At 43.8% G+C, this 143,493-nt stretch overlaps 7 protein-coding genes and 2 long non-coding RNA genes across 12 annotated transcripts; 5 read left to right on the top strand and 4 right to left on the bottom strand.

Annotated features, from left to right (window-relative positions):
- The first annotated feature begins 1,649 nt into the window (after positions 1-1,649).
- opn4b (opsin 4b) lies at positions 1,650-28,818 on the top strand. The gene is made up of 11 exons (XM_071523991.1): positions 1,650-1,811; positions 9,580-9,716; positions 9,985-10,118; positions 16,993-17,196; positions 19,714-19,885; positions 20,381-20,542; positions 22,489-22,596; positions 22,952-23,126; positions 23,240-23,431; positions 26,647-26,718; positions 28,576-28,818. Exons 1-11 carry the CDS (start codon positions 1,650-1,652, stop codon positions 28,816-28,818), a joined length of 1,761 nt encoding a protein of 586 aa, XP_071380092.1.
- A 3,911-nt stretch (positions 28,819-32,729) lies between these two features.
- Positions 32,730-46,658, top strand: ldb3b (LIM domain binding 3b). 3 transcript variants are annotated; one of them, XM_071523998.1, is made up of 9 exons: positions 32,730-33,004; positions 38,328-38,479; positions 38,724-38,799; positions 41,660-41,682; positions 42,797-42,976; positions 43,356-43,379; positions 45,059-45,228; positions 45,704-45,740; positions 45,982-46,658. In XM_071523998.1, the coding sequence occupies exons 1-9, from the start codon at positions 32,909-32,911 to the stop codon at positions 46,076-46,078; spliced, it is 855 nt and encodes a 284-aa protein (XP_071380099.1). In that variant the 5' UTR covers positions 32,730-32,908; the 3' UTR covers positions 46,079-46,658. The 3 variants fall into 3 exon arrangements, with proteins under 3 accessions (XP_071380099.1, XP_071380098.1, XP_071380100.1); XM_071523997.1 differs by having other exon boundaries at positions 42,779-42,976; XM_071523999.1 differs by lacking the exon at positions 43,356-43,379 and having other exon boundaries at positions 42,779-42,976.
- A 2,070-nt stretch (positions 46,659-48,728) lies between these two features.
- On the top strand, positions 48,729-56,077 carry sncgb (synuclein, gamma b (breast cancer-specific protein 1)). The gene is made up of 5 exons (XM_071524013.1): positions 48,729-48,849; positions 53,212-53,253; positions 53,343-53,470; positions 55,478-55,519; positions 55,985-56,077. The coding sequence occupies exons 1-5, from the start codon at positions 48,729-48,731 to the stop codon at positions 55,991-55,993; spliced, it is 342 nt and encodes a 113-aa protein (XP_071380114.1). The 3' UTR covers positions 55,994-56,077.
- Positions 56,078-59,132: 3,055 nt separating this feature from the next.
- On the top strand, positions 59,133-60,700 carry LOC139647992 (uncharacterized). The gene is made up of 3 exons (XR_011695555.1): positions 59,133-59,291; positions 60,079-60,138; positions 60,449-60,700. It is a non-coding gene; the product is annotated as an uncharacterized lncRNA (long non-coding RNA).
- A 6,865-nt stretch (positions 60,701-67,565) lies between these two features.
- On the bottom strand, positions 67,566-87,362 carry glud1b (glutamate dehydrogenase 1b). The gene is made up of 13 exons (XM_071523956.1): positions 86,758-87,362; positions 81,671-81,751; positions 81,415-81,470; positions 80,415-80,478; positions 78,495-78,589; positions 76,880-77,059; positions 74,817-74,954; positions 74,359-74,496; positions 74,107-74,187; positions 73,300-73,423; positions 69,572-69,663; positions 69,041-69,103; positions 67,566-68,692 (listed from the first exon to the last, which is right to left on the bottom strand). The coding sequence occupies exons 1-13, from the start codon at positions 87,152-87,154 to the stop codon at positions 68,573-68,575; spliced, it is 1,629 nt and encodes a 542-aa protein (XP_071380057.1). The 5' UTR covers positions 87,155-87,362; the 3' UTR covers positions 67,566-68,572.
- Positions 71,699-73,144, top strand: LOC139647996 (uncharacterized). The gene is made up of 3 exons (XR_011695556.1): positions 71,699-71,796; positions 72,137-72,264; positions 72,351-73,144. It is a non-coding gene; the product is annotated as an uncharacterized lncRNA (long non-coding RNA).
- Positions 87,363-97,032: 9,670 nt separating the features above from the next.
- On the bottom strand, positions 97,033-102,064 carry epas1a (endothelial PAS domain protein 1a). Its single transcript, XM_071524010.1, has 9 exons — positions 101,988-102,064; positions 101,039-101,205; positions 99,973-100,244; positions 99,739-99,835; positions 99,493-99,593; positions 99,229-99,392; positions 97,811-97,917; positions 97,471-97,639; positions 97,033-97,126 (listed from the first exon to the last, which is right to left on the bottom strand). The coding sequence occupies exons 1-9, from the start codon at positions 102,011-102,013 to the stop codon at positions 97,063-97,065; spliced, it is 1,167 nt and encodes a 388-aa protein (XP_071380111.1). The 5' UTR covers positions 102,014-102,064; the 3' UTR covers positions 97,033-97,062.
- Positions 102,065-102,528: 464 nt separating this feature from the next.
- prkcea (protein kinase C, epsilon a) lies at positions 102,529-129,866 on the bottom strand. 2 transcript variants are annotated; one of them, XM_071524023.1, is made up of 16 exons: positions 128,702-129,866; positions 116,831-116,894; positions 113,312-113,477; positions 113,069-113,103; positions 112,511-112,599; positions 112,204-112,333; positions 111,224-111,366; positions 110,888-110,990; positions 109,965-109,967; positions 109,732-109,928; positions 108,801-108,974; positions 108,524-108,678; positions 107,703-107,841; positions 106,444-106,632; positions 105,188-105,334; positions 102,529-104,736 (listed from the first exon to the last, which is right to left on the bottom strand). In XM_071524023.1, exons 1-16 carry the CDS (start codon positions 129,044-129,046, stop codon positions 104,587-104,589), a joined length of 2,229 nt encoding a protein of 742 aa, XP_071380124.1. In that variant the 5' UTR covers positions 129,047-129,866; the 3' UTR covers positions 102,529-104,586. The 2 variants fall into 2 exon arrangements, with proteins under 2 accessions (XP_071380124.1, XP_071380123.1); XM_071524022.1 differs by lacking the exon at positions 109,965-109,967.
- Positions 129,867-134,082: 4,216 nt separating this feature from the next.
- Positions 134,083-136,134, bottom strand: six3b (SIX homeobox 3b). Its single transcript, XM_071523996.1, has 2 exons — positions 135,335-136,134; positions 134,083-134,221 (listed from the first exon to the last, which is right to left on the bottom strand). Exons 1-2 carry the CDS (start codon positions 136,027-136,029, stop codon positions 134,083-134,085), a joined length of 834 nt encoding a protein of 277 aa, XP_071380097.1. The 5' UTR covers positions 136,030-136,134.
- Between the last annotated feature and the right edge of the window lie 7,359 nt (positions 136,135-143,493).

Raw genomic sequence — 143,493 nt, 5'->3', positions numbered from 1 at the left:
TTTGCTATCCAAGCTCCCTCCTACCTTCATCTCTCTATCCTTCCTCTCTTGCTCCCTCTGTTCTTCCTCCCTCACTCCATTCACTCACTATCCTTCTGCCCTCTCCAGGTTGACCAGAAATTTGGATCCCTGTACAGACCAGGAAAATGAACAGCAACTCTCTGTTCCCTTAACAACCACTGTGTCCTTGAGCAAGGCAAGGCTCAAGGCACTTGACCCCCCCCCCCCCAACCCCTCCAGTGGAACTGCTCCAGTCGAGTTGCTCGGTGGCCAACAGCAGACTGTGGTTGTCCTGGCCAGCTCCCAGGTGTGAACGTGTTCAGCTGTTTGAATGTGAAGCTGAAAAAGAGTGTGAATTGCATGCACAGAAAACCATTCCTGGAGAAATAAAGGTTTTTAAAAAAGCTGTTGTTTTTGTCTTTACATTATCTATCCATTCTTCCTACATCCTTATTTAGTCTCTGCAGCAACATGTTCTACGTGACTTCCACCTTTCCCCACAAACACACACACACACACACACACACACACACTGTACATACACACACCTCAATATCCAGAGCATCTCCCTGTTCACTTCAAACACACTACACTTGACTGAGTGCGTAAGGTTGGTGTCGTCTCTGCACTACAATAAATACACATCATTCCTTTATTAAATGCATAAGATGTGAGCGGGACGTCTGCGTGCTGCATGTGAATGGGCTTCTCTATTGATGGCAAACTCCAGCCAGACAAAAAGAGAATCAGTCACTTAGTCTCTGGCAGTGCAATGGATAAACACAAACCATCTGGGTGCTTGTGGGATGCAGACAACTCACAGGCGATTCCCTTCTGTCTTAGCATTACAAAGTTATTAATTCTCAGTATATTGACAAGGGGAGACAGACAAGTCAAGATCGATGGCTGACAAAATAGGTGAATATATATATATACAGTATATATATGAATGGGCATGAGTATGTATCCCGCTATTGTTTTTCCGCTTATCCCTGTATCTGTGTGTATCACAGGAATTATCAGAAAACATGCTCTTACACATAAACAGCACCGCTTCCCACCACACACACACACACACACACACACACACACACACAATCACAGCATTGGATTGATTTCGTATAGGAGCATGTTGGTGTGTTTGTTTTGTCAGAAAGCGGGCAGACTATAACAGCTGCAAGAGAGGAGAAAACAGGAAAATTGAAGGGAAAGGAGGAGAAAATTGGAGAGGGTATAGAGACAAATTAGAGCAAAGGGTATCAACAGGGGGAGGAAAAAAAATCTACCACCTATTCCTTGAAGTCATGTAAACAAACAGAACAATGCCCATTCTCTCTCTCTCATGCTTACACACACACATGCACACACGCACACACACAAACCTATGACACGCACTCAGAAGCAACCCAGGGAGGGATCCGACTAGAGAGAGAGAGAGAGAGCAGCACTTTCCCATCCCTCCACTGCTGCTGTAGTACCAGTAGCCCTGTGAGAGTGGGATGGGAGAGGGAGAGGGAGAGCAGGCTGGTGGTGATGATTGGCCACTTGGACTCGGTTCCGCTCTAGACCACCTCACCTACACGCTCTCCAGCTCTGCACCACTTCTCACATTCCCAACCGCTTCTCTCGCTTGAATTTACTTTTCTCTGATGGACTCGCGGCTGCTGATCGCCCCGGGTATCCCCACACCAGACCCGACCAGCACCACCGCTGCCGGGACCGGCGCAGCGGCCGTGGAGACCCGGGCCCCCTGGAACATCAGCTCCGTCAGTGCGCACCGGCTGATGGAGCTGCCTCCCGTCGCCACATCTGTAAGTATCCTGTCTCTTTTATTTTCTCCTTCTTCTTCCTCTTTTTTTTTGCTGCTGTAACGGAGTGCCTCTCGGTGTGGTTAGAGAGCGACAATTGTGCACCACATCGGTGCGTAAAAGCGCCGTCACTGAGATAAGAGTGAGCTCCGGGAAAAGCCAACACTAACTCCCCGCAGCTGGAAAAACATGTTCAGTATGTTTTTCTTTTGTGTTTTTCATTAGACCCGATCTTCGTGAGAACTACGGGGTAAGGCAGTTGTGAACGAGATGTCCTTCCCCTGAATGAATGAAGCACACAAGCCTCTCCCGCGCATCTGCTCCGTTCATTCAACACTGTACCTGAATGAAAACCGGGGACGCGGCGGAAATAGTCTTTCTTTTTTTTGTCACTTCTGTGATAAAAGTGCGCATCCATTCATTATAAGGACAACTTTTCCCGTCTGCCAACGTCTGTGCGCGCGTCTGCTCCAAATAGCCTAATAATAAAAAATCCCGATAATATTCCTATAATCTTCCTAGAGTGATTTATAGTGTTTATATGGTTATGTGGTACTCGATGGCGAGTTTAGGGACTTCATCTCCTGCAGTTTCACTATAATATTTATAGGGATTTAAAGTGTGTCTGTGACACCAACCTTGTGACACTCAGTTTACAGGGACCTTATCGTACTATGGTATTTTATCTCCTATGATATTCCTATAATATTCATATTCCTATAAGCACTTAGAGTTTGCCTGTGGTGATTTATAGTGACCTTATCGTACTCTATGGTATGTTTTTTTTAATTCTCCTATAACCTATAAGTTATTATAGTTATTTTTGTTGTACGGGCGTGCGATCATGCCAACATCAGTCCGAACACATTCCTGTTCTTTTACTCCTGTAAAACCAAAAAGTCCGGTTACCGGTGCGGGAGAATGTTAATTACCGCGCCTCACGCATGAAAGAGACACACTCGCCCTTTCTCTATCTCCCTGGCTATCTGTGTGTGAGGTTGATTTAAACAGAGCCTGCAGCCAAATCCTTTTTTATAGATGTGTAATACAGCAAAGTAGGCTACCGCGGTACTGTACATGGGGGGGGGGGGGGGGGGGGGGAAACAGCAATAAATAAAGTACACAGTGCTCTGACTTTGCCCCGGGAGTAGATACAGACAGGATTCAATGTCACATGAGTATTAGAGGGAGGAACAGCTGTTGCAAAAGCACATTTAAGAAACTTATGGGCGCCCTGCTATGGTAAATGTGGGTCAACAAGTGTGAATGGTTCTGTTTGGTCTGGAGCTGCAGGCTTTAATCGCTGTGTGTTCTGTGGTTTCGCCCTCACGGTGGGAGCGTTATGAGGTGGGAAAGCTGATACTGAAGCGGAGCCTGAGGGCAACCTCTACCGGGCGAGATGGGATCTTTATACTGTGGAAGAAGTGTGGTTTTCATTTAGAAGCTCGGGGTTTTCTGGTTCTCTCTCTCTCTCTCTCTCTCTCTCTCTCTCTCTCTCTCTCTCTCTCTCTCTCTCTCTCGCTTTTCCCCACTTTGTGTGCAATCTATCCGTCTATCTCTGTGCGTTCGGGGAGGATGGACGATGGATGAAACTGAAAATGCAAAAAAAAAAGAAAAAAAAAAAAAGAAAAATCCACTTTTGATGTCTGTGTGATCTACAAACTGCTTAGAAACTCACTCATCAGATTGTAGCAGATGTGATGTGCAGTGAAACAGAATGAATATACACAGTGGAAACATGAATATGGAATACAGTTCATGCTCTCTTTCCCCCTGTGTGTGTCTGAGCACTATATTTGTGTGTGCACAGTTATGTGTCTAATGAATGCTTATATGTGTTTTTGTGTGTGTGTGTGTGTGTGTGTGTGTGTGTGTGTGTGTGCATGTGTGTGTCTGCTGGTGGTCATGTGTGCGCGTGTCCTGATTGTTCTGCAGTGGATTAGAGTGTGTCCACTGGTAAACAGACAGGTTTCCCTCTGAAGCTGCAGAAAGCCATTTATCTGCCAAGTCATTGATAGGCTGGTTAATGACTTGTCTGGTATGTGTGGCAGATTCAGTGGGCGGATAATCAGTTATGTGATTACTGCAGCGTTCATTAGTTACAGTCAATACTGCTAAGCCTGAGGGCAACTGGAGAACATGGACCCATATCATTCAAAATTGGAAGTGATTGTAGCTTTTGGTTGGTCCTTTGCAGCACCTGACTGAAAAGCGTAAAATATTCATCAACAGAACATGAGAGTTACTGAGTCAGTCAGTATGGTTTTCAAATATTACAGAGTTTTATTCCAAAGCACTCCATTTTGTGGAGTAAAAGCATTACCTGAGGCTCCTCATTCAATATCTCCAAAATATAAATGAACCAGTCTGCAAAAGTGCTATCGATTTGTCAACCATGAACTGAAGATGCCTGCTATCCTAACAAGTACCTTAACTTGTTTTAGTGCCATCCATCATTATGTAAGAGCAGGCATTAGGCTAATTTTCATTAAATGGTAGACATCTCATTTGAGAATGAAGCTCTTCTTTTACTGTTATTGCCCCTCATTATTCTTATTAATATGTGATAATAAAGCTAGTCACAGTATTCCCAAGATCTGTGGTAATACATCTAAGAAGCTACAGATCAGGACTTCTTCAAAGTGAAAGTAAATTTCCAATTCCTCCTGTGGTAAAAGAACCATTATGCAGATAATGAGCGTGATAATGGTATTGTCATGAGGGGAATGACTAGTTGCACTGCTTCTAGATTAGAGGAAAACCCTCAGCCATGCTCACTTTATTAGTCTTGGCTGTCGTAAGAGAGTGATGCAGGATTATTTTGCTGTTTGTGTGTGTGTCTGTGTGCCCATACATGTGTGTGTGCAAGCACATAGCCTACAAGTAGTCCCCTGTGGAAGTATGTGTGTTTTTAGGTGTTCAAACACTCATAAGTGTTCAAACACATGTACATTCCTGCGTACGTATGTGTGTGTGTATGTGTGTGTATGTGTGTGTGGAGTACTTGTGTGTAGATGCATGCGGAGTAAGGTATGTGTGTGTGTGTGTGTGTGTGTGTGTGGGGGGGGGGGGCAGGTAGTGTCTCTTCAGACACCAGAGGTCTCTGTTCTATTATTCAGAAATTCATCAACATTCCCAATTCTGATCGTAAAGGTCCTCTAATTCTCCCCGTCTCTCCTTCACTCTTCCTTTCTCTCTCTCTATCTCTCCCTCTCTTCCTTCCGCCTGTCCCTACTTTCCATCTTCCTCCCCTTTTTCTTTCCATTACTGTTTTTGCCTTTTTTAATAGGCCTGGAACAAAGCAGCTGTGCATTAGACAGTCACAAGACCATTTACATTTATATTACTTGCTGACAAATGCAAACACAGAAACGCGGACACATGTAAACAGACACACACACACAGAGCCGTGAACCTCCCAGAGACACACCAGCACCTGCTATTTCCATCTATAAATCCCACACAAATACACTGAGACTTCCATGTCACGCTGTGCTTGCTTGCTGCATGCGCTGCGTCTCTCCTTCCTGCTCACTGTGTGACTGGCATTAATCTGGCCCATAGCTGCTCTGGCTGGGAAATAGACTACATGAGAGAAAGTGAGAGGGAGGGAAGGAGGGAGTGAGAGATTTAGGGAGCAGAGAGCAAGCGCGAGCGAGGGAATGAATAGGGAACGGGATGCAGCAGTGATTAAAAAAAAAAAAAGGAGTGAACGTCGATGAGGAGAGAGAGAAAGCGAGAGAGATAGGGCGGCAAGAGTGGCAGGCATGTGAAATGGAGAAACAGGATTGAGGGATGGAGGGAGAAATAAGAAATAAAGCACAGAGGAGGGAAGGAGAGAGGAAGACCTTGAGTGTAATTCACCACATCAGTGGTGACGGAGTCAAAGGGGGGACTGAAGTGTGTTTACATTCCACTGATGTCTGACCGCCCTTGGACCCCCCCACCCACACACACATGCACATCTGCACACAGACACAAAGCACAAACGCACACACACAGACACAAAGCACAAACGCACATACACACACACCGCACATCTTTGCATTCCATAGTCACAACTGCACTTCAAGTATGCATATGAATTTTGAGACACCTGGACTTGTGCCCTCTTTCAGCAACATGCCCCCACATTCCCTATCGCTCTATCAAGGAGACCTGCTTGTGACCCCTTTACTCATTGGCTTACATAACCACTCCATCACTCTTCACTCTACTACTCAACTGTCCTCCTTCGCTCAGTAATGGGAGCTTGTGACTCTGCAGAAAAGTAGGCCTGCGTGAGGAAACAGATGTTGGATGTTCAGGCGCGCATGCATACGCACACATATAGACACATGAACACATGCGCTTATATGTGCTGGATTAATAAAAGGAAATTTGTACGTTCCGGCTGAACATTGAGACAGCTCAGGAAGATTTAGCTCAGGGGAAGTAGGCTGGTGGTTTAGGGGAAGTTTCCGGTGTGTGCGTGTGTGTGTGTGTGTGTGTGTGTGTGTATGTATGAGACAGAAGAAGGGAGAGTGTTAATGTATGGGTGTGTGTCAAGATTTGTACAGCTCCACTTGAGAAGAGAATTCTTAAGTGGAGCTGTACACTCTATGAAGACAAGGTGCAGCAGCATCTCAGAATAAAATTGTTGCTGTATCTCCAAAATGTCAACTTTTCATGAACTAAGAAAAATGTCTTTGTTTTAGGCTTGGCCACCATGCATTTTTACGTTTATGCAACGGGTTTGGGAAAGAGTTTCATAAGACTGAGAGTGGCAGAATTTTCTCTATTGGTGGAGACTCAGCAGTTTGGGTTTGAGCAGCATTGGAGCTTAGGTCATCATTTTAAAAAAATCAAATCTTGCTAATATAAAATTTCTGTTGTAATTGGCAAAGCCTCCTCTGCCTCAGCGCATCTCAATTGTGGCATTCCCCAAGATCCTAGGCCCCTTGTTGTACTCCTGACATCATCTATTTTTATTGCTATGCTGACGACACACAACTTTATGTAATGTTGAGCTCCATCCACCGTCTGCAACTGGTGCAAAATGCTGCAGCCAGACTTTTAACCAAGACAAGGAGACAGGACCAAATTACATTTCAGCTTCCCTGCGCTGGATTCCTGTTAATTTGGGAATTGATTTTACGATCTGTTAGTGTTAAAGGCTCAATGAAGTCTCGCCCCAAGTTACATTTTAGATATTTGAGCCTGAACGTAGCCTGAGATCCTCAGGCAGTGCTTTTCTCCCTAGATCCAGACTTTAAACCAAAGGTGACTGGGCTTTTACAGTCAGGGCTTTGGAACATCCTGCCTGAGGAACTCAGTCTAGCAGCCTCTGTGTCATATTTTAAATCCCTGCTCAAAACCATCTTTTATAGAAAAGCCTGTTTAGAATTTTTTATTTCATCAAAAAAAAAGAATGCTCTCATTTATTTTAGGTTATTATTATTTATTATTATTATTATTATTATTATTATTATTATTATTATTATTATTATTATTATTCCTAGTTCCTATCTGTGCCAGCAACTCATGGGAAATGTATTTATTAAATGTAGACAGCGTTCAGTCTGATGTTGATGTCTGATGCCTCAATTGCTTCATTTCATGGATTTAACTTGGAACCATTACTGTACTTTAAACTGCCACGTCTGGCTCTATGCAGAACCATTTGCTCAAATCTGATGGATATTAAGCCCCTCTGAGCTTCACAGTGGGTTCTGCATAGAACCAACCATGTGAACCATTAACCTTTTTTTTTCATATTTGTACAGTAGATCCATTTGTTTCCATAGCCACGCAGGGACCACAGAATCACCACAAATAAAGCGAAGCCTGCAAAGGCTCGAGTTGTGCTGCAGTCACGTGATACACACACTACTCCTGCAAGCACCCCCCTCTGCTTGATTTGATTGTGTTAACGTGAAGCTGATTGTGTTCAATTGTATGTCGCTGAGCTTGCATCTGTGTTAAATGCCGCAATAGTGCAAAGACACTCATCATCCCCCAAAGTTTGTCAAAATTCAATCAGTGGCATTGGAGATATTCTGCGTGATGGACGAACAGACGAATGGACCGATCCATAGTCTCTCAACTGAATTTAATCTGGCTGGGAACAATATAATAATAGTTATTTTATTTATATAGCAGAGTTTACAAGAAGGCATAAAAACAAGAATAGTAAATTGCAAAATAATGAGGAGATAAAAAATAGGAAAGACATTCAAAATAGGTTAAAACACGTATAAGTAATTATGTAAAGTGGAATGAGATAAAAAAAAAAAGAAAACACGAGAAACAACACAAGATTAAAAAGAGGGCAAGATCTAAAACAAGTGCATAGAAGCAAGTCTTTGAAACTGTGTTTGAAAAGTTATTGAAAAGATGATAGTGTATTAGCCAGCCTAACTTCCTCAGGCAGGACGTTCCAGTTTAGGGGCCCTGATGGCAGTCAGCTTTAGTGTTCAGTCTAGACTGCAGGACAGTCAGGAAGGATCTGCCTGAGGATCTCAGGCTGTGCTCCAGCTCATAGGGAACCAAGAGGTCTGCAATATAGCTGGGGGTCAAACCCAGCCGTGCTTTAACCATGATCAGTAAAATCTTCAGATCAGCTCTACATCTAACTTGTAACCAGTGGAGAGCTGCTAAAATTGGGGATTGATTGGCACAAGTAAAAATCCTAGCTGCTGCATTCTGAATGAGCTGCAGGCTTAAGAATGACTTTTGACTGAAGCAGGAATAGAGGGAAGATGCAGTAGTGTGTAAAAAAAGTGTGTAAAAAAACCCCAAAAAACTCTTTAGAAGCCAAAAAAAGAAAGAATTCATCGATTTTCTACAGATGTTCAGCCAAAACTGCCACAGAAAATGAAATAAATGTCGATAGTAGTTGTTTGGGGCCTAGCCATGAGTTGGACAACACCTGTGGACCCAAAGACACACAGTCCCACAACATTAAACACTCTTAACAGTTTGATACTGATTCTGTTTTTTGGAAAAGAAGCCAGTGCATGCTTTTATGTGCAAAAGTTAAAAGTTATTATTTTACAATGCATTATTTGGCAGCGTTTCCCCCAAGACACTCCTGATAAAGTTAGGTCAGTTGAAACATAAAAGAATGCATGGGCCTCTTTTCCATGAAAAAGGCTGCTCCCTTTTTTTTTTAAGTAATTCAAAGATGTGTTAAGTAAGAGTTTTTGTGTCCCATAGCACACGATGGCCCATAGTTTGAATTGGTACAAGTGAGCGACAGGCATCGCAACATGTTTTGTTCAAAAGCCAACGACAAATTAGTATTGTTTTGCATCATTATATATTACCTACTCTATAGATGTTTCTGTCAATTGCTGGCTACTGTAAGCTGTGCTGGAGACCTGTTGATTCTAGGAATCCTATACCCACCAAAAACAACACCCATACTTTGAATTGATATAGTCCCACAGTTTCATGGCTTTAAGTGAGCATCTGTTAATTATAACCCTGTTTGTGATAAAAGACACGACTGAGGGCAGGAAAACCAAATCGATGTTCCTTCCTTGGAGTGTTAAAAGTTCCCATTCTCTCCAAGGCCTGTGAATTATTCAGGTCTATTCAATGACAGCAAAACCATCAAGTTTCCCTGGCAGCAATGAGGGAAGACCAGCTCTGGGACCAGAATTGGGTCCAAAGTGGTGGTTGTGGTGGTGTTTCCATGCCACCACATGCATTGCTATCGTATCTTGACTTAACAATGTAATACTGAACATAAACTTTCCACACATTCCCTCCTCTTTCCCACTGCTAGGTGTCCATGGTTCCCAGTCACCCGTTCCCGACGGTGGACGTTCCAGACCACGCCCATTACACCATTGGCGCTGTCATCCTGACTGTGGGCATCACAGGCATGCTGGGAAACTTCCTGGTCATGTACGCCTTCTGCAGGTACTGAATACAGCTGTTGCCAGGCTAAACACACACATCATCAGTTAGGAAGATTTCTCAACTTTCTCCTTTCCCCACTCATCGTTTGACCTTATGAGTTTGTCTTTTGTGTTATGCTAAAAAATGTGTGATAATTTGTATGATAATCGGAAAGCTGATTTATTAATAGTCCAGTATCAAATACTTTACCACATCTCAGCTCTTGTCCGTTCTTGCTCTCTGTTTTTCTTCTGTGTGTGTGTGTGTGTGTGTGTGTGTGTGTGTGTAGGAGCCGGAGCTTGCGTACCCCAGCCAACATGTTCATCATTAACCTGGCCATCACAGACTTCCTCATGTGTGTTACCCAGACACCCATCTTCTTCACCACCAGCATGCACAAGAGGTGGATCTTTGGAAAGAAAGGTACACAAACATAAAGTAAAGACATCACATTTCATCATCAGTAAAACATTGCCAAATTAATTGTAAGACATTAGTATAATTACTGTAAACAAACAAGACCATCGCTGAGAAGACTGGCAGCCTACCAGCGTCTGCACTGCATGTCACATTGTGTGCTGCCAGGTCCTATTTGGAGAGAAATCTGCTGGTTTGCTTTAAGGCACAAAACAGGAAGATGCTTCCATTGCAAACAGAGCGAAAGCGTTCACAGTTTCTGGCACTGGCAGATGGTGGAAGGAGTGAAAGGCTGATGGAAAAATTACTTCCAACATGTTTATGCTCTTCAGTAAAGTGAATGACAAAAAAAAACAATGGCAGGAATCGACAGGGTTTTTTAACAAACATCTTGAGCATGTTCTCATTTGATCACATTATACCAAGGTATCACAATTGATGTGACAATGACATATTGATGTTACAGATTGAACTCAATAATACCACAGGGGCCAGCATTGTTTCCGCCTCCTTGTGACTGTGACCTACAGTTCAATTAAGATTCCATTCATACACACACACACACACACACACACACACAAACACACACACATACACACTCACACACCAGAAGAGCCATTACCAGATCTCGCAATGAGCCAACATAGACAACGCAGGATTATGTGATAATAATGAACACAGATATACACACCATTAATGTGTGTGTGTATGTCTATGCACGTGTGTGTGTGTGTGTGTGTGTGTGTGTGTGTGAATGGAATCTTAATTGAACTGGCCCCTGTGGTATTATTGATGTATATAATTGTTCATAGTGTGTGTGTGCGTGTGCGTTATGAGAACACCTTGAGGGATCAAATGATTCTCAGTCTGCAATCTGGGGCCCTAAAGAAAGAGCTACAAAGGTGCGTAGGAACCCTGACTTGACATTTTCAGCTGAGTTACATGAGGCCAAGGAATTGGAGAAGGAAGGATGGAGCAACGATTGGGAGGGCATGTCCCAACAGGTGGCCACAGCGCCCCCCGTTGACGTGCTGACCCGGTTCAAAGAAGAGATGCATGCAGAGCTGGTGAAGATAGTCGCTGAACTAGGGAGAACATTGCGGGTGGAGTTTAAGGATAGACCTTCCAAAGCTCTCTCCAACTCTGTACCTGAGCAGGCCCTCAACAACCATCGTCCACACTGGGATGACCAGGGACGCCCTATATGCCCTATATTCATTGTGGGCAGGCTGGACACTTTAGGTGAGACTGCCCTCAGAAGCAGCGACACCAGCCGACTTTAAACTATAGAACCTGGCCACTGTAGGGCAAGTGGACAGAGAACACCAAGATGCAGTGCCCTCAAAGCCCTCCTTTGTTAGAGAATGCTCAACTGTGGAGCTGGAAGCTGGAGGAGTGAGTATCCCCTGTCTGCTTGACACAGGATCTCAGGTGACCCTTTTTAGTGAAACTTTTTTTAATACCCATTTTAAGAGTAAGCAGACTGAAACAAAGACGGGTATAAACAAGCTAAAGTTGAAAGCAGCCAATGGTCTGTGTATTCCTTATGTGGTGGTGGACTTCCGAGTTGGGGGAATTGAAATTCCACAACGTGGGGTCCTCATTGTCTCTGATGATTGTATGGGGCCCCATTGAGGGTTGTTAGGAATAAATGTGATCGGACATGTCTGGAAAACTGTTTTTGGAGGTGTGCACCCAGACCTACAAGTGTTTAAGTCAGCCATTGGCCCTGCCTTGGAGCAGGAATGGGAGCGTGCCTTTGCCTGTCGCCAGAGGACCATGGCAGTCAGACCTACAGAAGCTCGGCCTACCACAGTCAGACTGACAAAGCAGTCACCGGTTGTGGTTCCCCCTGAGAGTGAAATGGTGCTGTGGACCCGGGTTCCAGAAAATCCCGGTAAGATGCAGTACGTCGCTCTGGTAGAGGGCCTGGATACTGAAACTGAATGGCAAGTCGCTCATGCAGTGGTAGAAGTAACACAGAACAGACTCCCAATCCGTGTACGAAATGTACACCCCTACCCAATTGAAATCCCTCAGTGCCAGCCACTGGCCAAGGTTTGTCAGGTTTCCTCCTAGCAAATCTATGCTAGTGACTTTGTGTTGCAGGAGCTGCCTGATGGGGAGCTGGAAGTTTCAGTGCGTGCCCTCCAGGAAATTCCAGGGGGGGCCTCTTCGGGAGGGCTACCACAGTGCGACCACCTTACACCAACCCAGCAAGAGAAGGTAGATCAGCTGCTTGTAAAATGGAGTTGTGTGTTCTCCCAACATGATGAAGATTTTGGATGGACTAGTGCCGTGCTGCACCAAATACCGACTGGCACAGCACCGCCCTCCCGAGAAAGTTACCGGCCTGTTCCACCTAACCTTTATCAAGAGCTGCGTTCCATGTTGGAAAAGGGAATCATCAAGGAGAGCAGTAGTCCGTGGGCTGCCCCCGTTGTCCTTGTAAAAAAAAAAAGACGGGTCCTGGCGGTTCTGTGTCAACTATAGAGGACTTAATGCCCTTACGCACAAAGACGCCTACCTCTTGCCCCGCATCGAGGAGTCTCTCACCAAACTGTCAAAGTCAGAATGGTATTTGACGCCAGACCTGGCTAGTGGCTACTGGCAGGTGGAAATGGACCCCGCTGACAGAGAAAAGACAGCCTTCACCAACGACGTTACAACCAGAGGAAGCTGGCTACCCCACTGCTTCCAGGTGAGAGAGTCCTCCTCAGAAATTTCCGTTGGAGAGCCCAGGGTAAATTGGCCCCTAGGTGGATACGAGAGCCATTTGTTGTTGTTGCGGCCCTCTCTCCTGACAGTCCAGTATACAGGGTTCGGCCAGAGAGGTGTGAGGGCCCTGAGCAGGCCATCCATCGTAATAATCTCCGGCCCTGTGCTTATCTCCTACATCCGTGGCCCCAAGGAGATCCCCCTCAGGAAGAACCAAAACAGGTAAATGGGCCCCTTCTACTATTTTCTATCAGGCCACAGTGGGTCCCAGGCCAAGCCCAGAGAGACCCCCGGCCGGGACCAACGGGCACGACAGCTCCACGGGAGGAATCCAATCCGCCAACTCACCCCGAAGGTCGACTAGGGTGAATTTTGGAACAAGACCATCACGTTTTCGTGACTGACCGCCAAGGTTGTTGTCCCGACAACCTGTAAAGTGGGGGGGAGTGTCACAAGGTGCAACTAAGAACAGTTTTGCTGTGTTCACTCGTGTGCTTTTGAGTTTGACTTTAATGACTCTTTTAATTCCACTTGTGTTAAGTATTTCCCTGTTCTATAGTGAGACAACCGTTGACAGACACCTCCCCCCCGTGCGTCACAGCATTACGCACCAGTTCTTGATTGAGCAATCAGGCAACTTTGCTGGAGTGAAAAGGATCGAGGAGACCAAGTACGACAGAGAAACGGCAGAAGGAAACGTGGCAAAGGGAGCTGCAGCAGACGGACCATCACAGGCTGGGGAAACTCCTCAAACGGCCCTTTCTTTGGGAAAAGGAACGGCAGGAAAAAGACATGCCTGCGGGTGCTGGAGATTCTGGTGACAAGCACAGACCGTAAGGAGAAAGACTCACATTGCCGGGGGCATCCCATTCCTTGTTAAAGAGACTGCTTTGCACCTCCTTTTTTTAAGTGATTTTTCAGCTGCTAAAAGATAAATAAACTGACTATAAGATCCTGAACTGCCTCTGTCTGTGTACTTGTGAACCAGAGATATAAAGAACCCAGTGTTTATCTATTCCTTTGGTGACGTGTGTTGGGGGGGATCTATGAGGCAGTAGCCATGAGAGAGCTGGTTTTATTCATGCTAATTATCACACACACACAATCACACACCACCATCATCCTGTATGTCACAGCGGAAGCAGTGAAACCAAAGCCTCACTCGGCAATATCCAAAACCCATCAATCACAAAGTGTAAGCCAGCATGCACGTGTTTTAGATGAGAGTGTGTTTGCGTGTGTGTACTACAGTACATGTCAGTGTGTAATGGGAGCAGAGATAGAGAGGCGGTAAAGAGGCTCCACACTCCACTGATCAAACACTGATAGCTGCACTCCTGTATGTTCCTCCGGGAGTTGTTCTCCTGACCTTGGTGAAGACAGCCAGTCATCGTCAGATCTGGAGCTCAGCCTTCTACGCTCGTGACTCTCTTTTCTTTTCCACCGTCGTCACCATCACCCGACTCGCTAGACAACTCGCTTTTTCTTTTTCCCTCTCAACGACGGAGAAAGATGGAGAGAATAAGAGGGAAAAGAGAGAAAAGCTTGAGGAGCCGGGGAGCAGATGGAAATAACGAAGCGAAAGCCAACCAAGCCTGACCTGAATCCTTTTGTTTTGTTTTGTGTTTTTTTACTATATTGTAGGGGTGGAATTCATAGAAGTTACACATCTCCCCATCCACACACACTCTCTAATGACAGGGCTTATTAGTGTGCTTGCCTATTGTCCTCCTGTCACTTCTGATTGGGCACTGAGACCAGCTATAATCAGAGCTATTGATCAGCGTTACCTAAAAGTACTTTCTCCTAAAAGCTCACTGCAACCTTATTAAACAACCCTGCCAATTCTGACCAAGTCATTGAGTGTATGTGCACATACACACTACACACACACCGGATGAAAGCTAAGCATTGAGTATTTGCTTAAAGACCAGATAAAAGGTGTTTTATGTAAGCTTGTTATCTTGACTCAATCACCGTCCTGCGACCTCTGCCCCTGTTAAAGCGAATGGCTTGGGGTTTTAACGTACAGTGTTGGTCTCCACAGGACATCCTCTGCTGGGAGCCATTCTCTGGATTTTATTAGCTTCAGTAACTTAACAAGGGCTGTCAAACTCTCTCACACACACAGGCTTTGTGATATATTTTTCATTGTCTCTGAGTGACATTTGTTTGAGTTTCTCCACACATGCTGTGCACACTTCAGACTTTGTCTGGTGCTGGGATGTGATGACTTGGCACAGTGATTATATGGTGTGTGACAGGTTAATGGTAATCATACTCTCAGGGCCTAAGGGGAGAAATAGGAGCCAAGAAAGTGAGTGATTGAGTGTCTGTGTATGTGTTTTGTGATTGTGTGTGTGTATTTGTGCATGATGTATATGCATGCTTGCATATACAGTACACCCGCACACGCACATGCATGTGTGTATATCAGACTTCCTCATGCATTATGGATACACTGAGGGTAATAGTAGTCTCTATAGAGAACAGCAGGTTACCCTGTGGACCAAAGTGAGGCATGTACCAGCAGTCAGTAGTTGATGAGATGCTAACATACTGCTGCAGCACTTCAGACTCAATTATTCCCCACTGCCACTTCCTCTGCTAGCATCATGTTGGCCAATCTGTAAAAAAGTGTCTTAATGACCATAATAGTGTGGCGTCTACAACTCAGCAACTCACCTATTTGTCATGGCGGCAACATTAGACAAGGGCAATTAAGCAGACTTTACACACTGTCGTAGTCCCATAGCTGCATGGAGCCACGCACAATGTGTGAACATGTCGTGGGTGTATTACAGTATATGTTCTGATGAAGATTAATAATTAAAACACTAATACTGTATGCTATTTATGTATTCCACTCCTGTTTCTCTCTCTCTCTCTCTCTCTCTCTCTCTCCCTCTCTCCCTCTCTCTCTCTCCCCTCTCTATCCCTCCCCGCTTGTCACTCCACGTATTTGCCCAACCTCCCCTCACTTCCATTGACCTTCCTCGCTTTCTCTCCTCCCCTCATTCATCTTGCTCCTACTTCTCCACCGCTTCCCCTGATACCTCAACTCTTCCCTCCCCTCCTCCTCCTCCCCCCTCTTCCTTGCCTTGCCCTGTTCTTTACTTCCTCTTGTCCTCCTTCTCCCTCTCTTGCTCCCTGCTTTGCCTTTCCTCTCTTGCTGCTCCCTGGCTCCCCTCTTTTTTCTTCCCCTTCTTCCTCTCTCCCTTTTCTTCTTTTCTTTCCCATCCCTTCGTTTGCCTGCCCTCTCCCTTCCTTTCAATTCCATTCAAAGGTGCTTTATTGGAATGAAATGCAAAAGTACTACTTATTGCCAAAGCAAAAACAACAAACATAAACAGATTCAGTTATCAACCATGACAATATAATAGTAATAACAAATGGTTCAGTAGAGTCTTTGCAGTTTGCAGGAGATTCAGTGGAGAACTGACTGTGTGCAAATAAAAGCCAAATATATAATTACCTGGCTAGAAAGAATGATATCTAAAAGGATAGTTATGGTGTTGGTGTAGGTCCATTCAGGCACATGACAAGGTAGATTTGTTTCTAAATTTACATTACTGTAACAACAGAAGTTTTCTTTTCCTCCACCTTAGCCCTAGCTTCTTTAGTTCTAGCTCTGCGACAAAGCACTTCAAGTTGTAGCTTGAGATGAGTCAGCTCAGTTAAACCAAACAACCAGCTGGTTTTTGTTTTTGGCTTTGTTAGCTGGCTAACTAACATGTAACTGCTGGCTACTACTGGCTACTGGCCACATAACATTAGCTACTGGGCAAATCATGTGTAACAAGAAGCCAGTCAGACCAGATGTTCTCTAGCTAATTAACAATCTGACATTAGCAAAACACACAATAGATCTGATAAGTCAGTGGCAAAATGATCAGTTCTCAGTCAACACAGCACAGAAACGAACTATGTGTTTTCCAAACCGTTACAGCTGAGTCATAAGTTTAGAAATGAGATCAGCTATTTTCAGCCTTTGTTGCCCAACAGCTGCCATTATTCCTCCTGAAAGCCCTCTATAGTGTCACATCCATCAATCAGTTAATCCATGGACAAATTTACCTAGAGACATCTTCTTTCCCCTCCATCCATCCCTCCTTCCTCCTCTTTTCCCCTTCCTTTCCCTCCCCTCTCCTCCCACCTCCAGGTTGTGAGTTGTATGCATTCTGCGGGGCGCTGTTTGGTATCTGCAGCATGATAACTCTGATGGTGATTGCGGTGGACCGGTACGTGGTGATCACCAGGCCGCTGGCCTCCCTGGGGGTAATGTCTCGCAGGAAAGCCCTCGGCATCCTGGCAGCTGCCTGGGTCTACTCCATGGGCTGGAGCCTGCCCCCCTTCTTTGGCTGGAGTGAGTACAAGAAGAAGAAAAACATTCAACCTCATCATCATCATCTTCTTTATGTATGTAGCACTTTTCAAAACATACTATGTGGCATACTCACAACAAAGTCGAAATAGAAACACAATCGAACACACCACTGCATACAAATTTGTGTACACTCGCTGCAGCTTTGTATTGTTTGTAGGAGGTCAGAGAGGTTGCTGTCACCTAGAGGAACAGGAAAAAGTGGTGACAAAACAAAAGAGGTCAGCAACAACAATGGCTGCAGTGAACAAAGGCAGAGCGACAAACATCGCCGAGGGTATATGAGGATGTTTGATCGATCATGAAGGTTCAGATATCCTCTAACAAGCTCAGCAAGCCCAGCCTTGAAGACATTATATTTGGAATGAGCTCACCAGTAAAAGAAAATTAAGATGCTTTGTGTCATTTCCACACATCTCCTTTTGTCTATACCAACCTTCCGAAATTCATTTCCACAGCATGTGTAGCCTTCCATGACCTTTACAAAGGAGAAAAATAAACAGATAAAATCGACAAAATCAATGAAAGCAAGGTAAGCAATATAAAAGCAAGTTAAAAACATGCAAGTAAAACATGAAAGGGAGGTCAAAGACAATTAAAAAAAGATCATTACATAAAAGCAAGACAATAAATTGAGTCTTAAAGAGTGATTTTAAAGATGATGCAGACTTTGCAACCTGCAGGCTCTGCAGGTAGGTTGCTCCAGCAAAGGTCCAATAAACAGACATTTATTGAGGTAAATGACTTACTTAGCATGTCAGTTTGCTCTTGTGGACTCCTATGTAAGGCTTCATTTTTATCAAACTGTATCTATCAATCTCTACATGTATACAAAAATATAAAATACTCATTAATGTAATGGAAATATTCACAAGCTACAATACAAATCACATTGGTAATATTAATCAAATTTGCCCATAAATGGGCTCTCAGTAGACATGAGTACCCAGAACATTTACCTGCATAAAAGATGGATAATTGACATACATACACTGATGCATACAAGAAATTAAGTGACCATTTTGTAGGTGATACATCAGTAATGGCATCTGCCCATCAATCTATAGAAAGGTAGGAAGGTGAATTAGTTTCATTCAAGCCTGGATAAGTCATATCTTTTAAAATGGGTATCCAATATGTTTGTGTTTGAAGGACACGTTTTAACCTGTCACACCTTGAATGGACTCCTTGATGTGGTCAATCACCATTACTTTCAAAGTGTCAGGGTTCTCATGATTTCCTTGTGAATAACGAGTTTCCTTTTGGCTGGCCTACATGCTAGTGAGACAAATGCCAAATACATACATACAATGGGAGAGTCTATTGAGTGATTTTCTTAATGTACTGAACATTGCTTTCCATTGAATAGGCTGGCCCGGGCCGCACCGACAGTTTTGACAGCTTTAGTGTCGCATAAATTCTCGATCAGAGGTCTTGTTTCCATGTGATAAGAATATTTCTGGGAGTAAACAGTGGTGCAATTACCAACCGAGAATTTCTTGGTGAGATACTGTGCATGTATTCACACATAAACTACATTCTTTCAGACACATGTAGTGGCAGCCCTTGTCGAAGTTCTCCCACCCTACATCTATCCTGCAATAGTAGTTAGAATATTTTCCCCAAACAAATCCTCTTGGGGATTGGAGCGCCCAGTGCCACAGCAGGGTAGTATAAACGTGATAAAAGTGACTTATGGCTTCCTTCCGTGTCTAGAGCAGAGGGGGGGAAGGTGTTTATGTAAGTCTGTCGCCAAGTAACCCTGACGAAACACCACTGAATTATTACTGTGATATTTAGAAAATGGCGTGGGCGTACAGGCGGGTCGGTGTGGATGTTTCACTGTAACTTTGAGCATATCTGTGTGTGTCCATGCGTGTCATGTGTGTTTTCTTTGTAGATTGTGCGTGAAGAGAAGAGTGCTGTCCCATAGTTCCCTATTGAAGGCGCTTTAAAGAGCCTCTAGTGTGCATACCATGCTGTCCTGGTGTGAGTTCAGACAGCAACACAACAGGATGCAGCTCTAACAGCATTCTCTGATGGCTTTTGCGCTTGGGCCACTTGGGTCCTGTAGTAATATATTTAAGCCTGACCTAAGCAGATGGTATTCCCTCTAAATCCAACAGAAGAGCTCTCTCTCTCTCTGTAAACAAGTAAACATGCCGTCCCCCGCCAATGATGCAGGCACACAAGATGCATCGTCCCTCCAAGTTTCGTCAAAATCAGAGTGGTGGTGCAGCAGTTAAAGCAATATTCCACTTAGTTTTAACATGGGGGTGTGAATAACCCCCCATGTTAAAACTAAGTGGAATATTTAAGTTTGAAATTTTGACTTTAATTATAGCACACACATCAGGTCAGTGATTTTTTTGCCAAAATGTGTCCTAAATGTGACCTCCAAGTTTTGTCAAAATATAAATGGCATGGGAGACAACAAGTGTAACTGAGGGTGTATCTCTGTGTCTGTGTGTGTGTGTGTCTGTGTGTGTGTTTCCACAGGTGCCTATGTCCCAGAAGGCCTGCTGACGTCGTGCTCCTGGGACTACATGACGTTCACCCCGTCCGTCCGCTCCTACACCATGCTGCTCTTCACCTTCGTCTTCTTCATCCCCCTCTCCATCATCATCTTCTGCTACTGCTGCATCTTCAGAGCCATCCGACGCACGACCCGGTTGGTACACGCACACACACGCACACGCACGCACACACACACACATTTATCACATACTGTTACATACCGTATTATACTTTTGCTGTCAGATGAAACCTCGTATTCAATCATATTCAGATTGTTTTCCATGTACTCAGCTCAAGCATAAAGAAATTACCCTCCCTACACACACACACACACACACACAAAAGAAGATATACTGTATAAGGCTTTATCACACCAACAGCAGTACACACTCACACATGTAGGATACACCATGGATGAAGACATGGGTGTCTGTGACGAGTGATGAGTGTGTGTGTGTGTGTTGATATTGATGTGTTTTTTATGTTGTTGATTAATGGCATGTCTGGGGTATTCTCTATCGATTTCCTGCTTCCACTGATGTCTCACTCAGCCTGAATACTGATCCTGCCTTTGTGCACAGCAAAAAACAATGTGGGTGTGTGTGTGTGTGTGTGTGTGTGTGTGTGTGTACGTGTGTGTGTGTCGCAGGGCGATAACAAAGATCAACTGTGAGGGGAACAGAGACTCGGTGAAGAGGTTCCATAAGATGAAGAGTGAATGGAAGATGGCCAAGATCGCGCTCATCGTCATCCTGCTCTACGTTATCTCCTGGGCCCCTTACTCCTGTGTGGCCCTCACTGCGTTCGCCGGGTAGGTGTCTGTGTGTGTGTGTGTGTGTGTGTGTGTGTTTTTGTCAACAACTCCTAAAGACAAGAGATGTCCAAACATCTCCATAAGAACTGAAAATTGAGGAAAGTGGTCATTTGTGTGGAAGATTTCCTCCTTGTCTTTGGGAAAGCATTGACTGCGTTTACATGGACTTGAGTATCCCGGTTATGAGGCTTATCCCGGTTTTGATCATATTCAGGATATGGCTTTTACATGGAACACAGAGAAATCTGGTTATTCATATCCCCATATCCTGGTTACTGATTACTGCATGCTATTTGCGCAGGGGCCTGTGTTGTTTACAACACAAACCGGCAATTTTGAAATCGTTAATCTGATATTCCTCTGTAACAGTTAACCTTAAATTAATTTGACTGTGGCTATTGAAAATGAGACCACTTTGGCTTATATTCAATTTATAATAAATTTGAAAGTTGCTGGATCAGAGCCACTTCTTTTGTTTTGATGTTTGGCCAAATAGTAGTTTCTTTAGTATTTTCCACCGTGACCTGACTTGCTCCACTGTACATGTTGGGAAACCTGCGTCCTGTAGTCTGTATACTACAGACTTGAATAGGTCAGCATTTCGATGCTTTCTCCCATCTAAACTGCCAAGTATATTTAATTCTTTCATCACCAAAAGACAAAACTGTTTCCTCAGAAGTGAGACGCTCTCGTTGCCGCCATTGTTTGTGTTTTTCTGTTACGTCACTTGGCTGAAGCCGCGCCTGCGCAGGTAGTCGGCAGCGGTCAGAAACCGGGATAAGATGTATACATGCAACAGTATCCCGGTTTCTTTCGGAGTACTCCAGCTAGCATAATCGGGTTTCTCAAAACCGGGATAAGGGCTTATCCAGGTTTCTGAAATCGGGATATGATGTTTACATGTACAAACACAAAAACGGGATACTTCAAAAACCCGATCATAACCGGGATACTCAAGTCCATGTAAACGCAGTCATTGATTTTTTGGGTTTAGGGACAAGGCCGGGTTAAGTTATATTCTGCAAGCTGTGATGAGGGTTAATGGGAGGGTTTAGGGAATGAATATAAGTCATTAAAGTTGCACTAGATGAATGCCAAATGACAGGGAGAGGTTGCGCTTTCAGGCTTCAACACCCAGGAATCATGTAACGTGCTCCTCGGGCCTAAATTACTTCCTATTAGTGACTGATGGGGGCGCAGGTGGTGAAGAGGTTCAGCCATTTTTTTTTTTTAGTCCAATTTTCTCTGGATGGAGCGTTCGCTTGCTGCTGATTCAGACCAAGTTTGTACTTTTCTCTTAAATTTCTTATTTCGCCACTTCTGTACGCAGAGATTTCCCACTCATGACCATACAACACAAATATGTACACTACCAGTCAAACGTTTGGACACACCACATTTTAGAATAATAGTAAAGACATCAACACTATGAAATAACAACTTAACTGCAAATGGAATTATGCAGTGACCAAAAAAGTATTAAACAAATCAACTATCTTATATTTTAGATTCTTTAGTAGCCACACTTTGCCTTGATGCAAAGGCAAATGCTTTGGAAAGAAATTCATGCATAGGCATCATAACATTTGTCTAAGAAACAAATTTCAAGCATTTAAGAATAAGCCTTTAGATCAAAATGGTGGTATGACCAAACCTTTGACTGGTAGTGTAATTTGGGCAAATAAGGTAAATGTACAGGGGATCAATTAGAGGGGATGGGACGCTTTTATCAATTGCAGCCGCACTTCATGATTTAGGCTGATTAGACGGGTGTATTTTTCCATAGAACTCTCCACTTTCTACGCCTACGCTAATCTTAGTAGAGGCCACATCCACCACTGCCCTTATAGCACAAATGTGTCTCATTTCCTTCTCTCATTTTTCTCTCTCTCCCCACCCGTCTCTCCCCGCATTCCTTGTCCGTCCGTCTCTCTCTCTCCCAGGTACGCTGACATGCTGACTCCCTATATGAACTCTGTTCCCGCTGTGATTGCCAAAGCTTCTGCTATCCACAACCCCATCATCTATGCTATAACGCACCCCAAATACAGGTAAAACAAACACACCCCTACACACACATACTTTAATGTGATTTATCTTAATGGTATTATAAAATGGATATCAAAACCAGATGGAATTGTTATACAACGCTGCTTTCTATGAGTTTAATTTTCGGTCTCGCTGCCTCTGGCTTCAACTCTCTCCCTTCTTCTCTCTGCATCTCTCTCTCTCTCTTTTCTCATGCTGTCTCTCCCTTGTCTTTCTCTTTTGGTCTCTCTCTATATCCTTCCCCTTTTCTCTCCCACTGTCTCTCTCTCTGTCTTCTTTCTCTGTCTCTCCCTTTCTCTCACCTCTCTCTCTCTCTCTCTCTCTCCCTCCCTCTATCTGTCTATGTCTCTCTCTCAGGTCAGCCATCAGCAGGTATATTCCCTATCTCGGGGTGCTGCTGTGCATGACGGGTAGAGACCGTTTCAGCAGCAGCAGCTTCCAGTCCACCCGCCGATCGACCCTCACCAGCCAATCATCAGAGAGCAGCCGCCCCACCAAGCCCCGCCTCTCCTCCCAGTCTGACAGCGAATCAGTGAGTGTGTAATAGGGTATGTCTCTGTCTTAAATTGTCTTGCTGCAATTGCTTAGAATCATGCGAGTGCCTGATTTTATGTGTGTGTGTGTGTTTGTGTGTGTGTGTGTCAGGTGGGCCTCTCAGACACAGAGGCGGACCTCTCGTCTCGGACGCCTGGGACTCGTCAGTTGTCCAGTGATGTCAAACAGGTGCGCCATGCCAGCCAGAGGTCAAAGGTGAGGGGTCGCGACTCGGGGGTTTTTGAGAGAGCCGCCGCCCACAACCCCACTGACCCATCCATATGCCGCCTCACACAGGTCACTGTGAGTATGAAGGGATGTTTTGTGTCAACATACTTCTGCCTTATGTTACATAGGCCATATAAAACTGAGGGTTAACACAATCAGAAAGTAATTTCTAACTTTATCACATTTAGAGTCAGATACTTGGTGTCAGTTGGAGTTTGAGTGTCAGTTGGGATTTAATTCAGTTTTACACTATAAGCATTAGTTTCGTTTTGTGGTGTTTTGTGATGTTCTTGATGGAAGGCTTCTCTTCTGTTTTGTCATTTTGTCAAAGCCAATCCAAATCCTCTCCTCCCAGCTCAGAGCATTGAGGTCATGATGTTTTGGAGTCCTGTTGAAGTCGGTACTCGTCATGTTTGTGAGCGATCTTCCATGGCACATAATACCATGAGGTCATGTTGTTTGGAGCTCTCTTAAAATCTGTGCTTGTCAGGTTTATGAGCAGGATTCCTTAGCGTGTAATCTTGCGAGGTCATGTTGCTTCTTGAATCTGTAAATATCACTGATTGTCCGGTAGGGTGTAACAGCATCACTTGACATGTTGATTTGGAGTCTTGTTAAATATCTGCACTTACTTACTACTACTCATAACTATGAGTAGTAGCTCTTTTTTGTCAAAAAGCAGGGTGGGCAGGCATCTCCTCTTGCTTTCATTGACAGTAGGAAAATTAGGAGGAGCACAGAGTAGAGGAGAAACAGGAGAGAAGTTTCCGGTGAGAACAGATCCCAGGTCAGCAGGGGTACATAAGTCTCTAGAGGGGAGAGTCTTAACCACAACCATCCCTAAGCTCAGTTTACACACCTCAGTTGTGGAATATCTTAGACACCTTTTTAACCTGACTTAAATCTTAATGATATAAATTCATACTATACAACATAGTAATGAATTCCTTTCTGAAAACAACCTGTATGATTCTAACCAGTCTGGCTTCAAACGCGGACACTCTACCGAGACTGCACTCTTGTCTGTAGTGGAAACACTGCGATCAGCTAGAGCTGCCGGTCAGTCCTCTGTTCTATTGCTTGACCTATCAGCTGCCTTTGACACGGTTAACCACCAAATCCTCCTCTCCACACTCACTGAACATGGCTTCTCAGGATCTGCTCTCTGCTGGTTTGAGTCCTACCTCTCAGGGAGATCCTTTAGAGTGTCTTGGAGAGGGGAAGTGTCTAAATCCCACTGCTTGTCCACAGGGGTACCTCAAGGGTCATTGCTTGGACCCCTTCTCTTTTCAATATACACCAGCAACCAAAACGGCTCCTACCTACCTGAACTCCCTCATTCAGATCTACGCTCCCTCCCCCCACTACGCTCTGCCAAGGAACGGCGCCTGGTGCTGCCACCACAGCAAGGCCCTAAGTCTCTAGCCAGACTCTTCTCTTCTGTGGTTCCTCGGTGGTGGAACGAGTTACCAAACTCCATTAGATCCGCAGAGACCCTCTCAATCTTTAAGATATGGCTAAAGACCCAGCTCTTTAGTGATACCTTCTCACCTGATGGATTGTGTAATCCAAGAAGAGAAAAAAAGAAAAAAGAAATCTTTATCTGCCTCTATGCACTCTATGCACTCTATGCACTGCCTCTATGCACTGCCTCGTAGCACCTATGTCCTGTTGGACCAGAACCTAGCTTTATGGCACTTATTCTCGTTGTTCTCCCCTGAATAGATCCTTGCTTGTGTTGTATTAAAATCTCATATGTACGTCGCTTTGGATAAAAGCGTCTGCCAAATGGAGAAATTGTAATTGTAATTGAAATTGTAATTATAGTAAGTAGTATCAAACTGATATACGTTATGTAGGGTTACGGTCTTTTAAGGGAAAAAAAGCATAAATTAATGTGGTAACACTTAACAATATGGTACACAAAATCTTAGAATTTGCCAAGGAACGAGTAAGTAACAAATCAGGAACAAACTTCTAGTTAATAAATAGTTAACAAGTAGTTCCTGAATAAGTCTGAATCAAGTACTACATAGTAGATAATGATAAGTCACTTCAGATACCAAGTTAATGAACCAGTATCTAATGATTAGTTCCTGGATATCTGTGAATCTGCATAATGACCACTTATTTCATGAATCGTTCCTGATTAACTCTGAATAAGGTGCAAAATGACACGTAACCAATAACAAATCATTACTTCCTTATTACCTCCATATTAGTTACTATTTTTGTGTCACCTCAAGTAAAGTAGTGCATCATACTGAGTGGTTACTGCTAATGCATAATTACTTCATGATTACCTTTCCATGATTACCTTTTAGTTGACAAAATGGTAATTAATGATAGAATACTTTTTTTATTTACCACTATATAAAAGGGTGGGTACGCTGTCTCTTGAGGCATTATTTTCCCCAGCATGTCAGCATCACTTGCTTTGGAGTCTTGGTAAAGAGCAACACTTTTTATTTGTATGAACGGTGGTTGTTTGCAACCTTCTAAGTGTTTCAGCATCGCCGTCTGACAAAGCACAGCTGTCATGCTGTCAGGCCAAAGGAAACAGACTGGCAACCGCAGGTCTGTCTATGTGGGACGCCCAATATATAGAGCATTTCCGTCTCTCTGTAATCATCCGGTGTACTTAGTTCACTCAAGCAAGTAAAACGCACTTACACACATCCAAAGACACACCACACTTATGCACACAATGCACACAATCTCTCTCTCACACACACACACGTATACATAACATACACATTGAAGCACATTGTATTTGCCTTGTGTATGAAATGTGCTATATAAATAAAGTTTGCCTTGCCTTACATGCATAGCGCCATGCAGGTCAGGGCTACTGAGGACTCCATTATAGAGGGTCCAAAGACTAATCCAGTAATCTGGGAGTTTCAGACCTAATCCACAGCTTGCATGGCATAACCCCATGTTCCACCGCACTGCACTTGTTGGCCGGGACAGACGTAGGCGGCTGATTCTCTAGGAGTCGTCGACCGCCATCTGCTTTGATCCAGAGGATGTAAACCTTTGCTTTTATCCATCATTGCTGTTTACCTGCTTGTACTCTCACAAACATTCACTTTCAAGACACCCACGAGTCGGGTTTGGCACATAACATCTTGTATTTCTTTTAAATTTTACTGCACATGTGCTTACTTACTTATTTACTTGCTCACTGTAAGTCGCTCTGGATAAGAGATTCAGCCCAAACAGTAAAATATATTGTTTTCTGAATATAACTTACACTAAATGGCGGTGTTTGTGTTTGTTCTGTTCAGACTCTGACAGAGCCTGAAGACATCTCCATGTCGGACATCAGCCTCCAGCCAACCAGCCATCTGCCTGCCACTGTAAGAGTCCACCAATCATCTCTCTTGCTCTGTGCAGTAGATGTGCTAGTAGAAGTAGACAACCTCTTTATCCATTTCAGTGGTTGGTCTTGTATCAGGTAAACATAAAAAGAATATGACCAAGAGAGTGTTATCCGATGCCACCTCATCTCTATTGGATTTCTCTGATAGGCTTAACCATTTATTTTCCTTCTATCTTGCCCAAGTGTTTTAGTCATTTGTGTTTTGAGTCTATTTAAAGGGACATGTCACCTGATTTACAGTATTTTTCAATTGTTCTCTCATTTTCAAAATAGCTAGTTGAGAGATAGAATCTACCATATCCTCACATGGTAGATTCTACCAGCTGGGGAGGTCTTCTTATGGAGTTGCTGCAGGGAAGCTTAGTCATTCTGCTGAAGAAGACAAAAACATGGAAACAGCAAAACCTGGATTCTGACACTACTGCTGAACAAGCTGTTTTAGAAAGTAAGAGAGTCGTTGTAAAGTAGTGTGAAATGGGTGGCATATCCCTTTAACCCATTTAAAGGGATAAGGTGTGTGTGGGGGGGGGGGCAGGAGCATGCCTCAAGGAGAGGACTGACTGTGGCTCTTGTTGCAAAGAAACATTCATAGCTGCAAGCATGTAGGCCTACTTGCTTTATGTCAGCACATCTGATATATAATAATCAGTTAATGACCACATCAAACCTCCACATGGGTATCAAAACCAATAGGATAGGTCAAATAGCAAAACAGCCTATAAACACACAAATGTATGAGCATTAAATCAAAAACAGAGCACACCAGGCTGCCTACAAGGGATCGAGTCCTCATCAACAACGGTTAAAGTTACCCATCACATACAGATGAGCACAATAATTTATCGGTACAATTAAGACATCAAATGCGAGGGTCACGTATCAACAAACCAGCCTATAACAACACACACATGCATAAGCATTGTAAATACCAACAAAAATAGGCTGCCACGCTTCAATGGTGATGGCAAGAATAGCATGCATGCCGGTGTCTTTATTAAATTGAATTAGTGATGAATCACCCTCATGCATGAATCATACATCAATAATAGCCTAATTTTACGCATGATCCATGATGATGAAGATACAGAAAAATAGAAATGCATGGCAAAAATAGCATATTGTCAATATTTTAGAGAGCCCCCAAAATTTCACAAATCATGTTTTCAGGGGAGCTCATGTCTTATTAAGGGGAGCCAAGATAAGACAAGACAAGGCTCCCCTGTAGTTCGCACCCTGGTTCTAAATGTTAATTACACATTTCGATACCAAAATTATTTTGTGTGCAAATAATTTAGTTTGTCAGATTTGAATCAGTCCAAGGGTTAGGGATGGTCCTTTTTAACTCATATCAACAAAGCCATAATACCAAAAATGGCATGTCAAGTCCAGAATTGAAAAAAATCAGCTCAAGTAGTGCAGCTAGAGTACGTTTTACCTCTGCCGGTTCTCTGTGTGGAGCCAGGACAGATCTAGTGGGGCTATTGATCACAGCAGCCAGGTGATAGTTCAACCCCATCAACGGCACTGTGGGTAAGCCATTCATCAATCCCACCAATCAATGCCTTTGATCAGCTCTGCCTGTTTCATGTCTTCAGCTGGCAGGTTAAGTGGAGGAGAGCTTTATTGACCCAGCTGAGAGCAACAGTTGATAAACCCACATTCTCTCTCCCTCCACCCCCCCTCCTCTCTCTCCCTCCTCCTCTCTGCCTCTTTCTCTCTTACAATCGTACAGCCGCCTATCACCTCTAAGACTTGAGACACTGTTGAGTCGAAGTTACGATACCTGAGCTCTGTCTCTGTCTCTCTCTCTCTCTCTCTCTCTCTCCCTACACAGTTGGATAATGTGACGGAGGAGTTGGGGTCGAAGGCTGTGTGCAAGGAGACATCCTCCATCATCGTCACCTCCATGTCCAGCCCCAGCGCCTTGCAAAGTCCCACGGGTTTCCATGGCAACCAAGCCGCCAACCTCAAAATGACCAAAACTTGTAGCTCCGTTGCCAAGGAGCCCCTGAAGATAGCCAGACTGGAGACACCGTTACCATGCATAGCTGGACAAAAACACAACGACAGTGTGTAACTGCAGCTCTGTGTGCTTGAGTGTGTATGTGTGTGCGTGTGTGTGTGTCATAGTCTCCTCTATGGGACTTTTCTGTACCAGCATGCGATTTGCTATTGATGGCATCTCAAAACCAGAGCATGCTCTTTTTGTCTTTGTCTCTTTGTACAGTTTTTGAGCGTGTGAGCGTGAATGGCTGGTGTGTTTACATACATGCGAGCGTATTTGCATGCATACATGTCTTACATTTCCTGACGTGACAGTGAGATGGTTTACCTTGGAGCGGGTGGCAGAGGAACAAATGAGCCTTAGAAAACACACAATGTGAAAAGTCTGTCTACGAGAAGTTTTACTCTATTGTTTATGTGTTCTTGCTATTTTTTTCGACTATATTTGAGGATGTGTGAATATGTATACAATATTAATATAAGATGTTTTACTTGTAAACCTGATTATGACATGCACACGCACACGCACACACACACAGAGGACACAGCCTGCCTCTTTCCCCTCTGGCTCTTTGTCAATGATTTTTCCATTCCCGGTAACATGAGGTAGCTGGGTTGACAGATCAGGACACTGTAAATGCACAACACCATAGCACCTCTATCACCTCTCACCCAAATGTGTGTGTGTGTGTGTGTGTGTGTGTGTGTGTGTGTGTGTGTGTGTGTGTGTGTGTGTGTGTGTGTGTGTGTGTGTGTGTGTGAGAGAGAGTGAGTGTCTCTTGTGTGTGCAGGGTCACAGGTTCATTTGATTAGTCCAAAGGGCATCGCTGAGTGTTGCAGGCTGTATAAGTCCCTGGCCCACTGCACACACAGCGCCACACTGATAAGCTGTGTCTGTGTGTGTGTGTGTGTGTGTGTGACTGTGTGTGTGCGTGCGTAGTGTGACAAGAACTGCCCTCAGTACTGTACTTTTCCTTTTGATGCCATACATTGCTGTAATATCTCCTATAAGATATACGGGTGGCAGATTGATAACCTAGTCTACTGTTCGTAGTTATTGGTTCACACCAAAATTGGCCCAGAACACACACATTCACATGCATACCCAAAGACGAACAAAACCACTTCCGCCATTCTTGTCACTTGAACAACACTCTCCGAAGCTTCTTTTTTTTTCCATTCTGTACATTGCATTTCCCTTTGAGATTCTTACGATTGCTGCATCATTGACTATGATTGTATTAATCCTTCTGTTGTTGAAAAAGATCTGTCAAGTATTGTAATTTATGTTGGTAAAATTATAACCAATCTGATTAAAGTCTTAGTAAAAGAGGCAACAAAGGTTGATACATTCCCACTGTTGCCCATTTGTCACGCAATATTGAATGTACAAAATTGCATATGATGAAAATATAAAAAAATGTTATATTGGCATTGTGAAAAAATATATAAAAAAATATTTAAATTGAAATTCTGTTCTAATGAAGTGATGGTTTCATGTTAATTTTGTTATTGTTGTTTTATTTGTGTTGGTTTTATTTATTTTTCTAAATAAAAATGTTGCTGAATCCTGTGTGGCTTGTCACTGTCTCCATCACTTTTTCCAGGCCTCGATGATACTTAAACTAGATTTTCATTGCACTGTCCTCTAATTCGTTATACAGTCATCTAATAGATTATTCCATCCTCCAGTGGATTACACTGTCCCCTAAGGAATTATACTGTCCTCGAATGCATTACACTGTCCGCTAAAGCATTATACTGTCCCAAAATGGCCTTCACTCAGCAGACAGAAGTTGCTGAACTTTATCACTTGGACTGAACTTTATGTACTGAACTTTACATAACTCATGTGATGTGGAATAATCAGAAACAAACCCACCACCAATTTTGGGCTCCTCAACTCCCTCATCCATCCATCTGTGGCACAATAGAGGATCGCAGCTCCGACTGACTGATGCATTAGTGCATTCTCAATAACTCATCAGGTTAATTTCCTTGCTCTGACCTCTGGCAGAGATCCGTGATCTCTGCAGCTGACAGCTGGAGCATCTTGATGTCAGAGAGCAGAATGGTATTAGTGTAGATCATATCCCATCTGTGTCAGAGACAAATTTGACAGAGAATAATATGTTGTTTGACCTGAATAGGTGTCCCTACAGAACTATGGCCCCCTCTAGAGGTGGGAGTCAGCACTGCCGTTGCTGCGTAAGTGTAGGTGGGCGTGGGTGGGTGAGAGAGAGAGGTTGATCCATAGAGTCGTCATGCTATGTCTTCCCCTCTCTCTCTCTCTCTCTCTCTCTCTCTCTCTCTCTCTCTCTCTCTCTCTCTCTCTCTCACCCTGTCTCTTGCTCTCTGCCCCCTCCCCCCTTTCTCTCTCAGTGTACCAGATGGAGGCATTAGTGCAGACATATTTTCCACCCCTCTCTTAGAAAGCTATATGAGGTCACACTACATTACTAGGGTTGCTGGCCCTTTGGTAGCCCCCCGAATACAGGTGCAACATACAGTATGTGTGTGTGTGTGTGTGTGTGTGTGTAGGGAAGGAGGGACAAGACAGCATGTTTAGCATTCCAGGTGTGTGTGTAATAATGCTCCTGTGCTACTACGTCATAGCTGGAAAGTAATTTCCACCTACTGTGTGCTCACGTGTTTGTGTTTGTGTGTTTGTGCGTGTGTTTGCACATGTGGGTCTTTCTATCTGTTTCTGAGTGTATGTGTGTGTGTCTGTGCGTGTGTGTGTGGGGGCTGAGAATCGCCTGTGATCCTGTATGAGTGAGTGGTGCATGTGACTCCTAACTGATTCACAAAAACATCCGGAAAAAAGCTCTCTCACAAGATGTATGGAGGCGAGAAATCTGTCACAACCTATTAAATGATGTTTGAAAACTTCATTTTCATTCATCTTAACCTTGTAACAGCAACCGTTAGCGATTAATTGATTTCCTCCGGAAACTTCGAAACAACCCTGATATGAGCTGAGAGATTAGAGGAGACAACAAGAGCCCATCTTCAAAGCACATCTAGCTGATGCTGATTTCTAATGACAAACGCACTTGTCTGTATACTCTCTCTCTCTCTCTCTCTCTCTCATACACACACACACACACCCATGATTTGGCACCTTAATCAGTGGGTGGGGGTGTTTCTAGGGAATCAACTCTCAGTAATTGTTGTTTCCCTCCTGAGCACAATGAACGACTGTGAGAGACGGAGACTGAGAGAGGAGAGAGAGAGAGAGAGAGAGAGAGAGCGAGATGAAGGACAAAGACTCAGAGGCTTGATTAAGGATAATAGGGTGCCAGGACCATGACCAACAGCAGTGAGTGTGAGAGAGAGAGAGAGAGAGAGAGAGAGAGAGAGAGAGAGAATGTGTTGCAGTAAGAGGGGTCTATATTGGCGATGTGAATCGGCAGCAAGGCATTCTGGGGCTTCGCGTTACAGGCCTTATAAGGGCCAGGGCCCCTGAGTCTCCACTCGCCTCGGCTATTCTTAGGCCGTCTGTCCCTCACCCTCAGCGCCCTGCAGGCAAGAAACACTTCTACTCGTTATTAGCAGCTTATTTGCACTTTTTCACACTTAACACTTTATTCATATTTGAGGGGTTTGTTGACTTTCCAGGGTAAGAGCTTGGGGAGGTTTTCACAGTCTGGGTGTTGAGGTTGTTGGGAGTTTCTAGTGGGGAGAGACAGTTTTGTGTTTGTCTGCGATCGCTCAGCTTGGCTCTGCCCTCTGTGTGTGTGTGTGTGTGTGTGTGTGTGAGACTATCTATGCGTGTGTGTACTTGGGTGTGGGCGTGAGTCTGTGTGTATCCCTCCATCTGTGCATGTGTGTGTGTGTGTGTGTGTTTGTGCCCGTGTGCATTACAGAGGTTCCAAGGCACCTGACCCACCCACCCCTCCTCCACCACCACCACCACCACCACCACCACCACCACCACCCCCGGGTGTTTGTCCTGAGAGCTGGGAGCAGACAGGGAGACGAGGCAGAGAACGCCAGGATCGACGGGGTTGAAAGCGCCACCGAAACCACCAGCGCCTGGGAGACAAGGATAGCGGGGGAGGACAGAGAGCGAGGGAGCGCAGAGCAGGAGGAGAAAGAAGCACACAGCCAGGGAGTAGCAGGAGGAGTGTTGACGTTTACCGGGGTTCAGTAGCCGAAAGATGAGCACGTACACAGTGACTCTGAACGGCCCCGCGCCATGGGGCTTCAGACTACAGGGAGGCAAGGACTTCAACATGCCCCTCACCATCTCCAGGGTAAGGGCACAGGGCATTGTGACACATCCACTCACAAAGAAAGACAAAGCAGCATGCATTATGACAACTGTAATACACATGAACAATGACACACTGAAATGCACTATGACCAAATAATGTACTGACAATGTCAACCTGAAATGCACTATGACAAAATAATGTACTGAGCATGTCAACCTGAAATGCACTATGACAAAATAATAGTCTGACAATGTCAACCTGAAATGCACTATGACAAATTGATGCACTGACAATGTCAAATTATGATGAACTATGACAAAGTAGCGCACCAACAATGTCAAACTGATATGCATTATGACAGAATAACTGACACATAATGATGAACCAACAAAGACGATGCACAGTGATGTACACACAGCATTGGTCATGCCTAGTGTTAAATAAACAAGCTTCATCAACCTTCAACAACTTTGTCAATTGCTGCTGCTTGAATTTGAGGTTGCTTGACCTAGAATGGGTGCATGTACAGTACACACTATGGCATGTTTGTGCATGTGTGCTTGTGTCTACGTGCGTGTGTGTGTGTGTGTGTGTGTGTGTGTGCGTGCAGGTGTGATTATGTGTGTGCGATGGCCGAGCAGCGGTTATGTAATGTTGCAATGCGTGATGACGATAGGGAGGTTCAGACGTAATCTCTTTAGAGATTTATAGAATGGAGCAGCGGTGGAAAGACTCCTGAAATAGTTTTACTCATGTAGAAGAAGTGCTACTACCAGTTAACACCAGTTGGCTTTCCTAGAAAACTGCTCAAATAGATTTTTTACAAGAAAAACATCCTCAAGTACTTAGTAATGTCTCCTATCCACCCCCCCCCCCCCCTCCACCCCCCCCCCCCCAAAATGTGTCACCTGTGCTGTGGATCTTGCAAATAGTTTTACATGCAGGTCATTATCCACCTTCGTCTAGGGGATCGTTCTTTTTAGCACAGCAAAATAAAAAAATCAGTTAAGGGAAGTAAAGTTAAAGAGTAATAAAAAATACTAAAGTACAAGTAAATTCACTCAAAAAACACACTCAGATACAGTTACAAGTGTAGAATAACCAGTTTTAACTAGTTACTTTCCACTTCTGGAATAGAGAGCAACTAGACTGCATGACACCCAGTCTCTCTCTCTGGCAGGACTGAGGTCTGCTGATGTATTTACGGCATTTCCTTTAAATAGCATTGGAGGAGAGGTGGATGGAGAGAGGGGTGGGAACGGGACAGGAGAGCGGCGAGGAGGAAGCTTGTGTTACCTTTAGTAAGCTTTATTCTGGGCATCCATTTAAAGTGATACACAGTGTCATCATGGATGGATGGATGATTGATAGATGGATGGGAGTATGTATGTATGTATGTATGTATGTATGGATAGATGAATGAGGCCCAAGGAGATGAGAGAGGGGGAGAGAGGAAGGAGAGCGAGCGAGGGAGGGAGGGGGTGAGGAAGCGATGGAGGAGAGAGTCTCTAACGGTCTGCTCACCTGAGTGTGTGTGTGCATGCGCGTGTGTGTGTGCGTGTGTGTGCGTGTGTGTGTGTGTGCGTGTGTGTGTGCATGCCGATGTGTGTGTGTGATGCCCTGTTGGTAATCAGGCTGGGTTATATTGGTCCATGGCTCCAAACATCTGTTAGTTTATTGTTTTCTGATCCTGGGCTTTGCTAACCAGGATCAGGAAGCCTTGATCCATGTCCAGTATGACATTGTATTGCTGGATTTGTGTTCATCCTGCGGTGGCAATGGGCTCTGACAGGTCCACATGAAACACTGCGGCTTGACGTGACAATCTAGGGTGACATTACAGTTTGACGCAACACCCCAGAGGTTTGGATTTCAGCCTACTTTTGCCAGGAACTAAGAAAGGAAAGAGGAAAGGCGATGAGGCAAGACAGTGAATTCCTTACATCTTGTTATACAAGCTCTGACGCTGGTCATCATCACTGTGACGAAGACACATCAAACTGTTTTACTGTCCAGTGCTGTTGCTGCTGATTTTTAGTGTTATTATGCCAAACTTGTTCATCTCTTGAGGTCTAGCTTCTCTTTTACAAGAGTCCTGGCCAAGACAATGGCAGTAATAATATTAACAGTATTAAATTAATTAACAGTATTAATTAACAGAAAATCTCCATGCGTCATCCTCCCCACTTCAGTCCAATGACATGCTTTCTAGCTGATATTAAGATGTGTCTAACTAAATTAAATAGGTCTCTCTGGCTTCTGATTGGCTAATTTTATACAAGCTCTTGTATGGTTGGAAAATAAAGTATTTCTGTAAGCTAAATGTTTCACCCTGTGGATTGGATCTAAAAATTTCCAAACATGTTTTTTCAACTTAATGGAGGGAAGAGAACTACCAGTTGTCTCACATAATCTCCAGTGAATGGCATGCTTGTCATTTTCATGTTTAAACTGTGTGACGTATATAGAAAACTGTGTGATGGATTTATTGGATTATGTTGTGTATGTGTGTATGTGTTTGTGTGTTGAACTGAGTCAGCCTCTCTGTTTTACACTTCAACACACAACTCTACCTTCTGCTGACACCCACTTCGTAAACACCAGCTTCTGATGTGCACGCACACACACACACACACACACACACAAAGTTATACACAATAGATATACAGAAGTAATCAATGGAATAAGAACACACATGGAAGAAAGAGAGATGTGAAAAGTAGACAAAGCAGAGGATTGACGGTTGAAGGTTAAGGTAAATAGAGGGGGATCATTGAGTGAGCAAAAGAGAGAGACAGAGAGGGAAGACTTGTGTGAATGTCAGCAGCAGGTGCTTGGGAGGGGGGAGGGGGGGGTTGTGGGGACCCAGTGGGGTCAAATAGAGCAAAGCGCCAGGCATCAACAGCGCTGCTTATTTTTAACTTTTTAACGAGTTGCCTGTAAGCCTAGACCCAATATATGCATATATGCAGCAAGCCTCTTGCCGCTGCCCAATACTGAGCTCCCTAAAAGCTTTGCTCTGTGCAGTTTAACAATGAAAGTCTCTATGTGGCTTTGTAGAAGTGGTAATAGACTGCATATTGAGTTCAAGGTCAACCTATGCCTGACGACAGAGGACAAAGGACCACAGTGGCATTTTAGCTGAAAAAGAGTGAAGGTGGTTACAATGTACAATGCACTTTTCTTTGGCTTTGTATTTTGCTGTCTTCAAATTTTCAATTTAATCTTCATTTAACAGGTCGAGTCAAGAAAAAAAAAAACACTTACAGATAAGTGCGCCTGCTAGCTCCACAATAAAAGCATTTTAAAATGGTTATGTGGATTTATCCATTCAGTCACTCAACCAAGTCTCAAGTCTGAAAGATATTTTCTAGACCAGGGGTTCCCAAACTTTATTGTGCCACGGACCAAACAATCGCGGACCGGTGGTCAATTTTAATATGCATCGTAGCCAAAAAAAAAAAAAAGCATTTTAAAAAGTAGGCTATTATTAGGCTATTTTACAATGGTTTTAGCTGCATATATTTACTCACCAGCAGGGGGCAACAAAGGCTAATTTTATGTAAATAACAGCCTATTTCAACCGTCAGACTGCTTCAGAATTAGACATTTCTTCCCCTTTTCGTCACTAAAGAGATTACTTCAATACGCAACTCACACAGTGATTTCAGCCTATCATTTCTAAAAGTAAATGTAGAGATCAAGCTAGCTTTACAAATATTAATGAGCATCAACTTACTGATATAGACCCCTGGGCTTGCTTGCCGGCCACAAGAACATCATACCGGGGCATGATGGCTGACAATGAGACACGCAGGGTATTCCTCACATCGAGTCTGCTTCTAAGTCTGTTCTTAGTGGCAGTAATTTCCTACCATATTAGCTGCTTTTTCCCCCAAAAGTTCACGGCAGATGTCTTTTGCAGCGGGCAGAATTAACTCCTCTCTGATTGTAAAGGGCTTTTTAGCTTTGGCAACTCGATGAGCAACGAGATATGAAGCCCTTGTTGCAGCGACGTTTGTTTGCTTTTCTTTTTGGTAACATTTTCCGGTTGTGCATCACCATCTCTTTTACCTGAACAGCCTGCAAAGAAATGGTCCATGGAGGTCTGCTGAGGCCCACTCATCTCTGCCTGTACACTGCACTGTGCTGTGCAGTTCGGAAACTAATGAACCGCCAAACCGACATTCAAAACTCCACCGATCACACGGCTGCCGCTAGTCAAAGAAACTAATTTCTAATTTTTGATGTTTTGGATGAAATAACATGACTCATGTAGGTGCGAAAATTAAACAATTTTTGATTTATTTTTTTTATGACAAAGAAAATTATAATTCCTCAGCCATTCCGTGGCCCAGAAGTAGCACCTCTGCGGCCCGGCACTGGTCCGCGGCCTGGGGGTTGGGAACCCCTGCTCTAGACCATGTACACAGGCTGATCCTATCCCTATCCTCTGCTATTGGATTCCAGCCATAGTCCCTAACCCAGGGCCCAATCAATCCCATTAGCACACAAGATACAGCTGCTGACATTATCATTAACATTAGAATTTACATTATTCCGTTACTTCACACTCGGTGGCTCTGTAACTGGAACTCCCAATACTTCTTCCGTCACTAAAACAGTCTGTGTCTGCTTATTAGGAGCGTTTTATGTCCCTAAAATGCGATGGCGAATTCATTTAATCGGTATTTCTGCCAGACTGCCTATTTATTGCTGTTGAGATTGATTAGAGTCTCGGAGAAAGTGTGGTTCCACTCCGCCGGTCGGCTTAACACAGAGATGTTATCCAGCCCTTCACGTGGGGCTGAAGGATTTGTTTATTTCACTTCATCAGCTTTTCTCTTTACCTTTAAGGCTTGGCTCATCAGGCTTATTTATTGAACCGCCATACAGAATAAATAACAGTGTGGAATCAGGTGCTACACTACAGGCTATCCCAGAAGAAGTCATGCGTCAGCTGAGCTGGAATGACGCTTAGACCTGCGGCGGACATGCTAAAACTGTGAATTGAACAAAAGTGCTTTTCATTTTGCCTCATATGCATCTAGCTCTTAGTTTCTTATTTCAGCCTGGGGAATTAGGTTGTACACAAGAAAAGCTTATTGTTAGAGCAGTTGTATTAGGGCACTTCATCATATAATGTGTATCAGGCTATTTTCCCCCTATTTGGACTTTCATACTGGTGTATGTATGTCAGCACGCATAGATATAACCCCCAGTCTGTAATACTGTGTTTGTATGTGTACAAGTGTGTTTTTATGTGTTTTTTCAAGCAGATTTGCATGTGTGTGTGTGTGTGTGTCCCGAGGAATCTGTGTCAGGGGTTCTAGTGTGACCTGCTCTGTCGACCCCTCCATAGATAACTCCAGGCAGCAAGGCGGCGGGCGGCAGCCTGGCCCAGGGTGACATCATCTCAGCCATCGACGGGGTCAGCACCGACGGGATGACGCACCTGGAGGCCCAGAACAAGATCAAGTCTGCCACCATCAAACTGGCACTCTCCATGCAGAAGTAAACAACCTGTACACACTCTGGACACACTCAATAAACATGCTTCTCCACTGGCTTAAATAGACGATATGCAAGCAATTTCTTTAGGGCAGTGGAGACGGGTAATATTGCTTTAAGGGACAAATCAGTGTAGACATATTTGGTGTTTGGAGGGAGAAAAAATCATTGGTGGCCTATCTATTATGGCAATTGAATTTGTATTTAAATGTTATTAATAATTAATAATTTAAATTTCGGTCATTAGGTCAAGACGTCCCGCACCAGTTCCCACAGCAACTCCAAGAATGGACTCGCCAATGCCAGTCATCCCCCACCAGAAGGTATAAACACACATGGGATACTCATTAGCAAGTAAATGCACCCACATGTCTTAACAAACAGTTTAACAAATAAATCAACACAAAAAATACAATCTATCCACACATAGATAAGATGTATGTCTGTATGTATGTGTTTTGTGTATTTGTGAGCTTGTGTTATTGTCCTGTGTTTGTATGAACGCCATCGTATTGACACCAAGAAGCACTATTGGGCCACTGGCTGTGTCCTGCTGCCCTCTAGTGTAAAATATTCACAGTGCAACTGCAGGAATTTTGGAGCAGCCTAGGGGTCAGAGGTCAACAAGCCAGGAACACCAACCAGTGGAGGAAGAATGAGGAAAAAACAAGCTCCTACCTTTTCTCTCATTTTGCCTTTCACTTTCTTTAATATCTATCCATCTATCTATCTATCTATCTATCTATCTATCTGACCTCTTCTCCTCCTTTTTAAGGAGGGGGTAAAAGAGGAAATTGGGCCTAAAGTTGTTGGAGAAGAGGCTGAAATGGAGCAGCCAGTGTCCTATGGGATCCGCCTGGCTAAAAGACCCTCCACAAAGAATCTCTTCCAAGCCCCTAAAAATCAACCGGAGCCGCCGGCCCCTCCGACCCCGGTCAAACCCCCCGCCTCGCCCACACCGGCTGCAGTTTCTCCACCTGGCCAGCGGGGGCAGTACAACTCCCCCATCGGCCTTTACTCTGCCCAGACTCTCAGAGAGATGGAGCTGATGCAGGGAAAGTTAGGAGAGCGGCCGGCGGCTGCCAGCAGACTGTCGCTCCTAGGGTAGGTAACCACAGGAGGACTAACCTCCGGTCATGTGACACTGAGAGGAGAAGAAGGCCTAACTCACTTGAAGACAACGCTACAACCAACAATCCCACCAAACTAACGCAACACAAACTAATGCAACGGCAGGTTAAACAGAGCCTAACAGGTGAAGTCACTGAGCACTGTTCATCTGTAATAAGTCACAACATGACTCCCAGCCTAACTGTCCGTCACTCTGGAGGAATGGGCCTTTTGGCGTGCACATCACGCCACCCTGCGCCTTCCTTGTTTGTCACATTAACAAGGCCGTGATGAAAAAATATACTCAGAACTTTCCATCATTATCCCAGGATACATTCCGCTCTATTTCTGGAACGTGCACACAAACACACCTGGCCAGTCTCCAGGTAACAGAGTAGCAGGTGACCTATCACACTACAGGGTTATTTGAGGATCTGTGTTACAGACAGATTGGAGGCACTTTACTAAAGGCCACCTCGAGTGACCTCATCTCCGCAATTCAAATGTCTCAAAAGTTCTTCCGAAAACACTCACTGATCGTCTCCATCAGACAAATAAAATGAGGTCCAGGTGGACAGTGGGAGTATGAGGATGGGACTGTGAAATTAGTTTTTGATACTGCGGCTGTCTCGCCAAAATAGCTGTTGGTTTCTTCGGGTGCGTAGGTTTAGATGAATCATACAAGAAATTTAGACAGCCGGGGAACCCATACACTGGTTTGCTAGAGCATAAAAAAGCCTCAAAAAAAGGAAATCAGGGTGCTGAGGTGGCAAAAAGAGTTCTTTATTAAGACATGGTGCTAAAATTTGCTAGAGTAATTGCAGCAGACGTTTCAGCCTAAGATGTCCATCTGGCCATTATGAGTGGAAAGTTCTTTTATGTACCATGTCTTATTAAAAAACTCTTTTTGCTATCTCGGCTACCTGATTCCTTTTTTTAGGCTTGCAAATCAGTGTGTGGGTTCCTCTGCTGTCTGATGTTGTTGATGGGAATGCAAAGCCTGGTTCAGTTTCCAGGAATGAGTTGGAGTTCACTTTGCAAGGCTTGTTTGATGGTTTTAAAATTATTGGTGAGGTCACAGGAGAGTGACTTTAAAGAGTAATACCATTGTTTTTTACAAGTTGTTCCTATGTCATTCTTCAAGACCTCAAACATCCTCTGTTTGTCTGAAAGAACAGCAGACCGGCAGTCTAAGGCCCATACTGAAGTGTGTTGTAATAGCTGGAGTTAAGAGGGACTTTAAGTGGGTCTACCGTTGAGGCAGTTCTCCTCAGTGGGACGGCAGGAGCAGGAGGTTGATTTAGGGGCGTAATCTGCTTGGCCCATGACATATCATGTCCAAGTATCATTCTCCGCTAATGTGTTTCCCCTCTGGAGCTGAGCAGCTTTACTGTAACACCGACGGTAAAACGTGTCGCGGAACGTGCAGCCATCAGGCAGCAGGATGATGATGGCAGTATCATGCCAGTGGCCCCACCTCTCCAGTATGGGGCGACCCTCATTCCACTGGCACACACACACACACACACAGGGAGCAGCTGTTCTACATGGTCATGGAATGTTCCGCTCTGGTTACACACCATCATCCTGAATCCCCTGGATGCCCCCTTGCCAACCCTGAGATAGATCCCCTCTCTATATGCGTCCAGCACGGAGATGTCCCACGTGCATGGAGGTGCAGCCAAGTGTGCTCCACTTCATCTAGTGTACCCTGTACACGTGCACATATGTGTGATGGCCACTGTTCTGACATAATTAGAACAGGTGATATTTTTGTGTTTGTGTATGTGTGTATACTGTATTTGTGTCTGTGCTATGTGTCATGTGATTGAGGCGCTTCTGCTCTTGTCAGTCAGTCATGAAGGACGCAGGGGAAGCTGGGAAATATCCCGCTGATGAGACACGGTAGCTATTCCAGCCTGTAGCATAATGCTGGAGTTGGACAGTTTCCTACACACACAGAACCATTGTTATCTCCACATTACCTCTGTTAATTCATTACATTCTCTCTTTCTCTCTCTCTGTCTCGTTCTCCTTCTGTCTGTTGGTCTCGCTCTCTCTGGTGTGTTACAGGTCATTGCAAACACAGCTGCAAAGTCAGTACCATTACAGTTTTTAGAGTGTTTAATGTGCATGAACTATGCCTCAGTTAGTCTCAGTTAGTGTGTGTGTGTGTGAGAGAGAGAGAGAGAGAGAGAGCGAGAGAGGAGAGAGAGAGAGAGAGAGAGAAAGACAGAAAGAGAGTATTTGCATCTGGAGAACTTTGATGATTTTGGCGTGAAGTGAAGTTGTGTCTAAGATGGATTAATGTGTGTGGGGTTGGACCTCAGCTGTGTGCTGTATTCACAGCAGACATGGCTGACATAATGCAGCTTTTAACATGCTGTAACAGCATACTGAGCGCGCTGGTCATTTGTTTCCATGTAATTGCACTAATAAATAAACTGCAGGCTGAAAATTTGAGATGCGTCATTAACTGCATCTGGTTCCCTTTGTATGTGCAACACATCTTGTGGATATGAATGGATTTATATCTATGTATATTATTGTGTGCTGTATACATGTTTGGTAGTAGTGTGTAGATTTTACATTTTGTGGTACTTGTATTTCGCTGTGTGTCATTTGAAACATACAGATAATAATCTGTCTGATTATAGCAGCCTGGCATGGTGGTAGTTGTGATACATCGGCATGGTCGGTTTTGTATGGAGTTGTATGTTAGCTGTATCATTCTTTTTCCTACTTGGTAAAAGCTTGTATTTTGTTCTTAGACTGGCAGTGTACCATGAATATTACCATAAAGAGGTTTAACAGCTTAACTACTGTAAGCCACGGTGGACAAAGCCTCTGTTTTTCGATAGGCACAGTGTGATGTGTATGTGTTCTGTGTAGCAGAGTATAAATACATGAGGCCCCACAAAGCAGCAGCTACAGTAACTTGAGTGATAGAACAGCCCCATCTGTCTGTCAGTCCCGTTACTACAGTCAGTCCTGTTACCTCCCTTCACTTCGGTGTCTCCTCTGTTTGTCTCTCTTCTCCTCTCCCCGCCTCCTCGTCGTCTCTGGTCGTCTGAAACTCTCAACCCCGCCATCGCCTCCCCCGCCTCCCTCTGCCTGTTAACATTTGGTCTTGACTCCCCTCACCCCTGCACCCCCCCCCAACCGACTGACCCCCTCCCCTGACACTGATAGTGTGGAGTATACTCCCAGCTTCAACCCCATAGCTCTGAAAGACTCCGCCCTGTCCACCCACAAGCCCATTGAGGTGAGGGGTCCAGGTGGGAAGGCCACCATCGTTCACGCCCAGTACAACACGCCGATCAGCATGTACTCTCAGGACGCCATCATGGACGCCATTGCAGGACAGTCGCAGGCCAAGGGACATGAAGGGTGAGTTCACACTGCCATACTAATCCCCCTGCCCTCCTTCACGCACTCTCTCCAACCACACAGTCTGCTCTAACTCACCTTAGGTTCAATCAAACCCAGCTCTTATTCTCAGGTCCACGCGTTGACAAAATAAGGGTCCTTTGTCTAAAAAGTGGATTTAAAGGAGAGCATTAACAAGGAGCTTTTGAATGCGTAGATCTACCGTGCTACGACTCTGATGTCTCTGCCTGGGCTTCTCCTTGTTGTCTGTGTCCGTACCATGTCTTCTCCTTGCTTTTCACTCCCTTTCCTCTGCTCATTCCGTCCACCAACCGCACCTGTGCTGCCCTCTACCCAATCCCTCTCCATCCTTTCTTCCTGGCTGATCACGTGACCTCAGCGAGGAAGCTGGCTCCCCCTTGGCGTAAGTACAGCAGCGCTCCTATTCCAACCATACTCACCGCATATATGGATTCTCCGTGTCTCATATATGGCTCATGTGTCTCCTTTGTCTCATGATTTGAGAACGGCTTGTGCGTCGCTCCGTTTGTCTCAACAACTAATATCCCGATCCTGTCATAGATTGTGAATCCTACGGTTAAAGGTGCCTCATGGTTGACTAACGTAAGGTTTGCATTTCTGTGTCTGTAAGTTGTACTTTGCATCCATTTGTCATGTTTGTTCATTTATATTTTTTGGTCTCCCCAAGAGAGGAATTCTCCTTTTCACTCTGGTTAAGGTGCAGGAGGGGTTATGTATCTTGCTCAAGGATACTTGGAGACACTGGGGATCAAACAAGGCCATTTGGTGGAAAACCTCACTAACCACTAGGCCGTCATGGTCCCAATGTGCGGTTGTGTGTGTAGAAGTACTTCGAGGTACTTCTTCTGGACAAGCAGCCAGTAGCGTCAGAGCCTCAAGGGCCTGATGGGATTTCATGGCATGGGAATGTTCTGAGTAGCCAATCACAGGTCTCAATCCACTACTGCCCGGTCAGTATTGACTTACTTTCCTAACACCCGTCAGAGAATGCTGTTGGAGCACTACCCAGTCATGTAACCGTGTAACGTCACACCAGTAGAGCGTGGTTTGCACACTAGAGCTCCTTCGGTATTGAACCATGGGACAGCACTCTTCTCTTCACAAACACAATGGCCCTCATTTACGAAACGAACGTACGACAGAAAACTGGGCGTACGGTCATTTCCACGCAAAGCTCAGCATTTATCAATTTGGACGTGAGCGGAGGCTACGATCAAATCTCACGTCAAGTCTCAACTTGTGTACGCAAGTTTTCCAGTCAGCGTGGACTTGCGGTGCAGCAGAGTAAATCTGGCTGAGTCGGAGAATTGTTATTAGACCATATATTCTGACTGGCATCTAAGCATATGCAGCCACATATTCATCACTTAAAAATATGTAGCCTATGGCAAAATATCATATTTTGTAAAGGCCTGACTATGTGTGATATAGCCTATCCCTAACATAAATAGGTATTTTCAAATTGTTTGCAATTAACAGGATTAACAGTTTTCTGGTGTAAGATTAATTTCTCTTTCATTTTGAGGTAGCCTACTTGTTTGAGGTCTGACAATTTTTTCTTCACCTAAATGTAAAGAATTGCGATACAAGCTTTATATTAGGCTACTATTATAGGCTATATCACGGATGTATAAATTAAATATTCAAACCTCAGCTGGAGTTCGATTGTCGCTGTTGACCGCAGCAGTGATTTCTTTCCATACTGCATTTTTCCGACTTCCTTTGACTTCCGGTCGGAGAAGTTTCTCTTCTTGGACGTATTACGCATCTCCATGTCGTAAACTCTGGGGGCGAGGCCTCTAAACCGAGAACATTTAGGGGCGTGATATTTAAATGACGATTGTTTTCAATTGCCACATTTATCAACGCCCGATCATTCTTACGCTGTGATTGGCGAGATACGAACGTTTCATGGATCACACGTGAACCCTGTCGTAAGATGATTTCTGCGCCCGGATCTGCGCTGGTTTCTACGTTATAAATGAGGGCCAATGTGTGACTGACGAACGTATACTGAACACAAAGACTCACGCAGCTCTAACAGCAGTCTCTACCCTCCAGTGGAGCGCTGCCTGTTAAGGACCCGGTGGTGGACTGTGCGTCTCCGGTGTACCAGGCAGTGATCAGGCCAGGAGACAGGAGCCAGGAGATGGCCGACTGGGCTCGCCGCGCCGCCAACCTGCAGTCCAAGAGCTTCAGGATCCTGGCCCACATCACAGGCACCGAATACTGTCAGTGCACTGGCTCATCTCTCTCTCTCTCTTTCTTTATTCCTTTCTTACTTTCTTTCTTTCTTTCCCCCCCTTCCTTCCTTCCTCCCTCCCCTCTTCCCGTCCTTCCATCTTTACTCCTTCTTTCCTTTCTTCATTCCCTTCTTCTTCTTCTCCCTGCCCCACTTCCTTCCTTCCTTCGACCCCCCTTCCTCCCTCCATTCCTTCCTTCCTACCTCCCCCCCTCCCCTCTTCCCTTCCTTCCTTCTTTACTCCTTCCCTCCTTTCCTTCCTTTCTTCATTCCCTTCTTCCTCCTCCCTCACTTCCCTCCCTTCCTTCCTTCTTTCCTTCCTTCATTCCTTCATTCATTCCTTCATCCCTTCCTTCATTCCTCTCCTCCTTCCTTCCTTCCTTCCTTCCTTTCCTCAGTTTATAGTCTTATCAGTGTGTTTTCTGCGTCTTCACCGTCCCTCTTGTCCATTTCTCTCCATGCAGTGCAAGACCCAGATGAGGAAGCCCTGCAGAAGTCGAGGTAAGACGATAAAAATAGAGGAGACAGTTATAAGTTATAGTTACAAGCCTCCTCGCTTTTTGCAGACACCAGCATTTCAGTGCAGCACACATTTTGACTGTGGATGAGTCACAAATCTAGACAGTCCCCTGAGGATCCATATGTTCCTGGAAATGGTGTTTTGCTTTGGATAAAACAAGCATAATACAAAATTGTATATATTATCATAAGTAACAGTCTTGTTCTGCCATCCCACCATCAGAGAGAAGTTTGAGTCAGAGGTGAAAGGCCCCCGCTTTGCCAAACTGAAGAACTGGCACCACGGACTGTCTGCACAGATCCTCAACATCCAGGAGTAAAGAGCAGCAGGAGGGGAGAGAGAGGAGAACATGACAAAGGAGGACATGGACAAACGCACGGGAGAAAAGAGGAAGAGGGATAAATTATGGAGAAGGAGGAAGAGGAGGAGTAAGGAACTCCTCTCCTCGGGAATGTGAGTTAGTGTGGTAGCCTAGATTAGTAGAATGTGAGATATTAACTGTTAGAGTGAGAGTGCTATCTGTTCATCTGTTAATAAGCTCGATATTACCTGTACCTGTCCAGTGTATCTATGTACTGCTAAGACCTGACCTCGCATCTGGGTTTTTCTTTTTTTTCTTTCTTTTTTTTGTTTCTTGTTCTGTCTCTCTTAAATGAAAGGGAATTGTACAAAAAAAGTATTCAAGTGAAATTGTAAAACTGATCATGTACCTTTTGCGCCCCAGTACATACACAACATACAGAAACATGTCAATTCTGTCACAGAGCAAGCTTGTGAGAAGGCATGTGAAGACAAATGCACACATATAGACTTATCCACATGCACAAATACTGTATGTAAAAAATGCACACTCAAAAAATGTACTGATATCAATGTGAATAAATTTTTTCTTAAAACCACATGACTGTGTGAATGTTCACAATATCTAACCCCCAAACAGAATGAAAGTGTCCCGCTCCAAACAACATCAAACAAAGTCAAAATCTATTTTGGGAATCAAACTGGAGGGATAGTGTCATGGATTCCCCAATCCAGTCACATCTACCATTGTTTCTATTGCCGTTGGGACGGCAGAGAGAGGCCGTGTTTTGATTTTGCAGATATCATTGGGAACGGTAGAAGAGCTTCTGGCAGAGTCATTTGAATGTTTATGAACTGGTGGTGACATGGACAATGAACATGGTGTCATTCTTGACAAGACCTCAAATAACCAGCATGAGGAGCTGCTGCTGAATATTACTGCTACTGCATTCTGAGTCCCAGTTTCTTTTTATTTATGATTGATTAATGATGAAACTGATGGAAGCAACCCAAACCTTTGGAGGAGATTTGATGCTATTCACAAATATTTATCAAACTCCAAGATCATAGAAATTAAAATTCTCTTCTGCGGTGGGATTTCTTTTTAAGGGTTATCATCATATCATATCATATCAATCATATTCAACTAAACGGCTTAAGAAAATTAGCATTCATTCCTTTTTTTCCCCATCAGACCAGCTTTAAGACAGGAGTGGTTCTATGCAAGTGAACTGAATGAGGGGGGAGAGATAAGGAGACTGAAGGAGAAAAAGGGTGAGGGAGGAGGGGGGGGCAAGTGACGATTTTATAGCTTATAATTTGTCCATGAACTGTCTGAATAGCCATTTATAGGTCAGACAGCAATACAACCATAATGCTGTGTCATGATGTCATATTTGCAGTGGCCACCAGAGGGCGGTGTGACTCCATACAGTCCAAGACCAAATGACAAGGTTTTCCTCCCCACTGCAACAGCAAAATACCATTTAATATGTACATCAAATGTATCACTTTACTTCTATTACATCCTCTTCACTGGGTATGAATGTCAAACGTTTATTGATGCACCAGTTGATGTCTTTTGATATCCTGATGTACGGTGCAACCAGTTATTTCTCCATGCCTTGTCCCAAAACCAAATGTGGTTGGGCCAAAAAAAAAAAAAAAAATTAAATAAAGTCAAAATCGGTTGTTGTCATATCAACCATCCAAGGAGTGTCTGTGCTGCTGACTGGGCATGTCTGGTCTGATAGGAGGGTGAGATGGGGGGAGGAGGAGGAGGAGTGGGGGGTGAGGGAGGAGGGGTGGGGTGGGGCGGGGGGGGGCTGTAGTTGTGACTCACTCAGGTAGGGATGACTGAGCACTTTCTCTCATCCAACAACAGGGAAAATGGCTGCCAGTGCTCTCTCTCTCTCTCTCTCTCTCTCTCTGTCTGTCTTCCCATGTTTTTTTTCCTTCTCCCTCACATCTTTGGGACATGCTGATTACAGACTGCATGACAAAATCTCATAAGGCATATGATGTAAATGCCCCCCCCCCCCTTGAAGCGCTGGCGATTATGTAACCGAGCGATTCTGTAAATAACATCGGTACGCTCATCATCCAGAAAGGTGTTTCCAGAGCGAGGTGCCAATCAAATATGCAAACAGCTAGTCTGAGGTTCAGCTAAGCATGAGTGAGCATCAAAGAGAGAGAGAGAGAGAGAGCGAGACAGAGAGAGGGAGGGAGGAGAGAGGGAGGGGGGCGGGGGGAGCTCGGCTGCAGCACGACTTAAAAATGCTGCAGCATCCAGCAGCCTCTGCCTCTCCGCCTCTCGCTCTCTCCATCACATGCACATCGGCTGTTCTCTCTGCTCTCCTCTCCTCTCCCTCCCCTGTCTCTCTCTCTCTCTCTCTCTCTGATGCTCAGTCGCTCTCCTCTCCTCTCTCAGTCTGCGTGCTGTAGCCCTGCTGTGCAGTCCTCTCAGCCTCTATTGCAGCACTAAGGGAGGAGGAGCCACCGACACACACACACACACACACACACACGCTCACTCTTCACTCACACACTCTCACATCTCGCATCATCTCTTACTGCACGCTCTCTCACACTCGCTGTAAGCACCAGCCAGCCAGCCAGCCAGCCAGGCCCGTTCAGAGCAGGGGAGCCCAGCCGTCTCATCGCCCAAGATGGATGTACTGATGAAGGGGTTCTCCATGGCCAAGGAGGGGGTGGTGGCCGCCGCAGAAAAGACCAAGGCCGGCGTGGAGGAGGCCGCAGCTAAGACCAAGGAAGGGGTGATGTATGTAGGTACGTACCACATCATGTCTGCGTAGCTGGGAGGAACACTGAGCTGCAGTAAAAAAAAAAAAAAAAAAAAAAAAAAAAAAAGAAGCAGCCTAGAAAGCTGAGACATTTGGGGGAGTTGCACACGTTTGTGGTATATGTGTGTGTGTGTGCGTGTGTGCATGACCGTGAGGTGGGGTCCCATGGGTGTCCCGGTCTGGGACAGCTGTGAGAAGTGTGAGAGGAACAGAGGGAGAAGGAGGAGGAAGGAGGAGATGGGGAGGAAGGAGGGGTTGGAGTGCTGGCAATACTGCTGCAGGACTGGTGCAGGGCAGAGGGTGGGGGTTGGAGGAGGAGGGGGGAGGGGGAGGGGGGGGTGATGGGCAGAAAGAGAGAAGGATAGGTAGATGGGGATTAGGTGGAGAAAGGGATGGAGAGGAGTGCCGTCGGCCACCAGGAAGGGAACCGGTGACTGACGGGATCGAATCGTCCTGTCACTGTCGGCCCCTGAATGGAACGGAACGAAAAAGAATAAAATGGAGGAGAAAGTGAGAGAGAGAGAAAGAGGAGGGGAGGGGGAAGTGACACTGCAGGGTCCCGTGATGGCACTGCCTCAAGCTGTTGTCACCAGACCTATTTGTCCCGCTCAGTGTGAGAGGCTTGTGTGCACAGCGCTGGACTAGATGCAGTAGTGGAGGGTAAATCCACCACAACTCAGTTTAACCACCTTTTCAGCCTGACATGAATCTTTATGAGGTAGAATCATAGTGTACATCAAAGCAAGTGCTATCAAACTGATGTAAGTTACGTGAGGTTAGCAGCTTTTAAGTGAAAAAAAACCCCATAAATGAATACTTTTCTGAGAGCATCGTTGATTTTTTGGTGGTTGTTCGCCTTAAGATGTTACTGTAGTCTAGCCCACCTTTTTTCTATGTGCTTGTAACTGAGTGCGTCACATCTCAAGGTTACCCCGAGTGCCGGGCCATGGGAGAGAGGGAGGTTGGTTTTTGGGGGGGGTGGGGTGGGGGGGCGTAAGGGGGGGCGGGAGGGGGGCTGGGTGGCCAGAGAGGAAGCTGGCAGTGTCTGCAGTGTGCGTCTGGCTCCGTCCCTCCGCCGGATTCACACCCAAGACTGACCGCTGCAAAAGCAGCTGATGTGTAAAATAATAATAATGCAAAAAAAAAAAAATGCGATGGCATGCGTGTATGTGTGTGTGAGAGTCAATGTGACGGGTGGGGGGTGGGGGGGGGGGGGCTAGACAGGGCAAGGATCAGTTGAGCACTGCAGCAGTTTGCTCTCCACACAACCCCCTCCCTCATCCCTGGCCCTGCGTGTGTATGCTTATGTGTGTGTATGTGTGTGTGTGTGTGTGCATATGTGTGTGTGCGTATGTGTGTGTGCGTATGTGTGTGTGCGTATGTGTGTGTCGTGCCAGCAGCAGGATTTGCCGGCCAGTGCGTGATGCTTTGATGACTAACCACCTTCCTCCCCCATAGCTCTCTGAATGCCCCCCCACCCCACCCCCCCACTCCTCACACCCGAGGGAAAGATGGAAGGAAGGATGGAGGGATGGAGAGAGAGAGAGAGAGAGAGAGAAAGGATAGGAAGGTTGATAGGAGGCAGCCACAGGCAAACAGAGGAAGGAAACGGTCCTACTTAAAAGGAAGAATAGGTAAATCAGAGAGGGAGAGAGACAGAGAGGGGAGGGAGGGGACGCAGATCACAGGAAGAAGAGCAGAAGAGGAAGAAATGAGAATGAGAGAAGCAGGTGGATGGATAGAGAGAAAAGGGCAGAGGAAAACAGAGAGAAGGAGAAGGAGGGGATGTGATCGCTGAAGTGAGGAGGGTCGATGGCCCTGAACAACTACTGTATCTGCCCACAGCAGAGTGCATACATCAGCAAGAACATGTGTGTGTGTAGGCTACACATGTGTGTGTGTGTGTGTGTGTGTGTGTGTGTGTGTGTGTGTGTGTCGATCCTCAGCACCAAGGGCTGCACAACCATTTTACATGTATCCTGAATATGGATTCACCTCTACCTTACCATATTACTGAATACTTCCTCAAAACTCCGCAAAAGATGATTTTTCCGCCCCAAAATACATCAAATGTACATGAAAAAAAAGAATTTGAACACTGATTTCCCCACATTGGCATCATGAGGGAAACATCTGAGCTTTCTGCATCTCAGTCTGACTGCTGAGCCACAAATAGCCCCCTAAAAAATGATAAAACCATATTTTTGCGAGTTTAATACATTATTTCAACCATTCCTTGCTCTTGCATCTGTCTCCAGTCAACGCTACCATGCGATGTCGCTTCGTTTGATCATTTACTTCTCAAAGCAAGGCACAAGTTATCTTTTAAGCTTCTAAGTTATCCTTTGACAGATGCAGTGTGCATGAAGGTGACAGATCACCACACACACACACACACATGCACGCACACATACAGATATTCAGGCTTAGGGGGCTCCCTCCGTTGGCTGAGAGAAAGAAGCTGTGTCATCGCAGTGTATGTGCATGTGTGTGTGTACGTGTGTGTTTGAGAGAGCGAGTCGGGCTGTACTGCAGTACTGCTCAGTACTCAGGCACGTGGCTCATGTACCACAGGGAGCGTGCAGAGAGATGGAGGGAAGCAGGAGAGAGAGAGTGAGAGAGAGAGAGAGAGAGAGAGAGAGAGAGAGAGAGAAAGGAAGGGTAGGGAAAAAAGAGGAGAGAGAAGGGTGGGGGTGGAGGGGGGTTAGGTGGTGGTGGATGCAGGCTACTGTATGTGGCAGTATCTGCATTTGTGGAAACAGTATGCAACGACTCCCATTGATGTCTGTATGCAAAGGCTGTGCAGTAATATGACTGATGTTATTCTGCTGATTTTTAAGCTGGATTTGCTTTAGAATTATCCTTCCGCCCCTCCATCCTTCCTTCCTTGCTTCCTTAATTTCTACCTTCCTTCCTTCTTTCCTTCCACTCTAAAGAGTAGAGCTCCCCCCCTCCTCTCTCTCTCTCTCTCTCTCTCTCTCTCTCTCTCCTCTCGCTCTCTCTATCCCTCACTCTGGCAGATTACATAACTACCATTTAATCTGCTTGGGATCATACTGTAATGAGCACAAGGGTGGGGAGGAGAGGGGGATACACAGAGGTAGTGTTGCTGTAGGGAAAAAAGGCAGGAAAGAATTTGTTTTCCCATAAAAAAATGTTTTGAGAAAACATAAAATAGTCAGCATGGGAAGTCAACATTATTCACATGGGGCCTTAAACACCAACCCCTTTGTTTTAGAGCGCTTCACAAGGTCGAAAGAAAAAGGTAACAGAAAAAGAAACGATGTAGACGAGAGACACAGACGCAGACAAAAACGACCGAACACATTTCCAAAAAGCAGGTGAAGCACATCAATCGCACTGAAAGGCCTTGGAGTAAAAGTGGGTCTTAAAATCCATTTTTAGAAATGGCAATGGATACTGCTGACCAACATTTTCAGGAAGGCTGTTTCACAGTCTAGGGGCCGCAATATCATAAGAGTGATCAGAAGAATACAGAAAAAGTATATTTTTATCTTAGTTATTTTATCTATATATCTAGCTATGTTTCCTCCCTTTGTCATCCATTTTTCAAAATACCATCTCAATGAAAATGTTTATTTATTACAGGGACCATTTTACTTCCTCACCCATAAACAGCACTAAATATACTGCATCTATGACCTTGGCAGCTGATGATGTGCAAACCGCTGGATAATGTAATAACATGATGTAATAAAATGTCCCTCTAAATGGGTCAAAAATGTGATGAAACCTCTTAATATCATAAATTACATCACATTACTACAGTGATGTGATAATAATTGTAACATCTTTAACTGATGATATAATAATAATACTGACTATTAATGTAACAAATCAATTTATTACATTCTTCTCAGTTTGTCTTAGTCATTACATTATCAGTCAATAATATTATTGCATCATCAGTTAAAAATATGTTACACCCCTTTTGAAGTAATAAACGTCAGTTAATGTAATAATGTAATGCACATTACATTACATTAACTATATTACATATACTATATAACTATATTATATTACATTTATTACATATTCAACCCATTTAAAGGGTCAGTTTATTACATTTTGATGAGTTACTGCATTATCCAGCATTTGTTACATTATCAGTTTTTCATATTTTGTGTATTTCAAATATAGATTTTGACTGAAGTTTTTCTCAGGTGATATTGCTTCTTTGTCTAAGAGTTATCAGTGGAATGGAGTAAGGATAGCGAGATTAGAGCTGAGTAGGACAGGACTGAAACCTCACTGACCTCATCACAACCTCATTACAAACCTCAGTCTATATGTATGAATGCGATTCTGATCTCCCTCTCTTCCTCAGGCAATAAGACAAAGGAGGGAGTCGTGTCAGGAGTAAACACAGGTAAGACAAACTGCATTTATGAGTGTATGTGTGTGTGTGTGTGTGTGTTCCAGTCTTTCTGCTAACCCTCTTCCTCTATGTGCCCCCAGTGGCCAACAGGACCAACGAGCAGGCCAACATTGTTGGCGACACAGCGGTTGCTGGGGCCAACGACGTGTCACAGGCAACCGTGGAGGGGGTTGAGAACGTCGCCGCGTCGACCGGGTTGATCAACCAGGTCAGTCACCATGGTAGCATTGGATCACCAGTGGTTTCCGCAGGTTTTAGTGGTTTCACACCAGTAGTGATGTAATGAGGATAGGGACAATAACATTCAGCCACAACACGCAGGTTTAAACCCTCCATGATCGCAAGCATCCACCCTGCTGAAGTGAATCCCCACTAGTAACTCTGACCTCTGACCTCCCTGTGGAGGAGGAAAACAAAGAGAATTTCTCCTTCAGGGATCACAAAAGTATCACAAAAAAAGAACTAGGAAATAGAATTACCAAAACTCAAAGAAACTTGGAGTGGTGAGAGCAAGGAGCCACCCAAATCAGAACAATCTTTTTAGATGCTCAACACTGGAGCGTATTTCAGTCGGGGTCCGTGTGCAGCACCATCGAAAGGTCTGATCATGGCTGATGTCCTGCTCTAAAAAGGTCAGACAATCCATTGTCAGAGGGACATAGTTGTGACGAGACCAGCAAGTTCAAAGGTTACAGTCTGCCCCAGGTAGTGGGCTGATGTTGAATGGCGTAGTTTAGGCAGCAGGGCCTGTGGTCAGCCACTAGAGAGAGCTCTTTCCCCATATAAAACACATTCTCAATGGGGAAAAAACATCTCACTTTCACTCTTTCTTCCCTTGAATAAGTGATACATTTGTACAATGCTGAATGCTAAATTGATCCACAACACTTTGATATTTATACTTTTATTTATAAAGATATATTTTCATACATTTATCTATTATAGATAAATTGCCCATTGCAAGCATAACCCGATTATTACGTATTTGCACTGTATTTGTAACTATATATTTTGTTGTTTTTAACCAGGGTTCAAATTATACTGTAGTTTTTGTTTAATTTGGTGGCACGCACAAACAATTTCATATTGACATCCCTCCTGTGGCCTTCTTATAATTTGAACCCTGTTGTCAGACCTCTTTGTGCAGTATGTTAGATGCTCTTACATCTAACGTTGGTGTTGTGTTTGGTGCACTGCTTTCTATTATAGTTCCAAATTTTGTGTGTTGTTGATTTTGTTATAGTATTGTGTTTCTGTGTGTGACTGTGCACTGCTGTGTTGTGTTGTTCTGTGCTGTGTTGCTGTTCTTTTGCTAATCTGTACTTGTTTATGTTGTTTGTGTCTCCTCTGTGTTGCCCTGGTAGGAGGAGCCTGTATACGAGGTGCCTATTGGACAGGACTGTGTGGGGGCATAGGTTATAGGTCATCATGTGTGGGGGCGGGTGGGGGCCAAGGAGTGATAAAGAGGGGACACCCTGCATGCTACTGCCTATTGTAGCTAACGGCCCACACCAAACTAAGTGAGCGTCAAGACGGGAAAGGAGAAATTCAAGCCACTTATTAAAAATGTATGCAGTCCTGCACTATAAGGGGCTTCGGATAAGAGCTTCCATCAAATGACATAGATTGTACAACAGTAGCACATCCCACAGTATCTCTGAGAGCAATTCAGGTGTTATTAATGTGAGTTCTTACTCTGGATACTGCAGGCACTTTCCTCTGACCCCTCAGATGCTCACTCACTTGTGTGGTTTTAGACTATAGTGATACTAAACCTCTCCCAGGTCCATTTCTAACCATACTACCGTCTAGCTTAAGTGATATGACAAGCTCTCAGCCACATCTCTAGCACAGTAGAAAAGCTATTGAATATCCTCATGGCATGCACTGAAATAGCTTAGCTTCTACGCAACGTTCAGCCAGAATATAAGGGAAGGCTTTGCACACAGAGCCTGGTAGGTGAAGGTCATAATTTATCAAACATGCTGTAACCCTCAAACACTCAAGAACCCTAGTGCATGGTGTTTGTAGCCTTACCGCCTTGGTAGATCAGAGCTGGAGGGAGGGGGGAGCTAGTGGAAGGTGGCCTTGATGCTTGAGCCCCCCACCCCCCCTCGTCCTCCTATCGCCTCATCCTGTCATCTCAGCTCTGACATCACCTCCACCTCTTTCTCATCTCTAATGTATCCTACTCTCTCTTTCTCTATTCCTACAGGGAGAATATGGAGGAATGGAGCAGGGAGGCGAAGGAGGAGAGGTGAGGACACGGCTAGAGAGCTGGTACTGGAATCAAAGCGGACTGCAAAAAATCTCCTTCTTAACGAGTCATTTAGTCTATTATTGAGTCCTAAAAATCCTAATTTTCTTAAAACAAGTGAAAAAAAATTAAACTTGATTCTACCAAATGCTTGAAACAAGTTGATTTGCATTGGTAACGAGTTAATTTCTCTCACCCAATTGGCAGATTCTTTTACCTTTTTTTTAAGAAAATTAGGATTTTAGGACCCAATAATTGACTAAATGACTTGTTAAGATGGAGATTTTTTTTGCAGTGTGTCTAAGCAATTAGCTTGCAGTTCAGTCAGATCAAACTCTATGTGATAGTATTGGCTGAGGAAAGCAATTCATTACCGTATAATCTTGAAACATATTAATATGAATTTACATTTTTCTTTGTTTTTTCTTTCTTTCCTTCCTTCCTTCCTTCCTTCCTTCCTACCAGGGGTATTAGTCGCTGTCGGGACCTCTCCTCCCGTCCTCTCCGATGGTCCCTCGCTCCCCCTCGCCTCGCTGTACCAGACTCCAGATGTTCGACATATTTTTTTGTGACTTTATGGGAACCAAATCAACTGAAACAGACTCTTGCAGATTGCCCCCTCCCACTCCCACCCACTCCCCAGCCCTCCTACCCCAACCACCCCCCACCCCCCTGCCCCGTCACTCCCTGATGCCCTCCTGTTAACCCCCCCCAGCAGTCCTCTGCCACCTGTAATGCCCCCTTTACCCAACCCCGACCTCTCACCCCCCACCAAACGCCCTGTTTTTCTGCAGCCTGTAGCTTTTCTTCCACCGCCCGTCTTCCCTCACCCGATCCCTGTGTTAGTGTTGTCATGATATTAACCCCGGTGTTGTTGTCACCCCATACCTACCCCCTATAGGGAGACCTGCTCGCACGCACACACACACACACACACACACACAACCAAACAGAGACACACTTCCATACGCAATACACTCTCGCACCCGCCCTGAGAGACACACACACATACACGCGCATACATAAATGCTAGCAAAGGCACACACACACACACACACACACACACGGGGCAGATGAGTGGCAATTGTAGTCATTGTTTAGAGGAATTTAGTTTATTAGAGTATCTGGGTGTGTGAATAAATACTGCAACAACAAATGATCGGGTCTCTGCAGGATGACGGACAGCAAGAGTGAAATAGGCAACTCCCCATGTGACTGAGACGGGGTATGAGAAGGTGTGAGCAACTTTATGTGTGTGTGTGTGTGTGTGTTGTGTGTGTGCATGTGAGCTTCTATGTGTGTGTGCGTGTGCATGCGTAACCGCTGACGTGTAAAATAAGGACGGCGCTCCAGAGGCTTCTGCAGGGAATCATGCGATGGAGAGAGATGATGACCATTCTGTTTTGTGTGTGTGTGTGTGATAGTTAGTTAGCTACAGTAGACTGCATGAACAGACCCGTAGAGTGACTTGTGGTGTGTTGTAACCGTAGAGTAGCGGCTGTCCTATATAGCTTTGTATTGGCTTAGCGTGTGTTTTGTCTCGACATTTAGAAACAGGGTTATTATCGTCAGCCAGAAAGCAATACATTACGCTCATTCTCTCGGCCTGAGTCGGGTGCATTGGATGCGAGAGACAACGAGGGCAGATGTTCCACGAGTTGTTCCTTAAATCTTAAAAGCAGAAGCAATACGGCACATACTGTACAGCTCAAACTCGGCAGTGTGAGGTGGGATTTAATCTGGCCTGGGTTTAGTCCGGGTTTAGAGTCATTAGAAGTGGGAGGATGAACGACCGTGTGAGAAACAAGGCCGATGATAATCAGGTCCCTCGTTGTGTTGGTTCACTTGTTGTTATACTGTAGGCTGACTTGCTTTTTAGTCTTTGTGAAACTGGTTTGCATGCGTAGAGAGAAACAAGCAATATGGACGTCAGCCAGTCAGTTATTCAGATGTCTGTGGTGAATAAAGACAGTCAGTCAGGGAGTCAGAGAGTCAGCCAATAGGGAGGTTACACTACGTTGAATCCTGGGATATGTAGTTTTTAATGGTACGGTTCATTTCACACTAACTGGTCCCACTCTGAACCCTGGCTGTTCTGAAGCTCCCACCCATCAACTGTCTCAGCCAATCAGAGGATTCAGTTATCCTGTCACTCACTGTGCCCCGCCCCTCACTGCTTGCGGTAACTCTATAGCTCGTCTGCCCGGCATCGGTGTGTGTGCGTGTGTCTGTATGTATGCACTGTATGTGTGTGTGTGTGTGTTAACATAGAACAGGTCCAGCCAGCAAAGTGTGTGTGTTTGTGTCTGGAACAGGTCTGTGTGTTTTTACTTTGAGGCCAATGGAAACTGATGACTGCATGTTGCCTTATCAAGCAATCTGACATTCACATTCACACGAACACGCACACACGCACACACGTACATATACACACTCACACTGACACACACACACACACACACACACACATACACAACACACAAATCTCACTTCACTCACCTACACGAACACAAATTCAGACACAATTACGCACCATGTTTAAGTTGGCATCAAAGCAGACTCGCTGATTTTATAAACAGTACCAGTGAAATTAAAATGGTTTTGTTGAAATCCAACTGCTGTGTCAAGAGTTTATTTATTCAGTTGTCTTATTAGACCTTGGGGTGGAAAGTTGGGTGTTCATAATGCAGAGAGAAAGAAACTCTGCAAACTCTGCACCAAGTCAAATAGAAGAATTCATCACATACAGATGTCCCACCACTGATTTACCTATGTATTAACAGACAGATCTGTTGGACTAATGGCCTACAAGACAGAGATATGTGGAGTGCTGAGAACGTCATCACATTATCTTATTATACTAACAGCATTATACTATACATTATTATACAGCATTAAACTATTACACTAGCATTTCTCTGGAGAAAAAAAGCTTTCAACAGGTGAGTGAGTGCAGCTGACACACTGGCTTCAGGATACCTGTGATCAAGTACTCTCATTATCTCTCACTCTCTCTCTCACACACACACACACACACACGCACACATACAACTAGGTTGGATCGTTGTGTGTAATTACATTTAATAACCCTGCCAGGGAGCATTTTACCAGTCTCATGCCACCTTACTCCTCATGCAAAAGGCCAGACAGATACTCTGATCTGTGCCAAAATCAGGTTGTTAAACTGAGGCTGGTGCTAGCGGGCACAATGAAGAGGAGCCACACCAGGGTGGAGCACATAGCCAACACCCCATAGGAACTGTCAAACAAACACACACACACACACACTAAAAGTGAAAGGGTGTTGTCCCACACAAGAACATGTACTATTAATACATGACTTGTCCCTTTGTGTTTGCTGACAGCATGGATGTTTTCAGTGTGACTCACATTGTCCTACAAAATTAGGATTTTAGTTAGGATGCTACTGCTGGTATTTCCTTTTTCAAGCTTCCATACCCAGATATTCACAATGTTGTGATCTGTGTGTGTGTGTGTGTGTGTGTGTGTGTGTGTGTGTGTGTGTTTTTTTTTGCCGCCCCAAGCTTTGATCTATGCAGACAGGGGTGTGTGTGGTGGTGGGCTGGCCTCTGCCACCTTCATATAACATTCCCGCCACACACACACCCTCACATTTTCTCACAACCACTACTACACATTCTCACCTCAGCAAGGTATCAACAGAGGATACAACACACCGCAGAGATGTCAGATCCAATGGAAAACTTTGGAGGTATAATCAAGAAAGGAGTTGGCATCGTTATCGAGGCGGGTGAGATATTCACAATTCTCTGCTTTGTTAAAGTGAATATATAGATACTTACAGTAAGTCTCTATCCATCACTCCTATGCATCTCCTTTATACATTTCAAATACATGATATGACTACAAATGAACTATAAATGAATTGGTGTAGACCGTACTGAAGGAGAACATGCTGTTAAGATTCAGAGACATTAAAATGATCACTAATCCAAGGTGCACTGAACTCACTGCAGCATTTCTGGCCATTGAACTGATTGAACAGGAAGTGCATATACAGACTTTTGGGCAGACTTTTAACCTGCTTAATACATTTTCCTTGACAAAAAAAGCTTATATTGCCTGCCTTATTTCAGAATTGGACTTGAATATGTACAATTATTATTTTTCTCCTAAAACTATACGGACTACAGGAGTTGAATATGCTAACTTTTAGTTACCACAAAAAGCTTACCTTTGAAAATTGATTATCATGAATGACTTTCAAGAACATATATAAAAAAAAAAGAAGAGAAAAAGTGATTATCAATGAACTCTGTTTGCTTTTAGTTTAAAACCATTCATTGCATTGAAGCTAAGAATTAAAAAGTATGTCTACTCCTCATGCCGGGTTAGTTCCCCTTCCACACAGAATCTAGTTTGAGAAAAACTCCACATCTGTATTGGGTCTCTGCTTTGGCAGCTCACCTTTAATTTTACATTTGTGTATTACTATTTTATTGTTGGTATATTCAGCACTATTGCACACAGAGCAATCTGCCTGAATAGATATGTGATGATGCCTTTGTGTCTCCCAGCTGGAGCAAACGACCAGCTAAGCAAGGTGATGGGGGAAGAAAAGAAGGAAGAGGATAAAGGTGATTTTTTTTTTTTGTTCATCATCTCAATTTTCCCATTTTATTTGTGAGGCACACTTTACCGACCACCATCATGACTCTTTCCCATCTAAATTCATAGCATGGATTATAGTAAATATGTTATATGAAAACAAGGTATTTTGCAGAAAACATAAACAACCCCTTTTCTTAAAATATAGATGTGATAGTTTTATTTTTATTGGCAGTTGTTCATCTTGTGTTGACCACTGACTCGAGTTCATAGTGTAGCTGTTTTTTCCATTTCTCACCACATCATTGTGTGTGTGTGTGTGTGTGTTTCCTCTCATAGGCTTCTTTGGCGAGATCACTGACACAGTCAAGACAGCCATAGCTGAAAAGGCAGCTGAAGACGCAGCTGGCAAAGCAATAGGCGGGATCACAAAGTTGTTCAGTTCCTAATCCTGATTCTCATCTGAACGCCTATCCCATGCAAAGCCCTGAGTGGAGGTTTTGTTCACCGTTGTACATTAAAACACCTGTGTGATGTTGTTATTGTATGAAAATAAACCATGAAACCATTTATCAGTCTTCATGTTGAATAGTCACACACTGTAATCATTTTGTTGACATTTTATTGGTTTTCAACAAAAAAAACTAAGGTAATAGAATTTTTTTTTTTGCCCCCCCAAGTAATTTCCATGTAAGGACTTGGATGGTTAGAAGGAGAAAATTAAACAGGAGAATGGCTGTCACAGTCATTGTTTGATAAGGAAGCAGGAGAAAGGTGATCAATAGCAGGAGGGTGGGGGAGAGCGTGTGGGTGAACGTGGGCTGTGATTGGCCGTTTATGTGAAGGTGAGCCCCGCCTCGTTGTAGACTTTGAAGACCTTCTCGATGGCGTTGACATAGGCGGCCGTCCGCAGGTCCAGGCCCAGGTTGTACTTGCTGGCTGTGCGCATGATTTGCTGCAAGGCAGAAGAGAATGCAAACAACAGTCAAACCACTGGAAAAACAGTTTGCCGTTTCATTCTATAAAACCTTTGTTCAACCAGACAAACCACATTTAGATTCACTTTGACAAAGAAAGAACAAAAGTACAGAACATTACACTGCACTACCTGAGCATTTACAGCCTTTCTGGAGTGCAATTCCTATGTCTCATCTCAGTTTACAATGGTACATGCACACAAAAACAGCAGTGTGACTGGAGGCGAGGGCTGGGTTTAATGTTAGTCTGTGTTATTATGAGTCATCCACCTCAGATTCACCTGCTCACTAAAACAAGTCTGACCGTCTTATCCATGCTCACTCACCCGGGCAGATCTCTCCATGGTGTAGGCCAACCCAGAGTGGACAATGTCCTTCTCAGAGGCTCCCTGCATAGAACAAAGATCAATATTGTTGTGCCACTTCACTGTTCATAGAGAATGCAAAGGTTTACCCAGCATCTGTGTCAGACCTTTTTTTTGTAAATAATTCTTTGTGTTCGTTTTAACCTGCTTGGAATGCCGGATGGGCAGGGTTTACTGCATTGGGACACTAAGTGACAGGTAGTGTTAGGTGAGCTTATATATATGTTTTTATATATTATATATAAAAACACCACATGACCCACATCTGGTGTGTGTGTGTGTGTGTGTGTGTGTGTGTGTGTGTCTGTGAGGTTAAATATTCTCCCATATCCTCCTGAGACCCAGGGGAAAAAAAGTTTCTGAATTTTGATTTTCTTAATATATCTTAAGTGTTTGGAGTAATAAAAACAAGTTACAACAGATACAAAAATATATCTATATCTATATCTATATGTATATATATATATATATATATATATATATATATAGATATAGATATAGATATATTATATATATATATACATAAAAAAGGTAAATGTTTCACTTTTTCTAATTCTCTCCAGGAGAAGTCATCGAATTTCATGCAGAAAAAAAATAATTTAGGAGGTTTTCACTGCTGTTAAACACAGAAACGAGGGTTAAAGAAACAAGGTCAAAAAAATGAAATGGCTGGATCTCAGGAGGATATAGAAATGTAATCATCCCCCCCGATGTGTTGTCAACAGATATGATCAAGAGGATGTGGCCTGATGTTAATAGCTGGATAAATTATCCAATTAAGGAGGCACTAGTCAGGCTCACTGAGCAGGAACTTATTGACATAGATGAGGACACAGTGAAATACTGTCTCTCAAATTTGCCATGGCAGATCAGTCACACTGGTATTGATTATATAGTGATTGGTGGAATCGTGGAATGTGCACAGGATTCCAGGTGTGTATGTTAATTAAGCTAAATTCAGAAACATGAATTCAGCTACTCAAATAGTTATTTACAAGTCTATTCTAATGAAAGTATCAGCTTGGTAAATAGGATGATTAATAAATATAACTAGTGAACTATGGACTCAGATGAATCAATCAAAGTACTCCAGGTTCATGACACAGCTTAACACCTTTTGCATTTCTCTGTAGGAAAAGGCACACCAAATTTCCTAGTTCAAAATTGTTGGACAACCTGTGTTGCCAAGGTTGTCCAACATGTGATCCAGGTAGCAGATATTGTTCTGAGTGACTCCTCCTTACTTCCTCTCAAGTAAGGAGGAGTCCGTCAGAATGGCGGCGAGGTAAGAGAACAGGAGATAACGGTAAGAAAGTGCAATTAAAAACAGTTGATACAAAACAATATAGTGACAGAAGAGGAGAGTAAAAAGGAGGAGAGGAGAAAGTGGGAGATAACGCTTAGCAAGTTGGAAGAGTTGTAACAAAACTCTACAAGTGACAGTAGCGGCAAGCAGAAAAGAAGTGATTGGAGAAGAAGAGGAGAAAGAAGAGAGGTGGCTCGACAGACCCCTCCCATGAACCAAACAGGGTTCTGTCAGAGGGCGAGAAAATTAAAGGTCCCATATGGTGTAAAAAAGGATGCCTCTTTGATTATAAGGGAGTTGGATGTTGTCACGACCTGGCTCTGGAGCCATGACAAAAGAGAGGGGGACGCAGGCTGAAAGCCAATAACATGAGTAATTTATTTAAATAAAGTATATAACAGAAAACACAAGCGAAACTAAGGATACGATGAGGTGTGGTTGTCAGTAAAGTCAGTGGTGAGGGTGCGGGTGTGCATGTGTGCAATGTGTGATATAAAGAAGAGATGTTGGATGGCTGCAAACAAAACAACAACGCGCGATCGAGGCAGAAAGGAAAGAGAGAACTCTCAGCCAGAGAGGCGGGGTCTTATAGCATGGGAGCACCGGGCCCAGGTGCTTCCAACTAAAGCGATCAGCACTCTGCCCTCCAGGTACCTGCTGCATTATAGAAATAGGTGACATAGAATGTTAAAACAAGCCAGGGGACCGTCACAGATGTGCTATCTAAACATGGTGAAAGTATCAAAATCCAGAATCAATCCAGAAAAGCAAGCCTCTAAACGAGCCGTTTGGACTTCCATAACTTTGTGGCATCACAAAGGTTCGCTCATTATAATTTTTGTAAGAAATAATAGACTAACAAAGTGGTTTTTTTTAAAGCAGTTGAGTGGTTGTCATTGTTTATTACCGGAGAGTTTTCCCTGCCTCTCGCTGTCAGCTGCCAGCTCTGTGGTGTCACACGCTTCTTGAAATGGTTAGCCAATCAGCCAACAGAGGGGTCATTAATATTAATGAGTCTTTAACACAGTGACAGAAACAGCCTGTTCTTGGTAAGACTCAGAGAGACGCTGGAAAATGAACGTGTCAAAATGGATTGAGAGTGTTTTTGGTACATGACACCACACACACAGCTTTTAATGGACCTCAAAACATAGAATAAAACACTGGAAAGTGTGGAATATGGGACCTTTAAATGTGAAATGCACTTTTAATACTGGCAGACACTGTGCAAACCTAAACTTGAAACTGAAAATGCAAACTGGGCTTTTGCATTTGAATTTGTGTCATGATTTTTGCACACATCACTGAAAATGAAATTATTTCCATTTTAATTTTCATATTGACTGGATTATGCTTCCATATTTCATACCCACATACTCACAGGGTATTCATGTGTATTCAGAGAGAAAGAAACTCTGTGTGTGTGTATGTGTGTGTGTCTTTGCGTATTTGCCGCCCCAAGCTTTGATCTATGCAGATAGGGGTGTGTGTGAGGTGGTGGGCTGGTTTCTACCACCTTCATATATGTAACATTCCCATACATACACACTCACATTTTCTCACAACCACTACTACACATTCTCCCCTCAGCAAGGTATCAACATCGCGGAGATGGACATGTTGGAAAAAAAAATCAGGAAAGGAGTTGACACTGTTATCAGCCAGGCGGGTGAGATATTCACAATTCTCAGCTTTGTTAAAGTGAATGAATAGATACTTAAGTCTTTATCCATCACTCCTAGGTTAAAGTCATGAATGACTTTCAAGAACATTTAAAATTATTCATTGCAGTGTAGGTGAGCTTTGCTGCTACAAAACTAAGAATTAAAAAGTATGTCTACTCCTCATGCTGGGTTAGTTCCCCTTCCACACAGAATCTAGTATGAGAAAAACTCCACATCTGTACTGGGTCTCTGCTTTGGCAGCTCACCATTAATTTTACATTTGTGTATTACTATTTTATTGTTGGTATATTCAGCACTATTGCACACAGAGCAATCTGCCTGAATGGATATGTGATGATGCCTTTGTGTCTCCCAGCTGATGCAGCAAAAGACCAGATAAACAAGGTGGCGGGGGGAGAATTGAAGGAAGAGGATAAAGGTGATCTATTTGTTTTGTTCATCACATAAAGTCACTTGATTGATGATTTGGTGGTTTGGTCTGTGTTCAGGTGTTCAGATGTATAATAGGTGCTATGCGTCCAGGAATGTAGCAGAGGCTGAACCACCTCAATTTTAAATTTTCCCATTTTATTTGTGGGGCACATTTTACCGCCCTCCAACATGACTCTTTCCCATCTAAATTCATAGCATGGATTATAGTAAGTATGAGACTGTATGTTTTTTTTACAGAAAACATAAAATAACCCTTTTCCGATGTGATCGTTTTATTTTTATTGACATTTGTTCATCTTGTGTTGACCACTGACTCAAGTTCATAGTGTATCTGCTTTTCCATTTCCCACCACGTGTGTGTGTGTGTGTGTGTGTGTGTGTTCTCTAGGCCTTGGTGGCATGCTCTCTCATGCAGTGGGGAAAGCAGCGGCTGGAGTGACAGCTGACAAAGCACTAGACCGGGTCAAAACATTTTGGAAATCCTTGTTCTGATTCTCATCTGAACACCTATCCCATGCGAAGCACCCTACCCCCCCCCCCCCCCCCCCCACCCTGAATGAAGGTTCTGTTCACTGTTGTACAGTAAAATACCTGTATGATGATGTTATTGTATGAAAATAAACCATGAAACCATTTATCAAACTTCATGTTGATGAATAACCACAGGCTGTTGAATCGTTTTGTTGACATGTTATAGGTTTTCAACTAAAAAAAGGCAGTACAACCCCCCCTCATTTCCATGGAAGGACTTGGATGGTTAGAAGGAGAAAATTAAACAGGAGAATGGAGGGTACATGTGTTACAGAAGATGAGAGGAAAGAGAGGAGAGGAGAAGATGGGAAAGAGGAAGTAAAGAGCAGTAACTCAGAATAGAGGCGAGGTAAGGTGAGGAGATAATGTTTAGCAAGTTAGAAGAGTTGAAACAAAACCCAGTAGCAGAAAGGAGAGAAGAAGTGATTATATAAGAAGAGGAGAAAAGAGGAGGAGAGGAGGTGGGCTGGTGGCTTGACAGGCCCCTCCCATGAACCAAACAGGGTTCTGTCATAGAGGGCGAGAACTTTAAATGTGAAATGGACTTTGCCTTTGCATTTTAATACTGGCAGACACTGTGCAAACCTAAACTTGAAACTGAAAATGCAAACTGGGCTTTTGCATTTGAATTTGAATTATGTCATGATTTTTGCACACATCACTGAAAATGAAATTATTTCCATTTTAATTTTAATTATACTTCCATATTTCATACCCACATATTCACAGGGTTGATCTGTGTGTGTCTGTTTCATGTGTGTTTGCATGGAATACATGTGTCTTCAGTTAGCATCCTCAGGCCAATTTCACAGATGAATCCCCAGAGCAGACTTCTGTTTCTGTGCTTGAATGTGTGTTTTCAGAGACAAAGAAACTGTGTGTGTGTGTATGTGTGTGTGTGCATGCAACCCCAAGCTTTGATATATGCAGATGAGGGTGTGTGGTGGTGGTGGGCTGGCTTCTACCACCTTCATATAACATTCCCCACAAACACACACCCTCACGTTGTCTCACAACCACTACTAGACATTCTCACCTCACAAGGTATCAACAGAGGATACAACACACAGCGGAGATGTACTTCATGGACGAAGCACTTTATGATGACAAGAAGACAGGTAAGATATTCACAATTCTCAGCTTTGTTAAACTGAAGCAAAGCATTTCTGGCCATTAGTATTGATTGAACTGGAGGTGCATATACAGAGCTGGACAGACTTTTAAACTGCTTAATGAAGAAGCTTATCTGCTTTATTTTGGTCTTGAATATGCATCTACTCCTCATGCTGGGTTAGTTCCCCTTCCACACAGAATCTAGTATGAGAAAAACTGACAATTTTGTTTGTGCTTTGGCAGCTCACCTTTAATTTTACATTTGTGCACTACTATTTTATTGTTGATATATTCAGTACTATTGCACACAGAGCAATCTGCCTGAATGGATATGTGATGATGCCTTTGTGTCTCCCAGCTGATGCAGCAAAGAAAAAGCTAGTGGGGGAAGGAGAAAAGAAGAAAGGTGATGTATTTCTCCTGTTCACCACATATGGTCTTGATTGGTGATTTGGTGGTTTGGTCTGTGTTCAGGTGTTCACTAAACAAAATTTTCCACCCATTTTATTTGTGAGGCACACTTTACTGACCTCCAACATGACTTTTCCATCTAAATTCAATGCATGGATTATAGTATGAGACTCTAAATATAAGGTCTTTTACAGAAAACAAACTAACCCCTAAGTATAAATGTGGTAGTTATCCTTTATTTTTATTGGCAGTTGTTTGTCTTGTGTTGACCACTGACTGGAGTTCATAGTGTAGCTGCTTTTTCCATTTCCCACCACATCATTGTATTTGTGTGTGTGTGTGTGTGTGTGTGTGTGTGTGTGTGTGTGTGTTCTCTCCCAGGCATCCCCTCCCAGACAGTGCTCTCTGGTGGTGTGGTGAAGGACTCAGCTGAAAAAGCTGAAAAGAAAGGAGACTAGACTTTGTGAGCTTCTAATGATTCTCATCTGAACACCATGCGAAACCCCCCCCCCCCCCCCCCCCCAGCACTGAAAGATTTTGTTCACCGTTACAGCACCTATGTTAAGTTATTGTGTGAAAATAAACCACGATTCATCAGTCTTCATGTTGAATAGCCACACGCTGTTGAATCATTTTGTTGACATTTTATTGGTTTTCAACAAAAAAAAAGGCAATACAAATATTTTTTTTGCCCCCCCAAGTAATTTCCATGTAAGGACTTGGATGGTTAGGAGAAAATTAAACAGGAGAATAGCTGTCACAGTGACCATCTCTCCTCTTCCCTTCTCCCCTCTCCCAGTGGAGGAGTCGGGGAGAGGCTGCTTTGGGTGGAGACAGGGAGGAGGAAGGGAGGACCAGGTGGGAGGGTGGGGGGGGGGGGGACGTGTTGCAGCTATGACTGGTGAAAACCTTGAATCTAAACAAACTTGGATAAAAACCTTGTTGGGAATCCTAAACCCTGGCAACTTTAATACTAATCCTAAGCCTTGGCAATGTGATGCCTGGCCTTCATGTGTGACACAAACTCAAGAGCAACATATTCATATTATTCTTTTACTGTCATGATGCTAAATCTATATCCCTTTCAATTAAAGTCAACTGAATTGGGCGTCTCCCTTTCTGAGCGGGGCTCTTTCTGAGATAAGGCATCTGAAGTGCTGTCGACTGAAACAACCGCAACATGGAGGGTCATAAATACATCCAGGATCACAAAAGGGGGCTCCCAACATGGCTGCCGTACAGTACCAGTAGGAACGTTAATATGGGGGCTGAGGGAAGGACAGGGTCTTTCAATCTCTCTCAGGATGTAGCTGACAGTTGTCTTTTTCCAATGAGATCTCAGGCAAAAACAAGGACGGACTGATATTCAAACAGCGACACTGATATGTTGGCAGCAAAAATATCACAGGACATAGGACAAATACCAGGATAGCCGCAGAATGTCTCAGTGTGTGTGTGTGTGTGTGTGTGTGCGTGTGTGCGTGTGTGTCTCATGAGTGAAAGAGTGGTGGGCTTCTCTAATGTAAACGCTTATATGTTCTGAAGGCTGTTTGGGAAACGACAATAAGGAAGCAGGAGAAAGGTGATCAATAGCAGGAGGGTGGGGGAGAGCTTGTGGGTGAACGTGGGCTGTGATTGGCCGTTTATGTGAAGGTGAGCCCCGCCTCGTTGTAGACTTTGAAGACCTTCTCGATGGCGTTGACATAGGCGGCCGTCCGCAGGTCCAGGCCCAGGTTGTACTTGCTGGCTGTGCGCATGATTTGCTGCGAGGCAGAAGAGAATGCAAACAACAGTCAAACCACTGGAAAAACAGTTTGCCGTTTCATTCTATAAAACCTTTGTTCAACCAGACAAACCACATTTAGATTCACTTTGACAAAGAAAGAACAAAAGTACAGAACATTACACTGCACTACCTGAGCATTTACAGCCTTTCTGGAGTGCAATTCCTATGTCTCATCTCAGTTTACAATGGTACATGCACACAAAAACAGCAGTGTGACTGGAGGCGAGGGCTGGGTTTAATGTTAGTCTGTGTTATTATGAGTCATCCACCTCAGATTCACCTGCTCACTAAAACAAGTCTGACCGTCTTATCCATGCTCACTCACCCGGGCAGATCTCTCCATGGTGTAGGCCAACCCAGAGTGGACAATGTCCTTCTCAGAGGCTCCCTGCATAGAACAAAGATCAATATTTTGCAAACAGAGCACCACTTCACTGTTTATAGGGAATGCAAAAGTGTATTCTGCATGTGTACGTGCAGATGTGTGTGTGTCAGACTGTTTTTGTTAATAATTCTTTGTGTTTGTTTTAACCTGTTTGGAATACGGGATGGGTGGGGTTTACTGCTTCAGGACAGTAAGTGACAGGTGTTAGGAAAGCTGTCAATCACAGAGAGGTGCAGGCTTTTAAATACTTTAACTTTAATCTTTCTGGCACTTCTTGTATAGTCTTCTGTGGGAAACCTCATCCATTTGACACCAAAGTAGGTGAAACCAAATCCAAAGAATTATATATAAAAACATCATGTGACCAACTTCCGGTGTGTGTGTGTGTGTGTGTGTGTGTGTGTGTGTGTGTGTGTGTGTGTGTGTGTGTGTGTGTGTGTGTGTGTGTGTGTGCGTGTGTGAGAGACTCACAGCAACTCTGGCCTGGAAGTCAGCGGTGGGGACGATCGGGATGGGTCCTCCCTGCTTGCCAAACTTCCTTTCCATACTTTCCTGCACAGACACTGGAAGACAAAATAGGTGGTTAGAGTTAGGTGGAAAGAACAAAAGGAAATAAAATAGATATTAGAAGTATTTCTTGATCTATCTACTGTTCTTCCTGCATGAATAACACACCCCGCTGATGCAACACCTTCATAATTCATCTAGCCTACTTGTCCTTATCACCTGAAATTCTTAAGATACTGATCTCATATGAACAAAGAGTATATAAAGCAAAAAGGAAGGCTCAAGAGAGCACCCTGCACCACAGACTTCACAAAACGTATATAATAATCCAGGTTGAAATAATGATTGGGGTTCTCTCCTTCAGAGAACACAATATACAGCACTGACAATAGCTGTGATGATATTGTTGTTGTCTCAGAAACTATATTTGTGGGCAAAACATATTCAACTGAAAATAACTGGCTTTTTTCATTGAACTCAGAGGAGAAGGGGATATTATTGTATTATAGTATTCCCATAGCCTGTATGTCCTTCCTGGCACAGATGGGCAAGGAGTAAGGGGGGGGAAGTGGAGCTCCTCCAAACAAATGACAAAAGGAAACATCTGGAACAACTCTCAGAGCAGGAAAGTGTAGACATTAAGCAATGGAAGCAACTAGAGACTGATTCTTTGGAAACCCTAGCAGATGAGTGTGCTTCTGAATTAAAGTTTGATTACCTTTGTTGAAGAAAATTATGTTATCTTTATAATCAATGCATAATCTATACTTAATCAATATAATCAAGGAGAACATATTAACACATTCCTTTGATCAGACAGAACACATACATGTACTCATGCACTATGCACAGTGAGGAGAGAGTAGAGAGAAAGAGTTCTTTGTTACCAGCTCATGCCAGTAAGTTTCTCACAAACAAGCAAGATAATTAGGGGTCCAAGCACGCAGTGCTGGAACCCTGTTGTTTTTGGTCAGATTATTATTATTATTGTTAGTATTATTATTATTATTATCATCATTATTATTATTACCATTATTATCATTAGTATGATTCCGCTACTGCTGCCCTAAAAGTATCTGGATCTCAGAAACTGTAAGAGCTACAGAACCAGACTTGGCAGATAGGTCCATTATCTCAGCCGCTACTCAGGCAACAAAAGCCACGCAAATTGGTCGCATGGTGTACTGTGAGAAACACAACAACAGTGGCAGTGACTCGGTGGCTCACTGTGTATGTCAGCTCCCTTCGGAGGTAAGGGTCGTGAGTTCACCCCCCAGGTAGGGCACCAAAACTACCAATGTAATTCACTTCCATGTGAGGTGGTCAAATAACCAATAGTCAAAGTGTAGCTTTGTGACTGTATGAGTGTGAAAAGGTGTCATACTTCTATAAAATGAATGTAACTTGCCACGTCTTGAGACACTTGGTCACATGAGGGCACTATTCTCTGCAAGCTAAGGTTTCTCATCCTTGTACAATTTTGCTTGGACCCCGTTCATTGCCGCTTGCGGCTATATTTGGGATTGTTATTGCCAGAAACAGAGGCTGTAGTCAAATACTGCATGCAGAGAGCACTCATATCAGGGACAGCATGATACAGGAATTAGGGAGGAAGACTCCTAGTTTCGGCCTTGAGGTACAAAACAAACAGGTGTTTTCCGTCAGCAATAGCTGGATTGACGTACTGACCACATTCCAACAGATAGACCAATTATTGAGCAAATTTTTGACTGGTAGTGTACGAGTACCAGAGTGTGGTTAGAAAAGGAAAGTGAAAGACCATGCCAAAACCTGAGGAGTTAACCAAGTTGGGACTTTCCCTAAAACCTGAGCCAAAAAGAGGAAGGAACTCTGGTAAAAGTGGTACTTTTCATGTGTTTTTGTAGACCTACTGAATGCACTGTATTAACCTACAAAAAGTTGCTGGTAGTGGTCACGGAATATACATATATGGTGACAAGTGATTTTGCTGTTTTGTGATTGGCTGTTAAGCTGTTTGCTCTGGGGCAAAATGATTGGGTGTAAGCAAATGTATGTAAATGAAAAAGAGAAGACATAAAAAGGGTGGGATGTTCTCCAAAAGTGGGGGTTCCAAAATCTTGTAGCAGAGATCTTACATCAGCTGGCACCGATTCCCTCCAGATTTACACAGCAACATCATCGAGGCTGCCTGATCTGACACAGATTCAGTGAGACTACTTCTTTCTATCTCTCTCAAATTCTTGTTGACTGAATTATGATATTATTGAGACCTGCTTTTACTCCTCTTAAAAGGTAAATTAAATACATTTGAATCCTGCATTTAAAGAATACCTTATCTTAGCAGATTTCTTCCTCCATTGAGGAGACTACTTGCTTCTCCTCAGTGATGTAAAATAGCCAGGAAAACTGTATTGCTAAGCCTGACAGATGAAGGTTTTTATTAGTTACTCTAGACTTGCAAAGTAACATTCACTTAGGAGTACAAGTAGTTAGAAGCTAGATGAATTCCCTCACCATTACATGGCATCCTATACTGTGCTACCACAGGTATTCACGTTCAAAGTGAGGGCCAATCTGTACTGGGCCTTCAGGAGACAGTTGTTGGCCCTACAGAGTGTATACCTCCGCGCCGATTAAAACAGATAACAGCATCACAAGACCAAGAGAAATACAAGGTAAAACAACACAGCAAGAGTAATACTTCATACTTTGTACCGCCTAACAATATAATCAAAAAACGGTTTTATTTCTGTTTATATAGATGGCTGCTCAACCCATTGACTATCCTAAGAACATGGAGAAGAGTTCTTCCAGAGGGAAACAATTCAAAAACGACACCCTGATGAAGAATAAAGAGGTGCTCTACTATGATACCAACAGATATGGTGCAAAATGCAACCTCATTTTCTTCACTGAGCATCCAAGCCAATGGATAGATACAATAAAAGCTTGCTATCCTAAGACTGAGCAAACTACCCAACAGGTCGATCAACTCGACACTAAGGCAGGCTCCATACGCGTGTATGACAATGGAAAAGTTGTGTTGCAGGGCACAGGAAAAAACTTGGAGGACTTCGAGAAAAAATTTCCAGAGCTAAAACACCAACTGGAAACACAAAAACTAGAAAAACAAATCGAGGATTTTAAAATAGAGGATAAGAAATAGGAGGAGAACTCTAGATTGTCTGGTGAACACGTGAGGATAGAAAAGAAGAATATAATATATAATGGAATAGAGGGAAAAAAATGTAAAAATGCTCTCCCGAATCAAGAGTATAATGTGATAAATAAGTAAAATAGTTCAGTACAACCTGCTAAACTTCATATTAAAAGATATATACCAAGTGTATCATTTAAATAGCTGACAATTTCTAATCAATTTTTGCTTTTTGTATTTGTTTGTAAACTTGGTTGTAAAATCAATTTCGATTTTTTGTTCCAATTTGTAATATGATAAGTTTGTCGAGTTCTGTTAATCTTTGACAATTTCAGCTTGTGTTGACTACATTTTTTATTTGTGTGAAGATGCAAATGTAATGAATGATTCTTGAAACTCCCAAAAAAGTTAATGTTTATTCTCTTCGCTGAAGAGATTTCGAACTGATACTGAACTGAGGTGGATATGAAACAAGTCTTCTGACTGTGCCACTCGACCCTGGCTGACGCTCGTCTCGGGTTATGGAGGAGATAAAGAGCAGATTTGCACTCACTGAGCAGGTGGTAGTTTGAGTCCCTCTCATATTTGAAGGTCAGTCTTCCGTAGCTGACGTGGTTGAGGTTCTTCAGCCACTCAAAGTACGACACCGTCACACCGCCAGCGTTCAGGTACATGTCCTGCAGGACGGACCAACACACACTCACACATCTGCCACTTGGCTGTGTATGTGTGTGTGTGTATGTGTGTGTGTATGTGCGTGTATGTGTGTGTGTATGTATGCATCTACTGCAAACCTTTGTCTGCTCCTGTGTCTGGGTCTGTTCCTGTGTCAACAGCTGTTTTCAACCAAATATTTTTATGCAAATTATGCTGTGTCAAATAAGAAAGGCTGAATGGTAACATCAAATTTCGGTATTACAAAAAATGCTTTTACCCTTGCTTGAGGCAGGAAACGTTTTTGTTTTGTCTGCGTGCTTTCAATTTTGCTACATGTGTTGCAGGGCATTGTTGTGGCATTGTTGCAAAAGTGATTTGCAGACCTGCGGTTTCAAGCCAGTGCAAGCTTCTTGCTGTTTGCTGGTTTATTGGCAAAGTTGGCAGGCTACTAGACTCATGGAGAGAACGTCTCACCAGACTCCGTTACAACGTCTCTCAATTTAATGATGCCTCTAATGTAGCTGAAGGAAACTAACCCAATTCACATTTTAATTCACAAACGTACCAAATTTCACTTTTTTTTTTTTTTTTCAAACATTTCAAAAGTTTGCTTTATATTTGGATGGAAACATTGTGCCTATGTCCATTTCCATTTGTGTGTGTGAGTGTGTGAGTGTGTTTGTGTATGTGTGTGTGTTCTTACAGGAATAACCATGACATTGTTGTCCAGGAAGATCTTGTCAGCATCTGGGGTGGTGGGACCGTTGGCACCCTCGGCAATGATCTGGAACAAACAAAACACAAACACACCCGTTGCATGACTATGACTAGATTAACAGAATAACTATATCAGTGTACCACTTTGAAAAAAGGAGGTACCCTATCCAAGATATCATGGATCCAACTAAAGACCTAAACCACAGCCTTGTGGGTAAATTAGAGGGAGAGTGTCTACCTTGGCCTTAATCCTCGGGGCATTGATACGCGTGAGCTGCTTCTCTCCGGCGGCAGGGATCAGGATGTGGCAGTCGGCTTCCAAAATGTTCCCTTCATAAGGCTTGGCCCCTGGGAAGCCCACGATGGTGCCGTGTTGCTGCACACACACGCACACGCACACGCACACGCACACACACACGAGAACAATCAGCATTCAGCATTTCAGCGCGGGTAAAATGTAGAGAAAAGAGGACATCAGGAAGGAGAGAGTATCGTGTGGGAGCGATAGTGTAAGCAAGAACAAGTCAAGGGAAGAGGCATCAAAGTGAGGGAAAGTGGGAAAACAAATGCATTTTTGGAATGGAAAACAAAAGAGAGTGACTGTCATTGTATACAGGTGGAGGGAGAGAGAAACTGTGAGTGACAACTGTGAAAAGATAAGAGATGGGAGTGAGGAGCAGAGAGCTGTGCTGGTACCAGTTTGTAGTCCTCCAGCTGTTTGGGGTCGATGCCCTCTGGGTTGTAGATGGCCCCGTCGATCTCACCGATGCCCACACACTTGGCCCCAAACCTGTGCAGGTACCTCATGGAGTGGAGACCCACATTACCAAAGCCCTGGGAAAATACACATTGGGGTGTATTCAATATGAACAATTGGTATTCAGAATCAGAATCAGAAATACTTTATTGATCCCCGAGGGGAAATTGGTTATCATCGCCACTGACAAACATCACCATGATCGCCAGTGTTGCTGATGCTCTGAATGTTGTCATCCAAATCACTTTGCCTTGCTAAATAATGTCAGTTTGCCTTGTGAAAACATTAAATAATGTCACTCATAAATGTTCCTTTCAAATGTTAAATCATGTAATACTCATACGTAGAGTATCTACTGAGGGTCAACTCAATGAGACTACATACTCTGGTGCCATCATGTGGCCAGCTTCGGTTACTACATCTGCAGCAAAGTAGCCACTGGTGCTAATACGCCATACCCTCATATGTCATCTCTGACAGCTGCCATGTGTTTGATTAAACTATTCTGTGTAAATGTGGGTGAGAAAGAGAGTGGGACACTGACACAGATGGGTGAGATGGGAGCTGGCTGAGGAAAATCCTTCTGTTGCTCAGTTACAATCCAAAACGTGTTACTATTAAAGTGTATCACTGCTCCGGTTTGTTGGTTAATTTGGTTGGGATTTAAGCAGTGAGAATTGCATAAGAAGAGGATAACAATGATAAATGTTTTGCCAATACACATCCTTAATAATAGATCCAAAAGAACTGTGCTTAACAGTAGGGGCCTAACAACAGGCTTTCGTTGATCCTCACATCATACTGAAGATCTGCTCTCTGCTTGATCTCAATATTCACTCAATCTCCAAGAAAATCTAATCACACCACCACATAATCCCCAAACACACACACAGACACACACAGGGATTAGCTCTTTGAACATCCACGTCATGTTTCAGCTGTCGTCACCCCTAAGCATTTCTTTACCTCATCACTGACCCCCCTGCCCAACCCCTTTCTCTTACCCATTATCCTTCACTCCAATACCCATTCTACATACATCATTATCTCTTACTGTTTCTTTATTGTTTTTTGATGGAAGTAATTTAATCTGTCAGTCCAGATGTCTCTATACGGACAGGGAAGGTTGGATGTGGGTGTGATGTGCGTCAGCCATCATGAAGGGGAACAAATAGAAGCACATCCCCTTGTTTGTGTCTGTTTGTTAGCTAGACTGCAGTTGTCCTAACAGCAACATTGTTGAGTGAGATGCAGATAAACATGCAGGCTTACTAAATAAGAATACCAAGTTGTCATGAAAAAGCGATAATTATAGAAAGCCTTCCAAGAAAAAGGCCAAGGCCAAAGCTTAGGGGCAAGGACGTGTGCGTCTGTGTGTGTCTAGGAAACGTGAGGCGCTCCTGTGTGACAAAGGGAACTGATACTTCTAAAGAAAACTGCTCTTTGACCTGTTATCCCCACCCACACACACACACACACACACACACACACACACACACACTTCTATCTTTATAACTTAAACTGTCTAAATCAGTGTTGTCCTTTAATAACTTCTAAAGACCTTTAATAACTTCTAAAGACATTTTGACTTGACTTTGAAGGTGTAAAACTCAAACTGGTTTTCACAAGGATAGAAGTACAAGAACACACTTGCACACGCACACACACATAAACCAGAGGAGAAGAGCAAGTTAATTTCTCCTACAAGGCTGTTAATTTGTCCCACTCTCCTCCTGAGTCATCTCCCATGGAGAAAGAAGGGAACTCTTTCAGTTCGCTGCTGTCTGCCTGGTAGGAGGAGATCAGGACCGGACTAAACCAGATGGCAGAGTCTGATTGAGGCACGGCTCTAAAACCCTGCGTCATTTCAAACAAACACTTAAATCCTGTGTGTCTGAGCGTGACTATGTGCAGTGCATGGGACTTCAGCCTGATCTTCCCGATGAATAAAACTAGGCTCTGCATCTTTCTGTGCAGGTCATGTGTGTGCGTGTGTGTGTACCTGGATAACGAAGGTCTTGTCCTGGAAGCCGGGGGTCAGGCCCAGCATGCTCATGTAGGATGCCTCATGGATGAAGTTCTCGATGCCGTGGAAAACTCCGCGACCGGTGGCCGAGATACGCCCGTGGATGCCGCCCTGGCTGATGGGCTTCCCCGTCACACACGCGTGGGCATTGATGTCCTACACACACACACACACACACACACACACACACACACACACACACACACACACACACACACACACACACACACACACACACACACACACACACACACACACACACACACACACACACACACACACACACACACACACACACACACACACACACACACACACACACACACACACAAGATCAGATCACACACAGAAGAGGTTGTGCAGTGCCACTGTGCCAGGTAGTGTGGCAGGCAGAAGCAGAGATTTTTCTCAGCTGTTATAAAAGGCACTTGGGGACTAGCCGACTGAACTACGGTACCCACTACCCAGAATGCTCTGCTACCCAGGGCAGGAATGTGTCACCCACTCCAAAGCCCTGCCAGTAGTTTCTGGGACAAAGGACGCATGGCTGGATAAGGTGACAGAGGATGAGAGACAAGAGGAGGAGAGAGGGAGAATGAGCATGATGGAAAGTGAAGGGGAGCGGATTGGAAATTAACACCCGGCAAGCCCCAAATTCCAGTAAAATTTGTCTTTGGCGGATAAATCAAGGGTCACCTGCCACACTGGATGGTAACTCTTAGAGACGATAATATTTTAATTCCTCAGTTATATAAAGTCTTTGGTCTACGCCGGTTTGTCCCTGCTGACCACTGCGCTCTCCCTCTGACAGTGAGCCAATCAAATTACAGCAAAACAATGGCTCTGTATCAAACAGACTCCTAATTGGCTGCCTGTTGCGCTGGCTATACACAAAGCAGTAGTGTCTGAACTTCTGGTTCTCTGCTGCCTGGATGGTTAACTAGCCTAACCTTAGTTGAAACTTAGCTAGCAGATTGCAAACACGAATGAGCAAGTTTTAAATTAACAGTCAGAATCTGCTCATCTCTTCACTGAATGATTCATACAACATCTTTGATTCTATAGGAATAGCACTGAAAATGGGTGGGGTGACATATTTCTTATTAAAAAAAAATTTATATTTACTATTTTGGCTGGTAAACTACGGGATGTGTGTGTGTGTGTGTGTGTGTGTGTGTGTGTGTGTGTTGTTGTGACCAGTGACCACATATACACCCTGTGGCCCAATCTCCCATCACCTGACCACTGACAGCAAGGACTATGACACCTGCAATATACACTAAGGTATACGCACACATACGTGCACACTCACACACACACAAGTAAATATTTTTCGAGCTTTGCTCAAATAAGCCCTGTTTGACAGGTTTTGATAGGAGAATGATTAACTGATAGCGCCCCAACACAAACACACACAGGCCTCAGTCCGGACAAATCTGCTCTGGTGACTAAGAGAGGAGAAATGTCTGCAGGATCTGGAGGGAAGGGAATGAACTGAGGGCCAGGCAGATGGAAAGATCTGGTCATGGCCAAAAAATTTGAAATTCCCCATCAGACAGGCTGTCTTGGGTGGGTACGTCTGAGAACTCACAGTGTGCGCAATGGTATTGGCGTACGTGTCTGCGATCCAGGACATTTCCCTCTCTCCTGTGCTCATGTCTGGGGCTGGGACATCGATGCCAGGCCCTGGTGAGGAAAGACGGGTGGAAGAAGGAAGGAGGGAGAAGTGGGAGAGAGAGGTGAAGGTTTATTATAGCCTGCCAGCCGCAGTGCAGGAATGCAAGTGCCTATGCATACTTTACATTGTGCACGAGACAGCACAAATAAACACAGTCATTTTTTTCATATAATATTACAAACAAGATAGAGTCCAGACAGGGAGATACTGCTGCTGATCCTGAAAGTTTGAATCAACATAAGCAATACTGACAGAGGAATGTGAATGCCACACTCTGTACCCTTGTGTCATATATACATGTGCCCTGCAGGGCCCCGTATCTTAGGACAGGGTCCAAAAACAGAACTAGACAGCGAGAGGGGTGGGGGATGGGTGAAGTGAGACGGACGAGAAGGGAGGAGAGGGAGAAAAGGATGACTGAATTTCTCAATAGGGGCAGTCTAACTATATTAGCGTTGCACACAAAATACACACCCACAGAATAGGGCAGTGAAGTGTGCAAGCGTGTACTGTTTTGCCTCAAGGGATTATATAAATTCATTATTGAAGGCCCATGGATACCACCCCACCAATATACACAACCACTGGTGTCTACAAGCACACAGCAAACAGTGTCATATCTCTCTCTCTCTCTCTCTCTCTCTCTCTCCTGTGTTTGAATTGAACACATTCCAAACATGAACATACATCTAGTCATAGGGGAACAGACTGGCTCTATAGGGGCTGTTAGCCTGCTGAACCAGTGTATGGACATCAAACTAACAAGGGTGTGTGGCCTTGTACAACCTAGTTGAGTAGAAACATGTTATATGTAGTGTAGTGTAACAAATTACCATTTCAATTTCAGTAATAATAATATGTTTTAGGGCTGGGCGATATGGACCAAAAATCATATCTCTGTATTTTTAGGCTGAATGGCGATACACGATATATATCTCGGTATTTTCTACGAAGTAGGCTAAATGTTCAGTTGTAAGTCAAAGCCACATGTGAGATGTCACAAGCACTTTCATTAAAACAAGACTGTGATCAAAATAAAATGCAAAGACAGGGTTTCCTTCCCTGTTTTAGAACAGTCTGGTAAGTTCAGAAAATTACATCACTTTATTGTAATGCAGCCTTTAAAACCAGGAAAAGACAACACTTATGCCATATCACGATATTACAATATCCAAAATCTAAGACGATATCTAGTCTCATATCACAATATCGATATAATATTGATATATCGCTCAGCCCTAATATGTTTATGTTTACCAATCAAACAAGGCAACAGTAAACATATCATCCCCCACGAATGATGCAGTCCCCCTCTAGGCCAATCAGTGACAACTGTAATTAGAGTGGTAATTCTAGCGCCCCCTTTGGTCCAATTAGTGTGATGTTGAAAATGCTAGAAGGCAGTGGTGAGATGCATCAAAATCCGATCTATGTCTTAACATCAGATTGAAGTTGAATTATCCCCAAATTATTCCCATCCTCATCCCCTGGTTTGTTTTTGTCATAATTAGTCGTCTCCCTCCCTCACCCCCTTTCCTTTCTCTGGGTGGAAGTATTCCCACGACAGTGATTTTATTGAAGGAAAAGATGACAAGAACATTGGAATTACACTATTTGATCACTCACACAAAAGCACACAGGTGAGGTAATAATAATAATAATTTCTGTAGGGAAGAGAAAATGCATATGCCAAATTTGGGGAATGTAAAGTGATACCAAGTAAAATTCCTGCCCCCAGTGAGTAATAGGTAATAACGCTACCTTTGAAATTGTTGAGTAATGAGTAATATATTCATTTTTTAAACTCCTATACACACAGAAAACCAAACTCACCGATGAAGCCCTTCTTGGCCAGCTCAATCGTGAATCTCCTGGTGATCTTCTCTAGCTCATTATCCTAGGAAACAGAGAAAGTAGAGATAAAGAAAAAAAATATTGTCACCTTGGTTACAGACCGCTGTAATAAGACATGCACGGTACATTAAAGGTATAGCGTGGAAAGATATGTGGGAAAGAAGAGGCTAGATGAAAGAGAAAGGTTAAGAGTTTCTACCGCATATAAACCAACACTTTCCTTTGAAAGTGTGGCTGAATTTATTATTTGTTTAGCTTACATGTTTCAAACACCTTGGAAAAAACTGCAAAGTTTATGACAGCCAATTCTAGTTCTAGGCACAGAGGCAATACCCAATGACCATTAAATCTGTTCACCTCACAGTATCCATTGATACACTAACTACAACCCACATCTTGTAAGCCCATAAAAAGTGGGAACTGCTGGTTATATAAAACAATCAACACTTAAAAACACAAAATAAAAAGCTCACTCAGTCCATTAAATCACATACATCTGGTCAGCTATTCATTTACCCCTGAAATCAAAAGTCATTCTGGAGAAACATCTAAAGATGAAATTATCTGCTTCACTGCCAAATATAAATAGGCCTTTCTTTCTCTATCTCCCTCCCCATCTCTGTCTCTTTTATTACTCTATTACTCTCTTCCACTCTCACTCAATTCATTTCTCTCCTCTCGAGAGTTGAAGAGTCGAGGAAAAAAAAAGAAGACAAAATGAAAGGATGAGATTCTGCAGCCGTATCCTTTGCCTTCTAGCGAGATGGAAAAGATCCATAGTGCATGTGTGTGTGTGTGTGTGTGTGAGAGAAAGAAATTGATCCTCTATGTGATGAGAAGAAAGCAGTTGAGAGTACAGCATCCTGTGAACCAAGCCGTTACGTTCTCCCTTTACTGCCGGCCCACAGTTTAACATGTGCGTGCATCTACACATATGTGCGTGTGTGTGGGGGAGGGGGGCTGACATTATAAGACTCACAGAGTAATTCCTGGGGTTGATCTTGACTCCAGCTTTGGCTCCCCCAAATGGCACATCTGGAGGGGAAGAATACATTTTAAAAACCATGGGATTAGCAACACGCACTAAGAGCATGCATTAAACATGCATGACACTGGCAAACAATCCAATATCCTGAAAAATACTTGAAAAATGTACAACGTGTACAATTAAATAGATGGAGAAAAGGGGACAACCAATAGGAGGCTTTGTGGGGGGATTAAACCCTAATACCTACCGACCACAGCACACTTGTAGGTCATCAGAGAGGCCAGGGCTTTCACCTCATCCACAGACACATCTGTACTGTAACGGATACCTGAAGGAAACAGACAAACAGAGGTCAGTTAACAACTAGGCCACCCTACATAGAATAACTAACTGGAAGCACATAATTAATTAGGTCACAAGCACAAAGTCATCCTTGTAAAGTGGCTGGTGGATGGATATTAACACGTGTTGTTGTTTTCAAATGCTAGAATGTGGGTTCAAGTGCCTTGTATATTGGTTCTTCAGTTCGTTTAGGGCCTGCTGTCAGTCTGTTAAGTGGCTGGACTGCAACACAGGGAAACTATTAGCTTATACATAAACTGTTTCCCCTACAAGTGCAACTCAACATTGGACAAAGAAAATCAATAGCCAAGATGGAGTGCTGTGTTTAACTGCAAACCTAGCTGCGTACAAAGAGTCTAGACTGTCAGAGTGTATGTCCTCCACAACAACAGAAGACCACACTAACAGGTCAGAGATCAGTGATCGCTTCTGGCAGTCACGGTCATAGTGATGGGCGGGTGGAGATGAGCGAGCCAATCCCAGCCCTCCAATCTGACCCCAGCCTCTGATCAGCGGCCATTCCTTCCTGCTTTCTGGGGTGTATTGCCGTCACCACGGCAACATATGTCCTGACACGGCCATCCTGTCTTCAACGCTAACTGAGACCATACAGCAGTCTGCCTGTCCAGCCAGGCTGCCCAAGTCACGCTACTCCATCCCACCAGCACAGTGTGTGTGTGTGTGTGTGTCACTATCAAATATAGCTCATCCAGAGTTAGCTTACACAGAGAAACCCAAGGGCATGCAGGCCAAAGAGGAGACTGCAGCTGCTTGTTTTAGCGGACAAAAGCTCTGTGTGTGTGTGTGTGTGTGTGTGTGTGTGTGTGTGTGTGTGTGTGTGTGTGGGTGTGAGCGCGCACGACCACGCGTGTCCGATTGCAATTCTATTATAAAAGCCACTTGGGTCAGAGCCAAAGATACAGGAAGCAGACGCACAAGCCCACCCACTTGACTACTCTGAGGTGTGATGTCAGCTACACTAAATGACATCCATTCAGTGCCCACCTACTCCTGTTTGCAGTATTTCAGTGGCTTCAATCCCTAGTCCGTAATTGCTGCCATCTGGAATAACATGATAAGGGAGAGCTAGACGAAGACCAAACATCAACATATAAAGTTCTATCTTTCATTGTGTGCTGCTGTGATTCTCTCTCTCTCTCTATCCATTTATCCCAAGCTCAGCTGAGTTCACTTGGGGCTACATAGGAGAATCATGGGCTCGCTGAACAAAAACTAGCCTATCTGGTTCATTAGATACCTCCCACCTCCCGTCTCCCATCCCCCATCCAATCATCGCCCACACTGCCCACCGCAGCACAAGGAGCAAAACATATCTGTAAACACATTCCTCTGAAATGGAAGGCGGGTTGTGATTAAATAAACTGCGCCCACGCTGAAACTCAGAGAAGTTTTATTTCAGCACTAGGCTGAAGATCAAGGGTGATGGCGCTTTCTCCATCAGGGCCCCTCGGCTCTGGAAAGACCCGCCAACTCTCTGCCCTCCTTTTAAAAATGCACTTTTTTAGGCTTTTATTTGAGCAATTGGTTTTAATTCTTGTGTCAATTATTCTGTGCATTTGCACTTTAGCATTTTATTTATTTTTCTTCATTCTTGGTTCAGGTTTTTATTTTGTGCTCACATTTGTATTTCTTTAAAGCACTTTGTAACTCTGTTTTAATAGCCCATTGCTACTTCTATTTGTTGCAAGTGCAAAAAGATGTTGGAAAAAAATGGAGCAGACTGACTCCATACTGTAGTGTTTGCCCTACACTGCTTCTCTTCTAGGGGTGGTTAAGGCCTCTCAAAAAACATTAAGGCTAAATAACACTAAAACTCTCCATTCAAATAAATGTATATGAAATAGTTATAGGCAGGGTGTCGTTGCCCTGGGTTTTATGGCCCACTCACCTTATTCAATGGCAAGAAAAGCTGTCCAGAAATTATTTTTGTTGTGGTGAAAAGTACTCTGCAACAGCATTTAGACCATGTGACACTGAAATTCCACTGACATCAATACTACTGAATTGCTTTCAGCCAGTTGGCAGCTTTTAAGAGGGGTGACCCTCCCAGACTATGCAATGGTATTTGACACACTGCCGCACACGTGATGTGCAAACACACAGCCTAAATAAAGCACAACACAAAAGTCATACAAGCACTGACTGGATTGAGAATGAAACCATGACCAGTTCCCATCATTACAGGAAATACGATATGACGTCGTTGTCGAGTGAAAACCTCATAACAATGTGTGGCCCTCTATGGGTTGAAAAAGTTATATGAACGCTGGGCTTATGGAACCCTTTCAAAACCCATTGGATAAACTGAAAAATGTATTTTCATCAAGCCAAAACACAAGGCTGTTTTCCATAGTTCCTGAAAAGTTGACATTTTGGAAATACAAGGTTTGCACCCAAGAACAGTGATATGTAACATCCCCCATGACTGTCTGTACCACAGATTTAATCTCACTTCTGCATGAAAGGAGAAGGATGTTGATGATTTAGCAGACTAAACAGAACTTGAGGATCTTGCACTGTTTTACAGTGTGTCAATTGCGGACGCGCGCGTGCGCGCGCACACACACACACACACACACACACAATGTTCCTATGTTAAGAAGCTCTCTATCGGTAGAGAGCAGTGTGGGCCAGCCCAGCAGCTGTTGCTCTGTGTGGTTCTAAAAAGGGGTGTACAAGCACTACCAGCACACACAAGAACAGCCTTTGCACTTTGTAATTTACCCTGATCTGAGCATGGCCAAGGGTCTATGCGCTGTATCAATGATTAAACCCACTGGAAAATAATAGCTCTTTATCCCCCCATGCCCCCCTGTTATCCAGGAGTTTACCATGAGGGGCGTATTAAGCCAGTTTATAGATGGTTGGTCAATGGTCACTCTGTAGTTAATATATTGTTATTATGTTTTTTCTAGATGTGGGGTGTGCTCGTGGCCCAATGGAGGATCAGTTCCAGTGGGTGCTGTGTTATTTAGATAATTATATGTAATTTTTCTGTAATTGCATTTCTCATTTCAATTACAGTAGGTGGGCAGAGCAATTCCAGATGATTAATTTTCAATGTAGCTGTGGGGGCAATTTTCCAGCTGTGGAGTGCCACTACATGTAGACTAAATGAATGAAAACTCACTATGCTTTGAGCAGCCTGTCTTTGTAACCACCGGTCAGCAGTAGGCTACCTTAGGTCTAGCTCAGGCAGCATGGGAGAGGATGCTATTTGATATAGGCCAATCAGTAGGATAGAGGATTGATATTGGCTTGCTGGGCAGGGATTTAGCAACAGATTGAGGTGATGCTCTCCCTGGGCTTATACAATATGGATAGTGTCACTGAGACTCTGCTATTAATGTTATTGATATTACCAATATGCCTGCTGGGAGAGATCTTTCACTGGTGACTGACTGGATGTTTCAAATGGTGATGTTGCCAATTCATTATGTGGTGCAGTGATCCAGCTGTTAAATGGTTTGGGGAGAAAGCTGTAATATACCAAATTTATATTTTAATCCCACTCCTTTTGTTTTATCGGGATATCAAATAATATATTCTCATCTTATCTACCTTGTCAGACAGTTTAATGACTGGACTATATGAAACAATGTCCATTCCTTTTTTCCAATTGATGTGTATATACAGCATAGTGCACAAACACCATGCAGAAAGCATGAACAGAAAAATGCCTCCCCAGAATAGGCCTACATTAACTACATTAAGCAGGTGCAATGGAAAGGTTTCACAGTATTCACACCGGGCCAATGTCCACTCCACGCCGTTCAAACATGCCCTTTGACTGCGTGACTGACTGAATGGCATGTCTCTTTCTACAGAGAATACCTCTGGTTCCCCCTCCTCTCCTCAGTACCCTCCCCCACCTGTCACACTGCTGACGAATAGGAGTGCCTGGATACATAACCACCCCCTCCCCTAGACCTCACCCCTCCTGCCTCTCTATACATCATATCCTCCTATTCACAAGTTACCCAGAGTGCACCGCTGCACTAGCCCATAATGCCCCTGCATTGAACCTTGAACTTTGAACCAAAGAGCAAATGTCACTCTGTCACATATCATGCTCTGACCAAGGCTGACACCACCCATTACACATGAAGCACTTAAAAGCAGTTATTTCAACTCACTAATACTTCTTATAAGTGGCCATAGGATGAGAGAAGACTGTACTGTGTGTCTGGCCTGCACTTTTTTCTTGCCTAACCAGCCTGTATGCATGTATCACCTGACAAAGCAGTGCATAAGCAATAGGCCTAGAAGGGTCAACACGAGTTTTGTGTAGCACATGTAGCGAATAGAGATGTCAGGGAATTGACTGCCTAATGAAATAACACCTGATGCCTCCATGCCTGCTTTCTCCATCACACACATCTGACAGAGTGCTAGAGTAGTCCTGATCTGTTATAAAGGGCCAACAAGTGATAATGGGTGCATCCAGTTTTGAACCAAAGCAAACCACTGGTCAGTTTAGCATTTTACTATCATAAACTGTCTACTTGGGCTAGCAGGATTACATAAAAGATATAATATGAATGTTTGATAGCTGTAGCCTATCCAGCTAGCCAACAACTGAGACCACTATGACAGGAGGCTGCTACAACTTGACAGCTAGCATACTGCTAGCCTGCAAGCTAACACACTACAGTACAGCCACAGGTGTGCAGGAAGGTCAATGGAGACTGCACCTAAAAATCTCACATGATCAGGACACTCTTTGAAAACACAGGAAGCAAATAGGACAAATAACGGCAGCAGTGGCGTTACAACCGCTCAGATGTATGATACGATTATAAACACAACCAGTGTCAGTGAAGCTATGTGCAAATCCAGAACAGCAGCTGTTGACCAGTGGCGACAGCCTGCTGTGTGTTTTGAGCTAGTGGTTGCTGCTAACTAATGCTAAGTAGCTTGCTAGAGCTAGCTGTCAAAGGACCCAGTCGATATGGCTCGGCTCTTTCTTACCCCCTTTGCAGGGTGTCCTGTGCTGGCTGTGCTGGGCCCGGTATCCCTCCACCACCTCCCACTCTCCGTTATCCCTCTTGATGGGGAAAGAGACGCTCAAGACGTGGTTACAGGGCTTGATGATGCGCAGGATGCCCCGCACACGGTTCCTCTTCTGCTCGGGACTCTCCCTGGTCTTCAGATCCTCCACCAGCTTGTCCTCCACGATGGCAGCGCCGCGGTCGAAGAAGCCCTCGACCATCCTGAAGAAGTTGGGGTCGTCAGGTTGGTCCGCTGCGTCAGCATAGCGACGGACCCGCATCAGAGACGAGGACACCGGGAGAGCGGAGTCCACGCAACCCGAGGCCAGGGCACTACCCGCAGAGCGGGTGAGCAGCTCCCCGAAATAGCGGTACATGACTGAAGGGGCTAACTAGCTAACCGTGTAACGAACTAATAAAAAGGCAACTAAATAACAAAGACAATGGGGTGACAACAGGAGAGGGGGTAAAAGTGAGCGACACAGCAGCTCCTCACTGTGTCCCGTCCTCTGGCTGACTAGGGAATGGCATACTGTGTCCGTTTGCTTTAAAAGGCAGCACGAGTCACAGCGGTAGTGGGCTTCTCTGGATGCACGCGGAGGAGGAGGACCCGGAGCGCGCGCCCGCGGGAAGCAGTAGACAGCGCGCGCTCCCGAGTTTGCACCAATTTTGAAATTGTGGCTCGGGTTGCTTCATGAAGCTTATAGCAAATCGACTGACGATGAGAGATATACTATATTAAATGAAACGAAATAAATTACATTCAGGCAGAAACGGGGTTCTAATTCCGGATATTTTCATGTAGTGTTTTCATGTTCAGATGTTTCTTTGGCCTGAGAGTCAGTCTAAGACCCAAGTGAAACACTAGCAAAAATTAGACTACGCTAATGGGAGGCATAGGGCAATCGCAGCATGTTTAAAAAATTTGGTCAAAGTTATCATCATTTAACCTAACATAAAATAATGTATTTTCTTTGATTTAAGGTGGTTTGACCAAGAGTTGGTCCACATTCAGGCCAAAGAACTATCTGGACATCACATGAAAATGACATGACTTTCTATCTCTGTTTTTCTGTTTTACTCTTGTCATTGTCATTGCCCATGTTCTTGTCACTGTCTTTCCCGGCACCTGTTGCACCCTCAGCCGCCCTGGTGGGGGATCCCTCAGTGACATGGCCTGCCCAAGGTTTCTTCCATGTTTTTTTCCTAACAAGGTTTTTTCATGGGAGACATTTTTCAAGGCACCACCAGCCTTCCTTGTATGCAGTGCATAGGGTAGGGTAGAATTTGTAGGCTGTTATGTCTTCCTATAATCTGTTTTTGTGTGTCTTGTTCTTCCTGATGTTTATCGTTCTGGTTGATTGTTAATCAGTTAGACCTAGTTAGGCTCATTCTCTGTACAGTCCTTTGAGACATGCTTGTGATAAAGGGCTATATAAATAAACAAGCTTGAACTTATCCTTTAACTGATGACATTGAGAATAGGTGTAGATGAATGAGAGACACTTAAATGAATGCAATGTTAATTATGCCAAATATACTGTATTTACTTTGAAGGGACATGAGCTCTCAACTATGAGAGGTGCCCCAGCCTGGACATTCATTAGCCTTCGCACAGCAGCCACAGTGGTGCAGTTCTGTACTTTGTCTCTGTAGTCTGTTCAAAGGATCTCTGCCATGCCTGCTGTCATCAGCATTTCACAGATCACCTGAGAGAGAGCGACAGAGAGATGGAGAGAGAGAAAGAGAGAGGGGGGGGGGGGGGTTGTAAAGACAAAACCTATACTTAGTGATGTATATTTTGTTCACGGCAGTTAAACTTAACCACATTTATAGGCAGCTGTGTGGAGCTGAACTAGTAATGTACAATTTGTGGCTGATTCATTCATTCATTTGGACAAATTGTTGTTAGTTATTTATGAGAGATGATGATTTCAATCCACATTACAAAATCAGATAAACAAAAGTTTTTGTTTGTATGTTTTTTCATTAAACAAACTTGAAACTAGAGTTAGACCAATATATATCAGTTTTCCAATACAGGCCGATAATGTCCTTTGTCATTAATGTCATTTATTTTCTTTATACTATACATTTATTTGTTTAATTATTTGATAATGTAAATTAATTCTTAATTTAAGTAAAGTATCCTCTACCATTGAATAGGTGGAGTGGGTCACCCTACATGAAAAAACTGCTGCTAACCCTAAAAGAATTTCATTAGTCTGTTTCAATGAAGAGAGTTTTTTTTTTTTTTTTTTTTTGAAGAGAGTGTCCCATGGTCTAAATGCTGTTTCAGAGACTTTTCCATTCATTAAAATTCTATGGAAAACACATAATCCTTGCAGTGGTGGAAAGTAACTAAGTACATTTACTCAAGTACTGTACTTAAGTACAGTTTTGAGATACTTGTACTTTACTTAAGTATTTACATTTGATGCTACTTTATATTTCCACTCCACTACATTTCAGAGGGAAATATTGTACTTTCTACTCCACTACATTTATTTAACAGCTTCAGTTACTTTTCAGATGGAGATTTGACACAATGGATAATATAACAAGCTTTTAAAATACAACAAACCAGTGGTTTCCAACCTTTTTGGCTTTTGACGTCTTACAAAAAGCAGTGTGTAGTCGGGGTCACATTCCAGATGTCTATGAGTTGTTAACAGCTCCACCAAATAGTGATTTTTCCCTCTAAACCTCACATGGTTTCATTTCAATAAATGTTCAAATGATCCAATATTTCAGCAAAAATCAAAAATTAGAGAAAAAGTAAAAAAACTGAAAACAGATTTGTGTATCAGAACTTTGTTTTTTCTTCTTTCCTCTCCCATTAATCATCTCACAACCCCTCAGATTTATCTGGTGACCCTTTGGAGGGGCCCGACCCCTAGGTTGGGAACCACTGGACGAAACTAGCTAAAGTAGTTCAAACTAGCTCCACTTCCAGCAGCTACAACAATAACATGCTGCTTACACACTGATGCTTCAGTATTAATAATCTAATAATGTCATATATATTAAAAGTCACCAAATCACCATAATCAGTCACCAAACCACTACTTTTACATGAATACTTTAACTACATTTAGCTGCTAATACTTAAGTACTTTTACTTAAGTAGGATTTTTCATGCAGGACTTTTACTTGTAATGGAGTATTTTTACATTGCTGTATTGGTACTTTTACTTAAGTAAAGGATCAGAGTACTTCTTCCACCACTGAATCCTTGTAAATGAATGAAAAAAATGAAAATTGTCAACTTTGAGGGTTTTGACTATCAGCACAAAATATTGTCTATTGGCAGCGTCCATACATTGGTGTCAGCCTTCAAAAACGGATATGGTCAAACTCTACGTGAAACAGCCAGTTTACAGTGCTATAAAGAGCCTGTATTGTCTTTGTAAGATCTGTGTGCTATGGTGTATGAATGCGTATGTGTACATGTGCGTGCGTATGTGTGTGCAAGATGTGTTCAAGTGATGTGTGAATTAGGGCAGCAGGTCATTCATGGGATGTGTGTGTGTGTGTGTGTGTGTGTGTGTGTGTATGGGGGGTTGCTGGAAAGCTTAGACGTGTCGGAAACTGGGGATCTGCCAGCTGGAAGAGGGGCGGTGAAGGGGAGCAGGTGTCTTTCACTGAGCTGCGACAGCACTCAGCGCTCAGCATGGGAGCAAGGCAGCGTGGGTAAAACCTAGCCGATGTCATAGTTTACTGATCAGCCAATCAATGGAGCATTTTGCATTGTCTGAACGATGTTTTCCACTAGAGTATGATCTCTCTGACACTGTAGCTGTAATTATTAGCTTACACAGTAAGTGACAGTGTGGTGATGTAAGGTTAATCAGTCAGTTTTCATGCATTCATCTCAGAATATCTTTAGCTCATGGGGATGAGCATGTTCAACACTGTCCATTGAAAACTGATCCTTTTTGTGGCTTAGGTAGAACGTCTACTCCTGTCTGAAAATGTTTTTCTTTCATGAAAATATTCCAAGATTGTGTGACTTTATGTAGCTCTTCTCATACACCACATTCACTGCATGTTCACATTATTTCACACATACATGTAAAGGTTGTTTGCCCCTCCCTGTGACACTGAGAGGAAGAGAGCGAGCGAGTGAGCGAGAGAGAGCAAGCGAGAGAGAGCGAGAGAGAGCAAGCAAGAGAGAGCGAGAGAGAGCAAGCGAGAGCGAGAGCGAGAGCGAGATGTTGGTGCTGAGCTTGTCTGAATGAAGGCCCTGACCTGGGCCCACACCTGTGGACTCTGAACGGGAGATAAGATTAAATCATTCCCCCCGGCACTGGTACAAATACACATTCACACACACACTTGCACAAACACTCACACACTCACACTTACAAACTCAGAAATGATTACACAATGTGAAAAGCAAATTACCATTTATTTAAATGTGATTAAAGACGCACACAGACACATCAGCACACACACCTTTCTGTCTCAGTAAGTGCATGTCTGGTTGGCCAGGCTATAGATCTTGATGTTCTGAACATCCCATAGCGTCATTCTGTCAGTTGGTCAAAGTGATCAATAGTAACTATATTACCCATTGCAAATGGCACAATGCCTGGGCCATATCTCACTATTACCAGTACAATAATGCCAGCGCTTATCTCCTCATTGCTCCATCTCTGTGTTACAGGGCCATATAGCTTTATTGACTGTTGAAGGCTGATATGCTACAGCACACTGAGATGAAACGAAACCTCACCATTTTACTTCCCAGAAGATACAGAGGGAGAGAGAGGAGGGGATAGAGGGTCTAAGGTCTCCTCCATCTCTCTGTCTCTCCCTGTCTTTTCTGAAGATAAGCAAACAGCAGTAAAGATTATCTGATTTTACGTGAGGCGCTGTATTTGAAAAATTGACCAGAATCGTATCACTCACACATCCATCCAGACACCTAATTTTGGCGTGTGCTGCTGTCACATGAGAACACTGTAACTCCAATTTTGATATGCAATATTTTAAACTTCATTTTCAGCTTATTTAGTCCTTTAGGTGCCGTGTAAGATTCATTACCCTAGGGCCTGAATTGTAAAACGGTAAGACAATATAAAAATTTGCCTGACTTTATGAATATTCTTGCAAATTCTTTTTGTATAAGCTTTTCATTTCACACCACAAAGTAAGGGTGAATCTGATTCAAAACTGGTCCAAGATGGAGATAAAAAAATTGCCTTGTCATCGCCAGTTCTCTGAACCAGTCTCAGCAAACAGTTGCTTGTGTAGCTGTGGTACTATCATTCAAAAATACTCTGTCAAGACCTTGAACTGCAGCTTGTGCATGTACACCAAGCAACCAATCTGACTTGTAAAACAGAATCGAACTGAACTGTGAACTCTGCTCCTGAGGCCAGTTCTGTTCAACTCTTTCTCTTTCACCCTCTCTCTTTGTCTATCTCTCTTTAATTCGACCACACATAAAACAATGATCATAACAATAAGAGTAATTAATAATTAAAAAGCAGTAGTAAAAGGCAAAGCAATGAAGTTATTTGCCTTGGGTTGCATATTGTACTCTATCACTCCCTCACCTCTTCTCTCCTCTAGGCCGGTAGAATCATATAATTTTTCTCTCTCTCTCTCTCTCCCCCCCCCTCCCCCCCTTTGTTTTCCTCTCTGCACTGACATACAGTGATTTATCATGGTTGTGTTTCAAAGGGTGAGCACTGTCCAGTCATTGGCTGACAGCCTGACAACACCCACCCAGCCGTGGGGCTGTGACTGGGGGAGGAGAGGAAGGTATGGAGAGGATCTGGAGGTGGGGGTTGTTGTAAACAAGGGCCTGTTCAGCTGGCTCATGTGTTATTTTCAGTGGAAATGTATGGAAGTATGGTGGAAAAGATATCTTCCTTCCCTGTTGGAGGAGCGGTGCAGTGTGTTTTTGAATATTTGTCACCATGGCTCCCTCTCTCCTCCCTCACATACACCATCATATCTACCTGCTCTCTTATCCAACCCACTTCTGTCTTATTCCCTCCTATTTTTTCCAACTGGTTGCCCCTATCTTGATTCATTAATGAAATCACACTTGCATTCCAACCTGCCCCTCATGGAAAGTGACAGGAGGTTGCTATAAAAACATCACTCGTGCCTGTGAAACCGTGTTTGTCTCCTCTGAGTTCAAAGTCTTTCTTTCATTAACTTGGCTCTGGGAAGTGTGTTTCATTCAACACACACACACACACACACACACACACACACACACACACACACACACACACACACACAAACATTCTTAATTAGTCCAGAGTTTGCTCTGCTGACATTTCGTGGTTGGTTATGACTGTGTTGGTTTTCAAGGTGACCCTGGGAATTCGGGGCCTGCAGATTGTTCTGGAAGCCTTGATCTCTCCAACGTCATCTGCAGCTGAGGCACAGAGGGAAGGGGGTGTATGGAGCTGTAGGAGTGGAGATAAGGGGTGTGAGATGTGTTGGGGTGGGTTGAGGGTGGGGAGGGGGGGTGTTATTTCCATACTATGTTCACTACCATGAGCTTTAAGCATTTACTCCCCCCACACAAAAGCAAGGAGGAGCCAACATGGCCAGACTCAAGACTCAGATCTGTAGGTCGTAGTGAAATGGACTCTGAAGAATTCAGACTCTGACAACATGGCAGGTTTATAAATACAAAATACAATTAACAGAAGACAAACCACATTAGCAGGCATACTAAACCCATACATACCACCTCACATATATCTAACATTTATTTGGGCATTTTGTAGAATGGTTTTATATTTGGATTGCCATTTTCACATATATATCTTTTATGTATGCATACATAGATTTTGTGTTTCATATCATCTTTATGATATACAGTATGACAACATAATTTTTTCCCTAATCTTGAGCCAATGTCATAATAACCTAGTAGAAGATTAATGTCAGGTTTCCTGGTAGATAAGCTAAGTCATTAATATAGTCGGCCTTGCTAAGTGTGTTAGCAGTAATGTTAGTTAAGTTGTAGTAGTGAGCTATTATTGGTGATTTGATTTTATTACATGATTAAATAACATTACATTAAGACACTCATAGCTGGTAAGCATGTAAGTAGTCCTAATCTAGTTTTCACTTGTTAATTAATTTTTGCAAAACACTTTATATCAGTTCTGTCTTGAATCTTGACAGCACCATGTTCTCTGGAATATATCTGGAAATAATTGTATTAGTAACACAATATTTCCTATTGAGAACTGACACTTAGTAGTTGAAAGTCTTTGAAAGAATCTGTCAGTGTACATGCTGACTCCTGCTGGGACATACATTACATCACACTGTCCTGGGCAAAACACACTTAATATGGCCGCTCTGTACAGGATGCAGATTGTATGGTTGTTGCCACTGACAACAGTCAGACACTAGATGGAGCAAGCAGCTTTCCCCACATGCCTGTAGTCTGACTGCATCAGTGCAAGGACAAGAATACAAATACACTGAGGTTTACAGCTGAAATCTGAGCTTCTTGGGAGAGACAAAGATAGCCTCCAGTACATCAGATATCATCATTTACTTGTTTGAGTATGAAATACACAAGTGATAATAATGCATTCTGTGATACTGGGAGAATTTAGGACCACAGGAATAGGGATATCTTATAACTGGTGGCTGCATTTGAATGTTCCATATAGGCCTACCAAGTTCTTTCAAGTCAAATGCATATGGCATGCTTCAGATGCTTCTCCTTGTCAAATGGAGCTTTCATCAAAATCACTTCCTTAAAAGTAGAGGTGAATTTGCTTAAATAAAAAAAAAAATCCATTTGTTCAGTGTAGGCTGTAGAAATGCAACCAGTTTAATCACACTCAGTACAACTGTACGTTTGTTTTTGTCTGTATAGGAGGGATTTAGGAGTGTGTGCACTCGAGAGGCAGGGCTGATTGTTAGCGGTTGTCAGACAGCAAACCTAAACCAATACACAGGTGCTGATTTGCTCCCATAAGCGTGTTATGAGATGCAATATGTAAACATGATATAGCAATTGCCATATCATTCTTTCCAAATACCATGTTTCCTCATTTTACCAACACATCTAACCTTGTAACAACTCATTCCTCTAAATATGTGCCTTTTGGACAAAGTGTTGCCTATTTTTTCAAGTGTCCAATTTCCATCTTTTTAACATTATATCAGAAAGAATAAATATTTTACTTGCAGAAAAACATCTAGGTCCAACTCCTAACACCTAACACCTAAATCCTGTGGATGTTATGTATTTTTTATACACAGAAACCATAACATATGTCAACCCTGTTACCCTTATTCACACAACTGTTTCAAAGTCATTTTAATGCATGATTAGAAAACTTTTTAACATTTTCTTACAATTGTCCCATATTCTACCATAATAATCCATAAAACAATAGTTATTTAATAAAAATGCCTTTTTACTTACCCTGTTATTTTAGGATATATAATTGGTCTCCTATTCCCCTACACATACAAACTAGTATTTGCATCCCATTTGGTCAGATTATTATCAAAATAGATCTTAGTAACTGGGTTAATATTTGAATAATATGTAAATGTATTTAATCGGTTTTTTTGTTATTATAAATGCATTAATTATGATAAATAATATTATGAGATAAAGAGGACCGCTAAGGCAATAGAATATTTATTTAAGTGTTATTATTTGCAGACTTGTTTTTAGTTTGATTTTTATTAAAAGGTGAATGATCATTGTTAGGGGCATTGCAGAATGGCTTATAGTTTCAATCAATACTAAAAAGTGGTAATAATAAGCAAAATACACCCTCAGGTAATACAAATTGTGCTTTATTAAAGGAAATATTTAATAACTTAGAACAAGTGTTAGTGCTAGAAAACATTTTACACAAATTACATTGAAATATGTCAGAGGGATATGTATCAGTCTGGAGGAATGATTCTTACACTGTACTTTTTAGTTATGAGTTACCTGCCATTACCTGAGTAATACCTGCTGATAACTTGATGCATTTAGGTTTTGACTAGTTTCTGTTGTCTGATGTTATTATGTAAGAATGTTCTTTTAAAAATCAATATTATCATGGTTTTCACTTGTTTTGTCAATGTACATCAAATGTGAAGTGAAATTGAAATTGAAAGTGTTTGTGTGTGTGCACGTGCGTGTGTGTGTGTGTGTGTGTGTGTGTGTGTGTAACAGACAGAGACAGACAGTTTGTGGACGTGTAAATATTTCGAGAGGCTGAGAGGTAAAAAGTTGAAAAGTTTCCCACGAGAACTTTCCAATCAAGTGTCTCTATTCAGGAAGCTGTGGTTTTGGCTTGTTTGTGTCTGTTCACATCTCTTCATCAGCATAGTGCATCTGTATCTTGTGTGTGTGTGTGTGTGTGTGTGTGTAAGCGATGTCACCCCACGCGTCAGGTGACCCAGGAGGAAACCCCACAGGAAGTAAGGTCAGGTCCAGAGAGGTCAGGAAGGGGTCATGCGGCTGATCGCAGCAGACAGACGGCTTACTTTCGATGACAGACTCAGACCCTCACTGCACCCCTCAACTGTCTGTCAACCACAGACTGCACTCAAGGCTTTGCAGCTTCCCTTTAACAGTAGAGAAGGTGTGATACAGCCAGAATGATGCAAGAAGCCGGCCAATATTTAAAAATACTTTAAGAAAAAAATGCAAGGAGTGCTTAGTTCTATCTAAGTGATGTGATTACCAGTGATGTATCCAGTTTTGACCCAGGTCTGTTTTAGTCAAACCTGGCTCAAATATTTTTTATGGTTTGTTTCATCCTATTTTAGTGTAAGATAGATGGAGTTTACCACCCAGGACAGCAGAATAAGTGTGAAAAAGTTTAGACGATCACACATGTATTTGAATGAAGTCATTTCATTAACATACTTTTCTTTGATTGAAAACTTACCTGAACTCCAGTATCTAAACCTATCTGGTACTACAAGCTCCACAAATACTACAAATTATTTGCAAAGCTTTTTCACCCAGGTATGGTTTAAGTGTCTGGTGAGTCAAGCAAAATCTCTGATAGTTCAAATATTTGAAGCCATGCTCAGTTCTGCCATCAGGAATCAAAGTGTCATCAGATGATAATATACCCTCCATAAATGAGGGGTTGACACAAACACACACAGACTTATCTTGAATACTGTGCTACACAAAGGGACAGCAAGTAGTTTTCAATGTTTATTTTTTTTTTATTTTTTTTTTTTATTATTATTGAATTAGTGCAATGAAAAGAATTCATAGGGATCCACAGAGGGAGGTAGAGCAGATAGTTCATGGACACTGATTTCATTTCATATATCTATGGATGGTCTGGTCCAAAGATAGCAGCAGGGACGGCTCCTCCACTCCACTGTAACACACACACACACACACACACACACACACACACACACACAAAATCACATCAGTTATAAATAACTATACACTACACTACGCTCTCTATATTAGTTAAGTGATATTGATTGAGTGATTGTGAGTGTGAGTTTAACTCTGAGAGTGTATAAAGCAACACCATGCCAGTGTTTGTATAAATCCACAACATCAGTTAATTTAACACTTAAGATAGTTTTGAACAGCCACATCAGCTCTATGAGTGAACAAACAACACTCCACAATCAACACTAAATTCAACTCCAAATTATTGAAAAATCAATTAAATCAATTCTTAACAGTGGAGATTTGAATGTGTGGTACCTGAGGACATAAGTCACACAGAGGATGCAGAGAGGCTGCTGGGCGATGGGGTTGGACTTGGAGGGACGGGTGCTGGGGATGACAGCACTGTGACTCTCCACCCAGACATAACCTCCACCTCTCACCAGCATCCTGTACTGACCACTCACTGACTGGCTCTTCAGACACACTGAGAGAGGGAGAGAGAGAGGGAGAGAAAGAGAAGGAGACAAAGAAAGGGAGGTGAGAAAGTGAGAGAGAACAGGAGAGGAATAGAGATGGATTTTTTTTTGTATGTGTGTGAGTGTGTGTGTGAGTGTGTGCGTGCCGTGCACCTGTATATGTGTGCATCACTACTCACAGTTCACATGACTTTTTGTCAGGCGGTTTGCGTCTAGTGTGTGACAGAGATCGTAGATTGAACGACCCAGAAGCTCCTCAGGACTGTAACCTAAAAGCACCGTCACCCTGTGAAGTGTGCGCGCACACACACACACACACACACACACACACACACACACACAAAACCACTTTTGTGTTACTTTGGTAGCACATAATATCACAGTTCTGAAAATTATGCTTAATTAGTGATTCTGCATTGACTGCACATGTCAATGTATTAGATATTGTGTATGCTTCAGTCATGGTCAACCAATATGCTGATTAATGTGTAAGCACTTTATAATGAGTTAATAACTACAGTGCTAACTACCAGTTTAACTAATTGTATGTTAACATTTTACTTATTATGTAACTCTGCAGCAGCCACAAATAACTATAATACTCCTGAATATTGTAATATGGAGGTGTAAATCAATAAATACAATTAAAAGGGAAAATTAGAACACACTGGTGGTTATTGTGTTAGTGCTAATTTTTGTCATCATCAAAAAAATCTTATTTCAGGTCATGGGAACCAACTCAAAGCCTAGAAACTATGCATAGTACATCACTGGGTTATGAAACCATTATTCAGGAAGTTGCTCATAAGTCACTTATACTTCTACAACTGTAGCAATATCTAGAGTAAGTAATAAAACAGTCAGGTTTGTATATCATAAATGGAGTAATGAGTTAACTCATATGTTAGCATGTGCTTAGGTAATGCTAAATTACTTGTTAATTAAGCATACATTTTTAAACAGTAGTGTAAACTAAGCCACTTTTTACATGCTTGCTGCACTATTGCTGCACAGTTGCTGTATAACAAATCACAGTTACTCATCGTACTGTAATTGTACTGTAGCTGCAGATTTCTTGTGTACTTAGTTTGCTAACCTTGCTAGCTAGTTGGATAGCTAATAGCAAAACAAACATCAATGTAGTAATGTTGTTGAATAATGGGATTAGGCATTTTCAGTTGTTTTTTTTAACAGATCAAATAATGACGTGAATTTCAGAATCTTATATTTAGAACGCTCTACATACAGTAGTTTATATCAACATTACAGTATCGCTTATTGTACTCTCATCTCGTCCTCTTTGCATTACATGGGAAAAATCATATATAGCAATGTCTGCTTTTTTAATGCAACTCAGTAACTTTTACTCAGTATTTTTTACTTTTACTTAAGGAAATTTTTACACCATTAATCTTAACCTCTACTTAAGTAGAATTTCAACAAAGTAACATCACTTGTAGGCTACTTGGGAAATATTAGAGATACAGGGTGGTTGGTAATTTTTCGTTGCCACTGTATTCAGAGTATTAAGAAAATACAAACTAATTTGCATGTGCTTGTGTGTGTCTTTGTGAGTGTGTGCATGGCTGTAAATCACCTGGGGTCACAGTGTGTGAACCTCATGTCCATGCTGTGCTGGCTGGTGAAGGTGTGCACGCTGAGGAGTGTGTGTGAGAGGGGAAGAGGCCGGCAGGTTAGCAGCAGGCAGGGGAACGAAGAGGGGGCAACACACACCTTCACATGGCCCTTACAGTGGAGCACCTGGCCAATGAAAAACAGACAACCAAACATAGAGGATGGAGGTAATTATTATTAAATAAATTATATCTATTGAAGACCAGCAGTACTATCACTCTCTCACCTTCCAAGTAGCTGACTTGAGGTTGGCGGTTCTTCCTCTGTGCGTCATCGCGCTCTTCATCCTCATGACAAAGTCCCTCTCAGCGCCACACAAGCCACCCCCTCAAAACCAATCAGTGATTTATTCAACAACACAGGCATTGTCATTTGCTCTCATTGTCATTAAAATCTATAGAAAATGAGAGGTATCCATTCAGTAGTTTGTGGGGAACAAAGCAGAGTATTGCACACACACACACACACACACACACACACACACCTGCAAATAGACGTAGATTATTTCTAATTTCCTCGTGGTCACAAGGGTGGGTGAACTCATAAATATTGTGTCCCATCAACTCAGCCTGTGCAGAAACACATATGAAGGACATATTCAGTTCCAAACCCTCTGAATGCACATAATGCGATCATGCAGAAATGTGTGTGTGTGTGTGTGTGTGTGTGTGTGTGTGTGTGTGTGTGTGTGTGTGTGTGTGTGCACCTGAGTCAGGCCCATGTGCTTGCTGACATTGTCAGACAGGAAGACAATGTCTCCCTCAGTGGACACCACCATCAGAAAGCCCTCCAGGAGCCTCAGGTACAGCTCCGTCTCCCCCACCTCCTCCAAGGTCTTCACCTCCTCCGTCTCTTTCTCCTCCTTGTTCTGTCCATCATCCCGCTCCCTCTTCTCTGACTTTCGCCCTTCTTCTCCACTCTGCGCCAGCTGTCTGTATTTTACTGTTTGACTGGCCTCTCTCCCTGTACCAGCGATGTCTGAGACAGAATAACAAGTCATTGATGTTATTGATGGTGTTCTATTCTATTCTATTCTATTCTATTTTACATCTGCAGTAGGTTCAGTGTGTGTGTGAATTGTGGTGATTGTGTGGTCTGCTGCATATATCTGTCTGTGTGTGTTTCTGTGTGTGTGTGTGTGTGTGTGTGTGTGTGTGTGTGTGTGTGTGTGTGTGTGTGTGTGTGTTCCAGGTGTCTTTCATGTTATAACACTTCCTCTTAGGTTGAGCCTAACTCACATGTCAAACCCACATGTCTTGTGACTACATGCATTAGAAACTATTTACTGTCAATCAATCTAATTCACAAGCCGGAAAATAATGGAGAAAAATAATATTTCTACTAAGGCAGGAGATAACCATCTTACAAAAAAGTACATTTCCCATATACTGCAGAATATGTTTAGAGATATGTTTTAAAATATACAAAAAATCCCCAAAAATGTATTTATACATGTAAACATTTAATTGAAATATGTAGTGTGGAGTACATTTTCTTCTTGTTGATATTATCATTATATATCTGCAAGTATGTCCAAATATATATTTTTGCCACTCAAAACATATTTTTAATGTATATCATCATGTACAAATACATTTTTGGCCATTTTTGGAAGATTTTAAAATATATCTTTAACATGAAGTATGAATGAACTATATTTTTGTCATACGGGGAGAGTTTAATGAGGTTTCTGGTGTTAAAGATGTTTAGGTCTATATAGATGGTGACTCTCATTAACGTGTGTGAGAGGTGTGTGGTGATGACGCTGGTACCTGTGAGCAGTGTGTGTATGCGTATGTAGCTGAGGGTGAGGCGTATGACGGAGGGCTTGTCCAGGTGGGCTCTCACAGAGGGCTGGAGGGGCAGCAGGCGGGACAGGTCAGCGAACACGTCAGATTCCACCCTGCGTCTCCTCCTCGCCGCCTCGCGACTCACAGCCCTGCAGGGGAAACCGTTCAGTTACACAGGAAGAGACACTAAATGACTCAGACTGAGTTCAGTTTCCCTTGTAAGAAAGAACTCAAGTAATCCTGTGATCATTTTTAGATATAATGCAGATATCACCACAAGTCCTATATGAATATAAAACGAATATTAAAGTTGTACCATAGGAGGATAAAACAATGCCAAAAAGTACAATAAGGTCAATATATATCAATATATCAATATATCATATATATAGGTCAATATATACTCACTGTTGATACCATAGACATACCTTAAGTATCAAGTATATACCTTAAGTACCTATAGGATCATAATGGGAATATTATAGTGATACAATATTAGATGAAAAATACCATAAAGTATGATAGGATATTGTTAGTGAGTATTAACTCACTAGTACCACAGTTACACTCCAAATCGCTATAACAATATTAAAGTGATAAAAAATTACTAAATATTACAGTGATATATAAATAATATATAAATTGCAGATAAAATATATCATGAAGTATGATAAGGGCTAAGTTTTTTTTTTAGGATTTTTTGTGAGGGTTATTATCAGTAATTTAATGATGTTGATCCAGTAGTTGAACTGAAGTGAAAGTGTGAATTGAAGGGCATGGGGAAGTAGAACTGTAATAACTTCAAAAAGAGAACAACTTAAATATATGTCTTTTTTTAAGGAAACAGTGAATATAGACATATACTGTGAATGTGGTCATCAAAATGTCTCTGTACAAAGTCAGCATGCCGTGATGTGAGGCCGAGCCTTACCTTCTCCTCTCCCTGTCTGCTGTCATAATATCCCAAACGCGTCTTTATCCCGGGCCGTGGTGAAAGTTGGCTCAGACAATGAGACGGCGGTGGGAATTCGCAGCCCGGCGGGAAATCTCCCTGCCGCAATTTGCACCGTCACAGGTAGCCTGAGAGCCGGTGACTGCTGCCAAATGTCTCAAGGCAATTGGTCCAACCCCAAAGTGTCTTCTCTCTCCTCTGCATGTGCATCACATGCAGGCCTCCAAATCTGAGCAAGATGATAGGTCAGCTGGCCAGGAAAAGCATCACCCTCCCCTTCCTTCCCCCACTCCCCCCTCCCTCCCTCTCTGCACACTACTGTACATGCATGCATGCACACACCCCCCCCACACACCCCCCCACCCCCCCTCTTCTCTGCTCTTTTCTCTCACACACTTTCTTTTAGTTTCATCCCACAGACCCGGCTCCCCGTAGGCTGCAAAAATCGATAAAATACCAAAACTATGAACGAAAAAAAACAGAAGGCACAGAGGAGGCCGGGAGTGATGTAGACAGCTCAGTGTTTTATTGGAATCAGACCAGACAGGACTAGCCCGGCTGTTACACTACATTTGGCACAGAGTAAGATAGTGTGACCAGGAACAGCCCTACCCCTGGGTGCACGAAGCTTCACTACACACCGACTCTACTGCACACAGAGCAACCAGCTCGCCTTCGGATCACTGTACAGTACACACGACGACAGTCCTTCTCTGTGTGTGCGTGTGTGTGTGTAAGAAAGAGAGTGAGAGGAGGAGAGAGACAAAGAAAGAGAAAGTCTATGTTTGTCTGTGTATGTGGTATTTAGTGTGTGTGTGTGAGCACGTGCGTGTGTGTGTGTGTGTGTTTGTCTGTCTCTGTGTGAAATGAGAGGTAATTCAGCTGCTGGTTTTCCACATTTCCTGTAACCCGGCTGTAACAGACCTATAATAGTATAGTTATAGTATTGTACACAAAGGTTTCCTCCAGATACACTTTACAATAATAATAATAATAATAAAAAAGAGAGACAAACAGACAGAGAGAGAGAGGGAGAGAGAGAGAGAGAGAGAGAGAGAGAGAGAGAGAGAGAGAGAGAGAGAGAGAGAGAGAGAGATCAAAAAGAAAGAAAAGCTTTGAAAAAAGTCAGAAAAGCGAGTGATTTTGGCTGAGTGAGATGGCTGCTGGGGCGGGAGCCGGAGGGGGAATTAGTGTTTTGGTAGAGGGAGGGGGCAGAGAATACTGACGGTAACTATGGAAACAGAAATGACGAGGATGAAAAGTCACAGACCAACAGGAAAAGAGAAAAAAAAAAAAATCACGCATTCGCACACAATGACCGTGTACATTCACGACGAAAACGCCCACGGGCCAGCACACTCTCACCGGCGGGACAGACACACAAAGTGACAAAAGTAACAGATGGATGAAATCGATGGAACCAGCGGGACGCTTTTCACTGCTACACCTGTCACACAGGCCGCCTGTAACACTCTGCTCCAGATAATTAGTTCAATAGCCTGTAACTCGCAGTTCAGCATTCACTTTATACACACAGACAGAATGAGAACGTGTGTGTTTGTGTGTGTATTTATGTGTGTGTGTGTGTGTGTGTCAGACAATGAGAGCGAGACGATTTGCGCTCCAGATCGACTCTATAGATTCAGTCATGGGCCGATGAAACAGCAACAAGTGGAGGTTTAACATAGGAAACAACACTGTACAAACGAAAAAAAAAAAAAAAAGCAATAAAACCGACAGACAGAGTACGGATTCAATCATACCACAATCCAATAGAACACATCTTTAGGAAATAAACAAAAACCGAACAAACAAAACCATAAAATATATAGATAGTCAGGGTATTGCACAAAGGGTATTTGGCCCTAACTGGTCCACAATAAGAACAGTATAACACAGGTAGGGTGCTTGTCCATGCGCCACCACTCTCCTTTACTAGCAGACAATACCAACACAATACAGCCACTCAACACAGGCTATATACAAGCCTCTGCACCCAACACCTACAGTCCACATGTGTATGGGTGCTGGGGAGAGAAGCAGGGTGTGTGTGTGTGTGTAGAGTATTTAAAGTGTGCGTGTGGGTATGTGAGCGTGTGTTTGTGTGTGTAAAAATCGATGCAAGTGTGCATGTGGGTATGTGTGAGTGTGCGTGTAAATCTACATAAGTGTGCCTGTGGGTATGTGTATGCGCTTTGTGTGTGTGTGTGTGTGACAGTGTGAGCGTGTGCAGGTGTGTGCATATTCATATTCATATTCATAATAAAGCCAGGCAACAAGAACAACACAATGCAAGTAAAGAATATTCCAAAAGTAACAACAACCAATAGCTTCAAAGTAAAGGAGTGACAGTGTGTGTGTGTGTGTGTGTGTGTGTGTGTGTGTGTGTGTGTGTGTGTGTGTGTGTGTGTATACAGCGTGTGTTTTTGTAAAGGGATTTGTGGTACTACGTGTGTATGCGTGTGTGTCAGCATGTGTGTGTAAATGTGAGTGGGAGTATTTGTGTGTGCGGCGCGTGCCACATTTTATGTTGTTACATCAGTGTGTGTGTGTGTGTGTGTGTGTGTGTGGTAAAGTGTTAGGTCTGCGTCTCCTCGGGGGCGCAGTAGGAGAAGTCCTTGAACTCGTCCTGGTTGATCTGTCGTACGATGGCCTCGTCCGTGGGAGTCAACACGGGATCCTCCTTGGTGAAGTCCTGGTCAAAGTTATTCACATCTCGCTTGGTCTTCTGCAGGCACACACACACACACAGAAAGAGAGAAAGAGAGAGAAAGAGAGAGAGGGGTCAGAGGGGAAAAGAGGAACAAACTCTGTGTCTTTTACTTTCAGCTGACACCACAATCTAGTGCTAGAAAAGTGATATTGGGGCGACATCTTCTGACTAGTAAGACTCACTGCCTTTTTGCATGCCGTCACCTGCATGTATGTGTACATGTATGTAGGATATGTATGCACAGGCTGCATTAGTGTATGTGTGTGTGTGTGTATGTGTGTGTGTGTGTGTGTGTGTAAAATGGTCATACTTGACCATTTTTCCAGCTTTTCAATTCTTGTGGGGATGTTTGAAACCTACCAGATGGTAAAAGTAGTAGTAGCAGTAATGTGTGTGTGTGTGTGTGTGTGTGTGTGTGTGTGTGTGTGAGTGTGTGTGTGTGTGTGTGAGAGTGTGTGTGACTTACAATACGTGGTTTAAAGGGTGGTTTGACTCTCCTCTGCTCCAGCAGGACCCAGTCTATCTCTCTGAAGAAGGGATGGGTCTTGATGGCCTCCTCACAGCCTTGGCTCACCACACAGCCCAGACGCTTGGCCGGGTTCTTGGTCATGAACTACACACACACACACACACACACACACACACACATATGTTTATTATTATACTGCTTTTGATCTGAATTATATCGTCTGTAAACAAACCCTTAAGACGCTCAGCTGGGCTTTCATCCATAACATGTGGAGAGAAGAGAAGGATAACAATGTGGACAATGTTTGCCACATTGGACAATAAAACCAGTGTCAGAAAGTTGATACCATCACAAGAAACTTTTTCAGAGTAAATGAATGCTGTGACTGACATCTAACCCCACAACATTAAAACTTTGGTATAGTAAAAACTGAAGGTATGAGGTGGAAAACTAATCATGTCAACTACTAAATTTACAGTCTTAAAACAGGGTAATTTTAAATACATGAGCCACTACATCGCCTGCAAGTGAGTTTCGGCTCATGAGAAAACACATTTCGAGAGTGTAGATGAAAACCACGGTGACAGAGGGTTGAGTGAAAAGCATTTCGATGCTAATAATAGAGCTGAGGCATTAATAGCACTGTGGATGGTACAAACAAAGAGGCGTAGTGGCAGAGCGTTGAGTGCTGGTGTTATTTACTGTGTCTGAAAGCTCTGGCCCGGCTTGTCCGGTCGTCTGCTCTGTATTGTGCTGCTAAGAGCTCTTTTTGTGCGCTCTGTTGTGGTTTTATGATTGGACTGTTATTGCTTTAACCTCTTTGCTTGCCTTCTTTATTCTTCTCCATATCTGTGTAAAGTGTATTGTACCACTTCTGCGTAAAGTGCACTTTGAGTTTGATTTGATCCGTTTTTGTGCGTACAGCTATGAGGGCAGAGGCGTGGGATGGGTGTATGAGGTAATATGGATAGGAAGAAAATGATTATTGTACATATGTGAGGAGATAGTAATAGTGGTGAGAGTGAAACCTATGATTAGAAAAGTCATATAAAATGGGATAATATCTAGTGAATTAAATTATTGTAAAATTAAACTATTTCTCTTTCTTCTGGGGACGCCTTCAAGGGTCCCCAAGAACCACTGATTTTGATAATGAGATAAAATCTTGAAGTGTATTTACAGGTATCTGGCTCTTCAACTGAAGAAATCAAATAAGGAAATGATGAAAAAGACGATAGAGAGATGGTACGTACAGCTCGGAGGATAGAAACAGCCTCTTTGCTGAGCCAGACGGGGTAGAGGACGTCGTCATGGAGAATCGACTCGAACAGGTCGTCTTCATTATCGGCTTCAAATGGAGGCTGTCCAGCCATCATCTCATACATCAGCACCCCCAGGGCCCACCAGTCCACCGAAGCACCATACTCCAGCTCCTGCAGGATCTGAATACAGCAAAACAACATGGTTTAACAAAACTAACACCAGTTCACAATTCACCATTCTCCAGGTCCTGTAGGATCTGAAGGCAGTAAAACAACACTGTTTAAAGTGGTGGGGACCTAAAATACTGTAACACCAGTCCAGTCCATCGATGCACCAACCTCCAGCTCCTGGAGGATGTAAATACAACACAATGTAGGATAACACAGTGTGGGGGACATAAATACTGTAACAACAGTCCACTCAACCACCACTCCAACTCTAAATACAGGATCTAAAAGGATCCAGGATCTAAATACAGCATAATAACATTGTTTAACACAGTGGGGACCTCAGACACAATAACACCAGTCCACCAAGACACCATTCTCCAGTTCCTGTAGGACCATAAGACAGCAAAATAAAAATATTTTGCTTCATACATGGGGGGGCATAAAATGCTGTAACACCACTTCACTAATGCCCTGTACTCCAGCTTCTGGAGGATCTCAATATGACAAAACATAATATATAATATATAATATATAATATAACAATAATAATTTAACATGGGGGCCCAGTGCATAAAGACACGATACCGTAAACAAAAGCTCCCTCACAGATCCCCATCAACAGTTGTGTGTCCAGTCTAATGTCTTACTGTAAATTAATCACAGTAGTAATTCAACAGGTACCCAGTATATAAAAGCTTTTATATTTGCTGTTCTAAACATCCGGTGTTGAGTAGGTCTTTCCCAGAAAAAATCCTCTGGCACACAGCGCTCACACCAAACAACCCACAACTGTGTTTTGTTGGTGTAGAAAGAAGAAGAACTGGGTAGTTAGCATGAGCATCAAAAGCCACTATGAGTGCACAGACAAAGAAAAGAGCGCCACCTGCAGAAACTCAAACTTCATCAACAGCAAATCTACAAAAAAAAATAACGGCACAGTACTGGACACACTGTTTGATTGACAGGTGATCTCTGGGAAGTGCAGTGCAGAAACACCACAGCAATGAGCGCTTAGCACCAGATGTCGCTTTACCACATTAAAGGAAGCATCAAGGCATCGTGGCCCGGGCTCAGCTCACCTCGGGGGCGATGTAGTCGGGCGTGCCACAGAAGGTGGTGGTGGTCACTCCGTTGATGATGCCCTCTTTGCACATGCCGAAGTCTGCCAGCTTACAGTGACCCTCCGCATCCAACAGGATGTTATCTAGCTTCAGATCCCTGAGAGAGACAGGGAGAAGGAGACACACACACAGAATTATTGTTACTATTGTTATTCTGTAGCTTGCTTTGGCAATACGTCATATGTCATATCAATAAAGCCAGCTGAATTGAATTGAACTGAATTGAATTGAGAAGGAATAGGAGGAGAGGGAGAGGGAGAGGGAGAGGGAGAGGGAGATGGAGAGAGAGAGAGAGAGAGAGAGAGAGAGAGAGAGAGAGAGAGAGAGAGAGAGAGAGAGGGTTCCCATTGTGGCCCTGATGTAAAATTCCATGATTTTTCCATGACTTTCAATAACAAAGTCGGAGCACTTCCATGACCTAAAAATGTTATTCCTTCCCGGTTTGTTTTTTCTAAACGGCTAAGCAGTCTGGTTTCCACTGTAGCTGGGCTTGCTGTGTTGAAGTGGCAATACAATGGATAAAGACAGCTGAAAAACCACCATCTAATGCATTGAATGTGTGTAACGAGTTGGAATAAAAACATTCTCAAGTTCCCTGATGTTCCAGAAATTGCATGACCAGCGGGAACACCGGAGAGAACAAGAGAGAAAGAGTTATGAAACCAGTGAGGATAAACCATCAGAGTTTTCAAGGTCTAAGTGTCTTTTAGCAGTTGTCCCGGAACAGCTTGGGCTCTCGACGGGTGATAAGAGCCTCAGGGCCGAGCGGAGAAGTTTACCTGTAAATGACCCCGTTGCGGTGGAGGAACATGAGGGCCGAGGTGACCTCGGCGGCGTAGAAGCGAGAGCGAGGCTCATCAAACTTCCTGGAGCGCTGGATCTGGAACATCAGGTCTCCTCCGTTCACGTACTCCATCACAAAGAACAAGCGGTCCTGGAAAGAGAGAGGAGAGAGAGAGAGGTGTGAGACAGAGAGAGATGGAGAGTAAGTGTGTGTGTGTGTGTGTGTGTGTGTGTGTGTGTGTGTGTGTGTGTGTGTGTGTGTTGTGGTCCTACCCGTGTCTGGAAGCAGCAGTAGAGCTGGGTGAGGTAGGGGTGGCGGCGGGCCAGGGCCAGGATGCGCTTCTCGGTCAGGGTGCAGTCCACGTCGTCGTCCTGCAGGATCACGTCCTTCTTCAGCACCTTGACGGCGTAAACCTCCTCCGTCCCCTTCAGCTCCGCCAGCATCACCTGGAGGGAGGGAAGGGGGGAGAAGGAGAGGGACAGGGACAGGGAGGGAGAGGAATGAGGGAAGGAGGGAGGGAGGGGGTAAGAGAAAGAGAGGGAGAGGGAAGGAGAGAGGGAGACAGGTATGGAGGGGGTGGAGGAAGGATGGAGAGGGAGAGGAGAAAAAACAAAGGAGAGTAAGGGAGAGAAAGGAAGGAGGGAGGGAATGAGGGAGAGAGGGAGGGAAGGAAGGTGGAGGAGACAGAGAGAGAGGAAAAGGGGGAAAAGGGGAAGGAGGAAGAAAGGAGGAAGGAGAGAAGGAGAGAGAGGGTGAAGAAGAGGAGAAAAGGGAAAGGAGAGAGGGAGGGTGAGAGGCAGGTAGGGAGCAGAGGAAGGAGGGAGAGAGGGAGAGGGAAGGAAAGGCAAGGAGAAAAAGAAGAGGGTGGGAAGAACAGTGAGAGGAAAGGAGGAGAAGTATGAGGTTATAGAAGGTAAAAACATCATAACTTTATCAAAGATGGACGGTGCTGGTGGACAGACTTCAAATTTTAGTTTTGAATCTATTCATATGCACTGCTTGCACCACAATGTGTTCTGATAATATGAAACATCATATTCCACCGTGCACACTTTGTTTCAGTAACAATAGAAAACGAATAGCATTGGCTTTGGCAATGGAAGCAGAGGAGCCAATCAGCTCCCTCCCTGTCCTCCCTACTTCCTTCCACCCCTCCTCCCTGTCCTCCCTCCATCCATCCCTCCTTCGGCCTCCTCGCCCTACCTTGCCGAAGCTGCCCTTGCCGAGGACTTTGATGAAGCTGAAGTCCTTGAGGCTCCTCCTCGGGGCCTGTCCGTTCTCCCTGCCTCCCGAGGAGGAGGAGGAGGAAGAGGAGGTGGAGGTGGAGGAGGAGGAGGAGTGTTCAGGTCCCTGCTGGTCCAGCGACAGCACCCCCTGCAGGCGCTCCAGCTCTGCCAAGTCTGTAGGAGTCCGGGGAAAAACGGTTCTGTGAAAACCAGCTGACTGCTCTTTTCTGTCTTTAAAGATCAGCGTTGGGCTCGTTATGCAACGAAAAGTGAGATTTTACTCATTGTGTGTTAGTCATTTCAAAACTAATGTTATTACTTTATGTGTAAATCCAGAGGAAATCAAAATGGGATTCCTTCCACACAGAAAAAGTAAACTTTTCTCTCACAACTAGCATAGTGAGAGGACAATGACTAATTATGAGGAAAATGAACTGTGGTGGGTGGTGGGGTATTGTTTTTACATAATTCAAAGTTCATCTTCTATCTGGAGAAGATGATAAACTGGTTTTTTTTAGCTACAAAAACTTTGGAAATTGTTTCCCTCCCTTGCGTAACATTGCAATAGGTAGCAATTGTAAAAAATGGATTTGAGGCACTGCATTTAAAAGCCTTTAATTCACATGGGCAAGTATTAACAACGTGACAGAATTACACACCGACGCGCTTCAGCTTGGCTGAGCCTCCGTCACTCCTGAATAAAAGGCTTTTAAATGCAATACAGAGTGCCTCGGAGCTACCCACTGAAATGTTACGCAAGGGAGGGAAACAATTTCCAGAATTTTTGAAACCAAATTTAGTGGAACCTAATCCGAAGAGCATCTGCTCACTTTTATTTTGATACAGACGCTGCACCAAGGAACCTTCCCAACTTCATATTTTTTCAACTTTTTTATCAGTAACAGTAATGTTACTACTGAAATTGAAATACTACTCATTACTGGGAAAAGTTACCACCCAACACTGAAAAGAATTAATTTCAAAATTGTTTGAAATGTCTGCCAATTTGCACCAAATTGTGGTTTGACAACAAAACATTTTTTTAGGAATTTGTGTTTTTGATAATGTGTGTTTCTATGTGTGTTTCTGTGTGTGTGTGTATGTGTGTGTGTGTATGTGTGTGTGTGTGTTACCCTGCTGCGAGGGTGAGGTGGGGACAGCTGGCTGGCTGAAGCTGTCCTCCTCAGTCTGGGAGAGCTCAGGAGGAGACTGAGGAGGGTCCTGCCCTGGAGTCAACTAGAGAGAGAGAGAGAGAGAGACAGAGAGAGAGAGAGAGACAGAGAGAGAGAGAGAGAGAGAGAGAGAGGAGTGGATGTTTATCAAATCATGTGACCATCATGTCTCCCATTACTACTTTCACATGTTTCAAATGTTCAAACAATAACTTAATAATGATAATAACGTCATTTGTGTAGCACTTGTCCAAGGCAAAATGCACTGCAGTGGCCGTCAGAGTGAGGACAGCTTACCTTCCTCCTGCGCTGTGCGGTGTTGGAGATCTTGTCGGGTGTGACTCCCAGGTCAGACAGGACCTTGGCGATTCCCCTGGCGTCCACACCACAGTTCGGAGCTACGTTGGTCTCACACCGCCTGTGCACATTCATCTTACACACTGCATGACGACAAAGGCATATGGAAATGGTTTATGTTAAAATGACAAAATTTTGCAATGCTTCTCAGTGTAGGAATGCTGTTTGACTCATAAAGAAGTGAACTGTAGGACATCTGTCTACACTACCAGTCAAAAGTTTGGACACACACATTTTTCTTTATTTTTACTATTTTTCACATTTTAGAATAATAGTAAAGACATCAAAACAAAGGGAATTGGCAGTGACCAAAAAAGTGCTAAACAAATCCAAACTACCTTATATTTTAGATTCTTTAAAGTAGCCGCCAGCTTTGGAAAGAAATTCATACATAGGCATCAACTTCACTGTTAAGCATAAGCCTTTAGATCAAAATGGCTTGAAGATCATAAAAAACATAATATATATAATCAGGCGTGTCCAAACTTTTGACTGGTAGTATATATACAGCTCTTCATGTATTTAAATACAGTACTGTGCAAAAGTCTTAGGCACATGTAAAAAAAATCGATAAAGCGAAGATGCTTTCAAAAATAATCAAAAGTTTCTAAATGTCAAAAAATTTACTATAAAGAGCAATCTACCGACACACTAATGCAGAAAACAAATAAACATCAGAGACAAAATGTAAGACTTTTGCACAGTACTGTATGTGTTTTACTTGTTCCTGCTCTTCCTCTCCATCCCTTGACTTTATATATTCCCTTGAATATATGCACATTTTGGCTGCAGACTATGATAGCAATGTGAGCAAAATATGATTTTTGTGCATAAACCTGACACTTAACACATCCCTGTGTGATCACATGATAAATAGGACAGCGGAACCACAAGCACAGCCATAGGCCTGTTGCACTCACCCTTGCACTGCAGGCCCTGCCTCATGAGTCCCCACAGCAGGGACCCACAGTGGTCACAGAAGGTGGGGACCTTGTAGTTGTGGATGCTGAACTTATGGGGAATGTTAACACTGAACCGCTGGGAGCCCACCTACAGAGGGAGACAGACACACACACAGCGTTACAGAGAGCCCATTGCCACATTAGGGGAGGAATAATGCATGTGGGTGCATGGAAAACAAATGTTGTAGAGAAAGGAAAGACTATATGGCGTGTGTGTGTGTGTGTGTGTGTGTGTGTGTGTGTGTGTGTGTGTGTGACCGCGCACCTCCTCTGTTGTATCCTCCTGCTTCTTCATCCCGGCACACTTGGTGATGATGAGCTCATGGCAGCGCTTGTGGACCACACACGTGCACACTGGAAGCACAACATCCACATCAAGACACATGTATTGATCTCCATGCATATAGTCTCACGAAGTTTACACAACAACTAGTTTGGACCAAATCATATGATTGGCCAAGAGGCATTCCATCTGTGATGTTATTCAGTAGCCTTTATCCACTGGGCAGCTACAGCCAAGCAATCTGATTGGTAATAGTAATAGTAAAGTAAAAAAAACGGCATCTTGGGTATTATTGTTATCATCACTGGTCGGTCGTCACTTCAGTATTCATTCACATTGACTTACAATATTATGTAGTATTGTCTATTGGCCATATGCTGTGGTGAAATACATCTACAGCTCTATGGCCTTCAGTGGCTGGCGACCAAATCACAGCTGTCATTCACCAAAACATACGCCCTCTTGTGTTCTAATGCTTAAATAATATATGATGTGCAATGTTACTTGAGAAATTGGAATCCGCCGGAGAGAAATACTCACCCTGACACTGGTATCCCTGCTTCCCCAGCACCCCCCTATCAGATCACATACACACACACAAAAAGAGAAAAGTTAGCCTTTCAACCAGACCCTTCAGCCATGCTGAGCTGCACTTTTGGAAACATTACAGAGCAATTAGTGAGCAGTATCAGACAGGTGTGTGTGTGTGTGTGTGTGTGTGTGTGTGTGTGTGTGTGTGTGCGTGTGTGTGTGCGTGTGTTTGAGCGTGCACATGTTTCCTACCAGATAAAATCTCTGCAATGTGAGCAGTATGTGGGTTGTCTCAGGTAGGTGGCCATGAACTTGTGTCCGTTGACTTGATGGACACGTCTTCGGACCGCCCCCTGTCGCCGGCGAGGACCAATCCGCTCGCGGAACACCCGCTCCTCATTGTCGTTGGTTCCTGAGGCTGTCGGGCGAACAGACGCACAAAACAAGCAAGGCCACGATTTAAAGAATGGATGGAAACTTTTGGTAAAAGCAACAACATTTGAAATTATGTTAAATAGAAGAGCAGGAGAAATGAATCAAGAGTTGAAAGAGATATGGAGAAAGTTTTTATGTTTTCTTAAAGGTGCAGGAGGATGCATCATTTGTGTGTGTGCTGTCTTTTTTTCCTTTTTGTGTTTTTTTGTGTTTGTTTTGTTGTATGATGTGTTTTTCATGGATCTGTCAGATATGTTGTGGCTGGGTGATATATGAATTTGTGGTGTGGTTTTTATGTTTTCTATATGCCAAAAAAATAAACAATTTTTTTTAAAAACAAACAAGCAAGTGTAAATCATTTAATTCCAGCACTTTGTTACAATAGAGCGCTTCCCATATCCATGTTCATTTCCGGTTGATTGGCTTTGAACTGTAGTTATTGCTAATAACCTGGATGAATTCTGTTGCATGTTTAATCCCTGATCCCTGATTATGGCGCTGACTAAGAAAGGAGGTTTAAGAAAATGGCTTAAGTCCATTGATATGACACCATGCAAAGTCAATGTTGGCCTGTTTGAAACTGCTTCAGAAATCTGTGGGCACAGATACGATCACAGATGGCTGTTTCCCACCCTTGTAGCTGAGTGAAGGTGATATAATTGAGATATAAACTGCAGTCTGATGTTGCTGTTGGTATGTGCAAGCAGCATAAACTACTAATAAAACAGCCGAGAGTGTTTTGCAACATGTCCATGTTTCTGAATAAGATTTAGTGGAACATTTCAACACTTTACAGCGCTGCAGACATTTCATTCTCAATCTCATTTTCCGAGGGGTTGGTATACATGAGGGTCATCGAGACGTTCAGTCATTCAATGGTCGTATAGCTCTCATCTCCCTTCTCCCTCCCGCCCACTCTCTCTCTCACAAAGACCCCAAACCTACCAGAGGCCTATGCATATGTGCGCTTACGAGTGTGCATGTGTGTGTGTGCTATTTATACTTTCGTGTGTGGGCACTTAAACGAAGGACGGCATATTAAAATACTCCTCCTCAGCAAACACCAATCCAACCAGCATCCCCCACCCCCCCCTCTCCATCTCCATCTCCCAGGATAGAGAAACGCTTTCTGAGGGTAACCTTAAGACAAGAGAACCACCTCCACTCTCACTCCCACGCACTCCCTCTCTGTGCTCCTGTCCTACTTTGCCTTTCTCTCCTCTCTTTGGCTCTCCCCCTCTTTCCTTCCTCTCCTCTTTCGCTCTCGCTCTCGCTCTCGCTCTCTCTCTCTCTCTCTCTCCTGGGTGCGTTATAGATGTGGTTACTGCTGAGCCTCTCCAGAGTTCTATTACAGACAGGGTGTCTAGGGACTCTGTGTGTGCATGCGTGTGTGTGTGTGTGCGTGTGCGTGCGTGTCTTTGTGTGTTGGGGGGTGGGGTGGGGGGTGGGGGGGTGGAGGGGGTTGCAGAACAGCTAAACAGGCCATTACTGGGATCACTGTGTTTTACATAATACATCATCCATCTGTTCAGGACACACACACACACACACACACACACACAGACATACTGACAAGGAGGGGTTATGGGGCGTAACGGCAGGTAAGAGCGATCGCCGTGGAGACAGACGTACTCTGGACCCACTGAATGACCAATTGGGACACGGCTATTCAATAAACACACACACACACACAGGCATTAAATCTTCTGCAAACACAACAAAGGGCCAATAGAGAGCAGAGGCAGAGCAGAGGAAGAGGTAAACTAATGATGGTGAAAAAAAGAACAAATATAACATTATTGAAATTAGTTTAGTTTATAAGCCTTATGGTGATAACAATATAATGTTGAGTAATATGGTGATTGTTGATACATTTGTACTAATGGAGATACTACCGATGACATGTGAAGACCAGCGGGAGAGGATTTAAAGGGAGATGGAGCAAATAAAAGGGTGAAGAAAGAGAGAGCAGGGAATAAAACAAAGAGAGAGAGAGAGAGAGAGAGAGTGAGAGAAAGACTGCAGATGGCCAGATTAGGTCAGATTATTATTTTTCACTTCCTGAGACAAACAGATAAAGAGAGGAGAGGAGAGGAGAGGAGAGGAGAGGAGAGGAGAGGAAAGGAAAGGAGAGGAGAGGAGAGGAGAGGAGAGGAGAGGAGAGGAGAGGAGAGGAGAGGAGAGTCTCTCCAGCCCCGGAGCTGCAGAGAACAGATTGCACTGGGGGAAAAAAAATAAATCTGCTAAAAATACCACCTCTTCCTCTAGTTCTCACCCTCTCTCTCTCTCTCTCCATCCCTAACTTCTCTCCATCTCTCCCTCCTCTCCATCTCCCTCTACACACACACACACACACACACCGGTATATATATCAGCATACATTAACATGGCGAGCGCGATCAGGCCAGCTGAACCCTGGGAGGAGGTTCAGGAGTGGGTGGAGAGCGGGTCGTGAGGTCACCAGAAAGTGTCCAATCAACATTGAGGAGGGCATGACTCGGAAGCCTGAGTCTGTGTGTGTGTGTGTGTGTAATCCATGGCTCAATCTCACCTACTATTTTAAGACTATAATGCCGCTGCACTCCTTCTTCTCCCTTCACTCTCTACTGCTCTCTCTCTCTCTATCTCCACTCACCGCTATGCTCAATCTATCAGTTTCACCCCGCTCTCCATTTGCCTCTCTGTAGCCTCTGGGGTCCTCTGCTGCACCCTCTCCCTCTCCTACCCATTCTGTTCCACCTTCCACACACACACACCCACACACACACACACACATGCACACACACACTTTCACTGGAAGGCAGAGGAAGGTTTCTATTTATAACCAGGTGAGAAGATACACAGGTGCAGGTGAAATCACTCTCATCAGTCAGCGTCTATGTGTGTGTGTATGTGGGAATGGGTGTGTATGTTCACGTGTGTGTGCTTTTGTGCGTGTGCATGTGTGTGTGTGTGTGTGTGTGTGTGTGTGTGTGTGTGTGTATGTGTGTGGGGGTGGGGGAGGGTTAATTGAGAGACTTTTAGGATGTTACCATGGTTAATCAATACAAACAAAGAGGACGGGAGAGAGAGTGAAAGAGAGAGACAGGCAGAGAGAAAGAAAGCGAGAGAGAGAGAGAGAGAGAGAGAGAGAGAGAGAGAAAATTCTATGAAGTGACTTTCTAGGAAACCAGGAAGAGAAACATGAAGGCCCGAGGCTTCAGGCTTAGTCTCTTCTTATCGTTCCATCTCTCTCTCTCTCTGTGCATGTGTGTGTGTGTGTGTGTGTCTCCTTTCTCCATCCTTTTCTCCTCTTTCTGTCTTTGCGCCAGTGAGAGAGTGCGTTGCAGGTCTTACCCTCAGTGGAGGATCCGGACAGATCGATGACCACGTACACCTTCCCCTCCGGTTCCAAGTCAATCTGCACAGAGAGAGAGAGAGAGTGAGAGAGAGTGAGAGAGAGAGAGAGAGAGAGAGAGAGAGAGAGAGAGAGAGTAAATCAATGAGAGCTAATACAGCTGAATAGTGCGTGCAGCAGGGGGGCTTCCTCCAGCACAAACAAACAGATAAACAAACCAAACCAACATAAATAGAAGAGGTCATCATTGTCGTCAAAGGAGGTCATTACCTTCACCATCATCACCCTCATCTTCATCACTATCATCAATCATTATGCATTAATCATTATCATCATCATCACTATCATCGTTATCATCATCACCATTATCATGCTCACTATGATCATCACTGCTACCATCATCATCATCATCGTCATCATCATCATGCCTTGATAATGGCTGATGTTTGCACTTTTACAATGTGTCTTGTTTGTGTAGATAAACCATAACTACACCATGGGCCTGTACAGAATCTCTACTCGTTAAAGTCAATCAGTTTTATCTCGAAAACTTGATTCTCTTATCATCTTTTTCCACTGTTATGTATGTTTTTACCACTTTTATGTATTAAACGAACTTAAACTAAACTAACTTAACTCAACATAGCTGTAGCCACAGTATATTTGTGTAACTATTTCAGGTGAGCAACCATGTATTCATCCACGTTCAAGCCCCCATGTTGGCTAACATCCCCCCTGCTGAAGTGTCCTTGAGCAAGATATTGAATCCCTCCCAGCTCCAGGGCTGATGCACTGTAGCTGACTCTGACCTCTGACTTCTGAACTCCCTGTGGATGTGGGCAAGAGAAAAGAGAATTTTCCTATGGTGATTAATAAGGTATCACACTCATTATCTTTATTATTATTATTACCATAGTGGATGCTATCCAGGAGGTGGGAGTATTGACCACAACACCATCATAAGGTCTTAGAATAAATAAAAAAAAACAACAGAAATCGCAATATGAACTACGGTAATATTCAAATTGCAAGGGGATGCAAGGAAAAGGCGATTCAGCTTCCTTAACAAGTTGTTCTTGTGCTTTGTGGAGTTACTGGCTAAAAGGTTTGCAACATTGCATGTCAGAGAAAATAATGCTTGTAGAGTCGCATCCAAACCACCTATTTTTAGATCATCAGTGAGCCAAATCTGTTCTGTGATGGACTGTCAACAGACTGTAAAATGGTAAGAATTAATACCTTTTGTAATGCTAACAGGGACGCTAGACCAGCTAAAAGACAGACTAGTTGTTGGGAGTGTTGAATAAGATCACTGAAGGAGAAGCAACGCTACTGAATACACCTGTGTTAAAATCTAACAATCCTCTATATACAAGGCTTGACCAGCAGAAAAACTGAAGAAAAAACTAAAATTATATATCATATATCGACTTTAATATTCAATAGCTGATTAAATCATTACATAATATATTAATTCTTATTAATCATTATACTGTCATTATATATCTTTATTTAGCTAAGAGCTTCAATAATAAGCCATAGAGAATTTTACTTTCATACCAGCAATCATTCTGTAAGAGTAAGTGTCATTAAAATGGAGGTACTCTCATTTTGGAAACTTTTTATATGCATACTGCAACGTAAGAATGTACAATTGAACACAATCACAAACAGTATATGCGTGCGCACACACACAGAGACACAGACACACACACACACACACACACACACACACACACACATACTTATCTAACAAAAAATGACATCACTCCGCTATAATATACATGCAATTACAGAGATTAGAAAAAGAGTGAGGGGGGGGGGGGGAGCGCTAGAGACACAGAGGACACAGGAAGAGAGAGAGAGCAAGAGAGAGTGAGAGAGTGAGAGAGAGAGAGAGAGAGAGAGAGAGAGAGAGAGAGAGAGAGCAAGAGAGAGTGAGAAAGAGAGCTTTAAATCCTTAGTTAAGCTCTGGGACAGCAGCAGATCCTCTTATGCAACAGTCAGACACACACACACAAGGCAGGCACACACATACACATCCATGCATTACTGAATATGAGACACAAAGATCATAAACAGAGAAATATGCAAAAGCAATGTCCATACAGCCCCCACCCCCCTCCTCCTACCCCCTGCCTCCCATCAGACACACTCACGCACACCATCTAGCCCACTGGCTGCATGACAGCAGCATGGCAGTGCAGAGGCACACAACCATGAGGAAAGGTATTTAATAGACGTGCAGTAGGAGTCTTCTGTGGATCATATGGAATTCATGAGTCACCCAAAAAGCTTGGCAATAGGCACTTAAATTACCGTGAATATCAGATGAATATGAATACTGTAAATGCTGGAGAAATTGCACTTACTGATCCCAGGTGACCAAAGGTACTGAAACAAATTACACTATGTAAAGCAGAGTCGTTACATGTATATATTTGGTTGCATACATTTTATAGGTCCAAAAAAGATGAAAAAATACGCTCACTGCTGCATTCTCCTTTGTGGTGCATGGAAAGTTGGCAGTCCATATTAACAAAGAAGGTTCTCATACACTTATATGAACTCATCATCAATTTTTATTGTGTGATCAGTGTTTCTGTCAAAGGACCTTTCTCAACAGAAGATGCAGAGGGGATATGTGTGTACGTGTGTGTGTGTGTGTGTGTGTGTGTGCGGGCATTATTCCTTCTTTGTATGCATGATACATAACAACTGCATGGGATTTGTAACCCATAAACACCACCGGATTCTTGATGTCTACCCTTGAAAATACTGTGCTAATCCCCGAATGCAGCCTCTTGCGTAACAGCGCATCTCAGTGGATTTCAGCTGGAAGATGGACTCAGTGTAATTTGGTATAGTGTGGAATAAATGGACGACACCGTGATTGATTCAGAGCTCAGGTCCTGAGGTAGCACGGCAGCCAAAAACCACTGTTCCCCCGTCACTAGTTATATAGGGCCACTTTAGCGGTTCCTCCGAGCTAATTTTTCTATTGAGATCAATAGGAATTAGGGCTACAAGACCGATTAGACTGTACCAATATTCCATCTCATCAGTCTTCATTTGAATCTTTATTTGACCATTTTCATGCCAAAAAAATCCCCAAAATACAAGCTTTCAACCTTTTCTTTGCCTGGTTAAATAAAGGTTGAATTGAATTCAGTGTCTTCTTGTATTCTTGGCAGGGTGGCAAAATAATGTATACAGCATTTATCATAATCATTATCATATAATAACCAAACTCCATTGAAACCCATATTATGAAATTGTTTCAGGTGGGTGAGCAGCTCGTAAGGCAGGTTTCATCACAGCTTTTTCTCACTGCCACTCCTGAAGCTGTTGAGTAAAATACCAACACATCACACTGGGGTGACTTCTGTGGTCAGCCATCTGCAGTATTACAATAATAAACATACTCATCCATTTGTGTAGAATCTGATTAAAATGCCACATTAGAATCACTTCAGCTAAAAGGCTTCCCATAGACAACCAATGTAGTATGTATAACTTAGTGGTAGAGTCAGGGAAAAACCTCAGTCATATCAGAGATGGATGACATGACAGGCCGATATCCAATTCTTAATTAAACACCAGTGTCAGCCTAATATAATGGGAAATCAACATACCCTAAGAGAAATACTAGTCTGAAGGATTCCTGTTCAGAGTGACCAGGCATTTCTCTAAGAAGTTTTAACATAAGAAGTCTGCAGTCTTGCCTCATATTCATCTTTTAATGGGTGGTGGTGTGGATAGGGTTAGAGAGGTGACAGGTTTGATCCCCGCAGCAGTAAATCTACGTCTATCAGCAGCCACGTGTCCCTGAGCAAGACACTGAAGCTGACCTGCTCATTGTAAGTCACTCTGGAAATGCTCAATACAAAGTTGTAGCTTGAGTCAGCTCAGTTAACCTACACAAACAGTTGGGTTTTGACTTTGGTAGCCAGCTAACTAGCCAGCAGGCTAATGTAGCAAAGCAAGCAATGTTTACATGCAGCTAGCCATGACTAACACAAGCTTCTATTAGATAGCTACAATAGTTATCAGATGTGTTAACAACAAGACAGTGAGGGGTGCACTGCAGACACTATGCTGACATTATCTAAACACAAAATTGATCAGATGCATCCTTGGCAAAATTCTCAATTCAAAGAAAAAACCCCGCAGAAATGATCCAGTTTATTACAAGTTGAATACTCAATTCTGATTGGCTAATGAACGCATTCTGAGGTATGTTATTTCTGAATAACAGACCACTGTTTCACATGTAATCATATCCCTCTGCAGTCAAGAAGTCTGGTCCATTTTGTTGATTTCTAATCAAAAACTAGTAGAACTTAGTGCCAAACCAAAAATATGTTGTTCCTTGATGACTGCAGATAAACTTAGATTAAATCTGACCAATATTACTTTTAGTGTAATCAGAGAGCACAAAACATTTGACTGCTGGTAAGAGGCCACATGACAATCTTGCTGGATTTGTTTACTATATGTAACCGGTGGTTACAGTTCTGCTACAGCGTTGCCAGGGATGCTACAGAGTTGCAGTCCTGCTGAACCATTTTTGGCAGAAGCTTGTAAATTACTTTTGCTTGTAATAAATTCATCAATATTTCATGTCAAATGATTAATGTATTTAGTAAGTAGCTGTGTAATAAGTGGGATAATGTACAGCGAATCGGCCATTATTGCAAAACAATGTTATCATTATTAGTGTTACTAAAGATATTATTATGCATTAATGACCAGCTCAGCGTACACCTACTGAATTCTGTTGAGACAACAAAGCTGTACATTTAGAAAGGCAGCCAGCTGTTCACTATTGTTATGCAAGAGCTAGGACCTCCACTATGGCTGCCAGAGGCTGCGTTACGTCACCTGACAGGCTCTCTATAACTGTCTACATTCACATAAAACGTCTAAAGGAAAGTAGCTGCATTCACATAGAATTTCCCAGAAACTTTTCTCTGTGGGGAGTTTCTGTATAAGTGATGAATGGCTGCAATGGAAGCTCATACACAATACCAGACTCAGCTGGCAGCACACCTGGGGCAAATAGTATTTGGAAATACTTTTTGTGGCTTGTTTTAACCTACTGAAGTGCCAGATAGGTGGGGTTAGCCTAATAGGATAAAGTTTTGGCATCACAGAAAAGCATTTGAAAGTCAACTTAGTTTACTTTTCTGTGATTGTCAAATCACTTGTCTATATTTGAAATGTCCTGATACAATAAACCTCACCCTTCCAGCAGGTTAAAACAAACGGTAAGAATTACTTCTGAACTACATTTGACCTTGGTCTGGTTTCCGTGCATGTTTCGTATTTTGAGTGAAAAAGCCTCCAGTATTTCAGTGTATTTCAGTCATCTGGATATTTTACCAGGCCTTTCCACAGGTGGTTCATATTAGTGAAGTTCTTCAAAAGTCTAATTATTTCTGGTCAATGAATTGTAACCGGACTTGGACATAACATGTACACACACACACACACACACACACTGAGGTGCCCTGCCCTGACAACAAAAGAGGGGAGGAGAGAGCTGGAGAATCTAGTTCACCTCATTAATCTGGTTAGTCCAATTAGGACACTGATACAGCCAGGGAGACCGATCACTTCACATACACTCACTCACGCACGCACACACACATGCACAAAAGCACAGTGTGTGTGTGTGTGTGTGTGTGTGTGTGTGAGTGTGTGTGTGTGATCTGTGAGTGTCTAGTGTCTAGGGATTCTAAAGTGGGCTTCAGAGGGAGGCTTGGTTTAAACACACATACACGCTTAACTCTATTTCCTTTCTTCTACCCACACACACACAGTCAAAAACAGTCCCAAACACACACACACTACTGATAAAATAACCACTCACACACACACACACACACACACACACACCATATGCAGCAGTACAGAGAAGCACTCAACCAAGCAGACAGGGCACTCAAAGCTTGCATTATATCAATACTGTGGAGCTAACCCCCTCCCACTCCCTGTCCATCTAGCTCACTATCTCTCTCTCACTAGACAGCACTCTTTCTCTTTCTCTCTCTATCTCTCTCTCTCTCTGTCCCTCTGTCTCTCTCTCAGGAGCATTTAGTCTCAGTGACAACCTCCCACGTCCATCTGTCAAATAACAAATTTCGCGCACACACACACACACACACACACGCACAAGGCCCATGCTGAGTGAGACAGTGTGAGAGTCATGCATCTTTAATATAACATCACAGACGGCTAATAATGTAAGAGGAGCCGAGCTGGGGGTGAGTGTGGGGGGTGGGGGGTGGGTGGCTGCGATTCCGATTGGTGCTCGACTGCATCAAAGCCCGCCGCCAGAGCAAGCGGCGGGTCTGCGGTCCAATAGCGTGGCGGAAGGGAATAGAGGCAAGAGAATTAGATTTAGAAGAACGGACATTCCCAATCAAATCAGCCTGTCTGTTCTGCCATCTCAGAGATCACATCGCTTGCGCTCAAGACCAGTGTTTGGTATCCAGCTGGACCGGCAGACGGCATGATGGGCAACCTCTGTAGATCTGGCAGAGTCACCGCCGTTGGATCAGTCTAAATGAAAACGCATTTCATATAGACTCAAGCTGCTGAAGGGAGCATTGGAGCTAAAATGAGAGACAGAAATAGTCAGAATTTACAGCCTTTCTCTGATCTAACACACAGACAGACATACAAAAATACACACACACACACATAAGGTCAGAGAAAGAGAGAGGGGGGAAAAAGAGTGTGCATTTCACCTGCTGTCCCAGCGCTCTCCTATATCAACCCATTTCTTCCCTTTCACTGAGGACATGCATTACACACCCTCCAGGAAACACATACACACACACCAAAGATTCCAAAGGTTGACCTGATTTGGCATCAGTGGACAGAACACTGCGCTTGTGTGCGTGCGTGTGTGTGTGTGTGTATGTGTGTGCGCGTTCGCTTGTCTTGTCACCGTGGCGACAGTGTGTCAGGGCATCTTAAGCCCAGTCTGTCCTACTTCACCATCAGGTCACCATGGGGTGGGGCCTATGATGTCATCGTCCGGCAACTTGCCACAGTAAGGGGATGGAGGCCGGCCTCTGATTGCGGTCCTCCAGTCATTAATCCTGGTTGGTGTAAGTATGAGCTAGTGTGTCTGCGTGTGTGTGTGTGTGTGTGTGTGTGCTGCTGGCTGCCTCAGAGTGTCAAACAGTGGCTGGCTGACATGTGACGTGGCCCGGGTCCTGTGTGGAAACATTACACTGTGTGGTCAGCGTGTCTCAGGCCAAGGCCGAGAAGCTCCTACCAACCAGTTGTATTTACATGTACACACACCTTACTTCTACACCTCATCTCTCCCTCTCATCCTTTCTCCCTCTCCGTGTTCACCTCCTCTGCCTCCTCCCGTCTCATCCCTCCATCATCACTCTTTCTCTCTCCCACACCCGTCCCTCTCTGTGTATGCCTATCTATTCCTCTTCTTTCCCTTTCATCCCCCACCATTTCTCCCCCTCATCTTTCCATCCTCGTTCCACCTCCTCTGCCCACTCTCCTTCGCTGTCTCTCTCTCTTTCTCCAGGGTATCTGCAAGTTTCAGAAACCCAAATTTAAGACTCTTTAAAATCTTTTTAATGCCACCTGGAATTGAATTTAAGACCAATTTAAAAAACAAAATAAAGAAACAAAGCTGGCAAAACCAGCCTATTTCCGCCTGAACATAGCTAATCAAAGCTCTGCAACTACAAATGGGAAATTAATTGTCAGGGGACCTGAAGTCTGATTGTGTTTATTAAAGCAGTCACGGTGACAAAAAAAATGTTTCACACATCTAACCCTGCGCTGTATTGATATATAAAGGCTTTGCGGTTGCATCACAAATCTCCTAGCAACCGCTGGCGCCAACATGAAGGACTCGACTGCACAAATAACGGCTAAATATATAACAACCTGGTGAGAAAAGAGAGATACCTGAAAAAGACTGTGGTGTGGGTGTCCATTCAGTAACAGTATATGTAAAAGTGAATGGTCTGATAAGATAGATTTGTTTCCAAATTTAAGTTGCTGTGACACAGTAAATATTGTTGTAGCTTGAGGCTCAGTCTTGGCATCGTTAGCTAGCTAATGACCCAGTAGGCTAATTTAGTAAAGCAACTAACGTTATTGCTAACATGCTACTATTAGCCACTACTAACGCTAGCCTCTACTAGATAGCCTTTGTTAGCTAGTGTGCAAATCAAATGTGTTTACAAGATATTGCTGGACCACATGCATCAATGACAAAATCATCACTTTCCAGTCAAAAACAGCACAAAAATTAACCATGTCTATTGAACTGTGATGGCCAAGTCAAAGCCTGTGTTTAGAAACGCAAGTCGCTGAAGAGCTGAGAACTTCCAATATGGCCGCCAGCGGGTGTCTTGAGTCACCTGAAAGTCCGCTTAAGAGTGGACAAGCAGCGCAGAGAAACCTGTTATTACATGGTGAGAAAAATAGGACCTCTAATATGTATTGAACACTATAATAATAAATTCAATTTATTATAAGACTTTTTCAGACTTTTCAAGGTCCTGCAGATGCCCTGCTCTCTGTCCTTTTCCTCTCTTCGGCATCCTTACCCCCCCCCCCCCATTTCTCTCTCTTTTTCTGCGTTTCTGCGGGTAAGAGGCAAGGCGGCTGGCTGTCATGTCACCATGGGGACGGGCTCCACAGAGCATCTCAATTACTGAGTGGGACAATTAATAAGCATCAAAGCCTGGTTAATAATTCACCGGCAGCACAGAGCTGGAGACTGGCCCAAAGCAGAGCCAGCCGGCCGCTCTGGTCCGCATGAGATGGAGAGATGGCAGAAGACAAAAGAGGACAGGAAAAAGAGGGAGAGTGGCAGTGCTGAGAGGGGAGAGAGAGAGAGAGAGAGAGAGAGGCAGAGGGAGATGAGATGAGATGAGTGAGGCAGCAGAAGGGCGGAGGAAGTGAGAAAGACAGAGGGAGAGGGCTGATTGTGGGAGAGGAGGTGAATGGGCTGATGGTAGGATAGTGGGAGAGCGGGAGAGGTGAATGATGGGAAGGTGGAACGGGTGATGCAGGGAGGAAAGAAGTAGGCCTGTGTGAAAGGTTTCATTCCCAAATGCTACATATCTATTTTGGGAAAGAATGTTACCAGATGTTCATTGTTTCATCTTAAAGGAAAAATCCACCCTAAAACAAAACGATGCACCAGTCCATTTTATTGCTGGGTGTTGTATTTTTCTTATTGCTAAGAAAACATAGACGAATTTTCAGTTATCTAAAACATTAAAGGTAAACATCAGGTTTTGGTGTCAGTCCCTCAGAATCAAAGAGAAAGGGCTTCTTTCTAGACACCAATCTCCACTGACAGTAGCCTCAATAGACCACAATGCAATGCTGTTACAAAACATGTTGTGTTTTGTGTAAATAGTAGTAGTATAATAGTTATGTAATCATAGACACGCCCCAGAGTTCACTAACTAGTTGGCTAGCTGCTATATTTATATACCCATATACCCACCTTTGCCTTAAAGTTACTACCCTTTCTCTGGGGGTTGTTGAAAGGCATTCTGGGAAAAGTAGTACATCACTAACTTAAGTAGAAGTAGACGAGGCAGGTTGAGGGAAAGTGGGTACACCAAAAAAGTTCATTATGACAATAATTCCGGGAATGCATCACAGATTAATGACATCTAACAGTGTAACAGTATCCGAGGGTGGATTTCTCCTTTAAGATAACTAATAACTTTACTTTCATGCCAGCAATCATTTTGTAGGGGTAGGTGTTACTTTTTTTTCTCACATGACTCATTTTGGAATAAAACACTGCATACGCACTGAGCAACTGAATAACTGATGAAGGAGGTTGGTGGCTCTGCTTGTTGACACATATGACTGAATACATCTCCCTCGCTGACTATTGATTTAAGGCAAAAGGTGAAGAAAAAAACATAATTGATCTTACCCAGACAACCTATTAACAATTATATTTTACTACAATGCCCACTGGCCTCCTTGTTGAATCTGAACACATCACCCTCTCCCCACTAGAAGCTGAGTGAATAGAAAGCGATTCATCTACCTCCACCTGTGGAAACAAACGCACCCCTGCTGACCTATAGGATCTATGTTGCTGCAAAACCGCTATGTGACAAGAGGAGAAAGATCCAACAGAGGAAGGGGATGAATATAAGGGGGTGTCAGAAGGAAGCAGATGAAGACACGAGAGAGGGAGAAGAGGGGAGACAGTCGGGGGGAAATGGAGGGAAGAAGGGGGAGGGAGGGGAGGATGAGTGTAGGCAGATGCAACGAGGATCACAGAAAAACCAGGGTGGGGGAAATAAGCAGAAATGCGGTAATCTCCCATTTAGGAAAGAACGGGGGAACACGTGGGTCCAAAAACCTGAAAAATCACATCGCTAATGACTGTGGGAAAGAGTTGACATGGGGGAGAGTAGGGGGGGTAAGAGGAGGAGTAATGGAGTAATGAGGGGTTGGAGGGAGGCAGGGAGGGGAGGTGGGAGGGAACTGTGTGTCAGAGTGCTGTGAGGCAGATGTATTGACAAGCCGGCTGGCTGATCAATGGGCAGGGGTCAATCAGCAGAGTGATCCATATGCTCTGACCTTACTCTGGATCGCTGGGGGACGGGGTGTCTGTGTGTGTGTGTGTGTGTGTGTGTGTGTGTGTGTCTGTGTGTGTGTGTGCGCGCACGCATGTGTACTTATGCATATTTATACACCCAAGTGCATGCGTCTTGATGTATGTACAGTATGTCTTTATTTATGTGTTTGTGTATGTGTGTTAATGCATGCTGTGTATACACATATAGTATAAGGTTACATAACAGCACATCAACAAAGTCCCTCTTTAAATCGCCCGTCCTTCGCTAGTGGAATGCTTGTCCTGAGATCACCTTCATCTCACAGCTAATGTAAAGTGGGACAAGAGAACACAGTATTGTGACTGTGGACAAAGGCCCAAATGGACACTATAACAACCACCAAAGCTAAGAGGGACCTTTTGGGAAACACACTGAAGTCTCCAAACATCTTCCTTGTTGAATTCCTGTTGCATTTTCCTTTACAAATCTAATTCTAAAGGGGGAAAAGGCAGGGGCACCTCCTATCTCTTCCAGTCCAAAGAGCCGGGAGGAATGTGAGGAATGGAGGAAGGACGACTACAGGTCCACCCAGGACGACCGAATCAGGTTGATCTAGTGCGTGTCCAGGCAGCTCCCGTGTCACTCACACAAGGACGGATAGCTGCAGTGTGAGAGCGGGGGAAAGGTGAATGGCCCTTCCACAGCTCCGTACAGGTGACAGAGAGTTTTTGAAGATGACAGAGGAGGACGTGGCCCTTTCGGAGACACCTGGACCAAACCAGACCAGACAAAACTGGACCTCTGGACGAGGTCTCAGCACCCACACACACACACACACACACAAACACATGGACGACAGACATGAGCAATGGATTACAGAGTCAGCAAACGCACCCACTGCCCTGACAAAGATAGCGAATGAAGACGGTGGTGATGATGATGGTGACTGTTGCGATGATGACCGTTCCCGCTGCTCCGAATCAGATGCATCGGAGTGAAGGGAGGACACGCGTACACATACACACACACACACACACACAAAATGTTTGACATTTGGGGGGACTGTCTTAGCATAGAGGTGAGATGAGCGGTTTTGCGACTGGAAGGCCCGACCCGAACTGAGAGATGCTCTGGAAACCCTTCCCAGGATGAATAAAAGTTAAAAACAACTTGTTTTTGTTTCCACACACATACACAGTTACATTTAGGCACACTCACTGACACACACTCCCATACACACACCTAAACACACTCATCAAAGCCCCCTTAAGCACATACCCAGTCTTCATAGTGCCTGGTCCCGTTCTGCAGCAGGTCCTCCAGCTGGATGGTGCAGTTGGCCACGAAGTCGTCGTATCCGATGGGCGCATCGTGGAAGACAGACAGCTCCAGGCTCCGGCCCTCGCGGACCTCGGTGCAGAATTCCTGGTGCCAGGCGGGGCTGTTGGTCTTGGTCCTGGTGGCGGTCTGGCCCAGCCGGGTCTGGTCCAGGTTCAGGGCCAGGTAGGGGTCCAGCAGGAAGGAGCCGCTCTTCCCCACAGCGTGACGCAGGGCCCAGGGGGTCGGCTTCAGGTCCACCGCCTCACACACTCGCACCTTCAACAGACCGCTGAACACAGGCATGGCCCCGGGCTCCTGGGCTCAGCGTGTGTGTGTGTGTATAAAAGGATGAAGGTGTGTGTGTGTGTGTGTGTTTAGGCTAGTCTGCCCGTTCCTCCTGTTCCTCCTGTAAACGGTGTGTTTCCTTCCAATGAGTGGAGTCACTGCACAGTCCTGCTACATCCCATAATGCCACTGGCTCCTTGGACACTCAGTCTAATACAGCCATATCAGAACACTGTGTTATGCGCACACACACACACATACACACAAACACACACACAAACACACACACACACACACACACACACACACACTCACGGGACAGCTGTTGGGCCCCTGATGGGTTGAAAAACGCAGCAATAACGCGAACACACACCCAGGAGAGGTCGCTTGCTGAACCTTCTCGCTCCCAGCCGCGCGGCTCCCTTGTTTGTTTACGGTCGGTCCCGTGCGCCAGACAAGATTCCCGTTTCGGCGGAAATAACGAGGCCGGGATATAAATGGCGATGAGAGAGAATACGGGTTAACGGGCTCCGGTTGGGATCATCGGAACCACCGGAGACTCCCACCCGTCTTGTCTCTCCCGGGTCAGGGTGGGAGAGAGCGCGAGCAGCCGCGCCTAGCCATCCGGGATCCGTGCTCCGTTTCCACCCCGCCGCGGCTCGTGCGCTCTCTTTGGGGATAATCTCCTCGCTTCGATCTCACGGTAACGCGATATTTGCGTGTGCTCTCGGATATGAATGCCTTTTCCCCCCAATGCGGTCGTTTCGGGCTCACGAGCACCCCAAATACATAACGGTGCTCCCGATCTTTTTTTTTCCTTTCGGTCCTTGCGCGCGCCCCCCGTTTCCCGTCCCTCTCTCTCCTGAATCCGTGAGTGAGCGCGAGCTTCAGGAAATGCGCAAAACGCGTCAGCCGCGCCGCCAGCCCCTTGCGCCGGATGAGGGAGTGTGTGTGTTCATGTGTGTGTGTGTGTGTGTGTGTGCGTGAGAGAGAGAGAGAGAGAGAGAGAGAGAGAGAGAGTCTGTGTGTGTGTGTGTGTGTGTGTGTGTGTGTGTGACTGCAGATGGAAGAGGTGTGTTTGTGCGCAAAGGGAGTGGGGGGGGGGACTGGAATTCACCCGCGGGCATGGAGGCTCTGTGTGTGTGAGTGTGTGTGTGTGTGTGTGTCATGGCCAGACACCCAATATAGTCAGTCAATCAGCCAGTCCTTGCGTTATGCATGGTCACAGATAGCCTATACACACACACACACACACACATACAGACAGAGAGATTACAGACTGAAGAAAGGAGAGAGTGAGAATTATGTAGGGAGAGGGACATGCTGCTAACGATAATGTTATGGAAAAAAACATAAAATACATTTTAGAAAGACACTACAGATATCTGAGCGAAACTAAACTAAAGTTCCTATAGGAATATTCTAGTGAAACCAGAAGAGATTAAACAAACCATAAAGCATGATCAGGTCACTTTAAAGCTACTACTGTACCGCAGACACACTGTAAGTCCCTAGGAGTATTATAGGGTGAGTGGTGCTGCAGCAGAAGGCAGCCCAGAGTGTGGGAGTTTGGCTGGCAGACAGAGGGCCAAGATGTTCCCGACTCTACAGGAACCAAAGGGTTAGAGCTCTGTTTATCTCTGTCTGTCTGTCTGTCTGTCTGTCTGTCTGTGTGTTTCACATATGAAAACACATGCCATACACATCCAGGCATCACCCTGATCCCTGGTCAGTTGGTTGGTTCAGAATGAGTGGCAGGCGGGTCACCATAGTGACTGTCACTCTCCATCGGCTGTGATGTATTGAGAGTGGTGTACCTTTTCAGACTTCTGACTGACTCTCTCTCTCTCTCTCTCTCTCTCTCTCTCACAGACACACACACACACACATAACCCACATCAACAGGTCCATCCAGGCCGGTGTGTATGTGTAGAAGAGAAGAGAAGAGAAGAGAAGAGAAGAGAAGAGAAGAGAAGAGAAGAGAAGAGAAGAACACAGAATAGAATAGAATAGAATAGAATAGAATAGAATAGAATAACCCTAACCCTAACCACACACATAACACACATGCATAACACACATCAACAGGTCCATCCAGGCTGGTATGTATGTGTAGAAGAGAAGAGAAGAGAAGAGAAGAGAAGAGAAGAGAAGAGAAGAGAAGAGAAGAGGAGAGAATAGGAGAGAAGAGAAGAGAAGAGAATAGGAGAGAATCGAATAGAATAGAATAGAATAGAATGCAATACAATAGCATAGATGTTAGCCAAGGCATGTAGACACTTTTTTTCACATGACACTGTAAAGTTCTTGCTTTTGCAAAGATACAGAAGATTCACTGATTAAAACTAAAAAATGAATATGTGTGTGTCCCAATGCAGACTGACTGACCACATGCTTGGTTGTTTGCCTTCCCCTCGGCCCTCAATGCGTGCAGTGTGCATAGGCTGCTGAGCATATGGTTCAGTCTTTGCCTGCCCTGCACGCCAGACCTGGACAGCTGCGCCACCTAGTGGCTTCCGGGGGACGATGACACAGGCAGGACATGACGTAACTAACCCAACGCAGAAGTAAAAAAAATGCTGCGTTCAAGTGCTCCTCGTGCACTCATACCTCCTGGCTGTCAAGCAGCCGGTGCTCGGAAGCAGAATGAAGAGGAGAACACACGCATCAGGCGTGTAAATTATGTTTCAGTTGATTTATGACAAACAGAAAATGTGTGACTAAACGCTAAACAGTGAAAATAAAAACACATACTAATTATTAACAAATAATATAATACACTTGTTGGCATGGCTTCCATGCTCTCCACCCTCCTACATCTTGGTGGGTATCATAGTTTTCTACACTAGTTGCCCTTCCCGAATTTCCCAGCCGCATTTACCACTTTGTTGGATCATTCATTCAACATTCATTCAGACATTCGTTCATTCAGACGAGACATCATCTCGTAATTGACATGTTTCAAAACAATGGCGAAAAACCACACAACGGGTGTCGGTGCTATTTCTCTTACCACTGGATGACGCTGTAAGCAGTGAAAATAAAGGAATTGCCGTGATATCCATGCAGAGGAGTGTGCCCATACAATGTTAAATAAAATATGAAATGTTCATTGAAGTTAACCTAGGGCCTAGGTCTACTGTAATTTTTACAATAGTGACAGTAAAACAAGCTTTGGTTCAGATTAACAGACTTGTATGTATTACCAATCAATCAGCTTCTGAATTGTGTTGAAAAGTAACACAAACATATAAAACAGCCTATGTGCTGTCTTAAACTAGACACATGGATGTGTTGGAAATGACACAGAGCTGAAGGACTAGACCTTATATATTTTGGGTTTTTTATGTTTAGGACTGGTCATATCTTGATCTCATACGAGATCTTCAGTTTCAAAGTAGAGCGGATGTGATTATCTATGTGACCTATTGGTGCAGATTGTAAGACTCATCCAAATTTTCACTCCTAAAACGCAGCCTCCATAGAAACTGCTTTATGTATTAGGCCAGGGGTTCACACACAGTGGGGTCTGGAGCTCTTGGAGGTCCCCCAGCAAAATGAGGAATACTTTCCTTTCACTATTATTTCACTCACTAGAGGTCAGCAGATGACAGAATGTCTTAAGATGACTGTTGTGTCCTTTTCCAGAGGCTTCAGTCTCCCCACTAACATGTAATTCTGTGGCAAGTCAGCAAAAACCTTCTCAGATGGACTCAGATAGACTGTGTATTTGGGGTCCTTGATATGAAAAACTTTGGGAACATCTGGGTTAGGTTGCATCAGCAAACAAGAAACTAGGCAAAAAATAAGATGATATTTGATTAAATATCTATTATAACCACAGGACTTGTGTTTTTACAACCAGGAAGTTTAAATGTTTTCCTTATCCTACTGCTATACTGTCAGCTATATTTATGTTTTTGCATACAGTCTAACAAATAAGTCAACATAGGAATATTATAAGAATATAAGTATGTAATATAAATATAGTAAGTAATATAAATATGATAAAGTCACTTTAAACTTACTGTTGAGTATTACAGACACACTATAAGTCTCTATAGGATTGTTAAAGGGATTTGTTTTCATTAGGGAAGAGTGAGCACAATGACAGTCATATATTAAATTAATTTATTTACATAAAATACCAACACATTTATTCAACATCAAATCGAACACAAATGACGACAGAAGCATCACAGACTGTACAGTCTACATTACTATTTGTGGACATGAAATAAAAGTAGGCTTTGTGCAGCCAGTGTAGAAGTGAAGGTTAAGAAAACAAAATAAATTCATGAACATACAAATAGACAGACGGGGAGGTAGGCTTCAGTGCGTATTGATTGTCTACAGCAGTGGTTCTCAAAGTGAGGTCCGGGGACATCCAGGGGACATTCCCACGCAAAACGACTAATTTCACTATAATTTACTAAAAAATCTCCCAATTAGAGAATAGATAAGAATGACTATTTCACTCGCAGCTTTCACTCTCGTCACATTCATTGTAAAAACGTTCCCGTATGAGTATCCCTGGGATAAAGTCTGTTCGGATGGGGGTTTCCTTGACATGAAAACGGCGAACTGATACAGTCTACTGGTCGACAGAAACTTTTGGTGCACCGTGACAGTAGCACACAGTGATGCAGTGGTAAATAAAGAGGTGGGTGAACTATGACCTCCAGTCGGTGATCATCATAAGGCAAACAACCACCAGTATGAACAAAAATCTTTTATATTTTCAGGAAAGCATGAATTTGTGCCCTCCTATCTTCCTGTAACTCACATCATACACTTAAATCATCAGCTTGATATGGTACTATTTATGATGGATATTATTTATGAAGACTTATTTCAACCTAGAAAGCTCTATTCTGCAAAAGAAACGGTGGGTTAACTGAGTTTAGGTGGGTTTACCCTCCACTACATCGCCGGTAGCGAGTAGCCCGTCCCCGCATACATCCTCTTCTTGTCTCCGGTACAGTTAACGGTAATCCACGGCGACCGTCACAGACCTCAAAGCATCCCTGCTTGTCCTTTTTTGGATTAAAGTCTTAGACATCGAAGTCAGAGTCACTGTCCGTTACCGAGAGAAGCGTCTCCCCGTCCACGCGTTCCGCGCTCCCGTCGGGACTGCACTCTCCCCTGGTAAGGGCACGCGCAGTGTCGGGACCCATCCCGTGGTGCTGCAATCTGAAATGACGAAAATAGTGGAAACATTTAAATAAGGGGTGAATTTAGTGTCACAGATCCCAAGGGTTATTATTCTAACGTGAAACTGAAACGAAGTGTGAAAATACAAACTGAAATTAAAAAATAAAAACAAAATGATGTTTAAAAAACGTTTGTTAAACTATATTGCCATGCTTCAAAACTAAACCAAAATAAAAATGCTAATAGATTTTTTTAAATTTCGTTTTGATCCTGTCTCAGAGTACAAAACATAAATAATGTTACTTTCCTAAATATGAAATAAACATTCCACATTTTTATTCCTATATCGGCTCTCAATGAAAGTGCTAAAACGAAAACGAAAGAAGACATGAAAAATAAACTAGAATGCTGTGAAAAAACAAAACCAATAACTGAAAAAACATTCTTAAAAATAACTAAAACTAAACTGAATAGTGAAATTTGAGCCAAAATAAAAATTAAAACTTAACTTATAAGCATGAAACTATAATTAAACTTGCTAGTGGAGACTAACAAAGAAAGTGTCAAAAACCATGTCAACATGTAGCCTATGCATATGGCACCCAAATAGCACCCATTCATGCACGGCGAGGCGTTATGCCCTCACTAAAGGGTTGATTGACCCATTCCACTGAAACACTGACCCTGAAGGAAATGATGATGAGAGAAAGAGAAAGAGAGAGAGAGACTCGACTAGGTCAGATTGAGAGAAAGAAAAGAATAAACCTACAAGCTGACACTGGAAAATAGCCGTGCGCTTTTACGCATGAATGGCCCTTTTACGCACAACCTGGCCTCTAAATAGAGAAGTAAATAAGTAAGTACGTAAGTAGGCCTCAGTAAGTACAGCCTTTTGGACATTAATTAAGTTGCTTTGTTTTGGACCTTGACAGTGCATTCAGTAGAAGGCGGGCATTTATATAGAGTGCAGTTCAGTCCTCGGGTAACAATATTCTTTCAATAGGATACAACATTTTTGTGCAGGTGTTTCCTACTGCCTTTGTTTTGTTTGAAGAAGAAGAAGAACCCTCCATTCCCTTTAGTTTCAATCAAAATGCAAGACATCCATGTTTCCTTTCTTTCAAGGAAGATTGTTTCCTGGAGATCACTGACCTGTTTTTGGCCGCTGCCGCCCGGTCTCTCTGTCTCCGGTTTTTGAACCAGTTCCCAACCTGGGTCGGTGTCAGCCCGGTGGCGTGCGCCAGCTCCCGTTTCTTCCCGGGGTTCGGGTACGGGTCCTGCAGGTACCACTCTCTCAGCAGCCCCCGTGTGCGCTCTTTGAAGCAGTGCGTCTTCTGCTCTCCGTCCCAGATGGTCCTCGGTAACGGGAACTTCTTCCTCACGCGGTACTTGTCCACCGGTCCGAGCGGCCGCCCCCGGAGCTTCTCGGCCTCCCGGTAGTGGGCTTCGAGCCACATCGCCTGGAGTTTACCGTGAGAGGCGCGCGTAAAGCGATGCGTCTCCAGGATGTGATACAGCTCACGGAAACTCCCGGTGTGATAGGCCACCACGGCACGAGCCCGCTGCACGGACTCCTGCTCAGAGATGGAGTCGCGGCCGCCCGTGGCCACCGGGAGAGACCAGAGGAAGCGGGCCAGCCGCTCGATGTCTCCGGTCTCCTCCAGAGTCTCGCAGACGCTGGCGACCTGCGCCGCAGAGAAGCAGAGTCCCGGGAGAGCCAGGGGAGGGCAGGCGGCGGGGGGCTCCTCCGGGGACCGGGAACGGGGCAGGAGTGAGGGCCCGTCCGTGAAGTGAGGCAGGAGGAGACGGGAGGCTGAGAAAAACTCGAGCGGCGATCTGAACACCATCTGGATAACGTGAAAAAAAAAGCCCAAGAGGTGAAAAAGTGTTTTCCCTGGCGGAATGACGGGAACAGTGAGAGAAAGCCGCTGAAGTCTGACTCTTTAGCTCACCTGAGAGTCAGGGCGGGACTCTGAAGCTCACTCCTCATTGGACATCCTGGTACTGATGCAGGGTTGTCATGGCAGCGCTGCCAATCACCGACCAAGCAGGCTTTATCTCGCGCCTTTTACGCACACGCTGTGGGCTCGCGCTCAGCATCTGCTTCACACAAAGTCCTCTTCTCCCTCTTCTGGGTTGGTTTTCTGGTGTGAACTGATTCAAGTCAAATTCATCTATAGTGTGTTTTACACATAAAGACAACAGAGTGCAAATACATCACAAAGATATGAGACCAGTGTGTGTTTGTGTGTGTGTGTGTGTGTGAGAGAGAGAGAGAGAGAGAGAGAGAGAGAGAGAGAGAGAGAGAGAGAGGGAGGGAGGGAGGATGTGAGGAATGAAGAATAAATGACAAACTAACTAGAAGAGCTTATTGGGCTCCTTAAGCAGGGAAAGAATTGTTGGGTTGATGATGATGATGATGATGAACAACAAGAAACTATGAAGGATAAACCAGGCTGTATCTGCAATCATGAAATCATCATGAAACTGACTGACACGCACACACAATCATAACATTACTGCTATCAAATAAATCTCACAACTCCGGTGGTCCTGCATGCCGGTAAGCTGCTTGCTCCACTAATGCCAGTAACGTCTAATGTATCCGGTGTGATTGGAAATCTCACCCAGGCCCGAAAGCGTATGTTTCTCTAAGTGGTGTACCGCCATTGTAATCACTTTTCTATTCTCTAATATCCATAAATTCAGTGATAAGCCGCGTTCCATTCTATTACCTTGGATTAGCATTAGGCCTATACAGCCTGCTAACATTAGTCTAATAGAAGAGCATATTCAATCAACATTAACACATTTTGGTTAGCCTAAGCCATATGCTCCGGACTATGGCACTCTTTGTGTGTGTGTGTGTGTGTGTGTGTGTGTGTGGTTACTGTCCTGTAACCAAAGGGTCACAGATTCAGGTTCTGTCCATCAATGCCAGTGTGTTCTGATAAAGTTAAATGCTTGAAATTCAAATGTGAAGTAGTAGATGCTTTTTTGTTTTGACTGTGGCAGAGAGGCAAGGACAGTGAGAATAAGAGCACGGACAGCCACATTCATCTCCCAATACTGCGAATACACACACACTTTCATACCTTTAACAGGCACAAACATTCCCCCCCCCCCCTTTCACTCACACACACACGCTTCCCAATACGCAGTCCAATGCAGATGTGTTGGGCGTGAAAAAGGGGGTCACCCAGCTAAAAGGGTTAATGCCAATTACCCCATACAGACAGATGTCCCTGTGTGTGTGTGTGTGTGTGTGTGTGTGTGTGTGTGTGTGTGTGTGCTGGTGCACTGCTGTGTTAGGAGTTGTGTGCCAGTTATTCACTGAGGATGATGCATATGGTTCATGCTTGTTAGGATAATCTCTCCTCCCTTTTTCTCTCTCTCTCTCTCTCTCTCTCTCTCACACACACACACACATACATGTTCACACACCATGAAGCTCACTCAGCTCTACTTGAGATGCTCAGTCTATAGAGCAGTGCAGTGTGCTGTGTTGTGTGTACCGGCGTTTTCTATAGCAGGACAATGGACACACCGGCCTCTCTTGAGTGACGGTCACGGCCAGGGCTCCTCCAAGTTTAAAAGACGCCATTGTTCTAAGCATAGCCGCAAAGACACACAAAACGTGCTCGAGAAAACACTCCCTTTTGCTTCGTCTTGTGTGGGGTGGGTGGGTGTGGTGTGGGTGGGTGTAGCGTGTGGGGGGGGTGGGGGGGTGGGAGGATGTTGCCGGTGACAATTAAGTAAATTCGGCTACATCTCCTTTCAGCGGCGGGGAACAATTAGCAGAGAGGAGAAAGCGGAGCCGGGCTGAAGGAGGATGGGTGACACGCTGAGAGCGGCTGCAGGGCCACAGTGAGGATATGAAGTGAATCTCTGCCACGGCTCCTCATCCCCCTGTAAACAATAGCGCTGCTCCTAATTAACCCCTCCACTGACCTCCACAAATTAACATCGACCTCTTAAGCCCCGAGACTTTAACCCCCATACCTCCTCCACCCCCCCCTATCCTCATCTCATGGAAGACCACTGACCCCCACCCCCCACCCCCACCCCCACCCCACCCCACCCAACCAACCTCCTTAGTGTATACGCACGCACACACACACACACACACACATACAAACCCCAACTCCTCGTTAAGCCCCTAATCACTTCCTGAGTCTTTGTTGTGCTTTTGTGCTCTCGCAGGGCTCCGGGAGAGTTTTACTGGACAATAGTAAAAAATAAAAAAAAAGGGAGGGGTGTGTGTGTGTGTGTGTGTGTGTGTGTGTGTGTGTGTGTGTGTGTGTGTGTGTGTGTGTGTGTGTGTGTTGGGGGGGGGCTGAGAGGGAAGAAATGGGGACAGAGACGAGAGCTCTCAGAAAGAAGAGCAGTGCTTGTCCTCTGTGCTACTTTGTTGCCTAACTCTAAGTTGCCAAACTCCCAATCACCTGTGGAACAACAATATCAAGATGTATGTGTGTGTGTGTGTGTATGTGTGTGTGTGTGTGTGTGTGGTCATCATCATCATCCGCATGTATGCACACACACGCTGGGCCCAAGACAATCCACAGGGAAAGCATAGCCTCTACCCCACATGTGGACAGATGGACGTGGCGTTGCATTACGTTGTGTGTGTATTGCCTGTGCGTGTGGTCACTAGGTGACCGCCTCTCGGCCCGTCTCGCAGACAGCTGAGGAGGACAGGTATCTAAGTAACTGTACCTGAGCGACTAATCCTGCACCCTGATTGGAGTGCAACCCGATACTTCCTGTTAATCCCGCCGTCTTATTGGCGGGGCGTCGGACCACCTGCGTGTCTGGCGGACAGTCGGAGAAGGAAGCAAAGAGAGAGAACTATTTCTAGGCACTTGCACAAGCATTCGTAGTGCACACAGACGCTCACATGCAAGCACACATATGACAGATGGACGACAAGCGCAAACATACCACCCACATAAAAGCACAAACACCTCAGATAGATGGCACAAACAAGATAATCAGATAATTCGACTAATAATTCCGCTGAACGGCATTGTGTCGCCTCGCCCCCCAGGCTTCATTCAGACTATAGGTTAGGATAGCCGGGCCAGATGTTGAGGCAGTAATTACATCATTATCCTGTGTTTTGCCAGTGTCACATCGGCACTCTGGGCGTTTTTAATTAATAGTGTGTATGAGACAAACACAGCGGTGACCTGACAAACAAACACACCAGCGGGCAAAAATACAAACAGCTGGAGCCATAACAAAAGCCTGACTGTCTTGTTTTCTATGGCAGACGCATACACAAACAGACATTCGCACACAGATGCAAGGACACACACGTGCAGAGACACCCACACACAGATGCATGCGCCAAACACACACACACACACCATCCCAACACACACACACAGCTGGTTAAGAGAGAGAAATACTTTCACAGAAGAGAATGAAGGAGGGAGACGAGGAGGGTTGGAGAGAGGAAAGTCTGCTAATTCTTCATTTTCTTATCTTAGTCTAGAAAAATCCATCTCTGGAGAGAGATGAAGAGATCTAGGTGTCAGAACAGTGGAATTGTTCAAATGCAGTGCTTCTTTACTATGCAGGTTTTACTGAATCACCGCCAGTGTGATTTATTCATGGTTACATCGTGCAGCGCTTTATTCGTCTGCCTCCACCAGCAGAAAACTGGCAGAGGGGAAAAGGAAAGAGAAGAAACAAGAGAGTAAGAGTACCAGGAAGTAGAGTAAGGCTGACGAGAGAACACAGAAGACGGGTGGAAAGAGGGACGAGGACGGAAAGGAGTGAAAAGACGAGGAGCAAAGAAAGGATGGAGTGCAGGGATCAGAACGAGGCAGAGAGAAGAGGAGAAGGCAAAAAAGGGAGGGGAAAGGAGATTACATGCTAGGATGGAGGGATGTAAGGAGGTGTAGAGGGAAGGAGGGAGGGTCCATGAGGCTGGGGGGTTGGAGGCTGGGTCTGTCCTGTCTGGTGTGGTTGGGGGTAATCTGGTCTAATCCGCTGCGTGTTAACCTATCTGAGCAGCAAGAGCCGGATTATCCCTCTAACAATGGCCACCCGCTCATCTGCTAAATTACTCCACTCAAAATCATATGCTGACACACACACAAATATGCAGAGACGTGCACGCGCGCGCACACACACACGCGGAGCGAGCGAGGTCACCGTGCATATTGTATTTCACTGTGTATGGAAATTGCACTCTTTTGAGCTCTCATTTGGAGCGATCAAATCAAATTCAAAGGAGAGGTTTCTTGTTTGAAATGCGATGCCTGTGCAGCGTCGCCCCGTCTCGCTTCCCCTCGTCTCTGGACGCCCAAGGTTAGAGCCGCCGGTGAAGAATCCTCCGCTCTGAAAAGACAAGAGTGGGTGGAAGCCGAGCGAGGGTGAAGGCGAGGGAGCGGGTGAAAAGAGAGGAGAGAGAGGGAGACCGAGAGGGATGGAGAGAGGGAGAGAGAGGGAGATGAAGACGGCGCAAACAAAGCTCTTCAGCAGCTGGTTTCCTATAGGCAGCGGCTCCTCGGTGTGTGTGAGTTAACCCGTGTCAGCTGACCTTGAGATGTAGGCTACGGAGCACAACCTCCAGGACTTTGCAACACCTTTGTTGCCCTTTCAGGAGAGGCGGCAATACACGCAACATAATGCTTACAGCCAGTCACCCAAGAATTTATATAAATATATATATATGTGTCTGATAATACTAAGGATGTACTATAGGCCGTATGCTTCTTCACAAAAGATGCACTGTAACACTGAGCAGCTCCAATGTCACTCAGTAAGCCTATGTGACCTCTGCATGGAGACGCTGAAGCAGCTGCTGCTCTTTGTACGAATGTGAGTGTGTGTGTGTGTGTGTGTGTGTGTGTGTGTGTGTGTGTGTGGTGTATGCAGCTTTACTTCAGCTCCAGGTATGTATAAGTGGTTTTAAAATGAGAGAGCTTCAAGGTTGTCACAGATCCTGCTATCCATTCAAGTAAGTGAAGAGAGTGGGAAATGATAGAGAGGAGAGGGGAGGGAGTGAAAAGAGGAGAGAAAATGTGGGTATAAAAAAGAAAGCAAGGAGGAAGGAGGATTCATATACCTTCAACAGACCCTCATCCTTTTTTTCAGCGGTTGAGTCTTACACTACAGTCCTCCCACAAAAAAACGAATGAAAGTGACAGAGATTAAAGATGAAACTAGTGTTTTAACAGGTCAGTGTCTATTGTTCTGTCATATTGGACTAAAAGTGGATTCAGCGGGCGCGCTCTGCACCCCACCATCATCAAATTAAATTCCGCCCCCCCGACACCGGAGTAATATATTTGGATCGCTCACTCACAGACCAACACACACAAACACACACACACACGCGCGCGCGCGCGCGCTCTGCAATCCCATAATCCCACTCCAGATTGAGAACACCTTTAAGATACTATGTGATTATGATTAGGGATTATGATCAAATTATGATAGAGTGTCAGATTAGACGGGGGTTGGCAGAGGGAGGGAGGTGCCATCCGGCAGGAGGATAATGAGCGACTCTGGACTGCAGTCACTGATCATCTCTGATTCACTTGGGCAGCCTGGACACAGATCTCAAAGCACAGGATGGGTGTGTCAACGCAGCACATATACTTTTTGTTTCGTTTTACTTTCGTTTGTGAGGTGTTCCTGCTTTATTTGATATCTGCAGTGAAGAGTGGCAGGGAAGAGAGGAGAAAGAAAAAGGAATAGATAGATTATATAATCTATAATCTATCTACATCAGAACAATTTAGATGATCTGATGAAAGTCACAAGGAAAGAGCATTTTGATGGTGTCTTGCTTCCATAATTTAATGTCTTTGTGGGTGAAACAGGATGTTGGGTCTGAACATAATCTGTGTGTATGAAAGTTCAAAAATGCTTTGTGCAAAATATATTCGGCAAAATGAATAAATTCCATGCGGCATCTGTGACCGTAACCATGGTGTCTTAGTAAAAGAAAACAGGGTCTTCAGAGGTGAACACCCACAAACGCACCGCTGTGCCATGTTACCACGCTTGTCACTTTGAAATCTGTGAAGTTGCAGGTTTTATATGATGGGAGGGGTGTGGGGGCGGGACTGTTTAAAAATCTGTGATGGTGTTATTGGTTGGGATTTTTATGGACGCCTACTGGTAGGTCATGAAGTAACCACTGACAATGTGCCGTTTTCCAGGAAGTAAAAGTAAACACAAGGAAATAAAAACATGTATTTTTGGGGCCATTTATAGTCAAATAAATGTAAAATATTAAATGGAGAATTAAGGGGAAAAAGTCACTTTGGTCACACTTTATTTGGATAGTCCAATGTTGACACTCAACTATCAAGTGACTATAATGTGTCACTAAAAAGTCTAATGAGTTTCAAGTGATACTCATAATGGTATCAAAAGTAATCTATAGATATTCACTGTCTGGGCTAGGGTTAATTTTAGGGTTAGGTTTAAAAATGGGGTCAGGGTCAGGTTACATAGTCTGTGAGTGAGATGCATCCAATAGGCAAATGACTCTTTAACATCTACTTTTTGTCACCTGTTGAGTATCAACATTGGACTGTTTGACACATTTGAATGTTTAAATGTACCTATTCGTAAAGGTCAGTTTGTGTGAATAAATAAAGCAGATATACAGTACAGATGTAGTACCTGTGATTACCATGTGTGTTACTTTACTGATCCATGTAGGGAAATTCTCTTTTCTCTCTCCCCCCTTCACAGGGAGGTCAGAGGTCAGGGTTCCTGGTAGGGATTCAATGTCTTGTCAGCCGGGGAAACGCTTACTGGCACACAGGCTTGAGGGCGGTCTCCCTACTCCACCCTGCTGCACCCATAGGCCCCCACTTATCCCACAGGGAAATTTAAGTATCACAGCAGCAACAAACTTGAGACAAAACAAGCAAAGACAGTTGAAAGTGAAAATTATAACACCAGGATATCTGGATAAACCAGTGATGCTTTTTAAATCTGTTCTGAAAATGTCAAGCGCAGTCTGTTCATCAGGAGATGGTGTCAACAGCCTGCACCCTTGCCTACACACACACACACACACACACACACACAATCCAAACACAGCGACCACTGGTCCTTGGCAGGTATTTTATTTCATATATAGACGCTTTCTGTAATCAAATGTGAGTGCAATCAAACAACAGCAAATACAAACATTACCAATGCAGTCTGAGAACCAGGAACAGGGTTAAAACAGGGAGTTCACTCACTCTATACGGCGAGCAGCTAAACCTCTTGGACAACATTAAAAAAAAAAACCCTCCCTCTGTCGGGACAGTCCGCCGTCACGTGCAGCT

Source organism: Centroberyx affinis, unplaced genomic scaffold (genome assembly GCF_046629955.1).
Source record: "Centroberyx affinis isolate AG114_WGS23_722 - 3 ecotype Tasmania unplaced genomic scaffold, CSIRO-AGI_Caff_v1 ptg001131l_1, whole genome shotgun sequence".
In the NCBI taxonomy this organism is placed as follows: domain Eukaryota; kingdom Metazoa; phylum Chordata; class Actinopteri; order Beryciformes; family Berycidae; genus Centroberyx; species Centroberyx affinis.
The sequence above is the reverse complement of the archived record's forward strand: the minus strand, read 5'-3'. Positions and strand labels throughout refer to the sequence as shown.

Excerpts from the sequence above, each read along its gene's own strand:
- prkcea (XM_071524023.1), bottom strand. The coding sequence starts at position 129,046 with ATGCCTGTGTTCAGCGGTCTGTTGAAGGTGCGAGTGTGTGAGGCGGTG. Across the intron at positions 116,895-128,701 it reads CCAGGCACTATGAAGACTGG|ATTGACTTGGAACCGGAGGG; the intron begins GTATGTGCTTAA and ends CTCTCTGTGCAG. Across the intron at positions 108,679-108,800 it reads ACTGCTGCTTCCAGACACGG|GACCGCTTGTTCTTTGTGAT; the intron begins GTAGGACCACAA and ends CTCTCTTTCCAG.
- sncgb (XM_071524013.1), top strand. The coding sequence starts at position 48,729 with ATGGATGTACTGATGAAGGGGTTCTCCATGGCCAAGGAGGGGGTGGTG. Across the intron at positions 48,850-53,211 it reads GGAAGGGGTGATGTATGTAG|GCAATAAGACAAAGGAGGGA; the intron begins GTACGTACCACA and ends TCTCTTCCTCAG. Across the intron at positions 53,254-53,342 it reads CGTGTCAGGAGTAAACACAG|TGGCCAACAGGACCAACGAG; the intron begins GTAAGACAAACT and ends ATGTGCCCCCAG.
- ldb3b (XM_071523997.1), top strand. The coding sequence starts at position 32,909 with ATGAGCACGTACACAGTGACTCTGAACGGCCCCGCGCCATGGGGCTTC. Across the intron at positions 42,977-43,355 it reads CAGGCCAAGGGACATGAAGG|CGAGGAAGCTGGCTCCCCCT; the intron begins GTGAGTTCACAC and ends ACGTGACCTCAG. Across the intron at positions 45,741-45,981 it reads GAAGCCCTGCAGAAGTCGAG|AGAGAAGTTTGAGTCAGAGG; the intron begins GTAAGACGATAA and ends TCCCACCATCAG.
- six3b (XM_071523996.1), bottom strand. The coding sequence starts at position 136,029 with ATGGTGTTCAGATCGCCGCTCGAGTTTTTCTCAGCCTCCCGTCTCCTC. Across the intron at positions 134,222-135,334 it reads GCGGCAGCGGCCAAAAACAG|ATTGCAGCACCACGGGATGG; the intron begins GTCAGTGATCTC and ends TCGTCATTTCAG.
- glud1b (XM_071523956.1), bottom strand. The coding sequence starts at position 87,154 with ATGTACCGCTATTTCGGGGAGCTGCTCACCCGCTCTGCGGGTAGTGCC. Across the intron at positions 73,424-74,106 it reads ACAATGTCATGGTTATTCCT|GACATGTACCTGAACGCTGG; the intron begins GTAAGAACACAC and ends TCCGTCCTGCAG. Across the intron at positions 69,664-73,299 it reads CTCAAACTACCACCTGCTCA|TGTCTGTGCAGGAAAGTATG; the intron begins GTGAGTGCAAAT and ends TTTGTCTTCCAG.
- opn4b (XM_071523991.1), top strand. The coding sequence starts at position 1,650 with ATGGACTCGCGGCTGCTGATCGCCCCGGGTATCCCCACACCAGACCCG. Across the intron at positions 1,812-9,579 it reads TGCCTCCCGTCGCCACATCT|GTGTCCATGGTTCCCAGTCA; the intron begins GTAAGTATCCTG and ends TCCCACTGCTAG. Across the intron at positions 23,127-23,239 it reads CCCAGTCTGACAGCGAATCA|GTGGGCCTCTCAGACACAGA; the intron begins GTGAGTGTGTAA and ends TGTGTGTGTCAG.
- epas1a (XM_071524010.1), bottom strand. The coding sequence starts at position 102,013 with ATGACAGCAGACAGGGAGAGGAGAAG. Across the intron at positions 101,206-101,987 it reads GCAGACAGGGAGAGGAGAAG|GGCTGTGAGTCGCGAGGCGG; the intron begins GTAAGGCTCGGC and ends TTTCCCCTGCAG. Across the intron at positions 97,918-99,228 it reads TTCACACACTGTGACCCCAG|GGTGACGGTGCTTTTAGGTT; the intron begins GTGATTTACAGC and ends CACACTTCACAG.